The sequence below is a fragment of the Pinus tabuliformis genome, chromosome 2_1, assembly GCF_031772625.1.
Source record: "Pinus tabuliformis cultivar Carrire ecotype Pingquan chromosome 2_1, CPIR1, whole genome shotgun sequence".
NCBI lineage: Eukaryota > Viridiplantae > Streptophyta > Pinopsida > Pinales > Pinaceae > Pinus > Pinus tabuliformis.
Genome location: NC_142299.1, coordinates 649,665,145 through 649,809,323, shown reverse-complemented (window position 1 = coordinate 649,809,323; position 144,179 = coordinate 649,665,145).

The window sequence follows — 144,179 nt, the reverse complement described above, 5'->3', positions numbered from 1 at the left end:
GGAAGGAAAGAAAGTACATTATGCTAAGTTGTCTTATGCTTTTCAATTTTTTCTTGGATATCTACAACGTTTCAGGTAGGAAAGTACATTCTGTTAATGAAAATTTGTCTTGATAGAAAGGCCCAATTTCAAAGTCTAATGCTTTCAAAAAACATTGTATAACTGTAATGTTTCTAAAAGGAAAGCATATTTTTTCAATTTAAGTATCATGATCCCATATTCCAACTTATTTTTCAGTAACCCATTAGACTTTGTAGCTTTGAATAAATCCATGTCTTTGGAAAAGATCCTCTTCCAAATTAGAATGCAGTTTCCTTTTGGCAATAACCACATACAATGTCTTGATTTTGTTACTGAGAAAATAGAGGTTGTGAAAGAAGCTTGTGCCATACAAGGACTTGATTCATTGATTATGTATCAATTATGGCTCTTGATGTAACAATGTCTTGATTTTGTTTCTTGAAAATAGGGTTACGCTTTACTATTTCACAGAATTTCTTACAATCTTTCTGTTAGCGCTTGAATTTGGCCTCAGGCTGAAAAAGGCAAAATCCAAGGCAACATCAAACCACTTAGCCTCGTAGCTAGCCCTACAGGGACAAGAGAGGGCTCTCCCCGGGTCTATCTCGGCAAAAGGTCTTCAAAGGGCTGAGATGACCAATAAAGAACACTGATTTTAGGCTAGTAAACTGATAGGGAAAGTTTGATTTTAAATTTTTAGGGTTTTGTTGGAAAGCTGAGCACGGCAATTTTGGGTGCGGGGATGAGACACAGTTTTTGCAGAGGTCTTTTTGGGGCAAGGTAGGAGATTGTCTTGATGCCTTTGAAATAAGTGAATGGATAGATATGACCGGTGAGGAGCTAAGGAGAGCAAGAAACCATCGAGAGTTCTCCTTAAACAGATGAAAACATAGATATTAAGCAAACTTAAAGGCAGAGCATAGAAACCATGAATTATGCCTTAACACTTCATTTACTTAATTTGCAGAAGAGAAGAGTGGGAAAATGATACACATAACAAACTTACAAGTACATGAGAGAAACACACCATCAACACAAATCACCACAGGAATCCCAAATAGTGCTGCAAAACCCTGGTCTTTCCTTTGCCAAAATTGCAGAGATACAAAGAGTAAAACAGTCTAAGCTTATCCCTCAAGAGTCCAACCATGAAAATGACTAAGAAAGTACATAATATAGGCAATCTAACACATTTCCTTGCCTCTAGGGGTCGATCTCATCATCCTCGGAGCTGTTTCAAACAATTCTCAACTGAGCACTACAATCTAGGCAATCAAAACAACTTGCCTCTATAAGCTAGGAAACCAATTCATTCATTAATTTTTTGCTATTTTATGAATGAATCTTCTAGAATAGGTAAAAAAGTGTCATGTCAACATAAAATTACATCAATTACATCAAGGAGGATGAAAAATCCCACCACAAATTCAAAACTGGTCAAATGCTGCGTTTTTCTGAGCTGAAAGTGAAAAATTGAGAAAATGTCTTGATGCGTAGCGCGCCATTTCTCAACGCGTAGTGCGCCTTTGAGCCCACTTTTGGGCACTTCTCGGCATCCAAATGAGGCACAAGTGGGCTTGTTGGAAAGCTATGGATGTCTAATCTCCAGCCCAAGTGGAATTTCTCAATTTGGTGGTCATTTGCCCCTCCAAACATGCAATCTCCCAAGACTGCTTCCTGTGTGTCCAAAAAGTGGCAGAAGGTCATTTTTTGCTTGTTTTTTGACCTTTTGGGGGCTCAAATCTCCATGAAATGTCTTGGCAGTGGCTGAGCAAGTGTAATTTGTCATGAAAAATCCAAAAATGCTGAGTTTTTGTGAAATGGACCTCCCCAACTTAAGGGTAGCGCGCAGCGCGCTACGCGTTGAGCCAAAACCCTGATGCGTAGCGCGCCTGAGCCCTACGCGTAGCGCGACTTTCAGATGCTTTTTGGAGGACTTCCCGGTGTCCAAATTGGGTGCAGGATAGCTCGTTGGAAAGGTATTTGAGTCTAACTTCCAAAACAACTGGAATTTTTCAATTTTGAGTTCATTTTACCTATTAAAAATCAAATCTCCCAAGACTGGTCAAAATGTGCCAAATGAGACTGCCTCAAGGCAGAGTGCTGTTGTAGTCAACTTTTGAATGCCTTCCTCAACTCCAAATTGAGCTCATGATAGCTCATTGCAAATCTCTTTGTGTCTAGTTATCATTTGACTCATCAAGAAAGTCATTTGTCCAACCAAGCTAGGAGAAAACTTGATTTTCCCAAGGTCACTTCAGAGGTGCATTCGATTCTCCTGAGGCAACGATATTTTTGACATTTATCTAAAACCATGACACCTGTGTAAAAAGTGAAGGAGGTTTTTCTTCTTTGGCATGTTTTAGACAAAAAAATCTCTCATTTTTCCAAAATTCATCTTTGATTGCTCTGAAACATCTTTTGAGTGAAACTTATCCCGATGTGTGAAACAAGGAATTTTGTGGAAATGAAGCGCAATGAAGGGGATGAGGGGCTTGTAAATTCTTAAGGAAATTTTTGGGAGTGGGGAGGGATGTTAGGAAGCAGGGGAAAGTGGAATCTCAAAAATCCAGTGAGGGGAAGGGGTCCAAAAGGGAAAAACACAGGTCCAACCTAGAAAATTGCCAAGTTGTAGCAAGAAACTAGGGTTTGTGCGAAAATGAGGAATTTTGGGGATCTCAGTGATGGGAAGCATTTGATAAGGTACTTTAAGGATAGGGGAAGGTGTATGAATATCAGGATACAAGTTTTGCCGATGATTTGACCGTCCAAGAGAAATTGCCTTCAAAACCCTAGGAGAGGGAAATGACCTTACCTAGGCGCAACTGAAGCATGAACAAGGTGTAAAATGACTCATTAGACACTAACATGATAATGACAACCCTATGAATGATGATAGACTCAGCTGAATAGTGACATATATTGGCATTTGGGCAATTTTAGAAGGAGAGAAAGCAAACCCTAGACCTAATGCCTAGTGACCAAATTTTGCTTGAAGACTCACTGAAATGACAAAATTTGACCTTGACACTTCAAAATCACTTTGTAAGAGCATATTTGATCACTAGAGGAAGGCTGGAAATACTGACACTAACATTGGCTCCAATGGGGATGGTAGCTCCTTGGGAGTGCCAAGAACAACAGATCTTTGGGAGAGCAGACCAGTGCTTTCATCCATTGGGCGATGGAGTCATTATTTCCACCTTTGACACAAAACTTTGACACATTTATTGAATGAAAACTTGACTGAAAACTGACTGAAACTTAACTGAAGCTTGACTCAAACCGACTCGATGGCAAACTGAAATAACTTGAAAAACTCACTCAACAAACCAAACACAAATGACTCATGACTGACTTAAAACAAGACTTTTCAAAGCTTTTTGAAGGGCAGCAGTCCATCAAGATTTGAAATCATGATGACAACCACCTGTGTTTCTTACAAGAAAATATACATCAAACTATATCAAAATGCCAATGCAACTAATCAAGCAGATGCCTTCTTGATTGATTCTCCTGATTAGATCTTCTAGTCAACAGTACAAACCTATCACTGGGCATCCAAAAACATAGTTGACCATGGCTGCAACAAAACACTGTAATAAACACTTTCACTACTGGCTGCAACAAACTTGCTAGAGGATCGTAAAAAACATGAAGATTTGCCATTGCCACCTCCTGCTGAAAGAACAAGGTGTCCTTTGTTTCAAATTCTGATCTGCCTTCATCATGTGCTTCAGTAAAAGTATGCTCATAGGCTTCAAAAAACTCTGCACAAATGGATGAGCAGATCTCTTCTTGGAAAAACATTTCAACACATGAAACATATGAAGAGGAATCTGAATGGAAATCCTGAATGTTTTGATCTTCTGTGGTGTGAATGTGCTGTAGGTCATTCTTAAATAAAAAACAATCTTCGAGATTATCAAACATGACAGCCTTATCATCTTTGTGAAAGAAAAAATTATCTTTTTGCTGGTCTACAAAACTGATTATAAGATAGTCATCTTTTTCAAAAGAGGAAGAAGTTTCTCCAACACTTTCCTGACTATGTGTGCACTGCAAATCTGCTGTAGCTTGGGCTGTAACAAGACCTCTCAAAAGTAGATCTATCTCATCTTCAGACAAAGGAGACAATGCTTTTTGTTTTCTTCTGCTTAAACAGTAATTATCTTCATATGACAGGGCATTCAAACTATCATTTATTACTGAATTATTGAAAGGAGATTTATCACTTACTTGCACAAAGATCTCATTCTGTTTTTTATGAACATTTGAATCCACAACTCTGTCTATGATCTCAACAGCAGAGCTCTCTTTGATGGGATTTAGCACAAGGTATTCTTGGTCATCATGATCCGAATGTTGATCTGAAATAGCTGACTTGACTGCATCACATTCTGAAATTGAATCTTGACTACCCTGCACGCTGTCTTCTTCTGTGGGCAGATCTGTAATAGAACCCTCTCTTTCATCATCTTCCACCATATGACCATCTTCAACCTGCTGATCTTGATTCTGCTGCAAAATGTCCTGATCATCTGGACAAGTATCCTCTAAGTTTTCTTTATGTTGCTGAAATGGATTCTCATACAGAGCCTCCATGATCTCATCATCCATAAAATTATCATCTTCATAATATTTCTCAAGGCTTTCAATAAAACTATAAGCATGCTTGCAACAGTCTTGAACTAAATTTAATGATGGATAAGAGTCCTTATATCGTTCAATGAACATAGCATGAAAATCCTTTAAACAGTAAATACAAGCAGGAGGCAAACTTTCATACCATGATTGGGCTTTACCTTCTAGAGTGGCCAAGAATATCTTCATCAAGCAATCTTCAGGAAAATCAACCTTCAACTTGCGAATATGCATGTGAAATCTAACCAGATGTAGAGCAGCGTCCTTCCTACCATCATCTTTAAATGTAGGCAAAGTCCTTGACCAATCTACCTTCGGAATTTTATTTGGAAAACCAGGGATGTGATCTCGGCTCATGGGAGCATATCTTCTTGCAACCCGATCCATTTTGAAAAGCTCAAAGCTTCTAATTTTCCTGCAGTGAAGTCACCATGAAGCATTGATCTCTGGAGTTTTCGGTGAAGGAGTTGCCAGTGAATGATTTCAGCCTTGTCAGTTTCTGATCGTTGTCCACCATCAACAATCAAATCTGAACTTGATACATGTACTGGGGTAATTAACAAGTTAGATGTCACGTTTACAAGCTAGACCGGAGATTGACTGAAGCAGCGTTTATCTACTTCCGCTAATGCAAAGCAAAAGCGTTTCGAAGGCTACCTGGCATAACTTCAGGCTCCGTCTGTAGCTTATAAAACAAATGACATCAACAAGCAAACCATTTGTTCTCCCCAGTATGGTCGCCAATATGTTAGCGCTTGAATTTGGCCTCAGGCTGAAAAAGGCAAAATCCAAGGCAACATCAAACCACTTAGCCTCGTAGCTAGCCCTACGGGGACAGGAGAGGGCTCTCTCCGGGTCTATCTCGGCAAAAGGTCTTCAAAGGGCTGAGATGACCAATAAAGAACACTGATTTTAGGCTAGTAAACTAATAGGGAAAGTTTGATTTTAAATTTTTAGGGTTTTGTTGGAAAGCTGAGCACGGCAATTTTGGGTGCGGGGATGAGACACAGTTTTTGCAGAGGTCTTTTTGGGGCAAGGTAGGAGATTGTCTTGATGCCTTTGAAATAAGTGAATGGATAGATATGACCGGTGAGGAGCTAAGGAGAGCAAGAAACCATCGAGAGTTCTCCTTAAACAGATGAAAACATAGATATTAAGCAAACTTAAAGGCAGAGCATAGAAACCATGAATTATGCCTTAACACTTCATTTACTTAATTTGCAGAAGAGAAGAGTGGGAAAATGATACACATAACAAACTTACAAGTACATGAGAGAAACACACCATCAACACAAATCACCACAGGAATCCCAAATAGTGCTGCAAAACCCTGGTCTTTCCTTTGCCAAAATTGCAGAGATACAAAGAGTAAAACAGTCTAAGCTTATCCCTCAAGAGTCCAACCATGAAAATGACTAAAAAAGTACTTAATATAGGCAAGCTAACACATTTCCTTGCCTCTAGGGGTCGAGCTCATCATGCTAGGAGCTGTTTCAACCAATTCTAAACTGAGCACTACAATCTAGGCAATCAAAACAACTTGCCTCTATAAGCTAGGAAACCAATTCATTCATTAATTTTTTGCTATTTTATGAATGAATCTTCTAGAATAGGTAAAAAAGTGTCATGTAAACATAAAATTACATCAAGGAGGATGAAAAATGACACCACAAAGTCAAAACTGGTCAAATGCTACGTTTTTCTGAGCTGAAAGTGAAAAATTGAGAAAATGTCCTAATGCGTAGCACGCCATTTCTCAACGCGTAGCGCGCCTTTGAGCCCACTTTTGGGGCACTTCCCAGCATCCAAATGAGGCACAAGTGGGCTTGTTGGAAAGGTATGGATGTCTAATCTCCAGCCCAAGTAGAATTTCTCAATTTGGTGGCCATTTTCCTGTCCAAACATGCAATCTCCCAAGACTGCTTCCTGTGTGTCCAAAAAGTGGCAGAAGGTCATTTTTTGCTTTTTTTTTACCTTTTGGGGGCTCAAATCTCCATGAAATGTCTTGGAAGTGGCTGAGAAAGTGTAATTTGTCATGAAAAATCCAAAAATGCTGAGTTTTTGTGAAATGGACCTCCCCAACTTAAGGGTAGCGCGCGGCGCGCTACGCGTTGAGCCAAAACCCTGATGCGTAGCGCGCCTGAGCCCTATGCATAGCGCGACTTTCAGATGCTTTTTGGAGGCCTTCTCGGTGTCGAAATTGGGCACAGGATAGCTATTTGGAAAGGTATTTGAGTCTACTTTCCAAAACAACTAGAATTTTTCAATTTGGAGTTCATTTTCCCTGTCAAAAATCAAATCTCCCAAGACTGGTCAAAATGTGCCAAATGAGGCTGCCTCAAGGCAGAGTGCTGTTGAAGTCAACTTTTGAATGCCTTCCTCAACTCTTAATTGAGCTCAGGATAGCTCATTGGAAATATCATTGTGTCTAGTTATCATTTTACTCATCAAGAAAGTCATTTGGCCAACCAAGCTAGAAGAAAACTTGATTTTCCCAAGGTCACTTCAGAGGTGCATTCGATTCTCCTGAGGCAACGATATTTTTGACATTTCTCTAAAACCATGACACCTGTGTAAAAGGTGAAGGTGGTTTTTCTTCTTTGGTAGGTTTTGGACAAAAACCTCTCTCAGTTTTCCAAAATTCATCTTTGATTGCTCTGAAACATCTTTTGAGTGAAACTTATCCCGATGTGTGAAACAAGGAATTTTGTGGAAATGAAGCGCAATGAAGGGGATGAGGGGCTTGTAAATTCTTAAGGAAATTTTTGGGAGTAGGGAGGGATGTTAGGAAGCAGGGGAAAGTGGAATCTCGGAAATCCAGTGAGGGGAAGGGGTCCAAAAGGATAAAACACAGGTCCAACCTAGAAAATTGCCAAGTTGTAGCAAGAAACTAGGGTTTGTGCGAAAATGAGGAATTTGGGGGATCTCAGTGATGGGAAGCATTTGATAAGGTACTTTAAGGATAGGGGAAGGTGTATGAACATCAGGATACAAGTTTTGCTGATGATTTGACCGTCCAAGAGAAATTGCCTTCAAAACCCTAGGAGAGGGAAATGACCTTACCTAGGCGCAATTGAAGCAAGAACAAGGTGTAAAATGACTCATTCGACACTGACATGATAATGACAACCCTATGAATGATGATAGACTCAGCTGAATAGTGACATAGATTGGCATTTTGGGCAATTTTAGAAGGAGTGAAAGCAAACCCTAGACCTAATGCCTAGTGACCAAATTTTGCTTGAAGACTCACTGAAATGACAAAATTTGACCTTGACACTTCAAAATCACTTTGTAAGAGCATATTTGATCACTAGAGGAAGGCTGGAAAGACTGACACTAACACTTTCCATAAGTATTGATTTGTAATCTCAGTCATTGAGGGATGACAGTAATGACAAAGGTAATATTCCATGGTTTGAAGTTACCCTCTTACTAAATATTTAAATATATCACCACAATTTAACTATTAGTTAAAGGAATTGTATTTGTTTTGTAAACAATTCATTGCTTGATTTATAGATTTTGATTTTTTCCCTTTTTAATTTTTTTCTCAGATTTGGTATGAGATATCTTCCAATATTTGGGTTCCCTAGTTTCCCCACCATAGCTATGAGGTTCAGATGCTATCATTAAATATTCTCAGAACGTTACAACTTTTCTAGTAAGTGTACTTTGAAACATTGTGGTTGCTTTTCCATGGTGTTAATGCAAATAAGCACTACAACTAGTGCCATTATTTAGATTAAGTGCCGAAATCTAGGTGGTCTTGTAATGATGGAGTGATTGTTTTCTAGCTACTAAGGCCATATGCATTTTTATCTCTTATGTTGTCCTGAGATATTCAAATTCAAAATAAGAATTGAGGTCTCTTTTCCACTGTAGATTGCAGTCAGTTTCTTGAGCATAATATATAGTAGATTATATTTTACTAATCAATTGTGGATGTGATCCCTCACAAGAAAGGAAATTCAAAATGACTTTGATTTCACATTGATTTGTCAAAACATCCACACAGGAAAGGAGATTCAAAGTGACACTGATTTCACACTGATTTGCCAAAATGGAGGCAAGAGAAAAGGAAACTTTGTATTCAACAATGCTCTTAATTTCATATGTACATGCACAGACATATTAGTAGAAAATATTGAAGGGTTGCCTAAGTAATATTTTCCATTCCACTACATTCTTTACAGCTTGTAAATAAATAACTCGGAACAATTCATTACACTACTTTTTATTCTTTATTAATCAGTGGTTAAGATTTTGATATTGAACTGGCTAAGATTTTTCTTCCTTTTGTGAAATTGTATGTTCTATAATGCTTCTTTTCCATTCGCTATGTATAGCATATAAAGTGTGTCTAATGGAGTAGGAAGATTGGAAAGTCTTGTGATCCTTGAACTATGTTACAAGGCAGAAACCCAATAGGGCAAGGTATGTGCATCCCCACAAAGGGGTCACAAATACCAAAGTTGGTATTGGTTAGTGCCTTGAGCTAGAAAATTTCCTTTACCCTTGTATTAATAGTGAATCCGGAGAGGATTCTAATATTATCTTTATAAGATTTATATTAGTTAAGATTGATGAATAAAATTCATGAGACATGAGCTAGGATGTCCTTGCAAGGTGGTTGTTCATTATTGGAAGCTATGATGGTCATTATGTCAGGCTAGGTGGTTGCACTCCCTTGATCGTGAGCATGATTCTGATCAAGATGGAAGACTTCATAGTCTGGATTGATTGTTTAGCAGTGATAATTAGTGGGCTCATTCACAAAAGCTTCTATTTCACTAATCCTTTTTATGGAGTTGTCAGATTCAATTTCCAAAGGTTTTAATTACACTATAGAGTTGAGTTCTAAGAGAGTTGTGATTCACAGTGTTAAGTATAGCAGCTATGACACTTGAATGAAGACAAGCATAGTAGATGTATCAGACTCTGTTATAAGCTTACCTACATATTATAAGGGACTTGGTTGGCTTTTTTATAATTTTATAAACAAGTTCCATTTCGTGGAAATGTGAAAAAAACAGTGATATTGCCACCATGTGGCTCTTGTCATATATGGTTTTATACTTTTTCAAAAAATTCTCTAAGAGTTCACAACGCTAAGATTCACTAGGACCTTACAAAGTTTTATTATTTAGTGAAAATCTCGCCAAGATCTTACAAGATTTTATAATTAAGTAAAATATTCCCCATGCGTGGTGAGAGATTCGCCAAAAAATTATATATACATATTATATTATTGATAAAATCGCCTTCTGGGGGCATATTTTTGGAGGATTTTGAAGGCCATTTCCTTCCTGATTCTCCCAGTGCACTCTACCTCAAGAAATGTCGCTCATAGCACATCCCTTTGAATTGCATGTCTTTATTTTTGCCATGAAGTTAGGTAGATTTCATCATCTCATATGTTGTCTTTTTCAGCTTTTAGATGGATCCATCATCCACACTGTATATCGGTCATGCCGATGATGTGAGTCGCTTCTCCCAGAACCTAGCCTCGGCAGCCTGGGATATTTTTACCCCCTTGCATACATCAGTCCTTTCAAACGGTGTGTGCATTAGATCTGCCACCAATAATCAGGCGAAATATGATGTAATGATAGGTTTGCTAGTTGATTCCCTTGCTCATCGCATCCTTCATCATCATGTGCATTTATATTCCTTGCTTCTTGTCATGCAATTGAATGTTGTGTATCACATGCAAAACCAAATCCTATTTAGAAAATACCTATGAGTTAAGTTGTTGGTACATGAATTTGAAACCATTACTTTCAGTCATGTTCCGACAGCCCAAAATAACTATGTAGATACAATTGCAAATAACATTTTAAATTGGCATTTATCACATGTATACCATAGAAGAAAAATGAGGACAATGACTCATAGTTTTCTAAGTTTTCAGATCTGAATATGGTGTACATGCATGTGATAAATGCCAATCTTGCAAATACAATCGGCATTTAACAATTTGTCCTCTTATGTTTCTTGATGGGTTCAGTTCTGTTGGAAATAATACTGAGAGGGGGGGGTGAATCAGTATTATCAAATAAATTATTTTTCATTTCACAATCAGATTTGCATACGCTACTTCAACTATGGGAAACTGCGTATCTACGCTACTGTGTCTAAAGGAACCAGCGTATATCAAAAAACTTAAGATTCATTAGATGTAAATCTTTAATCAATGCATCAAGACTTCATTAATCATAAGAACAGTAAACAGGAGCAATAAAACAGAACAGATAATCACACACATGGACACAAAGATATAAGGTGGAAACCCAATGTGGGAGAAAACCACCTGTTGCAATTCGTCTCTATTTTCTTTTAATTAGAAACTTCTTTTTACAATGATTCTATACTGGTGCAGTCTTATACCAGTACGCAGGCTGCTACCTACAGAAGGCTACAACCTTCTCTCATTCTCCAGCTTCCCCTGGAAGGGAGCTACAACCCCCTTAGCTTTTGTACTAGCTAAGGTACTAGTACGTAGGTGTTGACCTACAGAACGCTACAACCTTCTCTTTTCTTCCAGGGACCACGTTTCATAAATTTTCAGACTGGATCCATGAATAACATCAATCAAACATCAAGTATATATGCATCAACCAATCTCCTTTGCACGAAAAAAACTTAATCAAATAATCACTTCTCTGAATGTTGTACCCAGAAAACAGTAACAATAATCGACACCAATTCTAAACCCAAAACACTGCAGCAATAATCAGAAGTAGATAAAACATATTTCAAGAGACGTACGCTACTTCAATTTGTACAACCTGCGTGCATACGCTTCTGAATTAAGGCCAACCTACGTATACGCTGTTTTGAATTACAGAACCAGCGTGTATACGCGCCTTTGCTTCACTGAACCTGCGTACAAATCTATAAAAGATAATTCATTCTCTCAAATATTCAGACATCTCTTACACCCAGATTATCATATTTATAGATCAAGTCATGCGCCAAATATAACAGATCAAAATCACACAAATGATACTACTATTCAAGTCTTGAGTTTTGACCCATCAATAGAACTTATCCATCTTCTTGCGCTCAAGTTCCTCCTTGATTCAGATTCAACTATGCACCATAAACCAATCACCAGTATTTTAGATCTTGCTCTCCATAAGATATTCAAAATACTTGAGTCAATCCTTTGCCAAATGATCTCCTCCTTTTTATAGTTTTAGGCCTTACTCAAACCATGGTTCAAAACCATAGAGAACCAATACTAGGGACCCAATACATGGGTTCAATACTTTAGATGCAATACCAAGGTCCAAAACCATAGGTCCAAATACCATGGACCCAAAAAATAAGCTTCCCCACATGTACGCACTTTTTCATGTATGAAAGTGCATATATACGCATACGTGACTTTTTATCATCAATACTGCGTGTATACGCAGCCTGGTTTAAGAGGAACCTGCGTATATGTATTTTTCTTCCATTCTGAGAGCATGAACTGTGATCTACCATCTGAGTGAGTTGCCATCAAGGACAACACCTGTGCCATAGTGCAAAACCTGTGTCATAATGCCAACAATCTCCCCCTTTGGACTTGATGGAAACCAAATCATTCAAAGTCATTCTCCCCCTTTGACATCAAGGGCAAAGGGTTATGCTCCCCCTAAGTACATGCTAGAATCTCTGCTCTGTTGTACTGTCCATGCTCCCCCTGACTGTAGGCAAGGTCTACAAGAAGATGTTCTACAAGAAGACACATAACCTTATACATCATAAATGACCTTCCTACCACCAAAGACTCATACATACATCCATCTCCCAACCAAGTTGGGATTGACTTAGATGCACAGTAAATCTCTCCAGCCCCTCAAGAATTAGCATCATAACCTCCCATGCATCATCATCCTCGGCAACCATCGCCCCCTCAGGGTCAAGTGTTTGTGTAGCAGAGTGCGACCAATCCCAAAAATTCAAAGAAAAGGAATAAGGGGAAGGGTTAAAAGGATAACCGAGGTAATCAACGTAACCGACCTAGTGAACCCCAGGGGAACTAGCCTAACACCAACAACTAGCAATTGGGTAATTATTCCAAGTAGAACAAGGCTATTCGTACGAACAAGCCTTTTGCATGTTGTGGTGTACATGGCCATTTTGCACATGAGTGTCCTCTCTTACCCCAAATGCGCCAAATGTGGAAATCCCAAGCATCTTCTAGAGGTCAACAATCACCTCAGAAGTCTACGCCATCTTAACCGACGGTGCTTACAAATCCTTTCCCTCATCAAGGATTTGTTGTTGCTCAATCTTAGCCAGGTCAAGCAGCCCATCCACCCCAACCTTCTGGTCCTAGTGACTACCAGATCCTTATGATGAATTCTGATGAGGTTAACCCCTCCAATATCAACCTGCAAACTCGATCATGTCAATATGACAAGCCATCAACTTGGTATTCCACTGAGTACAAAACCAAAGCATCTATTGAGCCTCTTATGAAACAAAATGGTCTATTACAGATCCCTCAACCTAAAGTTGAGGTCATTCCTAAGATCCCTAAGGGATCATTACGTCTAATGCAGCTTCTAATCGAGCTACCCATACATACAGTGTAGTAGAAGACTTGGCACAATCGCCTTCCGCAATGTCGACCCTGGAAGTACTCCAAACATGCCCATATTAAAAGAAAGCCTACTAACTGCCTTGGGTGCAATAGATCCTTCTAACGATCATTTGATTGTCTTCCCTGTTGATACATCAGAACGTCCCCCATATCCTTCATCTGTTTCTTTCTAGATACCATTCGAGTTTGTAATGCCATCATCTCCCAATGCATTATTGACGAACGTGCATCCACCTGAGCTGTCCCCCTCCACCATCACGTTTCATGCTTGGGATGGACACTCCTCCTAGCCTCTTAGCATGTATCACAACTATCCAGTGACCCTTGCAGGCAAGACTTTCCATGTCGAAATTGAGGCTATTGATGCCTCTTTAGATTACAACATTCTCTTGGGCTGTAGTTACACATATGCCATGTCATTCGTCGCATCTGCAATTTTCCAAAAGATGTGCTTCCCCCATGAAGGTAAGATCGTTACCATCGATCAATTGACTTACTACAAGACGGAATCTGTGACCTCCCCAGAGTCCGTTATCTTGTCAGTGTTAGATAAGCAGTCTTAAACTCCTCTCGCTAGTGTCTCACCCAGATTCTATAAATATTCCTCATTGTTGGTTGTTTTCCCTGATCCTCCCCCTCTCATCTCAGAGCCTAACTCTATGAGTGTTTGCAAGTTACAAGTGTCATAGGCTGCTCTTAAGTAGTCTGGTACATCCGATCAATAGCCAGCTCCTTAGCAGCCTGTTGTTTCCATCCCAGCTGATCTCCCTAAATCCACCCCCTAGTACCTTCTCCGTTTGTGGGTGCCTCTCCTATGTTTCCACCAGGAACTCTTCCTCCAGGTCTCAACCATCCAAGAGCTATTATGTCAGGACATTACCCTGCAGGCCAGATACCTTTCTTATTCCCCCCTTCAAGAGTATCTTTTGTCAATGTCATGGCTTCATTGGTCCTTCCTAACATGACTTTGGGGATCCCAGTATGGTGCATCAATCCCCCTGCAATCATTCCGCCTGCCTAGCTAAGACCTTATCATGCTTTGACCCCAGTTCAACTGGTCCCTATAGCCCATGCCACTACTTTAGTTCCATCAAAACCTCAACAGGAACCCACTCTTGTTTCACAAGCATCCGGACATGGGGAAAAGCTAAAAGGAAAGAACCTAAGTACAAGGCTCCCTAATCTCCTCCAGCCCCAAAGGCCCCAAAGTCATCACTCCTTGTGCTTTGTGTAAAGTTGTTGGGCATGCAACTAATAATTGTCCTGATCTTCCTCATCTCAAACCTTTGGTTCATGAAATGTTCCCTGAGTCAAAGATCCCTTAAGTCCATGTTAACTTTCCGGGTCCAACTAAGAAACTCAAAACATTGTGCAAAAATCACACTTGCGCCCTGTGTGATCATCATGGTCACTATTCCCATTGTTGTCCTCATCTTGATGAATTTTGTGATTTCCTTAAAGCACTTTGCGGATACGAGGCCACTCATAGTGGAACACCTACTCCTCTACCTATGGATTTTGGTACCCCTAGTCAGCCAGAACAGGGGGACTCTAGTCCCACCATAGTGATCACTCCCCCTGATGTCGAGATGATGGACACCACAGGCCATATCCTTTACCTGTCATCATCCTTCAATTCCTCGTAGGCAAACCTTTCTAAGGTTTCTGCACGTGCTTCTATCGAACCTCTTTCGGCATAATCCCAGGTCTCGACATCTGTAGATCCTCCATCTACCATCTTTTTGTCTACCATTCAAGATGGTGTATGTGAACCTTATTTCTCAAGTTGATGCACCAAGTAACACCACCACATCATGTAGTCAGTCCTCCTCCCCTCTGCCAATCTCCCAATCTAATGAGGACATCATGGAAGCTATTTCTACCCCTGATTACCCTTACACTTAGGCAAGGGGGCATATTTTTGGAGGATTTTGAAGGCCATTTCCTTCCTGATTCTCCCAGTGCACTCTACCTCAAGAAATGTCTCTCATAGCACATCCCTTTGATTTGCATGTCTTTATTTCTGCCATGAAGTTAGGTAGATTTCATCATCTCATCTATTGTCTTTTTCACCTTTCAGATGGATCCATCATCCACATCGTATATCGGTCATGCCGATGATGTGAGTCACTTCTCCCGGAACCTAGCCTCGGCAGCCTGGGATTTTTACCCCCTTGCATACATCAGTCCTTTCAAACGGCATGTGCATTGGATCTGCCACCAATAATCAGGTGGAATATGATGCAGTGATAGGTTTGTCAATCGATTCCCTTGCTCATCGCATCCTTCATCATCATATGCATTTATATTCCTTGCTTCTTGTCGTGCAATTGAATGGTGTATATCACGTACAAAACCAAATCCTATTTAGAAAATACCTGTGAATTAAGTTGTTGGTACGTGAATTTGAAACCATTACTTTCAGACATGTTCCTAGAGCCCAAAATAACTATGTATATACCATTGCAAATAACATTTTAGATTGGCATTTATCACATGTATACCAAAGAAGAACAGTGAGGACAGTGACTCATAGTTTTCTAAGTTTTCAGATCCGACTATGGTATACATGCATGTGATAAATTCCAATCTTGAAAATACTATCGGCATTTAACAGTTTGTCCTCTTATGTTTCTTGATGGGTTCAGTTCTGTTGGAAATAATATTGAGAGGGGGAGGGGGTGAATCAGTATTATCAAATCAATTATTTTTCATTTCTAAATTAGATTTGTATGCACTACTTCAGCTATGGGAAACTGCGTATATACGCTACTTGTGTCTAAAGGAACCAGCATATATCAGAAAACTTAAGATTCATTAGACGTAGATCTTTAATCAGTGCATCAGGACTTCATTAATCATAAGAAGAGTAAGCAGGAGTAGTAAAACAGAACAAATCATCACACACATGGACACAAAGATATAAGGTGGAAACCCAATGTGGGAGAAAACCACTTGCTGCAATTCGTCTCTATCTTCTTTTAATTAGAAACTTCTTTTTACAATGATTCTGTACTGGTGCAGTCTTATACCAGTACGCAGGCTGCTACCTGCAGAAGGCTACAACCTTCTCTCATTCTCCAGCTTCTCTTGGAATGGAGCTATAACCCCCTTAGCTTTTGTACTAGCTGAGGTACTAGTACATAGGTGCTGACCTACAGAAGGCTACAACCTTCTCTTTTCTTCCAGGGACCACGTTTCATAAATTTTCAGACTGGATCCATGAATAACATCAATCAAACATCAAGTATATATGCATCAACCAATCTCCTTTGCACCAAACAAACTGAATCAAATAGTCACTTTTCTGAATGTTGTACCTAGAAAATAGTAACAGTAACCAGACACCAATTTTGAACCCAGAACACTGCAGCAATAATCAGAAGTAGCTAAAACATATTTCAAAAGACGTAAGCTACTTCAATTTGTAAAATCTGTATGCATACACTTCTGAATTAAGGCCAACCTATGTATACATTGTTTTGAATTACAGAACCAGTGTGTATAAGCGCCTTTGCTCTGTTGAACCTGCATATAGATCTATAAAAGATAATTCATTCTTTCAAATATTCAGACATCAGTTACACCCAGATTATCAGATTTATAGATCAAGTCATGCGCCAAATATAACAGATCAAATCACACAAAAGATACTACTATTCAAGTCTTGAGTTTTGACCCATCAATAGAACTTATCCATCTTCTTGCGCTCAAGTTCCTCCTTGATTCAGATTCAACTATGCACCATAAACCAATCACCAGTATTTCAGATCTTGCTCTTCATAATATATTCAAAATACTTGAGTCAATCCTTTGCCAAATGATCTCCTCCTTTTTATAGTCTTCGGCCTTACTCAAACCATGGTCCAAAACCATAGAAAACCAATACTAGGGACCCAATACCTGGGTTCAATACTTCAGACACAATACCAAGGTCCAGAACCATAGGTCCAACTACCATGGACCCAAAAAATAAGCTTTCCCACATGTACGCGTTTTTCCGTGCATGAAAGTGCGTGTATACGCATACGTGACTTTTGATCATCAATACCGCGTGTATACGCGGCCTGGTTTAAGAGGAACCTGCGTATATTTATTTTTCTTCCATTCTGAGAGCTTGAACTGTGATCTACCTTCTGAGTGAGTTGCCATGAAGGACAACACCTATGCCATAGTGCCAAACCTATGTCATAATGCCAAAAATCTCCCCCTTTGGACTTGATGGCAACCAAATCATTCAAAGTCATTCTCCCCCTTTGACATCAACTGAAAAGGGTTATGCTCCCCCTGAGTACATGCTGGAATCTTTGCTCTGCTGTACTATCCATGCTCCCACTGACTGTAGGCAAGGTATGTAAGAAGATGTTCTACAAGAAGATACATAACCTTATACATCATAAATGACCTTCCTACCACCAAAGACTCAGACATACATCCATCTCCCAACAAAGTGGGGATTGACTCATCTGCCCAACCAAATGGGGATACACCAAAAGTTTACACAAGATAAAACAAGAATGTTACATTATCCATCCCAGGCATAGTGGGGAAATCAAAGTAGGCCGTTACATGTCTTTGACAAAAAATAAAAAATACAAGACATAGAGGCAAAATATCTGCAACCGGATAGTTATCAACAACTATCATCAACAACATCTATCAATCATCATTCAGATCAGAAACCATGTTCTCCTTCTACACCTATTTCCCCTAAGACCAAAATATTGTGAACTTGAACCAAGATATTCTAGGATAATGCCAACAATGCATTATTAAAAGAATATGTATGCTCCCCCTGAACCTGTGCCAGATGTTCTCTGTCAAACCCATATCAGACTCCTTTCATCCTGAGCCTGGCCCACTGTTTGTCTTCAAACCAACATATACATGACTGTATCCACATAAACCGGCGTATGTACGCAGATTCTCCTCATTAAACTCACGTACAACCACTTTTCTCTGAAATAAACAAGTTTCAACAGTAGGATGATGCATCAACTACTCCCAGCTTCTGTTTGAGGTATTCAAATGTCTCCCTGGGTAGTGGTTTGGTGAGTATATCAGCAACCCATTCCTTGGAGGGAACATACTCCAATTTTACCTTTTGTTCAAGCAATTGTTCTCGGAGAAAATGATATTTGATAGGTATGTGCTTGGTCTTTGAATGCATGACTGGATTTTTTGAAATGCTGATTGCACTTGTATTATCACATAAAATAGAGATGGGTGGAGTACAAGTGATTTGAAAATCTTACAGAATTTGCATCATCCATAGGAGTTGTGTGCAACAAGATGCAGCAGCCACATATTCTGCTTCAGCTGTAGATAAAGCAATTGAACTTTGCTTCTTGTTGAACCAAGAGACTAATCTAGAACCCATAAAGAATGCACCACCACTAGTGCTTTTTCTATCATCCACGCTTCTTGCCCAATCTGCATCTATATATGCATGAAGTGTGAGATCTGTATCTCTAGGATAGCATAAGCCATAGTTTTGTGTCCCTTGAAGATATTTGAAAATTATTTTAACTGCCTAAAGGTGCGCTTCTTTCAGATTTGCCTGGAATCTTCCAACTATTCCCACTACATGCATGATGTCTGGTCGGGTACCTATCAGATAGAGCAGACTACCAATCATGGATCTATAGGTTGGTTGATGTATTGCTGCTGAATCATCATTGGTGTTGAGGTTGCATCCTGTTACCATAGGGGTACATACTGGCTTTGAATTTTCCATGCTATATTTCTTCAAGATCTCCTTGAGGTACTTGGTTTGTGACAAAAAGATAACGTCTTTATTTTGTTGGACTTGTAAACCAAGAAAATATGTCAGCTCACCAAGCAAGGACATTTCAAACTCTTTCTGCATCAGCAAAGAAAAAATTTGACTCATGGCTTCTTCATTGCTACCAAAGATGATATCATCAACATACACAACAAGTATTAGCAATTTATCATTATCAATTTTTACATATAGATTGCTATCTGTTGATCCTTTTGAAAAACCTTGTTGATGGAGGTATTTTTCCAGACGATAATACCAAGCCCTTGGAGCCTGTTTAAGACCATAGAGTGCCTTCTTAAGTCTGCATACAAGTTTTGGATCATTTCCAAGGATGAATCCATCTGGTTGCTCAATATACACTTCTTATTCCAAGTCTCCATTTAAAAAGGCAGACTTCACATCCATTTGAAAAACTTTGAACTTTTGAAAGCTAGAAAGAGCAAGGAACATTCTTATGGCTTCAAGTCTAGCAACCGGTGCAAAAGTTTCTTCAAAGTCTATACCTTTTTGTTGAGCATACCCTTTACAAACAAGTCTGGCCTTGTTTCTAATAACATCTCCATTTTCATTCAGCTTGTTTTTGAATATCCATTTTGTCCCTATGACATTCTTATTGTTTGGTCTAGGAACCAACTCCCAAGTGTTATTCTTTTCAATCTGCTCAAGTTCTTCATTCATGGCCTTGACCCAGCATTCAACTTTACATGCTTCTCTTACATTTTGTGGTTCAGTGGAGGAGATCAATGCTAGATAACTTGAAGCTTCTGAAATAGTTCTTCTTGTTTGTACACCCGCCTCTTTCTGCCCCAAAATTTGAGTTTCTGGATGATTCTTCTGAACATACCTAGATGGAGTCTTTTCTTCTATCCTTATATGTTCTTTTGGTGCCCCATGGGTTTCTTCTTCATCATAAGTTTGATTTGATGTTGAAGGATAGTCGTCATCATCTTCGAAATCTTCGGATTTTACTTGCCTAGGAATGTTTCCTTCTTCATCAACCACTACATCAATACTTTCAACAATTTTTCCAAGTCTCTTATTGTAACACTTGTATCCTTTGTTGTGGGGAGAATAACCAAGGAGAATGTCTTCATCTGCTCTAGGTTCAAACTTGCCAAGGTTTTCATCAGTCCTTTTGATGTAACATTTGCTTCCAAAAATCTTGAAGTATTTAATCGTGGGAGTCTTACCATACCAAAGTTCATGAGGAGTTTGAGTGTTGTTCACCTAGATGTTTGTCTTGTTGAGAATAGTAACCGCAGCAAATGTAGCTTCACCCCAGAAAGTTGCGGGAGTTCCAGACTCATCAAGCATAGCACGAGCCATTTGTTGAACTATTCTGTTCATCCTTTCCACTACTCCATTTTGCTGAGGAGTCCTTGCAGTAGAGAATTCCCTTCTTATTCCATGTTCTTCACAAAAATCGAAAAATTCATCCAAGGTAAATTCCCCTCCTCGATCAGACCTGAGGCATTTGATTCTGTGATCTAATTCGTTTTCAACCAAGGCTTTGAATGCTTTGAACTTTTCGAAAGCTTTGTCTTTATGCTTAAGCAGTCCTATCCAACACATCCTTGAAAAGTCGTCAATGAACAATATGAAGTATTCTTCTCCTCGAGGTGACCTCTTCCTAGTTAGACCACATACATCAGTATGGACCAGTTCAAGTGGCCTACTAGCTGATCCTTCCTTCTCAGGGAAATTAGTTCTAGTTTGCTTCCCAAACTGACATGATTTGCGTATTGTATTGTCTGGAATTCTGATGTTAGTGAGATCATGAACCGCCCAATATTTTCATTCTTTCCTTATCTGAGAGAAGCTTAGATGCCCCAATCTTCTGTGCCATAGCCAGTGTTCATCATTCTTGCTTAGATAGCATTGCTGTTGTTCTCCCTTGAGTATGTATAAATTATTTGGTGTTCTTATGCCTTTGATCACTGTATCTCATGTATCAAGCTCACGAACCATACATCCATTTGATCGAAATATTACCTCATTTCCTTGATCACACATTTGAATAACACTCAATAGATTATGCTTTAAGCCATCAACATACATAACATTTCTAGCTTTGACCTTTCTTTCAAAAGAATAGAACCTTTACCTTTTATGAATGCAGGGGTATCATTTCCAAATGAGACCTTTTTTTCCTTTTCTAAAGCACTATATGATTGAAGTTTTTCTTTATCACCTGTCATATGTTTCGAGCATCCATTGTCGATGTACCACTGATTTTCTTGCCCTTCCGCATATAAGGCTATACCACACCTTTCTGGTTGCGGTTCTTTTTCCTCCATGTTTTGGGACTCAATGAAGCTTGCTCCTTCTGAGTTGTTTGCCGAAACCTACTCCTGCATTCAGAATCTTCATGACCAAAGTTGTTACAAATAGAACATTCTATTTCATTTTCAAGAGCATAAAAGTTATTATAGGTTCTTTTCATGATTCCAGTCACACTCCTTTGATTTCGTGCTTCTCTGGTCATGATGGTCTTGTAGGAAACACATTGAGCTGCTTTATGTCCAAAGTTATGACAAGAGAAACATTGGCCATTGAAGAAATTCCTGCGATTATCAAACCTTCCGTCTAGGTGATTGTAATAGCCATTCGTTCTAGAGGAAAATTGAGAATGATTTACCTGCGGTTGGTTGTAGCTTCTGTTCATCCTTGAAGTAGATTGCCTTCGATTTACTTGGTGTTCTCTGTTCATTCTTGAAGTAAATTGTTCCTGATTTACCTGGTGATCTGCATTGTGCCTTTGCTGTCGATTGTCAACCTGTTCACTTCTCCTTGCTGCTTCAAGATAACTTTTGGAGGTAGTTGGCTTTTGTGCTTGAGATGCTTCTTCAGTATACCCAAGACCTATCTTGATTAGAGGAGAATGCTTCACTTTGATAATCTCATATAAAGTTTCAGATCCTTTAGCAAATCTAAGATTAAGAGCTTTTGTTTTCTCAATATCTTTTCTAAGTCCCACAATTTCACATTCTAACTTTTCATTGTGTTTATCCCTTTCAGCAAGTTGGAATGTCAGAGTATCTATAATCATATTCTTTTCTTCTAAACAAATTTTAAGTTTAGAGATTTCCTCATGAAGACCTTCTTCATCTATAGCATCTAAGAAATCATCATCTTCAAAAGCCATCAAAAGTCTATAATCATTACCTTGTTCATCTTCATCACTATTTGAAAATCCATCACTGTCTTCATATGTATAATACCTCTTCTTACTTACATTCTGTTTTCTATTCCATCTAACTTGTTCCTTACCTTTGTCAAGCTTATCTTTATGAGGACACTTGGTTACATAGTGACCGACTCTTCCACAAGAAAAGCATTTAAAAGGTAGCTTACCTCTGAATCTTCCAGAACCCCGTTGAAGGTTCTTGAAAAAGTTTGATTCTTCCTCTCCTTCTGACATATGTCCTGACTCATTGTATTCTCCTTTTCCTGAGGCTTTGAATGCAGATTCTCTCATGCCTGATGGTCCCCCTTTTCTCATTTCGAAAGTAGTTAGGATTCCATGCAGCTGTGACATGGTAATGCTTTGAAGATTCTACTTTTCTTCTATGGCCAAAACTTTTGATTCAAACTTAGAGGACAAAGATCTTAGAACTTTTTCAACCAAAGTAGCTTCTTTATTTATTCACTCAAGTTTTTCATACAATTAACAATCTCATCTATACGTAAGAAATAATTAGCCACACTTTCATCATTGTGCATTCTGAGATTTTCATATTGAATTCTGAGAGTTTGTAGTTTTGCACGTTTTACCTGATCATCTCCTTCATAGCTTAGAACAATCTTATCCCATATTTCTTTTGTGGTTTTGAGCTGCATAACCTTGACGAATTCTGATTGAGATAAACTCCCTAATAGAGTATTGACAGCCTTTGCATTTGTTTCATACTGCTTTTTACCATCCATATATGTAGGAGTTGTTGATGGAAATGTGTATCCTGTTTCCACGATATCCCAAACTTTTGTACCAAGAGATTGAAGATAGGCTGTGATTCTTACCTTCCAATAGACGAAGTTGCTTCCATCAAAGATTGGTGGCCTGATAGATGCCTCCTTTTCGTAGTTACTCATGATGATAAATCTTCCTTCAAGCAATCAAGCTTCTTTTGAAGGACCTGCTCTGATACCAATTGTTGGAAATAATACTGGGGGGGGGTTGTTATCAGGAAATCTAGTGTCTATTCAGAGCTGCTAGTCCCACTAAGACAGGTAGCTATCTTAGAAACAAACAAATTAAAGTCACTTGTTTTTCCTTTACAAGAGAGAGATGGGAAATAAGCAGAGAGTACCAACCTCAATCTTCCGCTTGGCTCCTTTCTTGTTTCCTTTCCCCTTTGACAGAATCTCACCACTGCTTCCTTACTTATACAGCTTCAAGGAGTACCTATAGATTCATAGCAGCATAATACCATCAAAGCATAGAGATCTTTCACTGTAAACAATATAGGATCAGATATATATTGACCATACAAATGCATATAACAAACATAATATTCAGAGATACACAAGAATATAGAGGAAAACTCAAATAGATTTATTAGTAAAAGTCATAGAAGAGAGGATTACAACCACTTGGTCTGACCCAGTGCCATCCTCCCAGCTTGAAATCCCTCTTCACCTCACACAAAGCAAGATCACCCAATAATGTCTTCAAAGAGAAACCAGCAGCACCTCTTTGCAAATTACCCAATTCCAACCTTTGGATCTCTTGGATGAGGGATCCATTTATAGATATTTGCAGGGGGGTGAGTCAGCTTCTGGGATTTTGATTAGTGTCATCTCTCTGATAGTTCTTAGTTCCACATGGAGATTTTAGATCTCTTACTCATCCCTGGGCGAACTCAGAGAGGCAAGTGTCAAATGAGTAGTTTCTAGAAGATTCTCTGGGTTTCCACCTAGCAAACTGCTTGTGCCATTTGTCTGCTCTTGCTCATCACACCCTATAGAAGGGCTTTCCAGTATGCATCGCACTTTTTTCATGTGGCAAGTGAGATGCATCGCACCTTTAGCACTAGGTAGTCTGTATGGTCCTGTTTTGACCAGTTCTGAGTAGCTTTTCACGAAAAACTTCTGGGAGATGATGTAATCAGCTGACCTTGCTCCTTTAGGGTATGAAACAACACTTTTATGGACTTAGAAGCCCTTGGTTTATGGACATTTCTGATTGGGGTTGCAGTGCCAAAATATGTCTGTAACAGTTGCCCCCTAAAGCATGAGGTCCTAAATGTTTTGATGTCGGGTGAAATACTTTATAATGAGGATCTGAGGCTTTTCGCACTGGAAGGTGACCTGTAATAAGATACAATACAATAAATTATCTTCATAATATTTTCATGATCTGGCTGAGGCGGGCATTCCCATGCTCAGCTTGATAAATTCATTTTCATGTACATAGGACAAACAACCGTCTGTGTGCAGACTGATGATTCTAGTAGAGCCATCATCCCTTAGTTTGGATGATTATCTGTGCAGCAATGATGTACATTTGATGTCTTTATTTCCCTGATTATATCATAGCCTGGATGGATGGAACTAGATTCGGGGTCTTCAAAACTTGTTCGATCTTTGCCCGAAAGTACAAGTCGATCCATGTGAAAAGATGTGCTGATGTCAAACATGGAAGGACATCGCCTGATTACCAGCCAATGATGTAAGCTGTTAACAGACGCGAGAGGAATCATCGATGATGATGATGACCCTCAATGTACTACAGTACAATTCACATGGTGTGAATACATGAGTTGATGTTGAACACCATGCAAAATCTTTTGGTCGAAGGCCATTAGTGTAAACCTGTCGCTGGAAGTGAAAAACTTGCCATTGAGGCATGCAAGCTTCAAAGTATTGGAAGGGTTGTCCCTAGGTCGGCTTCTTGGATAATGAGCTAAGGTCGACAAGAAGTGACCCATCGTAGGAGGGCATTAATGGATCCCTCATCTACGACATGGAACGGAGAAAATGATTTTGTAGAGGTGAAAACGATCTGACGATACAAGGTTCAGGATGGCGGTCATGAAAGAACGAAGCGTGAAGGTTTTGCAGTGGATGAGGCACAAGCTGGGTAGTTGAATTCTCTGAGCAACTTCTCTTGAACATATTGGCGACACTAAAATGGATTGGTAGCGTTAACCCCAAAGGTGGATGGTACGGTGGACCAATGATGATATGACCGGTGAATGGAATAACCCAACCCAACTCAATCATGGTGATGGAGTGAAATTGTCATGTTCAAGAGTGACCTGCTACCAATAAAGTTTCTTCAAGTTTTCTTCCCAATTTTCCCCAGTCATTTCTGACCAATACCTCTTTATTTTTGTCAAGCTTGAGGAGGATAACATATGCTTGTTCTATAATGTGCCCTTCGGGCAAACCCGTCGCTATGTTTTAACGAGCCCAGCAACAGTGAAACTCGTTCTTGTCTGAATGGACAAGTTTGTTGCTATTGTTTTAACGAGTTTAACGACAAGGATAACTCGGTCCTTTTCAATTTTAGAGAGTCTGAAAAGAGACAGAAAGAAGACTCCAACATTCCTTTTTCGTAACATAATCCCTTAAGTCCGAAAAAGTATAGAACAATGCGAAAGGGATGACTTTTTGATAGTTTTAACAAGCCGAACAAGACAAACGCTCGATATTTTTGTGTAATAATCCCTCAGGTCCAAAAAGGTTAAAATCTAGAGGAGGGATAGCACTTACAATCACTTTAACGAGCTGGAGAGGCCAATTGCTCGGTAATCTTTTCATATTTTACGAGTCAGATGAAAAGAGCTTAAAGGAGACTCATTTTTTGAGGAACGAGTGATGTTTTCAGATAGCATTTGGTTCCAGGTAAGGTTTGGAACTAATCACAGCAGTGTAAAAAGGGCTAATAGGATCACTCATCGTAGCTGTTCCTCAAAAGGGGTAAACAATCAAATGGAGGTGAATGATCAGCAACAACGGAGTGGAGGTGATGGTAAGAACACGACCAAGGCTCAAAAAGCTGATGATAATGCATTCATGATAGTTATTTACCAAAGGTGGGTTCATTTTTTAATGAGCTTAAACTCTGGTGGAAGATATGCTCATTGCTAGGTTTAATTTTTAACAAGCTTGAACTTTGCGTAAAACCGCTCGTGATAATGGTCATGATATTTGATTCACTGTTGACACTATGTTCTTTTGACGGTCATACTACCTTTTCAATTGCTCCATGAAACTGATTAGAAATGAGGACGTACACTTGAAAAATGAGTAAAAAAATCTAATACCCTACTTAAATTACATGAAAAGTAACTTAAAAATAGATTTTTACCCCTCATTTTACCATTTCATTCGGAGTTGTGACTGTTGGAGCCCTAGATGTGTTTTCCCTTTTGATTTTCACTAGCTGATTCTGGGAGATTATATGGATGATTTTTGGCATCATTCAGACCAGGTAGGAGCTAAACCTGAGCTCTTCAATTGCATCCTTTCCTTTTTGAATTCTGAGCATGTTTTCCTGCTTTTCTGGGCCCCTGGGGTTTGAACATTTCGTTTTGCCCCCATCGCACTTAGTGCATATCGAAAGTTGTGAAGCATCTTAAGCTATCCACTAGCTAGAATGTATGCATTGCACTGTGTACCTAGATAGGGTGCGATGGGCGCAAGGAGAAAAACATTTGCACTGATTTTTCATGGAAATTTTTCCTGTTTTTTGCCAAATCAAGACCCTGATTCTTCTCTTGTTTTTTTTTTAGAGATTCATCAGAGAAAAATGGTCATTACATGGTGTGAACACGAGCATGAAGAAGAGGACATGGTTTCCCTACATGATCCAGGTACGGTAGTTGCATTACTGAACTGTGGCTTGCTCAAGTTCTTCCGCATTTCTAGCATGAAGCAACAAATCAATTTGTTTCAATATTTCCTCGATGCATGGGATCCTACCAACCAAGTGTTCCAGATAAGAGGAAAATCCATCCCCATGACTGTTGAGGACATCTACTTTTTGACTGGTTTATCGAGGCGTGGTACCCCTCTCTCACTTGTAGGTTCTGCCCGTGGGGGTGAATCTGTGAGGGATTATATTCGCCGATACTGTAGGGAGGGATCTCAGCCGAGCAGGGATGGTAAGATCAACATCCGAGATGTCACCGACCAGCCTTTGAGGACTATTTTATTCCCCTTTGCTAGATTGGTTGGCAGCGTGGCCCTTCACTTAGCCAATAGGTCCTATATGCAGTATGTCTTGGAATGCCTCGAACCCAAGGTATTCAACTGGTGTGATGTAGTACTTCCAGTTATCAAAGAACAACTCACCAAGGTGAAAAACGGAAGATTCAAGAACTTTGGCTATGGTTCTATTCTGACTGCTTTCGCCTTGGAGAAGATCCCACTAATGCAACCACAGTACATTTCACTTGGCCTACCACCACCGGATGAGCCACGAATGCAGAGATGGATCGACCTTATGGCTAGGCATGTTGGTCAACCACATGTTTCATTCTCTGATGCCTTCTTTGAGTGGTCCAACTGTCAACAGATGGTTTATGCCGAGTATCCATATGTTGGGATGGATTTCTAGGGTGACCCGGATTTGGTGCTGCCGGCTGGCGAGCAGTGGGGTGTCATAGGTAAAAAATTCTGACCATATCTCTATTTATTGTTTTCATAATGTTCTTGTGATTTTTTAAATGTTTATCAAGACTAATCAAAACTCATGTGATTATGCAGGTATCGGGCCAGTGCGACCAGCAGCGTGTCTGTGAGGAGCAGCTACCGTTCCAGCAGGAGAGGCTTTAGGGAGAGCCATTCTTCGTGACCTGGATGTATCTGAGACCCTTGCAGTGTTGCAGGAGTAGATCAAGGGTCTCACCCTTGGTATTCCGGATGTGAGGACCGATGAGCTTCCTCTGAGATTACAACGCCATACCACTGGCGTGCCGAGCCGATGGACCAGGCTCTTACGCATGATTGCACAGGCGGTGACTAGTTATCACGAGCACCATTAGATTAGGGTGCCCCCTTGCATTTTTAGCTTTTGGGTCATGTGACCGATTTTGTCCTGGACACAGAACACTATGTACAAACTATAAATAGTTATATATATATATATATATATATATATATATATATATATATATATATATACATATATATATATACATATACATATATATACATATACATATATATACATATACATATATATACATATACATATATATATATACATATATATATATATATATACATATATATACATATCTATATCTATATATATATATATATATAGATATATATATATATATATATATATATATATATATATATATATATATATATATATATATATATATATATATATATAATAATTTGCTAATGAATCGGTTAATGTGTTTAAGTTTCTGGAAATATGCTGATATTGAATAGAATCGAACTGTCTTTCCAAAATCTTGACCCTTAGGAACATACGATAAATAGTTGGATTCCGAACGGAATAGATGCCTGTAAGTTGCAGAATGATGAGCTGTGCGTCTAGCCTGACGACAAGTCGGCGTATGCCATGTGCGATGGCATCAGAGAGGAGTTCTATTAATGCACTATATTTAGCAATGTTGTTCATCGATTGGCCAATACACACCCCCCTGAAACTCACTAACTCGCTACTTGGATCAAGCATGGCCCAAGCTGCAGTAGATAGGTTCTACGTACTACGACTCGCCCCGCCGGCATATCAAACAAATGATTCCAATGGGTTTGACATCTGCGACAAAATGCAAAAGTGGATTACCTAACCAAAACGATCACTCTTAACGAAAACAAAAATGTAACAAAAGAATATGATGAGGTTACCATGCTGAGTCAAGCATAGTAACGCTTAACGTACAACCCATTTCGGCATTGCGACAGTGGAATCCCATCATAATCTACTAGCTCATAGGCTCCTTTTGCCAATACATGCTTAACAATATAGGGACCCATCCATAAAGACTGGAACTTACCTGCTCCCAATTTGTCGGATTCCTGATCATAGAGAAAGGCCAGGTCACCTTCTGAGAAAACGCGGGGTTTGACATTCTTGTCAAATTGTGCTTTGAATCGTTTCTTATGTACTTCTTTAGCCAAGGCAGCGTCACGACGAGTTTCATCCAGTTGGATTAATTCTAAGAAACGAGCTTCTTCCTCTTAAGTTCCGGGGAGGAGGTCAACTGCGAGCTTGAGAGACGAAATCTCACACTGAACTAGTAAGATTGCTTCCAATCCATACACCAATTGAAAGGGTGTAAACCCGATCGCATTTCTCACCGATGTCCGGTATGCCCACAAGGCTGAGTACAGGATTAGGTGCCAACTCTGTTTATGGACTCCAATCATCCTTTGCAGCATGTGTTTCATGATGTTGTTGATCGCTTCAACTTGCCTGTTCGCTTGCAGATAATACGAAGTAGAGCTATCATGGGATAGTCCTAATTTGGCGGCCAATTCAACCATCATGTGATTGCGGAAATGTGATCCATGATCTGTGACTATAGCTTGTGGAACGCCGAACCTGGTGACTACATGATTGGAAAAGAAAAGAGTGGTCGTTTCGTCGTTGTCGTTTAATGTAGGCAGCGCCTCGGCCCATTTCGTAAAATAGTCAACTACGACTATGATATACCCATGCCCCCTAGCCGAGGTGGGGTTACATTGCTTGAAATCTATGCCCCATTTGGTGAATGGCCCAACAACAACTACTAGTTGTAGAGGTGCAGGTGGTATTCTGGTTTTTCGGTCGAAGATTTGACAAGCATGGCAACTTCTAACTGCAGTTATGCAATCTTTGAACATTGTTGGCCAGAAGTATCCTGCTCGTAAAATATTTTGTGTCGTAGCATAACCAGATTGGGGACCCCCACATGCACCTAAATGATAATCATTCAGGACTTTTTCAGCCTCCTCATGGGTGAGGCACCTTCACAGAACAGTATCGACACCGCGACGGTATAGTGTTTCAACGACAATCATGTAGTCTTTTGCTTGGTATCGAGTATGTCGCTGTTCTGAGCGAGAGGTATTAGACCTATATGTTTGGGTTTGGAGATAAATGATTATATCTCCATACCATGGATCGCTTGAAGATATCAAAAACAAAGATTCATCCATGATTGTTTCTTTGGATGTTGAATCGTTGGACGATGATGGGAAATCACATAGTAACTCTGCAAATACTAAAGCTTTCTTTGATTTTGATTTTACAAATTCCAAATCAAACTCTTGCAAAATTGCTATCAATTTTGAATATTTTCCCCCAAGCAACTGTCACGACAAGATGTAAGTCATGGGGTTGTAATCTGACAAAACGGTAGTTTTTCGAAAGATAACATGTTGTCGAAATCTTTGTATTGCTTGAACAGCTGCGAGAGCTAGCTTTTCAACATATGAGTATTTTCTTTCTGTATCATTTAAGTTTCGACTTAAATAATAAATAGGATGTTTGATTCCATTGTCTTCTTGAACTAAAACCATTGCGATGGTTGTATCTACTGCAGCCAGATACAGGTTAAAGTCTCTTTGATAATCAAGAGCATAAATTAATGATGCTTTTATTAGGGATTCCTTTAGAGCATCAAAGGAAGGTTGCGTGACCTGATCCCAGTTGAAGGGTACTTATTTTTTCAAGAGATGCGTATAACCTTTAGCAAGTTTGGCATAATTTGGAATGAACCTCATTAGAAAGTTTTCTTTCCCTTGGAGTTTCTAAATCTGAAGCAAATTTGAAGGTGGAGGCAAATCGATGATTGCCTGAACCTTGCACGGGTCGAGACGAATTCCATCCTCTGAAACTAAAAAGCCAAGTAAATGACCAGAACCGACGCAAAACACACACTTGTGCAGATTGAGTCTTATTTTGTAGTGTCGGCAACATAGAAATATTGCTCTCAAATGCTGTGGATGATCGGTCCGCTTTCGCGAGTGAGCTAGAAGATCGTTGAGATATGGTTGAACAATGTTCTTGATGTCATGGAAGGCATAATTCATTGCCCTCTGAAAAGTTGGCCCTGCGTTCTTTAAACCAAAATTTACCTTACAGTACGCGAATGTACCCCACAGACAGATAAATGCAGTCTTTGACTAGTCCTATGGGTGGATATTTATTTGATTATACCCAGAAAATCCATCCATAAACGAAAAGATTTCGCATCCGGTGCATTTATCAATTATCTGGTCGATGAAGGGTGTAGGGTAGTTGTCCTTTGGACAAGCTTGGTTTACATCCCTATAATCGACGCACACTCTAATTTTTCCTTGCTTTTTCATCACAGGAACAATGTTTGATACCCAATCAGTTAGCAAAACTGGGTAAATGAAACCAGCATGGAGAAGTTTTTCAACTTCTGCTTTAATGGCAACAGTTTTCTTTGGGTTCACCTACCGAAGTCGTTGTCTTACTAGTTTGACATCTGGATACATCTTAATTTCGTGTTCAACTGTGCTCAAGTCAATGCCTGGAATTTCTTCATATGACCATGCAAAGACATCTCTAAACTCACGAAAGAGAGCGTAATATATTTCCAGTTCTGAAGAAGAACAAGATTTGCCAACATGAATATTTTCTACAACATTTAGTTTTGTCGAGATATTTATGGCGATAGTTTCTTCAATATTCGACAGATTTCGCTCGGAATCCACCGTATTTACAGTATTTGATAGAAAATCAAAAACTGATGGTTGATTAAGGTCGTTGGAGTAATCTTCATTGTAATCTGGAAGATGGGAACGATGGTGGTAATTTTCCCATGATGCCCCATGTATGTTCATTGACTGAACAATTCCTTCGTCTATAGAATGGACATGCGACCAAGGATCTGAAGAGGTACCATACTCCTTAGACCTATCTACCCAAATGCTTGACAAGTGTTCATTAGGGTTTGCCTCCCATGCCGAGAACATTGATTGCTACAATATTTCTATTGGGCTTGGAGGCAACACCTAGTGACGATCCATGCTAATATCGTTTTCAGACATCTTCTGAATGGAAGATATCATATTGCAGGTTCCCACCGTTTCCACTTCTGCCATGTCGTTTGGAGGTGATAGGGCAAAAGTACCCATCAATGTAGGGTCTTTTAGTAGGCCTACTCCGATATTTTGAAGCGACTAAGAGCTTCTGTGGATCATTGGAATGCTTCCCGTAACTTGCGAACTATTCGGGAGGAATGTCTATTGATCGATGATTGTAATTCCCCCTTGGAAGGGAAATGCTATATTTCTGAAGTATGGCGACACAACGGCAGCCATAGCATAAATCCAGGGCCTTCCCAGTAGGATGTTGTAATCAAGGTTTCCATTAATAACTTCCACATCAATTTCTATTGTTTTACCCCCCAGTTCGACTCGCAAGTTACTTAAAATCCCATATGGAGTGTATGTTCATCCATCAAATACTTTTAACGTCGTCAACGATCGCGACAAGGGTGGTGAGCCTAAATTTTTCCAGCAACTCATCGACATAATACATGTAGATGTCCCCTCATCAATAATCGTTCGATGAACAGTTTTGTTGAGGGCTTTCACTTGAATGAGGAAAGCGAGCTGAGCTGGTAACTGCGGGTCATATCCTTTACGATTAAAGGCCACAAGATTGGAATCCACTGGGTCAATCCCACCTATTGTTGATAATAAAGCTTGCTTTTGGGAGGGGCAATTTTGCAGTACCTCAAGTGTCGACATAGCGGACGGCAATTGGGCTAGGTCCTCTACTATATTATAATTTTGTGTCACTCTGGCACGACGATTAAATGTTGATTTGTGTACTACTCCCTTTGGCGGCTTTATCGTTAGCTCAGGAATGATGGGTGGCACAACTTCAGTCGAAGTTGTTGTCGAACTACTAGGTTGATCAGTAGCCTTGTTGTTCGACAGCTGTGGATTCCCGTAATCTTTATTCCTTGTCGATATCAAAGCATCATTTTGTTGTTTTGAAATGGACAACATAAGGACTTGGGATGGGGAAGCATTGTCACTAGCAACCAGATTGGTTCCTGGGTTTCGAGACGGATCAGTCAATACTGCTGAGGTTTTTGAATTCTTAAAGAATTTCTTAACTTCAGCTTTATATGGACAATCTCTTGTCCAATGATCATCATCGCATATGAGGCATGGTTGAGTAGGTTTCTTTTGCCCAGAAGGGTTTGCAGAAGATTTTTCAGGAGACGAATCATCCTGTTTCTTCTTTTTGCTCTTCCCTTTCTTCTTGCCTCCTGGTTGCTTCAGTTCTTTGCCTTTGTTAGTTGACACAGCATTAACCTCCAAGGCTAGAATTTCTTCATTTGCATTTTGATTAGAAATCTTACAGGCTTTCTTAGATGTAGCCTTTGTCAATTCCGTGCTCGTCATACCTATCACACCATCATCGGCATGAGAGTCTTTGTTTGATTTAGGAGGAGGAGGAATAGAAAACTCTGGTCTAGGAGCATCGGGGATTTTGTCGTAGAGCGTTCCAGACTGAGTATAGATCAAGTCTAGATATTGTGCATGAGCAATAACCTGCTCTTCAGTGACAACCCCTCCCTTTTCCACATCTTCTGTAATAGAAGGTAACAATGACTTAATAAACCATTCAGCTAGCAGCTGATCAGGAACATATGTTTTCACCATTCTATGCCGACGTCGCCATTCATGAATATGATCGGATATGTGAGTGGCCAACGTTTGCTTGAAATTGGTAAGAAGCTCTGTTCGTGTTTCATACCTTATTGGTAATTGAAAATGGGTTAAAAAAGTTGTGGCAAGGGCGCTGAAGTTATCGAATGAAGCTCTAGGCAACTCAATATACCATTTTGCTACCAGACCAGTTAACGCTCACTGAAAAAGGCGAAAACGAATCGAATCATCATTGAGAGTGTTGGACGAACACCACAGATGAAAGGTCATCACATGATTCGACGGGTCTTCACCCGAATTTCCATTAAATTTAGGAATATCTGACGGAAGTTTATGGGGAATCGCCAGCCAGCAAGGGGCATAAGTGATTTGATCGTTCGTTAGCCGATTTATATCTGGTAACTCTAGAGTCACCACGAAGGGCAATTGTTGATTCAGTTTCGATAAAGCGTACCCAGTATAAGATGGGATTGCCTGAGCAGTGGGTCTTTGCATACCAGCATAACGCATTTTATGCCGATAACTTTGATAAAGTGGTTGGGCATAACCAATTTGAGACCATTGGTTATAACCGTTTTGGATATACAGCTACCCATTACCTGCAAAGCTTTGCTACTCAGGTCCTTGGTAAGCTTGTTGGAATTGTGGTTGTTAATATTACACCAGCCATGGTTGTGAAACCATTTTCTATTGCCCAATACTCGACATTTGACCAAGATGAGGGGTAATATTACCCGTTTGGGCCTGATTCGCTCCAGTTAAGGAGCCACTAACTGGCGATTGCGGTTTTGTCGCGGAGACAAGAGGCTTTTGTACAACGACCTGAGAAACTTGATGTTGGCATATAACAGGCAATGCTTGTACTTGCGACACCGTCACAATAGCTAGTGTAGTGGGGATGTTCAACACAGGGAGACTCGGTTACATTGAGTATACAACTCTTTGTTTTTGAGGCAGTATTGGCACCCAACCGCTGGATGTGATTCCAATTTGACCTGAATTCGATTGTGAACTCTCATATGGCGGCAATCCAGTGCTCAAGGGAATGATTGGCCTTTGGAGACTAGACTGCCCAAATTGATGTTGTGAAGGATCAATTTGTTGAGATTTAACATAAGAGATTCCAGATACTATTCCGGATGAACAAACGGGAACAGACCATACTATTTAAATAGTCCCTAGGTGGACTCCTTCTAGCGGTTGAGAGCTAGTTGGGACAGATGGTATACCAGCGAACATCGTTGAAGTGGTAGTAGGAGGTTCTGCTACTGCTGTATTGGAAGAGACAGTCCTAGATGTCGATGGTTGTCTAGAAATATCAATTCTATCCAAAAGACTTCCCAGCGCTTCTCCAGGAACTTGTGATGAAGGGGTATTAACTTCTGAAGTAGAAGGATATAGGTGGATCTCAGTCCTAAAATGCAATGGAGTACTGGATGGAAGATCCTCCGTAATCTCTTATATAGCAATCAATCCAGGAGGAAGAGGCAGACCGTCAGGTCCGTAAAATATTTCTGGCGCCGTAGAAGGTATAGATTCTGCAGTGACAGACGTTGGAGGGGTAACACCTTCTTAATAAACCCTGGATGGAACTGGTTCAGGGATAGAAGTGTTTACTGATACACTAGGATCAATTCTAATGTCCTCTTGTAACTGTAAAACTTCTTCTATAGAGGGAGGGATACCAGAAATGGTTGGAGTAACTAGAGTCTCAAAGGATGTTGAAACACAAGTTTCAAACAAACCAGGAGACTTTGACCTAGTTAAACAAGTTCGCTTGACCCGAAATGGTTTGGTTTTCGGAGTCAAAGATGGTTGACTCGTCAGTCTCCGCAAACGACGGGTTTTTGATTGACTTTCTTCCACGATTGCGAATTTATTTGAACAACTCAAAATAAGAGGGGAAAATGCTATTTCGTATTAAGTGAATTTTTTACGCTTTAACACAACTTGCTTTTTCAATTTTTAAGAGTCAAGAAAAAGCTAAAGATGACTCTAGTCACCTTCAATTTTTAATGAGCCTAAAGCGACAAGTGCTTAGATGGACCTTTTCCTTTAAGGAGTCTGAAAAGGAACGAAAGAGACTGCTCTAGAAATCTAGACAGAAGGATTACCAAACCAATTGCAAAACTACAGAATACTTTTTACGGTACGACAGGCAATCTTCCGAATGTTGTGTTCAATGCATTGCGATCGATAGGGCGGTAGACACAGCTTCCCAAGGATAAAGGATATAGCCTAATGTGGTCTCCCAATATATACCCGACGATATGTGGGAGCACAAGTCCATACTGGCACTGATCGTCTCAAAGAGGAGGAATCACCCAACCTACGATGAAAGCGACAGTTACTAGGCTTTACGATGCCGGAATACATCTCTAGCCTAGACTTCTAGATGTTGTGCGTTAGGTTCCAAAGCGTTTTTATGTTCATTAAATTTATTTTACAATTGATCTTTCTTAAGAAATTTTCTTTTCAGGTTCACCGTGTGATGTAGATATACAATTCTAAAATGAAATCTAAGATGATAAATAGTCATTTAATCTTCTTTTTGGAATGAAAATCCTAGCTACTAAGGAAAGAGAAATGAAATCCTTTCAACATAGAGCAGAGAGCACACACTAGATGCAATGTCTTAGATCAAAATCAATAAGCAGTCTAAATGCAAATGCACGTGCATGTATTTGTTTTCCGCTTTCTTAATGTGTGAATGACAAAAAGAATGCTAAATACAAATCTGAATTATTTCTTCTTTCAAAGAGATAGTACTAACGATTTTATTTTCAAAAAACAACAGGAAGGCAAGACAACACTTTGCGATTTTGAATTGAAAACTGCTTTCGACACTTGAAATACTACTAATTCAGATCAAATACAAGAGTAACAGTGTAATCGACTATCATAAAGAGAAGTATTCTTTTCCTTGACTGAAAACAACACTTGCGACACTTCCAAATCAAGAGACGGCAGTTCGATTAAGCTAATAGTTTGTAAAAGAGAACTGTAAATGGCGCACAATACATAAAAAACATTCACAATTCTTTGTACAATAGAGGTTGGATGATGCAAAGAAGGGGGTTTTAATAGTGGTCTACTAATCACAGACAGCAAAACTACTGAATTAAAATGAAAGCAGTGAAGAAAAAAGCAAAATTTGGAGGCAGATCTAGTCTTGTCTGATCATCGCACCTGCAACACAGGGAAACAGGGATGCATCCCACCTACTGCACACGGGAGGTGCAATGCATCCAGATTTCCTAAAGGAGAGGGTGCGATGGTCAAGGGACGAGACTTTAACTTGGTTTTTTATCACAGTTTGCAGTTTAATTCAGGGATTTAGGTCGAGCAAATGATAGTCAGTAACTACAAAGTATAGGGATGATCTAATGAGGTTAGTCAATCTACCTCTAGGGCATTGAGGATGTTTGCAAGTCAATTGTTTAGTTCATAAACAAACCTGGAGATTGACTGAAGCAGCGTTGATCTACTTTGCACTTGCATAGAAAATGTAGTTCGAAGGCTAGCTAGCTTGACTTTAGGCTCCATCTATGGTTTAGGAATCAAACAAATAGAGACAAGAAATCAAACTAATCATTCCCCGGTGGAGTCGCCATTTTGTTATCGGGAAATCTAGTGTCTATTCAGAGCTGCTAGTCCCACTAAGATGGGTAGCTATCTTAGAAACAAACAAATTAAAGTCACTTGTTTTTCCTTTACGAGAGAGAGATGGGAAAGAAGCAGAGAGTACCAACCTCAGTCTTCCGCTTGGCTCCTTGCTTGTTTCCTTTCCCCTTTGATAGAATCTCGCCACTGCTTCCTTACTTGTCCAACTTCAAGGACTACCTGTAGATTCACAGCAGCATAATACCATCAAAGCATAGAGATCTTTCACTATAAACAATATAGGATCATATATATATTGATCATATAAATGCATATAACAAACATAATATTCAGAGACACACAAGAATATGGAGGAAAACTCAAATAGCTTTATTAGTAAAAGTCATAGAAGATAGGATTATAACCACTTGGTCTAACCCAGCGCCATCCTCCCAACTTGAAAGCCCTCTTCACCTCACACAAAGCAAGATCACCCAACAATGTCCTCAAAGAGAAACCAGAAGCACCTCTTTGAAAATTACCCAATTCCAACCTTTGGATCTCTTGGATGACAGATCCATTTATAGATATTTGCAGGGGGGTGAGTCAGCTTCTGGGATTTTGATTAGTGTCATCTCTCTTATAGTTCTTAGTTCCACATGGACATTTTAGATCTCTTACTCATCGCTGGGCGAACTCAGAGAGGCAAGTGTCAAATGAGCAGTTTCTAGAAGCTTCTCTGGGTTTCCACCTAGAAAACTACTTGTGCCATTTGTCTTCTCTCGCTCATCGCACCCTATAGAAGGCCTTTCCAGTATGCATCACAATTTTTGCATGTGGCAGGTGAGATGCATCATACCTTTAGCACTGGGCAGTCTGTATGGTCCTGCTTTGATCGGTTTTGAGTAGCTTTTCATGGAAAACTTCTGGGGGATGATGTAATCAGCTGACCTTGCTCCTTTAGGGTATGAAACAACACTTTTAGGGACTTAGAAGCCCTTGGTTTATGCACATTTGTGATTGGGGTTGCAGTGCCCAAATATGTCTATAACAGGGGGTGAATCAGTATTATCAAATCAATTATTTTCATTTCACAATCAGATTTATATACGCTACTTCAACTATGGGAAACTGCCTATATACGCTACTGTGTCTAAAGGAACCAGCGTATATCAGAAAACTTAAGATTCATTAGATGTAGATCTTTAATCAATGCATCAGGACTTCATTAATCATAAGAACAATAAATAGGAGCAGTAAAATAGAACAGATCATCACACACATGGACACAAAGATATAAGGTGGAAACCCAATGTGGGAGAAAACCACCTACTACAATTCGTCTCTATCTTCTTTTAATTAGAAACTTCTTTTTACAATGATTTTGTACTGGTGCAGTATTATACCAGTACGCAGTCTGCTACCTGCAGAAGGCTACAACCTTCTCTCGTTCTCCAGCTTCTCCTGGAAGGGAGCTACAACCCCCTTAGCTTTTGTACTAGCTAAGGTACTAGTACGTAGGTGCTGACCTACAGAAGGCTACAACCTTCTCTTTTCTTCCAGGGACCACATTTCATAAATTTTCAGACTGGATCTATGAATAACATCAATCAAACATCAAGTATATCTGCATCAACCAATCTCCTTTGCACCAAAAAAACTGAATCAAATAGTCACTTCTCTGAATGCTGTACCCAAAAAACAGTAACAGTAACAAGACACCAATTCACAACCCACAACACTGTAGCAATAATAAGAAGTAGCTAAAACATATTTCAAGAGACGTACGCTACTTCAATTTGTACAACCTGTGTGCATATGCTTTTGACTTAAGGCCAACCTGCGTATACGTTGTTTTGAATTACAGAACCAGTGTGTATACGTGCCTTTACTTCGCTAAACCTATGTACAAATCTATAAAATATAATTCATTCATTAAAATATTCAAACATCAATTACACCCAGATTATCAGATTATAGATCAAGTCATGCGCCAAATATAATAGATCAAAATCACACAAAAGATACTACTATTCAAGTCTTGAGTTTTGACCCATCTTAGGTTCCTCCTTGATTCAGATTCAGCTATGCACCATAAACCAATCACCAGTATTTCAGATCTTGCTCTTTATAAGATATTCAAAATACTTGAGTCAATCCTTTGCCAAATGATCTCCTCCTTTTTATAGTCTTAGGTCTTATTCAAACCATGGTCCAAAACCTTAGAGAACCAATACTAGGGACCCAATACCTGGGTTCAATACTTCAGATGCAATACCAAGGTCCAAAACCATAGGTCCAAATACCATGGACCCAAAAAATAAGCTTTCCCACATGTACGCACTTTTCCGTGCATGAAAGTGCGTGTATACGCATACGCGACTTTTGATCATCAATATCGCATGTATACGTGGCCTAGTTTAAGAGGAACCTGCGTATATGTATTTTTCTTCCATTATGAGAGCTTGAACTGTGATCTGCCATTAAGGACAACACCTGTGCCATAGTGCCAAACCTGTGTCATAATGCCAACAGAAGAACAGTGAGGACAGTGACTCATAGTTTTCTAAGTTTTCAGATCCGACTATGGTATACATGCACGTGATAAATGCCAATCTTGCAAATACTGTCGGCATTTAACAATTTGTCCTCTTATGTTTCTTGATCGGTTCAGTTCCTACTGCTTGCAGTGTTCATAGCATGCACGTCTCCTTCAGATGATCCATTCAGTTTTATAGAGCTCTTCCCTATTCAGCAAGGCTTCTTGGTTGTTCTACCCTCCCTCCCACCCATTTTTTAAGGGAAGGGACATTATATCTCATGTACTCAGATGATATTTTATTCAATCATGGCTCATATTTTTTTCCAGGTGCATTATGCATATGGGACACATTCTATTATTTTATGGTTCGGTTATGCCAGCATGTCATATACCATTTAGCATGGGAGTTGCCTTTAGTGCGACTTTTTGGAAGTTTTTCTGGTGGGTTTTTTCGGTCTAATTTCCTTAAAATCCGGCAAGAAATTATTGAAATCACAAGTTTTATAGTAATCCATGCACAATCTAAGTGCCCTAGGGGTTTTTGAGGGTGGTGAATCCATATATACAGTTAAAAAACCAGTTAAAATTACACAAATAAGGATTTCACCTCAATTTTTCCCCTAGATTCTGGCACAGGAAAATCCAAAAATTTTCACTAAAGACAACTCCTTCAGCATGTACTGCATTTCTTAGATTTATGTTTTTGGGTGCACCATTATTTTGTACTAAGTTATCTCGACGGGTATGGGTATGCCTCCCCCGCCTCATTGAGGTTCGGTACCACAACATAAAAGGATACTCTCATTAGTCTCGACCCCTCTATCCCTATCCACTTTCACTTTAGCTTTATTGGTCTCTCTCTCTCTCTTTCCCCCTCTCTCTGACTCCCTTGTGTTGTCTAGTAATTGTGTCTTTACAACTTACTTCAGTCATATGTTTTGTTCCTAACACTTGTACATTGGGGGCAAGATGTTATCACCAAAAACTTGATCATCTAGCCTAATTTACTAGATGCATCAAAGTACACCATGTAAAGCCAATTTTACCATAGTAAAATTGCTTTCACTGTGAGAAATTACGTAATAAACCAACTTTGTTAAGTAATTTATAGTTAGACCCATGAAGAATAATTAAATAAATCACTATTCATTTGATTTTATTCTAGGAATAATTAATTAAACCATTGTTTAATTATTATTCTTGGTCATATTTGACCCAATCATGAAAAATAAGCAGATAAATCATTAATTATCTTATTTTTCTCTAAGAATAATTAATTAATCACTAATTAATTATTATTCTTTGTCAAATTTGACTAAATCCCTTAGGAATAATTAAATAAAGCCTTATTTATTTATTATTCCTTAACTAATTCCTTGAGATGATAAATAAATCATTTGTTTATTTATTATTTCTAAATAAAAGTTTAAATGCTTTTTCCCTCCTAACCAAATATAATAAAATATTACAAGTGGTTATTCCAAGAATGGGATTAATAATATTTTATTATTGCTCTTTATTTGAAGATAACTCAATATTTTGTTCTAAATAGAAGGGTTTTCAATCATTATTCACTTTTGATTATTTCCATTGTTGCACTCACTGTTGTAACTCTGATTATTTCATTGTCGCACACCATATTTTTGTTGGGTTTACACATTATAGAGGAGAGAGACTCTCCACAAGCTGAAGACATTTGAGGATAGCCAAGAACCCATCCCATAGAGGGGGACTGGTAATATTTATTTGTTCCCTTCACAGGTGTTATAATAAAAATATTCTTTGTATATCTTGTTTCCACTGGATGATTGTAGTTATTACTATTTGATTTTGTTGTTTAACTATGATTGTGGCATAGATCAGAATTTTGGCAAGTTTTGTTTAAATCAGTTGTTGCAAATCTACAATGTTTAACAACCATCTACGTTATTGAGATTGTTTGTCATCCACAATCTTAAGTGGGTTCTTTTTGTACATCATTAAGAAAAAAACACTACAAAATATATATATATGGGGCATATTTCACTTATTTTTCAAAAAAATTTGTTTAACTAAGTGATAATAAAAAGGGACTATGTTTAAGTAAAAATACATCCAACGATATATACATAAAATATAATAAATTAAATATATTAAGTTAACATAAATTAAATTAACTATATATATTATGCATTTCAACCTAAAACGTGTGCAAATTATTTGCATTTCAACCTTAAACTTCCAAAAGATATTGTAAGAGGTGACATATTTAAAAAATGACATGTGTCATAATCTTTATGCTCTTGCTTACATCATGCACAATTCTCAGACATATTGAACGAGGTTAAAGAGTGTATATATTTGATGTGTGGTAATTACATTTTAACATAGCTTGTGACAATTTTAGAATATGGCCACCAGTTAATCACTGTTTATCGATGCAGTAGGTGCAAGCTTCATAATTCTATCAAATTGTTAATTCAATGCATAAATAACAAACATTAATAATGATGTCTTATATATATATATATATATTTCCAAATAATGTTTGTCTTGATGCAAACACTATATCTCTTTCATTCTTATAACAAATGAAAACAACACCAACAACGCAAACATTAACAAGGGAGGTTGTGAAGCAACAAGTCAATGCTACTAAGTGAAGAGTAAGTGAAGAGTAATTAGTAATCAGTAATTGTTTATTATTTATTATATGTATACTTGTTTGCTTCTCAAAACATGTAACCAACTATGAAAGTGAAACACCTGATATGAAAGTGAGACAATTGCCATAGTAGCTAGAAAAAAAACTACTTGGAGAAACTATTCCTCACAGTCGTAATATCATAAAGATAGAAAAATAGATAAACATTAATTTTCCATATGGAATACATTAGTGAATGAACACATATTTGAACAAAAAATTTCACTACCATGAAAATCAAGTTTTGAAATTTTAATTAATTAAGTTTCATGAATTATGATAGGGTTGTATATATTATTGCAATTTCTAAAATATTTTAAAAGTAAAATTAAACATTGAAACAGGTTCTGGTGCACTCCAAGCACATCAATAGGCATGAGTGGAGCAAGGTTTCCCAAATCAATCAACAGGAATGAATCGAGCAAGGTTTCCCAAGTCGATCAACAGGCATGAATGGAATTGGAATTTTGGATACTCCTGAAACTTTTGTATCTTTAGATTATGTCATGATTTCATAGCAAGGATTTCCCAAGAAGAATATGTGGCCATTCAAGGCAATCTAGTAGTCATTCGCGTGTAGCAGAGGCATCAGGTGAGGGGATCGTGGTCGAGATTGAAAGCCAGAAGAAATGAATGTGATTTCTTGTCACCATCTTGCTAAGAATCTCTTTCAATTCGATAGCTAGGACCTAAAACTTCCCATATCAAAGGAATAAGCACCCATTTAAGCACAACTAGGACTAGATAGAGATAGAGATAGAGCTCAAACTCTCTAGTGTCTCATTGTTTTATTAGATAAGTTTTTAGTGACATGTGTTCAAAACCTTTGAAGACATGTTGTTGTGTTAAGGGAACCAATTTGTTGCACTGTAAATTACATTCTAATGAAAGGGGTCTTCTAGATAAGTGGGTTTCAAAGGAAACTAAAAGCATGAAAGCTGAATGGCTTTGTAATAGATCAAGGCTGATCTAAAATAACATTCCCTATGCCAATTACAATTCAACAAAAGATCTTTCGATGAATTAAATTCTTAACTTGCTTTCGTACTACTATACACTAAGATTGTGTTTGACTATAGCAAGGAAACCCAAAATTCCCTTGCTTCAAATGGATTGAATTCAATCTACATCAAGAAGGAAACACACAATTCCCCCGATTCAAATGGATTGAATTCAAACTATAGTAAGAGAATGGGAAGGAGATTGCAGAAGAAAAAAGGTAAAGAATCACATACATCAAGAGACACCATATTTACTAGGGAAAAAATGAATTAAAGAAAACCCCTGCAGGGAAATGGAATCGCTTGATTCATCTGAATCCTCGGATAGTTTTAATCGTAAGAATTGGTGGAAGATAGTTGAGTTGATTAGCCACTTATAATTTTTGAATCATGGATTCCTTTTGGATCCTCTTTTCCACCAATATTCACTTCGATATTTGCAGTTGAATGATTTTATGTTGCCTATCTCTCCTTCTTAAGGTGCGAGAGGTTTGATCTTGTTTTCTTTTGGTCAGACTATGCATATCTAATTTTTCAGAGGGAATCAAAGTACGTTATTTGGGTGCAAGTTTAGGAGGGTGTTGTACTTAACTAGACGTGACACTTTTATATTTTGCAATAAGGACTTGGGAAGTAGAGATGGTGAGATGCAGAAGGAGAGGACAACTGACCACGCTTTTTTAGATGTTGAAGGGAAGTTAATTCATTTTGTACAAAGATTATTTGGCTGGAAATAGCAAGAAAATGTTGGATGTGCCAAGGAGGAATGGTTTTAGCAGAGAGAGGCATATCAGAAAGATGCAGAAGAGGAGGACAACTGACCACGCTTTTGAAAATGTTGGATGGAAGTTAGCTCATTATGTACATATGTTATTTGGCTGGAAAATCAAGAAAATGTTGGGTGTGCCATTCAGAGTGAGTAAGTATCCATATGGTAGTCCCCCAGATTTAGGTTCTCTGAAACTTCTCCTTGCAAAGTCAAACAAATAAGATCCATCAATTCAAATAAACTCCTTTAGGATTGGGGTGGTGCTAACTAAAGTGCTATAAGCAATGACATATTAGAATAGACATTGTATAAGTTTTTTTTGACACTTCTCACTTTGTGGCCATTATCGATTATTTTTCAAAGGCTCTTAACTAGGTATATCATGGCCAACTCCCTCAACCAGTCACACTCTAATACCCAAGCTCTAACTGATGGCTTGCATTTAGTATTCCTGGGAAAGGTTTATGATGTCTAATGTAGATTGACTAAAGTTGTCTTCTTCACTCGTTCATCACATCATATACATATAAATTATTTTCACGAGAAATGAAGTTGTATTCACTAGCAAGCTATTATCTTCTTTCATTTCTTGATCCACAAAATCTCCCCTTTGCTTCAGTCGAAGTGTTTAAGCAGTATGAAACACATTTTCAATTCCTTGAAAAGATATCAACTAAATTAGTCAAACAAAAGATATATTATAAATTCTAACCATAAAGAGAAGAATGATTGAGCTAGTATCTTAAAACTTCACCAAACTTTAATTTTGAAGAAATACACTAGTAAATGAACCTTCTTTTTCAAGACCACCGAGTTTAACGAACTCTTCAAAGAGTATTATTTTTGTCTTTATACCTCGTAGCTATATAAAGATTCCTAGAACCACTAATATTTTCTTAGTCCATTTGAGGACCCATATACATAGATATATGGTCTTGAGTTTACTGTCATAGTTTTGGCCTTAGATTGTTTTCATTTGTTGTAATTGTTATATCAATAATAGGACAAATTTTTCACAAGTCTCTCTCTTTTTTTCTACTCTTACTAAAGAGGATAAAATGGATTATTACATAAATAATATAATACCTCCATCGCAATGGAGTGATGGGTTATAGGATGTTAGGCTTATGGGAGTGATGGGCTACTAGAGGCGCACAAACAAGGGGAAACATATATATACATTCAGGCTAGCAACTAAAGAGGGTTTACACCCCATGGGATGATTATTAGAAATTTTTTAAAGAAGGTCATATATTTTTTACCAAATTCTAGGGTTCCTTAGCTCAATATCCTTTTCGAATCTTTCTTGTCCCATTGGAGAGGATAGCAAAGGCATCATTTTCAAACATGGATCCTACGAAAATGTAGTTCCTACCTACATTGGATGTTATGATGATTATTACAGATGTTGATTCATCATTTAAGGGGCAGATGTAATAGGATGCAACAAACAGTGGCTAGATGAGCCATTACAAGTATTTGAAATAGGCCTTATTCATTCGTAGAGATAGTTTATGTATAGGAGTTAGCCTCCAGAGTTCCCCAAGGTCAAATATGCACCACCTCATAGCAACAAGTTGTCTGTTGTTGGATTTTTTCTTTCCTCTTCCTATCGGGCTGGCTTCATCATCACACCCTTAAGACTCTACTAACAAGCAACTGTAGATAGAAAGGTAGCCTTTATAATAGTCGGAGCCAACAACTGCCTATAATAACTACTAGCTAATACATAGCAGCCTATAAAGCCGATATAGAAAAAGACCTCTCTCTACCTCCACCTCTATGGATTCCTTAGTCTTAGCTTTTGCAAGTAGTGCTTTCTTTTCTATTTCCATTGAAATTCGATCAGCAGGTTCAACTACAATTGGATCTTATGCTCGAACTAAAATGGATTTTAGGTTATGCTAGAACTATGCAATTGGAACAAGCACATGCATATGCTAGAACTTTAGGCTTAGCAACTAAAGGAGAAATGAATGTTTAATGCTCACATATTTTCGGTTGTACACAAGTTCATGTATTTCCAAGCACTAGCTTCCTGGTGGTTGGCCCTCACGGTGATACCCTATGTTCTACTCCTGTCCAAGCTACCATACCCAAGTAATTTGGTTCTTCCAGCTTTGTCACGGTTGGTCCATTTCAAGTGTTGCGCTAGCCTAGTATAAGATTACAAGAAGGATCGTCTATTGTTCGTAATTGTGTTCTCCTATACCGTAATAGACCTAGTGGAGAAAGAGAAGTGAGTTGGAAGGCTTAGTGTATTTACGAGGTTATTGACTTTATAGATACATGTGTTCCTTGGTTGTTAACCAACTAACCTCCCATACAATTAGTTGCTTGCTTTCAAATTTCCTCTAGTTGGATATGATATTTTTTCATATCGTAAGGCCTGGTGATTCCCTACAAATAGGAACACCATCATTTGTTATTTGGATAGAGTAATCAATCTAGTCAGCTCCATCACTTATAGTAGCCTGATTGGAAATATTAGTACAACCTAGGTAATCACCACTAGCTATGTTGCAATAAATTATTAATGTTTTTCTTGGAACCACAGTTGAAGCACACTCACTATTACCAATCCAAGTACAGTGTTGTAGATTTTCAATATTTCCATTAGAAATTGTATCAAAGAAATAAAAACCACAGGTAAATAATGACTAACAAGAAAGCAGGATATGATGTGAATTGTGCACCTGCTTTAGCTGATGTACTAATATTGTTGTGAACATAGAAAGTTGTATTGCCATTAATCAACATAAATTTATTCAAAAAGTGATATACACTCGTTACCATAAAAAAATTATGGCCTCAAAAGACTTAACAAGAATTATAGATCTACATGGGTAAGTGATTATACAAGTTCGTACTAGTTAGGTAGCAAAAGAGATATACATATTGCCTCTGAGGCCATTATAGAGAAATCAGTTAAGATGCTATCAATCTCGAAATCCATCATAGATATTTCATCAAAGCAGTTTTTAAACATAATGAAGTAAAAAACAACATTGATCCACCTTATGGGCCCTTACATGAGGGCCATGTGCCTTACCTCCCTCTCTCCATTACATAGCATGCAAGCCCTAAAGCGGGCCACTTAACATTGCATCATGCTAACATCTGTATCACGATAACATATGTGACTCGGCTATGAACTAAGTAACAAACCTCCTAGCCATAGACTCCACGATGTGTCATGCATAACCTTGGGTCACCCCCGAGCTAAGATGGGGCCTCCATCAGGAAATGGGTTGATGCACCTTGAATTATGCCAAAAATGGATTACTCTAAAAAATGTGTTGCCTTTAAGCACAAAGCACATGCAGGGAAGGTATTTTTGTAGTCACCCTCTAGATAAAGGAAGCCAATTGAATTGAATAGAAGGGCGTAAAGATGATTTCACTAAGCAAGTTGGTCAAAATAAAGGTATGTGTATGTCTAAGACTCTTCAGCAAAAAGCTTCATGTAGTACTGGACTCATTCAACAAAAAAAGAAAGAGACCAAATAATTAAGTGAGTACTTGAATCTTCTCTTTGCCCAGTCTAGAAGCTTCCTTCGCATCCGCACCTAGAGCTAATATTTATACCGATTTATTTTGATATTTCCTTTTATGATGATGAGACTTTCATTGCCTTGGATGCCATTGCCTGGTAACAATCTCACTCGGACATTCATTGCTCGCAATCTCAGTCGACATACAGGTGGGCATATGGATGTGTTAGCCAACAAGAATATTGTGGGTGTGTGAATACTATCAAATGATATTAATGCATTGTTGTTGTTTAAGAGGAGAATTAGTGAGCCAAATGGTTTTTCGTACCAATTCCTTCGTAGACCGATAGACTGAGAAATTTGAATGTGATGGATCTCAACCAAAAGAAACCATTAGAGTTTTATCTTTTTGAAAATATCTTTTTGTCATCTCTACGTATGCACCTGCACATGAGAAGGGCTAGGAGGGTGGCCTTCCTAAACCTAGAGTGCTCTACAAATATGGGTGGGCATTGAGCAGATTGAACAAAATCTATTAAGTAGTGCAGGAAATCAGTCTTTTGCATGGAGACAATGGCCAAAGAATCAGCTGAATGGAGGAGATGTTATGGTGAAGGACCTTCCTCTGTAACCTGGTATATTCCTCTGACATAGTTGTGTATTCTTTTAGGTTTTGTATTGGGGTTTCATATCAGTAAAACCTCACCAGGTCAACTCTCTTTCTAACCCTTACCCTAGATTATGTTATCTCTTTGCTTCCAAGATCTAAATTTCTAGTCGTTCGCTTATAATGTAGGTTACTATGATTACAGGTAGTTACTCTGGCATCTTCAAGCCTCAGTTTCCAGTATTATGCTTTCTTCTATACAACTAGCAGCTAGATATAAGATGAACATGAAATATGCCTTTGGAAAGTATATGACAATTGTTACAGTGTATGGAACCTATTATATGTAGACTAAATTCATGGCAAGCATACAAGTGCAAACCAGGCCAGACACCCGAGCACCTATCCTAATCCGAGCAACTAGTTCCTGGATGAACTAATGCATTCAAGAATTTGGTTATGTCACATAGAATTTAATGTGTTGAACTAGTGCTAGCATTAGTTTAACACCTTCCAAAATGCAAAGGAAACAGATGATTACAATATATGGTTTAGCCTCAGAAAAGGCCAAATATGATGCAGGAGCATCCAGCTGAGTGTACCATGACCAGGTGTTTGGTCTTAGTTAAGGGGAACAGGTTCATTATCATTTGGTTCCATTTACTGGTCAACACAGCATTTAGAAACTTGTTTTTTTTTATTTAGTTATTAGTTAAGTTGTAATTAGGAATAGCACATTTAGATGAAGGTGGTTACAACCACACTGTTTGTTTTCTTTTATTTATTTTGCAGCTGTCTTTCATTTAGAAAAAAAAAAAACAAAAAAAACAAAAAGAAGATAATATATGTTCCACGGGACAAGAAAACCCGAAATAGTTATCGACCGTGTAACTGCAAATGTAACTGCGAACAGTTGGGAGAACTATCTCGAAAACAATACAAAAGCGAATGTAACACATTTTGAAAGGGTTCGATACCAGTATAGGAAAAGTAATACAGAAAAAGACATTTTTCAAAACCTGAACATTTGAATCCATCTGTCCGAGATTTGTTTTTTTCCTCTAATTATTGTCATCTTTAAGAAATAGACAAGCTATACATTTTGTTTTACCAGAAATCCTTCTAGACAAGCAGAGATGTGGTTTCAGAATTTGAATAACAAGCAATAGACATAATATTAACGAGAGGCCGAACAGGCAATTCCAACAACATCGTAAATTCTAGAAGCATGAGAGCAAGCAACAGCCACAACATCTAACTAAACAAATACAGTCACTGTAAAATGTATTCACGAGAAAGGTAATCCTGAGCCTTGAAATTTCTTTTCTTTCATCTTTATAGACAGCTTAACGTTAATGCTGGCATACAAAATATACAAATATAAAGTGCTCAAGACCCACAAATCATAAGGCCAAACGAACCCTCTTCCGGGAGAGAAATAGATAACGAGGGTTAGGGTTATAACCCTGAATAGTTACAGTGTCGTCGAAAAAAAAAACAAGATTATATACAATTGGGTCCGACGGCCATTTGACATCAACCAACAGATGGAACAACAAAGTCTCAGTTCCTAACCTAACGACTGACTACACCAGAGAAGGAACCGATGTGGGAAACCCTCAAACAAAAAGAATATAACAGGGAGTGACCCTACTGATTCGGTTTGGGAGGAAATCTGAGTAGCGGTCCAACCAAGAGCCATCACCATCCTGCACAAAGACAACAAAAGTTTATTAGCATTGGCATTCTAAAGATTAAGGAACTGAACGATGAACAGCGAGGAAGAAAAAAACACAAATAAATTTACCAAGAGATTAGACAGCGCTAGAAGAATAAACTCACATTTGGGTCACAGCCACATAAAGGAAGCCTGCTCACACGGAGCGACTAATGTTACTCTTTAAGAAAAGTTAAGGAAATCAATTGTAACAAGGAGAAACTTACCTTGCTAGAGCCGAACAATGCTAAGGAAAGGGTCCTTCGTGGCCACGGCCTGCGTTCACAACAAAATAACCAACAAGTTAAACAGAGAAATAGTCACATAGGCATCCAGAAAATACTACTAAAGAATCCCAGCAGAACGTGCTAAGGTAACGAAAGGAGAAACAATGACCACAAGAAGAGCATAAAACCACAGAGAAAACAGAGTAACCCTCTCATGAAATCGATGAAGCCAACGACATAGTAACTGAGCCAAACTAACCAGATAGCCGAAGAAGAAGACTGAGCAGAGTTATCCAACCATCCAACGAAGAAATCCATAGCCAAGTGTGGACAGAGTATCAAGTTCGAGCTCGTTACATTCACAAGAAAACCAACAGAAGGAGCTCTCACCATGAACCAAGAGAACTGAAAATGCAGGAGTGAATGAAGTGAGAGTTAGGGTTTAGCCCAAGAGTGGGAAGGAGAACCGAGACCAGGACAGTTTTCCTCTCACCTACTAGCGTACTAACAATTAATACAATCATCAATACAAACAAATATTTGCTCTAATCTTTTGATTACAGCTAATCATAGTTACTTTGATTCAATCGTTGCATTAATCATTGTTGTTAGCGTTAATCCTTAAGTTAAGGGTTGGTCCCATCATATTGTGGTTTCAGAGCCAGGTTTTGGAGTTTCCCTGAGAAATGGAAGTTGGAAGATGAGGTCGTGGAAGAGGTGCTCGGATAGTACTAGAGGAAGGATTGCGGGAGGAGATTAGGATCCTTACTGCCCGTTTGGAGGCGGTTGAAGCAGGAAGGAGAAGAGATCCGAAGGTAGGAGATGATAGCGAAGAAGAAGTTATAGTTGTGACAGATGGATCGGATGAGGAAGGACAGGAAATTAGATTGTTGATGTCAGTCCTATTGGCTAGCAACAAGCCTAAACTAGATATTCCAAATTACGATGGCAGCTTGTCCACAGAAGTTCTATTGGACTAGATTAGTGAATTGGATAAATATTTCGAATGTGAAGAGGTCAGCGAATACCAGAGAGTTAAGTTCACTACAACCAAGCTGAAAGGACACGCAACCTTGTGGTGGGATAGTGTCCGAGTGGAAAGAAGAAGGATGAATAAGTTGCCAATAAAGAAATGACCAAGAATGGTGGCCAAGATGAAAGGCAGATTTTTGCCCAAAGATTACCAAATTTCATAACATCGACAAGTGCAGGATCTGAAGAAAAAGGGGATGACAGTGAGAGAATATACTGAAGAATTCTACCGGGTAAATTTAAGCTCTGGTTACACAGAGGACACCCTGGAAAAAACAGTAATGTATGTAAATAGTCTGAGATTGGAAATATTAGATGAGATAAGCATTCTTTCCCCAAAAAATATAGAGGAAGCTTACCAGAGTGCCATGAAGGCAGAGGAGAATATCACCAAAAAAACAGAATGTTAGGAGAGGACGGGGAACTGGCAGAGGAAGAGGACAATCCTATCGCAGAGGACGAACTGCCAATAATAGTGAAGAGGGTAGCAATTCCAAGACTTCAGGGACGGCAAAAGAAGGAGACATCACTAGAGGTGGAAGGCCATATCAGAGAGGAAGAGGAAATGGTCGAGGCAGAGGCACTGCCTATCAGTGCTACAGGTGCCACAAGTGGGGGCACAAGTCTTTTGAGTGTCCTGAAGCAGAAAAAGCTAGTCGAAGAGGAGTGTATGTTGCACAGCCAAAGGAAGCAAAGGCACCACCCCAGGAAGTAGAAAATGTGCCGGAAATAGGGAAGCCTTAGTTCTAAATAAAGTGTTGTTGAAACCAACCAAGGAGACAACTGAACAAACTCAAAGGAAGACATTATTCTGCACAGTTTGTAAGTCGTACGAAAAATGTTGCAAGTTGATTATCGACAGTGGGAGCACGGATAATCTGGTTGCCATAGAGATGGTAGAGAAGTTGGGTTTGAAGTGGCGGAAGCACCCCACTCCCTACAAGGTATCGTGGTTGCAGAAAGGACATCATCTATTGGTTGACGAACAGTGTGAAGTTGAGTTCCATATTGGCAGGTATAAGGACAAGGTTGTTTGTGATATTATGCCAATAGATGTATGTCATATACTGCTAGGAAGGCCATGGCAGTATGACCGAAAGGTAGTGCATGATGGGAAGACAAACTGTTACAAGTTTGTCAAAGATGGCATCAAGCACACACTTGTGCCCATCAAGGAGAAAGAAATGGCAGGGATATTGTGAGAAGGGAAAAAATAGTACTGTTGCACACAGAAATGTTTGATTTACCTGTAGAAATTCAGAAAATGCTACAGGAATTTAGCGATATTGTAGTGGACGATTTACCAGATAAATTGCCTCCTAAGAGAAGTATCAGTCATCACATTGACTTTATACCTGGAGCAAGTCTACCGAACAAGGCAGCATACCAGATGAGCCCCAAAGATAATGAGGAAATAAGAAATCAGGTGCAGGAATTGCTGGGTAGAGGGCTGATAAGGGAGAGTTTAAGCCACTGCGCAGTTCTGACAGTTCTTGCTCCCAAGAAAGGAGGAGAATGGCGAATGTGGACAAATTCAAGGGCCATTAATAAGATTACCATTAGGTACAGATTTCCACTGCGATGGATGGATGATATGATAGACTGCCTGAGTGGGGTAGCATACTTCTCGAAGATTGATCTGAAGAGTGGTTATCATCAGATTCGAATCAGGGAAGGGGATGAGTGGAAGACAGCCTTCAAGACCAATGAAGGGTTGTATGAGTGGCTAGTAATGCCATTCGGATTAGGTAATGCCCCTAGTATCTTTATGTGACTGATGAGCAAAATGCTGAAAGAGTTCATTGGAAAGTTTGTGATAGTGTATCTTGATGATATATTAATTTTCAGCAAGGCTAAGGAGGAACACTTTCGACATGTTCGAAGTGTGATGGAGAAATTGCAACGGAATAAGCTGCTAATAAATCTTTAAAAATGTAATTTTCTTCAAAGAGAAATAGTTTATCTCGGTTTTGTGATTGCAGAGAACGAGTTGAAGATGGACCCAGAGAAGATTGTAGCAATCATTAACTGGCCATCCCCAAAAAGTTTGTTTGAGGTACATAGTTTTAATGGGTTGGCAAGTTTTTATCGCAAATTTATTAGGAATTTCAGTGAGATCTGTGCACCTATGCTGGATACTATAAAAAAGGCAAGTCAGCCTTTCCGTTGGACTGAGGAAATAGAGAAAAGCTTTCAGCTATTGGAAAAGAAGATTACAAAAAGACCAATCCTGAGATTGCTAGATTTTAACAAGCTTTTCCAGGTTCGCTGTGATGCCAGTGGTACAGCCGTTGGGGCCGTACTTAGCCAGGAAGACAAACCTGTTGTGTTTTTCAGTGAGAAGTTGAATGAGAGCAGGCAGAAGTATTCATCTTATGACAAAGACTTTTATGCTGTCGTCCAAGCACTGAAGCATTGGAGACACTATCTGCTAGGGAGTGAGTTTGTTTTATTTTTTGATAACTCTGCACTGCAATACATGATGCAACAACATAAGATGAATCGCAAGCATGCTAAGTCGGTCGAATATTTATAGAGTTTCACTTTTGTGTTGAAACACATTAGCAGGCAGGCCAACAAGGTGGCAGATGCGTTGAGCAGAAGGGCTTTGCTCTTGCAGGAGAGTATGATACAAGTACAAGGCTTTGAGCATTTGAAAGACTTGTATCAAACCGACGCAGATTTCAAAGAGGCTTATGAAGCCTATCAGAATCCTTTGCTAAGAAACAATAGTCCATGGTTGGACTATAATTTATAGGAGAAGCTATTGTTTAAAGGGGGACAATTATGCATTCCCGATTGTTCGATGAGAGAGAATATCATTCGAGAGAAGCATAGTGGAGGTCTAGGCCAGCATTTCGGCATAGACAAAACATTAGATCAACTCAGCCATTTTTATTATTGGCTAAGAATGTGAAGGGATGTGTAGAGATTTGTAACTAAATGTAAAGTGTGTCAATTGGCGAAAGGACACAGTCAGAATATAGGACTCTACACACCATTGCCTATTCTGGGTAGATCGTGGGACTCACTCAGTTTGGACTTTGTCTTGGGTCTACCAAGGATGCAAGGGGGTTATGATTCTGTGATGGTAGTAGTAGACCGGTTCTCAAAAATGGCACATTTCATCCCTTGTAAAAAACTAGCGATGCCACTCACGTAGCCCACTTATTTTTCACAGAGATCATCAGGCTACAGACCTGCCTAAGTCCATTATTTCCGACAGGGACGTGAAATTTACAGGGCACTTCTGGCACACCTTGTGGAAAAAGATGGACACACAATTAAGTTTCAGCTCTGCTTATCACCCGCAGACCGACAAGCAAACAGAAGTGGTAAACAGGAGCTTGGGGAACCTGCCACGGAGTTTGATCAGGGAAAATTTACGAATGTGGGATCGTGTACTTGCCTCGGTAGAGTTTGCTTACAATGACTCACCCAATCACAACACTGGGCACAGTCCTTTTCAGATCTTATATGGCATGCATCCTCACAGAGTGCATGAGTTACGAGATCTAGGACAGCAGGAAAGATGGAGTGCTAATGGGGAAGATTTTTCCAAAGCAATGAATGACCTACACGAGCAGGTAAAGATGAAGTTGCAGGATAGCAGTCAAAAATATAAGCAGCAGGTAGATTTGAAATGACGAGAGGTACAGTTTAATGTGGGGGATGAAGTCCTCGCACATTTGCGTAGAGAACGTTTTCCTAGGGGTGAATACAACAAATTGAAATATAAGAAGATTGGCCCTTGTAAAATTCTGTGTAAATTTTCAACAAATGCTTATGAATTACAACTACCTCCAGGGATAGGCATATCGCCCATCTTCAATGTGGCAGACTTGTTTCCATATACTGCTAGTCCTGAGGAAGACAGTACAGCACAGCCTACACGAGACACACAGGAAGGGAGTGAGACTTGGATGAGACAAATGCCTTCAGCCCAGCCCCTTGAGATCAAGAGGATCCTCAACACTTAGGTGGCTAGGCGAACTTGGCAGAAGGAATACCTATAGTATCTGGTCAAGTGGAAGAACCGTCCCATTAAGGACAGTTCATGGCTTGACGCCAGACAAATACAGTAAGCAAGGTATTCAGTCGAGGAGCTCATGGACCGAAGTCATGAATTTTTCTTACCCCGAGAGCCTGATGTAGGAGCATCCAACTGAGGGTACCATGACCAGATGTTTGATCTCAGTCAAGGAGAACAGGTTCATTATCATTTGGTTCCATTTACTGATCAACACAGTATTTAGAAACTTGTTTTTTTTATTTAGTTATTAGTTAAGTTGTAATTAGGAACAGCACAGTTAGATGAAGGTGGTTACAACCACACTATTTGTTTTCTTTTATTTATTTTATAGCTATCTTTCATTTAGAAAAAAAAAAAAAAAAAGATAATATATGTTCCATGGGACAAGAAAACCCGAAATAGTTATCAACCGTGTAACCACAGACGTAACTGCGAGCAGTTGGGAGAAATGTCTCGAAAACAATACAAAAGCGAATGTAACACATCTTGAAAGGGTTCGATACCAGCACAGGAAAAGTAATACAGAAAAAGACATTTTTCAAAACCTGAAAATTTGAATCCATCTATCCGCGATTTGTTCTTTTTCTCTAATTATTATCATCTATAACAAATAGACAAGCTATACATTTTGTTTTACTAGAAATCCTTCCAGACAAGCAGAGACGTGGTTTCAGAATTTGAATGACAAGCAAGAGACACAATATTAACGAGAGGCCGAGCAGGCAGTTCCAGCAACATCGTAAATTCTAGAAGCACGAGAATAAGCAACAGCCATAGCAGCTAACTAAACAAATACAGTCACTGTAAAATGTATTCACGAGAAAGGTAATCCTGAACCTTGAAATTTCTTTTCTTTCATCTTTATAGACAATTCAATGTTAGGACTAGCATACAAAATATACAAATACAAAGTGCTCAAGTCCCACAAATCGTAAGGCCGAACGAACCCTCTTCCAGGAGAGAAATCGATAACGAGGGTTAGGGTTATAACCCTGAATAGTTACAGTGCCGTCGAAAAAAAAACAAGATTATATACAACTGGGCCCGAAGGCCATTTGACATCAACCAACAGACAGAAACAACAAAGTCTCAGTTCCTAACCTAACGACCAACTACACCAAAGAAGGAACCGACATGGGAAACCCTCAAACAAAAAGACTGTAACAGGGAGCGACCCTATCGATTCCGTTTGGGAGGAAATCCGAGTAGCGGTCCAACCAAGAGCCATCCCCAACCTGCACAGAGACAACAGAAGTTTATTAGTGTTGGCATTCTAAAGATTAAGGAACCAAACGATGAACAGTGAGGAAGAAAAAAACACAAATGAACTTACCAAGAGATTAGACAGCACCGGATGAATGAACTTGCATTTGGGTCGCAGCCACAGAAAGGAAGCCTGCTCATGAGGAGCGACTATTGTTAGTCTTTAAGAAAAGTTGAGGAAATCAACTGTAACAGGGAAGGAGAAACTTACCTTGCCAGAGCCGAATGACACTGAGGAAAGGGTCCTTCGTGGCCATGACCTGCGTTCACAACAAATTACCGACAAGTTAAACAGAGAAATAGTCACACAGGCAGCCAGAAAATACCACTGAAGAATCCCAGCAGAACGAGCTAAGGTAACGGAAGGAGAAACAATGACCACAAGAAGAGCATAAAACCAAAGAGAAAACCACGTAACCCTCTCATGAAATCGATGAAGTCAACGACATAGTAACTGAGCCAAACTAATGAGATAGCCGAAGAAAAAGACTGAGCAGAGTTATCCAACCATCTAACAGAGAAATCCATAGCCAGGTGTGGACAGAGTATCAAATTCGAGCTCATTACAATCACAAGCAAACCGGAAGGAGCTCTCACCACGAACCAAGAGAAATGAAAATGCAGGAGTGAATGAAGTGAAGGTTAGGGTTTAGCCCAAAAGCGGGAAGGAGAACCAAGACCAAGACAGTTGTCCTCTCACCTACTAGCGTACTGACAATTAATACAATCATCAATACAAACAAATATCTAGGCTAACCTTTTCATTACTAGCTAATCATAGTTACTTTGATTCAACCATTGCATTAATCATTATTGTTAGGGTTAATCCTTAAGTAAAGGGCTGGGCATCAAAACAAGACGACAAAAATTATTGCATACACGACCAACTTAAAAAGTCGTTACAGTAAACAACTAAAAGTAATATCAACGAGGCCATTTCCATTACTTTAATCCCAACTGTGCGTGCAACACGGACTAATAATAAATAGCATAGATATATTTTAAAATCTTGTTTCTAATATTCTAGCATTAAAATGATAAAGTTTTTTAGTTTTAAATTAAAAAGTAAGACATCACTACTATTAATGTTCAGACCATTTAAGTAAGAAGTTCTTTGCTATGAACTTTCAGGCCAAAGATATATGATGTTTGCCATTATTATTATTATGAAGTTGTTTAAGTTGTTTAATGGTTAGGGATTTTTTTTTTTTTCAAAATTTGATAAAAAAATTCTAAAATTCCTTATTTATAAAAATTATTAGATCTATTTATATATTAAAAACATATTTAAAAAAAATCACTACCCTACCAAAATTATATAATAACATTAAAAAACTGACCAAAAAAACCTGTAGAATGCTACTTATGATTACTCTTTTAAATAAACAATTATTTAAATTGATTTAGAGCCGAGTCGCTCAAATGAATGCATTCTCGACTGAACTTGAGCTCTGTAGAGAATATTTTTGGTGGGTTTTTATTGGAAGTAGTAGGAATGCCTTAATTTTATTTATGATGATGGAAATGAATTCAATACCACCAAAAATTTCAAAGACATCTAAAATTTTGAAACAGCAATTATATTTCTAATTTAAAAAAAATTACCAAATTTTACTAAATCTAACCAAAAAAATTCATTTTCAAAACCAATTTACTTAATTTCTAGACTAGCTTTCTTTTTTTTAACTGAGTGAAACTTGTGTTATTAGTACATATCAACTGCATACAAAATCAATGAATTTGTACACAGAAACTGCTGCATGCAACTTGTGTTATTAGCACATACCAACTGCATACAAAATACTTGTGTTATTAGTACATACCAACTGCATACAAAATCAATGAATTTGTACACAAAAACTGTGGGAAGACCAGACAGCCGCAGGCTTTTTGCTTTCGGCATCTTGTCTCGTCTCAGCTCGCTTTTCAATAAAATTCCCAAAGTGAGAATTGTTATAAAATTCCAATATCAATCATCTGACTTCGCCCTTCGATAAAATTCCCAAGTGAGAATTGATATAAAGTTTCAATAACTGAGTATTCATGTAAAATTGAAGTCAAGGATCCGAGGAAGGGGGACCATAAATAGTGAAGTACGTCCGGTCGAGTAAAGGAGAGCAGGTTTGATTGAAGCTTTTTAAGGGGAGGCTCGCAGGGATTGCCCATGACAGGGCGATTTGTTTGTCAAATATATTTGAAATATTTAATTGTGAAGACTGGTGAAAAGCGTGAAAACCCTCAAATTTGATGGGCTGGGCTGGTCTCGTCTCGTCTCGTCTCGTCTGTTTTGAAATTCTAACCTAGAGTCTGGTTATGAGCAACAGAAACAAAATACATGTGTATGTAGTGTCACATCACGTCACGTCAAAACAGACCCATCACTTTACATCGACTCTGTCGCACTTTACAAGTACGGTCCGATAATAGATATACGAGTATGATTAGATGTTTTTTGGATTTGATTCCGTTGGAGAGCAGTCTGTGGTTGCAGGCTGCAGTGAAAGCAGAGGCATGCTAATAATGCAGGGAGACGAATCCCGATAACACAGATGGTTACTTTACCGTGACAGCTTCTTAAAAGGTGGCCACAGGTGCTGCCTCTGCCACGGTACTCTTTGTTGGTAGTACAGGAGAAACGTAGGCTTTTCAGGGGTGGAACCAACGCTATCCGAGTACTCGAAACTGAAGTGTTTTAGCTAACCATGACAAACGAGCGAGCTCGGAGCAAGTATGCCAGTTGGGCTTCTGATAAAAAATTAACTAACAATGAGTCATGAATCATGTCTGGTCTCTTCGTCAAGGATAGATACACCGCCTGGAATTACATAAAGTCGTTTGCATTTTTAAAGGTATTTGAGGGTGAAGGAAAATTCTGAAAAGTAAAAAGTGATGGGTAAAAAAATTAAAATTATAAATTTGATGTATAAGTGGTTTACCATAAATTCTAAGGAGTAGTCTAATGAGTCGTCTTGGAATTGCTGGCATAGCCAAAAGTGGTAGGAATTTGGAAAAAAAAAAATTCCAAAAAATTTTATAGAGGCCGTGTTTGAATCGTGTTTTGGATAGTGGAATTTCAGTAATGCAACTCCTCCGACTAGTTAGACTAGCACTAAATTCTAATGTGAATGGTTTAAACAAATTTCAAGTTAAACTATTTGTAACATTTATTTTGGTCATTATTCTTTATTTTATTGGTTTCAAATGAGATAGATATCATTGATATACATTTTATTAACTTTGGTGTTATAAAGTTACACTAATAAATTATTGTGTTTTTTTCCTCTAACTACCTTCAAACCTCACTACTAATTATTATAAAAAAAGGTATATAACAATATATATATATATATATATGTGGACTAATCTACATAATTAATTTAATTTAATGTGATATGAATAACTTTTTTTATTTAATTATTTAATATTATATATATATATAATGTGATATGCATAGCATTGATTATATATATAAGTATGTAAAATTTAGAAAATATATTATTTTAAATAATATATGTATATAAAAAGAAGTGATCAATCTCAATTTCAAACTCGAAATTATCTTTATGTTTTGACAGTATTAAAAAGAAAATGAACATGGTCAAGATTAAAACTAGTTCTCATGAGTTTAAGAGTGAAATTGAGCATTGGTCAATTCCCAAAGAGCTAAAAGAATTTGTCATATATGATATCTTAGGAAGATTAAAGATGAAAAATACTTTCTTATAATTTCGATTGCACATTAATCATCACAATTTTTATCAATTAAGTTTATTATTAAATTTTTTACATTTTTATATATTTATTAATGATATATTCTCAAATATTATGACTACAAATATGAATCATTAATATTTAAATTTATTTTAATGTTATATGCATATTATAAATATTTTTTTATTAATAAAAAAATTACAATATAATGAATTAAATTGAATTGATTTATTAATTTTATTCCTTTTTCTTTTCTTTTCTTTTTTACACTTATTTATACAATCAATGTAAGATGTTCCCCTCATATTGAGCCAAGATATAAATGTTTAAACTTATTTATGAATACTATAATATCTCCCTATATTGAAATTGAATTCTAAAGCACCTATAAAGATTAAATTAATAATAACATTGTATGATACTATACTATTTCAAATACAAACCCATTGCTATCATATTTTTTTAATATTTCTTACTATGTTATTTAATTTTAATATAATTATATATTAATTAATTTAAAATTTTAAATAATTGAATAATTATATATTATATTTAATTTAATATATTTATTTAGATATTGTATTTTTTTTTTGCCAATAATTAATAAATTGATTGAAGAGAAACATGAACTAAACCAAAATTATATTTGAAGTAAAAAAATGAAATATTATAATTTTTTTTAGCAATAATTAATATAGATTGATTGAAGAGAGAGATGAACTCCAAGAAATAATTAATGTGAGGTTTATAAATTAATTTATTTTTTACCTTTTTATAATTTTCTAGATTCTTGTTAATGCTTATTTATTTTTCTTTTAAATATATATTTAATAAATTACAAGATTGAAAATTATATTTCAATAACAATAAATCTGGTCATACATATATATATACATATATATAAATAATTTCTTGTTGCAAATTTTTTTTAAGCTATTTTTCAAAAACATTTACTTAACAAAAAATATTTTAAAATAAAAATAAATATAAATATATATATATATATATATATATATATATATATATATATTTTAAATTATAATTATAATTATAATTATCTATATATATATGATTTTATGCAATTCAAATTAAAACTTGTACAAATAATAGTTTGAACTTAAAACATCTAAAACAGATCTAAGATATGAAAGAATTAAAGATACCTACTAAAAGGAGTGACCCGATCCATAATGATATACCCCAAAATACAACATTTTTTCTACTTGACCAACCATCTAGAGAGGCAAGTGCAACAAGTACACCAATCACTAGTAAAAATGAAGTAGAAATTAATGCAAACACAGCCGATTGGAAAACAATAATCATGGTTGTGATTTTACAAGCTTCCAACACACACACACATAATTATAATTTTATACAATTCAAACTAAAACTTGTACAAATTATTTGCAATTCAACACCCCAAAATACAACATTTTTTCTACTTGACCAACCATCTAGAGAGGCAAGTGCAACAAGTACACCAATCACTAATAAAAATGAAGTAGAAATTAATGCAAACACAGCCGATTGGAAAACAATAATCATGATTGTGATTTTACAAGCTTCCAACACACACACATAATTATAATTTTATACAATTCAAACTAAAACTTGTACAAATTATTTGCAATTCAACCTTAAACTTTGAAAAGGGTCACACACAGAATTATAATTTTATACAATTGAAACTAAAACTTGTACAAATTATTTGCAATTCAACCTTAAACTTCGAAAAGGACACATATATATAATTATAATTTTATACAATTCAAACTAAAACTTGTACAAATTATTTGCAATTCAACCTTAAGCTTCGAAAACGGTCTCCTGTTACCTATAAAGTTACAAGTGTGGTATAAAGTTGACTAAAACATCTATACACTTGTGTAAAAAAAAATTCAAAAAATGTTGTTGAAACAGTATTTAAATCTTATTTTTGATGATGGAAATGGATTCAGCACCACTTCTAAGACACCCAAAATCTTGAAATTTTACAACTGTAACTTGGATTTACAAAAATCCTTACATGATTTTATCAAAATATAGACGAAATTTCAATAACTTTCCAGACAGACTATGACTATGTAATGCGTTTTATCCTAACTTGTAACTATTTTAAAACATATAAGCACTTCAAATTAATAAACATTAATAATAATCTCTTTTATATATATATATAAAATTATAATTATAATTATAATTAAGATAATGTAGATGCCAGTGTCTCTTTCATTTTTATAATGGATGAAAACTCTAACATTAATAATAGATTGCTGAACTTACATAGATTCCAGATTTTGATAATATTTTGAAATAGCATACATTTTCAAAAATCATATTTCAAATATTAAAATAATAAGATTTATGCTCAAAATAGTGTTAAAATGTAAAATATTATTTTAATATTTAGAATTTATGTTCAAAACATTAAATAAAGAAGTTCTTTGCTTTGAACTTTCACATATACCCGAAACATAGATTGCTGGATTTATGTAGATTCTAGATTTTGATAATATTGGGAAATAGCATACATTTTCAAAAATCAAATAGGATATATTTTCAAAAATCATATTTCAAATATTAAAATGATAAGATTTATGCTCAGAATAGTGTTAAAATGTCAAATATTATTTTAATATCTAGAATTTATGTTCAAAGCATTAAATAAAGAAATTCTTTGCTTTGAACTTTCACATGGACCCGAAACATTTTTAATATGTAGAAGTTATGTTCAAAGCATTAAATAAAGAAGTTCTTTGCTTTGAACTTTCACATAGACCCGAAACATTTGAGAGATGTATAATGTTTGATATTATGACTATTATTCAATAAAAAAGTCATGTTGTTGCATATATTTTTTTATATATTTTTTAAATTTTATCTAAATTTTAATAGAAATTTTTTAAAATCTTAGATTTTAATTGTTTAATTTAGAAAATTAAATAAACACCCAAAATACATTTTTTAAAATTCACGCTATGGCCAAAAATATATAACCACAACCTTTAAAAATAAACCAACAATCTTGCCTTTCAATAAAATTACCAAAGTGAGAATTGGTATAGAATTTCGATATCAATCCTCTGATTCTAGGTATTTCCCCTTTCGATAAAAATTCCCGTGTGAGAATTCATGTAAAATTGAAGTCAAGGCTCCGAGGAAGAGGGCTGTAAATAGTGAAATACGTCTGGTCGAGTAAAGGAGACCAGGTTTGCTGGAAGCCTTGGAGGGATGCTGAAAATAGGTAGTTAGCTAATTTTGTTAAAGGGTATTAAATGAGTAGAGTTGTATATATTTACTATTAGATTTTGGAAAGTAAAAAAACCTAATTTACTAATTTTGTTAATGATATTAAATAAGTAAAATTATATATATTTATCATTAAATTTTAGTAAATTAATAATCTAAGATAAATATATGGAGTAGGGTAAAAGTGCTCTGAATTATGGGAAAAAATTTTCAACAAATCTTGTAGATACAGTGTTTGAATCGTGTGTTTTCAATGGTGGAAATGGATTCAACACCATCAAAAACGTCTATAACACCTAAATTTTGAAGTTTAACAACTATAACTTAGATTTACAAAAATCCTTGCCGGATATTTTCTAAAAATGATAGACGGAAAGCTGGATTCTGGTTGCTGGCGGGGGTAACAAAACACAAGAAAACAAAATGAATGTGCATGCAGTGTCACGTCACGTCACGTCATGTCACGTCAAATCACACCGATCACCTTACATCTAATCTGTCTGTGGCACCTTACAAGTACGGTAACACATATATGAGTATGATTAGATGGTTTACTGTTTTGGTTTTGAATCCGTTGGAGAGCAGTCTGTGGGTGCAGGCTGCAGTGAAAGCAGAGGCATGCTTTTCATTAGTGGCTAATAATGCAGGGAGACGAATCCGGATAACATAGATGGCCGTCACCTTACCGTGACAGTGTCTTTAAGAGGTGGCCACAGGTGCTGCCTCTGCCACTGTACTTTTTGTAAGAAGTAAAGGAGAAATGTATGCTTTTCAGAGGTGGAAACAACGCGATCTAGTACTCAAAACTGACGGTTCTGTTAACCATGACAGAACCAAGCAACTATGTCCGCTGGCGTAGCCATAAAAATTTAATAACATTGAATAATGAACATGTTTGGTCTCTTCAGGGCAGATACAAGCAGGCATGGAACTTGGCGTTTTACGAAAAGTCTTTTGCATTTTAAAAGGTATTTGATGGTTAGCGAAAATTTTGAAATGACAGGTAAAAAGCTTAAATTTGGCTTCTAATTATTCCATCATACATTTTAATGAGTGCTTTAACTTTTAATTATTCCATCCTACATTTTAATAATTTCATCATACATTTTAATAAGTAGTTTAAAGGTTAAGTTAAACAATTTGATTAGTTGTAGCATTTTTTTCTTGTTATTGGTTGATTAGTTGGAAATGAGATTTTTATAAATACAAAAATGAGATTCTTATAAACACAAAAAATAATATAGAAAAAAATGGGAGTAGGGACATTCTCTAGCTAGAAATTTGGGGTTTTATTAAAAGTTTTTGCATTTTAAAAGGTATTTGATGGTTAACAAAATTTTGACATGACACTTAAAAATGTTAAATTTGGTTTCTAATTATTCTATCATACATTTTAATTAGCGATTTAACTTCTAATTATTCCATCATACATTTTAATGAGTGGTTTAAAGGTTAAGTTAAACAATTTGCTTAGTTGTAGTATCTTTTTCTTGCCATTGGTTGACTTGCTGGAAATGACATTTTTATAAACATAACAATGAGATTCTTATAAACACAAAAAGTAGCATAAAGAAATATTAGAGTAGGGACATTCTCTAGTTAGAAACAATTGGCATACATTTCATTATAAACAAAGTTTTGGTGTTATATAGCTAGTCTAATAAGCTATTGTGCTTTCTTCTTCTAGGTAACTACCTTCAACCTTAACTATTAATTGTTATAAAAAAAATGGTATATAACAAAGTAAGAGAAAAAATTAAGGTTCACTAATATACATAAAAGAAAACAAATAATCTTCATCAAAATTTCACTTGGAAAATGGTATCCAAACATAGCCAAAGGGAATCCCACCCAATTCCTTTCTTTTACTTTTTTACCTTGCTGCAATCAAGTCTTACTATGTCATATCACATCACCATGTTGTTAGTTATATAAACAATTCAACTATTATCTTGTCATGCTAATATCAAACATATTGCCCTGCAACTGTTCACACATGTTAGTCACATATTCCACAAATCAAGGCACCATGACATGAATTTGAAATCAGCCTTTACCAAGTCTAACGACCATGTCATACTCAACAATCAACTCATATTCATCAGTCATAATACATAACGATACAACTATCACCTACTTACACTCAAGTACATATCAATTGTCTCAACACATGTATTAGTACAACCATCTTAAAATAAGATCATTTATTCATGAAATCTTATAAACACATACTCATGTCATGCAATTAATCAAACATTCAAACAATAGATAACTGACATAATCAAATAGTCAAGCACCAAGTAGACTACATAAGCAAACTCATACCTTAATGTATCTCAGGGGAGGCTATCTTGTTTGCACAATCAATGTAAATTAGCATGATATAACATCATAACATATCAACTCAAACATAAATAAGGTCATGATGTCCATAATAGTAATTAGCTAACATGTTCACAACATAAACTCATAAACAATTATCATTCATGCATAATAATCGCATATCCACAGTCAATCTAAATTAGTACAACACCATATCACAAATATGTCACAGACTTGAATATCGTAACCATAACCATCTACATAGGCCAATCCAAATTAGCACAAAACATAATAACATCAAAAACTTAAAGAAATAACCATACAAATCAAGTTAACTAACATATAACAACAAGAAGTTAACATATAACATAATCATCAACAACATATAACCTAATCATCAAGCTAACTAACATATATAACATCAACAACAATGCATATAATAACAATTTACTATCCTACATGACTATCTAACGCACATGCATATGACCGCACTTAACTAACATCTACCATGTACATAACCACAAACAATAGAATGACAAGTATATAAGTAACCATAATTCTTATAACAACCATTAACCACATAGTTGCATGCCCAACATACAAATCTATATGACGATCTTCTCTTACCCAGAAGTCTAATGCTACAATATTTCCCTGGTGATCTACACCCCCTACTCTATCTCAACCAATACATCAACATCATAACATACCAACCACATCATGATGACCTAAAATTCCTACAATGACCCCACAATACATGTTTAACCTACTATACATGCATAACTATAGCCATGACACTGCATGCATAATAACATATAGACAATGACATGCATAACAAATGCATATACAACCGACATACATTCATGATGACCACATCCCAACAACAATGTCATCAACTCCTACATGACAACACAATTGTAACAATGACCACTATCATGCATAAATAACAAGCACATAGACCACAAGCATAAAGAACACATATGCAACTGACATTTATGCATGACAAACACACCGCACATCCAATCCAAGTGTTGAACCATGCTCTCATACCACTCTGTGGTATCATATATTACCCAAAGAGAATGAAAACCAAACACCACCAAAAAATAATGAAACTCGCTCTGATACCACTTTGTAATGCCCTCCTCCCACATCTACCCAAGTAATCGGCCAACCGAGGTAAACATGTGATGAAAGGCTACTATGATCTGATTCAACCTCCTAGGTCACCTTAAGAAAGTGGAACCGACAGAAGACAACCAAACTGACCATCTGCAAATCCTACAGAACCTCTAGGAGCTACCCCATCTTTCCAGGTGACCAACCCTTGAGAAAACTCAGCAGTTCAAGGACCTAGAGTCCCAGTCACTCCTTTTCCAAGCCCTCCAAGTGACTAAGGGTCCCAGTCGCTCCCATGAGACTACCTAAGTGCAACTATAGCGTTTTTTTGACAGTGTTGTGCTAGTGACTGCGAGATTTAAGGCTATATTTCAGGGCTAGGACCCAGTCGCTGCCCAGAACTTCATGGAATTCACAAAAGTGAAAAAACCATAGAGACAATGATGACAATGAAAATTCTTAAATAAGGAGTTGACTGGAACCCCAGTAACCATGACAAGAATTTCGTCAAACATATCACAATTATGCATTCTACATGTTTAAATAACAAATCTAATCAAAGGGGTCTAATATTTATCTGAGAATCACTAAGAAGCATTGGTGCCTTATCACATTAGCTACATTTTCATCTATTAGGTCATATATTCATTGCTCATTGATTCACAAATCAAAACATGATGACAAAGATACATTTTCATTGTCATAAAACATATTCATAACCAACATATTCACAATAGAATAATGAGGATACAACAACCATAAATGCCACATATAAACCAGTACATTTACACATGAAATACCAAGGAGAAGGAACTCTTATTAATGAATGAAAAAGGCCACCATGTATGGGACTACCATGTTCCACCCGACCATAGATTGGCTGAGACAAATCTCTCTTCAGCCAATCACCCACATGCCATATTCCAAGCATGAATGTGGGACTCAAACCAAAAGAACCAACCAGGGCTTCCCGAGGTTAAACCACCTCACCTCATTAATTGAATCAAGCTTTACCATAACCCTCACCGAATCACTAGGCCATAAACAAGCATGGATGTCACCATATTTCTCCACCTACACCATGAGGAATTTTCCTATCTCCTAGTCTCTTGGATTTATCACAATCCACATTCTCATCTAGGGATCACTAGGCCATAATAGAGACACCACCTTCTAGGATTTACCATATATCCTGCCATCCACCAGCAAGGATTCTTAGCCTTGATCAAGGGAAGCCACCTCTAGGCTTTACCATATATCTTGTCATTCACAAGTCGAGGATTCCTACACCCACCGATGCACACAATACCTGGCTTTATCGCAACCCACAGTCTGGTTCAGGGGTCACTAGGCAAGTGGCTTTACTGCAATCCACAATCTGGTTCATGGATCACTAGGCCATCTGTTCTTTCATTCAGAAATCCACCTCACTCAACTTTGAATCCATCCGGAAATCTAGCTCAACTGAAATATGATAACCCCATCACACCATGGCTATCCATAAATGGAAAGCCAAGTGTTATAGACATTTTTGGGCCCTACAACCCCAAGCATGAAATGTCCATAAACCAAGGGCTCCTAAGTCCCTAAAAGTGTTGTTCTAACCCCTAAAGGAACAAGGTCAACTGATTACAGCTTCTCCCAGAAGTTCTCCATGAAAAACTACTCGGAACTGGTCAAAAATGGATCATTGCACTTGCTCCATGGCCAGAGTGCGATGCATTGCACCTTGTACACACGGGAAGTGCGTTTCATTTTAAAAATCCCTTCTATGGGGTGCGATGGACGAGAAAAGACAAGTGGCAGAGACAGTTTGCGAGGTGGATGATCATGAAATCTTCCAGAAACTTCTCTTGGGACACTTGCCTCTCAGAATCGCCCAAGGATGAGTAAGAGATCAATGAGATCTCCAAGTGGCATCAAGAACTATCAGAGAGAAGACACTAATCAAAAACCCAGAGCTGAATCACACCTCTGCAAATATCTATATATATATCTCTCATCCCAGAGATCAGGAGGTTAGAGGCTGGAATTTTGCATATTGTAAGGAATTGCTGTTGGTTTCCTGAGACAAACATCAGATTATTGGGTGATCTAAGCTTTGTTTGAGGTGAAGAGGGGCTTCTTTGCTGGGAGGTTGATGCTGGGTCAGAACAACCGGTTGTAACTCCTCTTGGCTCTTTTCTTGTTTATCAATAAAAGCTATTTGAGTTTTCCTCCATGCTTTTGTGTCATTGATGCTTGTTACATTTGTATGGTCAATTTACATCTGACCCTAGATTGTTTATGATTATAGATCCATGTCTTTGTATAGTGCTATGCTTCTGTGATCTTACAGGTACTTTGTGAAGTTGGGCGTGCAAGGGAGCAGGTAGCTGAGGACTATCAAAGAAGAGAGGGATCAAATCAGGAGATTGGCGCAAGACAGAGGTTGGTCTTTCTGTTCCTCTCTATCTATAATTCATAAAGGAAAAACAAAAGTAGCTTTTCTCTGTTTGTTTCTAAGGCAGCTGTCACACCTTAGTGGGATAGAGCAGTTCTAAATAGACACTTTTCCCTGTAACAAAATGGCGACTCCACTAGGGAACTAATTAGTTTGTTTGTTTATCATTCTTTGTTGTTTGTTTCATAAACTTACAAGTAGCATTCGAACTGCATTTTCCATAACAAATACAAAGTAGATAACTGCTGCTTCAATCCATCCACTGGATCTGTTTATGATTTAAACAACTGATTCACAAACTATCTGATTGCCCTTGTGATAGCTCTTAGATCCTCCTTAGATCTACCCCTGATTGTTGCATTACTGATTGCTTTTTGCTCGGCCAAAACCCAAGAACTGAACTGCAAACTGTGACCTAGAACTCGAACAGAGTCTCGTTTCTGGCCCAACGCAGGTACTGTTCAGAGATTCTGAATTTCAGCACACTTCCCGAGTGGACAACCTGCGCTGCATTTCAGATTCTTTGTGTTACAGGTGCGCTGATCAGGCCAGCTCTGTGCAGTTGTGGCTTCTGTGGTTCATTCTTTCCAGTTCTATTCCTGAATTTTGTTGCCTGTGATTAGTATATGTCTGTTTGAAACCCCTTTTCCTTGTTGTTATTCCGCCTCCTTTGTACAAAAGAACTGTAGATGTTTTTGTGTGTTTGTTGAGTCATTTACAGTTCTCCTTTGCAAAAGTAGCGTAATCGTACTGTCATCCTTTGATTTGAATCTGTCGCAAGTGTCGATTTCAATCGTAGGAAAGAGTTTGATTGTTGTTGATGGTCGATTATCCTGTTACTATTGCTTTTGGTCTGAATTTGTAATTTTCTAGTGTCAAGAACGAGTATTCATTTCAAAATCGTAAAGTGTTGTGATCGTCTCCATTTTTTATTTCGAAAAGAAACTTGTTGATATTTGTCGCTTGAAAAGAGATTCAAATTTGTGCATCATCTTTCTTTTTAGCATTCATATACTAAGAAAGTCGAAAACAAATACATGCATGTGCATTTGCATATAGACAGTCTGATTGGCTTGATTTAGGAAAGTGCATTTAGAGTGTGCTCTTTGCTCTTTGTGAAAAGATTCTGTCTTTCTTTTCCCTAGTAGCTAGGATTTTCATTGCATAAAGGAGATAAAAAGTTTGTTTATCATCTTAGATTGCATTTTAGGAATTACATCTATATCTCGTCGTGAACCCGAAAGGCAAACTTCATAAACAAGATCAACTTAAAATGAATTCGATGAATCTAACAACGCTTTGGAACTTAACGCACAACATTTAGAAGTCTAGGCTAGAGACGCATTCCGGCGTCGTAAAGCCTGGTAACTATTGTTCTCACTGATGGTTGGGTGATTCCTCCACTTTGAGACGATAAGTGCCAGTACGGACTTGTGCTCCCACGTACCGTTGAGTATATTTTGGGAGACCCCAATAGGCTTAATCCTTTATCCATAGGAAGCCATGTCTGCCGCCCTATCGATCACAATGCACTGAACACAACATTCGGGAAGATTGACTGCCATACCGTAAAAAGTATTCTGCAGTTTTGCGATTGGTTTGGTAATCCCTCTACCTAGATTTCCAGAGCAGTCCCTTTCGTTCCTTTTTAGACTCCTTAACGAAAAAGGTCCATCTGAGCACTTGTCACTTTAGGCTCATTAAAAATCGAAGGAGACTAGAGTCATCTTTTGTTTTTTCTCGACTCTTAAAAATTGAAAAAACAAGTTGTGTCAAAGCGTCTAAAATTCATTTAATTCGGAAGCATACTTCCCCTTTATTTTAGTTGATCGAGTAATCTGCAATCGTGGAAGAAAGTCAATTGAAACCCCGTCGTTCGCGGAGGCTTACGAGTCAACCGTCTTTGTCTCCGGAATCGAAGCTAGTACGGACAAAGTGAACTCGTTTAACTGGTTCCAAATCTCCCTTTAAAGTTAGAACAAGTGTTCCAACGACATCAAAGACTCCGGTTACTCCAAAAAAATTTGGAATCCCTGCCTCTACAGAAGAAGTTCAGCAGCCACAGAAGGACAGTGATACTGATCCTAGTCTGAGAGTAAACACTTGCGTTACCGAACCAGTTCCATTTTCAACCGGTTCGGAGAGTCTTTCTCTTCAAACATCTGTCGCTGTCAATTCCATACCTTCTTCGGCACCAGAAATATTCTACGGACCTGACGGTCTTCCCCTTCCACCTGGTCTGATTGCCATAGAAGAGATTGTAGAAGATCCTCCAATGAGTACTCCATCGCAATTTGGAGTCGGGATCACTCTATATCCTTCTTCATAAGAAGTTAGTCTACCACCAGCTGAAGTTCCTGTAGAATCGCTAGGTAATCTTTTGGATAGACTACAAATGTCTGAACAATTGTCAACATCTAGGATTGTGTCGTCTAACACAGCGATGGCAGAACTTCCTGCTATCACTCCAACAATGTTCGCCGGTATACCATCTGTCCCGACTAGCTCTCAACTGCTAGAAGGAGCCCACTCAGGGGCCATTTCGACAATATGGTCTGTTCCTATTTGTTCATCCGGAATAATATCCGGAAACTCTTATGTTGAGTCTCAACAAATTGATCCATTTGGAGGTCAATTTGGGCAGTCCGTCCCCCAAGGGCAAACCATTCCCTTGAGTTCTGGATTACCACCGTATGGGGGGCAGTATACCCTTTCATTATCCCCTCCGGGAGGATATCCATATGGGAGTTCACAACAACATTCAGGTTATACTGGAATTACCTCAAGCGGTTGGGTACCTATACTACCTCAACAACCAAGAGTTGTATACTCGATGCAACAATGCTTACCTATGTCAAATATACCAACTACGCCAGCTATTGTGATGGTGTCGCAAGTTCAAGTGCTGCCTGTTGTATGCCAACCTCAGGTTTCTCAGGTTGTAATGCAACAGCCCCTTGACCCTACGACTCAACCACAATCGCCGACTGGTGGAATGACACAGGTTCAGACGGGTACAATTACCCCTCATCTTGGTCAAACTGTTAGTATCGGTCAACAGCACATGGCTTCACAACCATGGTTAGTACAATACCAACAACCGCAATTCCAACAAGTATACCAAGGTTCTGAGCAACAAATCTTTGCAAATAGTGGACAGCCGTATATTCAAAACGGTCAGAATCAACCATTTTACAATGGTCATGCCCACCAACCTTACCAAAGTTACCAGCATCAAATGCATTATGCCGGTATGCAAAGACCAACTGCTCAGGCAATCCCATCTTATCCTAGGTATGCTTCACCTAACTTGAATCAACAGTTACCCTTTGTGGCAACTTTAGAGTTACTTGATTTAAATCGGTTAACAAATGATCCAATCGCTTACGCCCCTTGGTGGCCAGCGATTCCGCATAAACTTCCATTAGATATTCCTAAATTTAATGGAAATCCGGGTGAAGATCCATCGAATCACGTGATGACCTTTCATCTATGGTGTTCATCAAACACCCTAAATGATGATTCGATAAGACTTCGCCTCTTTCAGAGGACGTTAACGGGTCCAGCGGCAAAATGGTACATCGAATTTCCTAGAGCTTCGTTCGACAACTTCAGTACCTTAGCCACAACCTTTTTAATCCATTTTCAGTTACCAATAAGGTATGAAACGGGAACAGAACTTCTTACCAACTTCAAACAGACAATGGCCACTCACATATCTGATCATATACATGAGTGGCGGCGTCGTCGTAGAATGGTAAAAATGTATGTCCCCGATCAGCTCCTAGTTGAATGGTTTATCAAGTCATTACTACCTTCCATCACGGAAGATGTGGCAAAGGGGGGAGTCATAACAGAAGAGCAAGTCATCGCTCGTGTGCAATATTTGGACTTGATTTACACTCAGTCCGGCACGCTCTACGATAAAATACCTGACGCCCCTAGACCGGAATTCTTAGTTCCTCCTCCTCCTAAATCAAACAATGACTCTCATTCCAGCGATGGCGTGATTGGCGCAATAGACACAAAATCGACAAAGGCTACATCTAAAAAGGCCTGTAAGATTTCTAGTCATAAAGCAAATGAGGAACTTCTTGCCTCGGAAGTAAATGTTGTTTCGGCCGACAAGGGCAAAAAACTGAAGCAACCAGGGGGCAAGAAGAAAAAGAAAGGGAGAAAAAAGAAGCAGGATGAGTCATCTCCTAAAAAATCTCCTGCAAACCCTTATGGGCAAAGGAAACCCCCTGCGGGGTGTCATATATGCGATGAGGATCATCGGACGAGAGATTGTCCACATAAAGTTGAAGTTAAGAAACTCTTTAAGAGTTCAAAAACCTCAGCAGTATTGACTGATCCGTTTCCAAACCCGGGAACCAAACTGGGTGCTAATCAAAATTCTTCCCGATCCCAAGTGCTTATGTTGTCTATCTCAAAGCAGCAAAATGATGCTTTGACAAGGAATAAAGATTACGGGAATCCACAACTGTCGAATAACAAGGCTAATGAACAACCTAGTAGTTCAACAACAACTTTGACCGAAGTTGTGCCACCCATCATTCCTAAACCAATGATAAAGTCGCCAAATGGACTTAGTACACGAATCGACATTTAATCCTCGAGCAAAAGTAGCATAGAATTATAATATAATAGAGGACCTAGCCCAATCGCCGTCCGCTATGTCAACACTTGAGGTACCTCAAAATCGCCCCTCCCAAAAGCAAGCTTTATTATCAGCAATAGGTGGGATTGACCCAATGGATTCCAATCTTGTAGGCTTTGATCATAAAGGATATGACCCTCAATTACCGGCTCAACTAGCTTTCCTTATTCAAGTGAAAGCCCTCAACAAAACTGTTCATCGAACAATTATTGATGAGGGGGAATCTACATGTATTATGTCGATGAGTTGCTGGAAAAATTTAGGCTCACCACCTTTGTCGAGATCGTCAACGACATTAAAAGCATTTGATGGACGATCATACACTCCATACGGGATTTTAAGTAACTTGCAAGTTGGACTGGGGGGCAAAACAATAGAAATTGATGTTGAGGTTATCCATCAAAACCTCGATTACAACATCCTACTGGGAAGGCCCTGGATATATGCCATGGCCGCAGTTGTGTCGACCTACTTCAGGAAGATTGCATTTCCCTTTCAAGGAAGAATTACAATCGTCGACCAACAAACATTTCTCCCCAACAGTTCACAAGTTACGGGAAGCATTCCAATGATCCATGGAAGTAATCATTTGCTTCAAAATATTGGAGTAGGCCTCCTAAAAGACCCTGCCTTAATGGGTACTTTTGCCCTACCGCCTTCGAGCAATTTGGCGGAAGTGGCCACAGTGGAAACCTGCAATATGAAATCTTCTATATCTAATAGATTCGGAAGATTCCTAAACATTTTGTCAGTATGGATCATCGCCATTTTAGAAATATTGTAGCAATCAATTTTCTTGGCTTGGGGGCCAAACCCAAATCAACACTCATCGAGAGTTTGGATAGATAGGTCTAAGGAATATGGCACCTCTTCAGATCCTTGGTTGCATGTACATTCTACAGATGAAGGAATCATTCAATCAATGATGATAGGAAAGGAACCAGGGGAAGATTACCACCATCGCTCCCATCTTCTGAATTACCACGAAGATTATTCCAGCAACCTTAATCATCCATCAGTTTTAGATTTTCTATCAAATACTGTAAATACGGTGGATTCCGAGGATGGTTCTTATCTCATGTCGACCTCATTAAAAAATGAAACAAGGGGTCATGAGGATAGTTCTTTTACTGTGTCAACCTCATTAAAAAATGAAACAAATCCCCTTTCCAAATCTCAAAGGTAAACCTTCATTCCAACCACCGAGTTGAATGCAATGAAGCTTGGGGGGCATGCACCTCGATTTGCGTTATTATGCTGGGGGCATGCAAACTTATCACAAGCAGTGTTACTGCAGGGTTCAAGCTCGTTAAAAAATAAACCCGCCATGAGCAGTGTTACTACTGGGTTCAAGCTTGTTAAAAAAATAAACCCGCATCGAGCAGTTTTAGCACATAGTTCAAGCTCATTGAAAAATAAACATAAGACATGAGCAAATGTTTCCCCCCACGTTTAAGCTCGTTAAAAAATGAACTATTCTCCGGTAAATAACCATTGTGAATGTAGTACTTCAGCCATTAAAGCCTTGGTCGTGTTTGCATCGTCACCTCCACCTTTTCATTGGCTGATCATTCACCTCCATTTGATTGTTTACCCATTTTGAGGAACAGCGGCGAAGAGTGATCTCACTAGCCATCCTTGTGACACTGCCGTGATTGGAAAATTCCAAACCTTACCTGGAATCAGCTACTACCCATTTTATCACTCGTTCCTCAAAAGACGAGTCTCCTTTAAGCTCTTTTCAATTGACTCGTAAAATATGAGAAGATTGCCGAGCCATTGGCCTCTCCAGCTCATTAAAGGGACAGGAAGTGCTATCCCTCCTCTAGATTTTAATCTTTTTGGACCTAAGGGATTATTACACAAAAGGATCGAGCGCTTGTTTTGTTCGGCTCGTTAAAACTATCGAAAATTCATCCCTTCTGTATTGTTTTATACTTTTTCGGACTTAAGGGATTAGATGACGAAAAAGGAATTTTGGAGTTACCTTTACGTTCCATTTCAGACTCTCTAAAATTGAAAAGGACCGAGTTATCTTTGTCGTTAAACTCGTTAAAAGTGTAATAGCGACAAACTTGTCTATAGACGAGAACGAGTTTCACTATCACTAGGCTCGTTAAAACATAGCGATGGGTTTGCCCAAAGGGAAAATTATAGAACAAGCATATGTTATCCTCCTCAAGCTTGATAAAAATAAAGAGGTACTGGTCAGCAATGACTGGGGAAAATTGGGAAGAAAACTTGAAGAAACTTTGTTGGTAGCAAGTTGCTCTTGAACATGACACTTCCACTCCGTGTCCGAGTCGGGTTGGGTTGTTTCATTCACCAGTCACATCACCATGGTCACATCATACCATCCACATTTGGGGTTAATACTACCAATCCATCACATCAGTGTCGCCGATATGTTCAAGAGAAGTCAGTCAGAGAATTCACCTGTGTCTCACCCACTACCATACATTTATGCTCCATTCTTTCATGACCGCCACCCTGAACCTTATATCACTAGATTGTTTTCACCTCCATTAAAATCATTTCCTCCGTTCCATGTCATTGATGTGGGATTCATTAAGGCCCTCCTGTGATGGATCACTTCTTGTCGACATCAACTCATTATCCAAGAAGTTGATCTAGGAACACCCCATTCAGTACTTTGAAGCTTACATGCCTCAATGGCAAGTTTCTCACTTCCGGCGATAGGTTTACATCAATGGCCTTCGACCGAAATATTTTGCGTGGTGTTCGCCGCCAAGTCCTTTATTCACACCACGTGAATTGTACTGCATTACCTTGAAGGTCATTATCATTATCAGTGATTCTTCTCGCGCTTGTTAACAGTTTACATCATTGGCTGGTAATCAAGCGATGTCTTTCCATGTTCCACTTCAGAGCATTTCTCACATGGATCAACTTGTACTCTGAGTGAAGATCGAACGAGACTGAAGACCCTGGATCTAGTTTCATCCATCCAGGCTGCGATATATATTTAGGGAAAATAAAGACATCAGATGTACATCATTGCTGCACAAATAATCATCCAATCAAAAGGATGATGGCTCTATCAAAATCATCAGTCTACACTCAGACGATTTTCTATCCTATGTACATGAAAATGAATTTATAAAGCTGAGCATGAGAATGCCCGCCTCAGCTAGATCATGAAAATATTATGAAGATAATGTATTGTATTGTATCTTATTACAGGTCTCCTCCCAGCATTGAAAGAACTTCGAATCCTCATAATAAAGCATTTCACCCGACATCAAAATATTAAGGACCTCATGCTTTAGGGGGCAACTGTTATAGACATTTTTGGGCCCTACAACCCCAAGCATGAAATGTCCATAAATCAAGGGCTCCTAAGTCCCTAAAAGTGTTGTTCTGACCCCTAAAGGAACAAGGTCAACTGATTACAGCTTCTCCCAGAAGTTCTCCATGAAAAACTACTCAGAACTGGTAAAAACTGGATCATTGTACTTGCTCCATGGCCAGAGTGCGATGCATTGCACCTTGTACACACGGGAAGTGCGTTGCATTTCAAAAATCCCTTCTATGGGGTGTGATGGATGAGAAAAGACAAGTGGCAGAGACAGTTTGCGAGGTGGATGATCATGGAATCTTCCAGAAACTTCTCCTGGGACACTTGCCTCTCAGAATCGCCCAAGGATGAGTAAGAGATCAATGAGATCTCCAAGTGGCATCAAGAACTATCAGAGAGAAGACACTAATAAAAAAACTAGAGCTGACTCACACCTCTGCAAATATCTATATATAGATCTCTCATCCCAGAGATCAGGAGGTTAGAGGCTAGAATTTTGCATATTGTAAGGAATTGTTGTTGGTTTCCTGAGACAAACATCAGATTGTTGGGTGATCTAAGCTTTGTTTGAGGTGAAGAGGGGCTTCTTTGCTGGGAGGTTGATGCTGGGTCAGAACAACCGGTTGTAACTCCTCTTGGCTCTTTTCTTGTTTATCAATAAAAGCTATTTGAGTTTTCCTCCATGCTTTTGTGTCATTGATGCTTGTTACATTTGTATGGTCAATTTACATCTGACCCTAGATTGTTTATGATTATAGATCCATGTCTTTGTATAGTGCTATGCTTCTGTGATCTTACAGGTACTTTATGAAGCTGGGCATGCAAGGGAGTAGGTAGCTGAGGACTATCAAAGAAGAGAGGGATCAAATCAGGAGATTGGCGCAAGACAGAGGTTGGTCTTTCTATTCCTCTCTCTCTATAATTCATAAAGGAAAAACAAAAGTAGCTTTTCTTTGTTTGTTTCTAAGGCAACTGTCACACCTTAGTGGGATAGAGCAGTTCTAAATAGACACTTTTCCCTGTAACACCAAGGCTGAAGAACATTGTCACATCTGTAAAAATACATGCCAATGACAATAAGAGAACCAAGAACACACATGCAAAACCATGCATGCCAAATCTAGCAAGGAAATCACACATGCAAATCGATACCTGCAAGTAAACTTGATGTAGTTGCTTTATCATGTTCTTCCTTGCTTGATCGTTGCTTCCTCTTTGCCTTTTTTGTCTTTCTTGATCTAAATTTGAAGTGCACCAATAAAACTCTAAGTGTCCAAGAGTGTGTGAGAAAGAGAATAGAGAGAGCTACAAAACTAAACTGACAGAAATCTAACTAAATTCTTGTCATCTCATCTTCAAAATCCTTTTTATTAATGAGGCCTCTATTTCCTTCATTTTCCATTATTTTCCTTCAATTTCCTCCTCACATTAAACATGTGACCTTTCACCTTCCTTTTCTCCTAATTTCCTTTATTTTCGTAAATAAAATGTCAATTAATGCCTCATGCCTTTCCAAAGACTTTGTCATTTTCCTTTAGCCATAATAACCGAAATAAACACCCACTAGGATGTTTTGCCCACCATTCAGCTTGGAATACGTTTCCCATGACCTTGGTCTTATTTTTATATTTACATGGATTGTTCGCCTGGGTTGTTACACTTGCACTGCCTCCAACAGTGAAAGTCCAAGATGTTTTTCATGTTTAATTACTTAAAAGATATGTAAAGGATATTGATCACATTATTGATTGGTCTGTATTGTAGGGGGTAAGAAAGAGAATTCCAGCTAGAACCTCAGTGCATATTGCAGCAAAAACATCTCATGCTCCGGAATAGAGAAATTGAGCAAGCTAAAGTGCAGTGGAAGCACCTTGGGCCCGATGAAGATATATGGGATATCGTTGATCAAATGCGAGCTATGTATCCTTCATTGTTTTTTAATGGAGGAAAATGAGTTTTTGATATTTTATATATTTATGTATGGTTGTTGTTGTAAATACTATCATGAGTTGTGTTGTAAAGCTCCAATAAGCGGTATGGTTGTCATGTTGTCATGTTTGTCATGATGGTTTTTCTTTGAGTAGGTTGTTACGATAAATATTGCAATGAGTTGGGTTATAAAGATCCATGGGCAGTATGTTTTTTTTAACAGTTTTTTTGGTTGTAAGTGTCATAGAACACCGAGGATGATGTTCCCCTAAGGAGGAGGGTTCTGTAACGAGTCTAGGTTAAAAGTTCATCTAATAAAAATTAATAAAGGCAGAATAAGACCACAGATAAACGACACTTATTCAAATCTAGATGTTGGGAAAAATATCCTAGTGGGCATCACTTGATGTGTTTGTGGCTAAAGGGAAATTGGAAAAGGAAATGGCTAAGGCTTTGAAAAGGCAAAAAGGTATTAATTGGCATTTATTTTATGAAAATGAAGGAAATTAGGAGAAAAGGGAGGTGAAAGCTCACAAGTTGCATGTGAGGAGGAAAATGAAGGAAAATAATGGAAAATTGAAGAAATTAGAGGCATCATTAATAAAAACACATCAGAGCATCAGTTGGTAGCTTTTTGTGAGTTCAATTTTGGAATTAGTCTCTGAGATGAGAAGAGCACCAAGAGGAGAAGGACAAGGAAGGAAAGGATCAAGCAAGGAAAAGTTGGATCAAGTAGCTTCAACAGGAATACTTGCAAGTAACAGGTTGCATATATGATTTTCTAGTTGGTTTTTACATGCATGGTATGTGCATGTTGGTATTTGGTTCTTTTGTTGTCATTGGGATGGACTTTCTGGGTTTCGACAGTGTATTTTAGCCTTGCCATTTCCAGATAGCCATTGTGTGAAGGGAATTTTCTCGGTTAGAGCTTTGGATTGTTGGAATATTTTGGATCTAGGTGAGGTGGTCTCAAGAAAATTACCAAAGGCCTAGGAATCCCTTGACCAGTAATGGAAAGATACATGATAATGCCTAAGGGTGGAGACAGTAAAATTCCTCAAGATATTGGAAAATAAATAATAACGCATCCAATCTCAAATTGGTTTTTTGATATCGGCACGAGTTAATATGAGGTCACAGTGTGGTGAGAATGGAGGTTCTTTAACCTCTGGATTCCCTTGGTTGTTTATGGATTGGCTTATCCCACGAGGTCCCACATTCATTATTGAACTATGGCACGGGGGTGATTGGATGAAAGAAATTTTTGGTTCAGTCAATCTATGGTCGGGTGGCATGTGGAAGTCCCGAATGTGGTTGGATTTTTCCTATGTTTAATAAGAGCTAAGTTTCTCTTTCTTTTGATGACTAAATGTACTTATTATTATGTGGATTTACTGGTTGTTCTATCATTATTATTTATATGGTTATATGTTGGTTATAAGAATGGTTATATGACAGTTCTTAGTCATGGCTCTTTTCATTTTTTTACTTGAAACAAATGAATAATGAATGCAAGACCTAATTGGTGTTATAACAGCTAATGTGAGAAGGTAATGACCCTTCTTGTTAAACCTCAGATAAGTTTTCAGTCCCTTTGTTCAGACTTCCATTCATGACCTGTAGGTTGTATATTTACTAAGTGTTTGACAGAATGTTAGTCATGATTGGACCAAAGTAGGTCAAGTATTTGATCAAGTTTTTTATAAAAGGCATTTTCTTCATATCTGTTATGAGTTCTGAAAGTTTCATATAGTTTTGGGCAGAGGTTAAGCCCCAGCCCTAGAAAATAGCCTTAAATCTTGCAGTTGTTAGCATAGCACTGGTAGAGAAAGGCTATAGTCGCACTCAAGAAGGCTCATGCGAGAAACTTGGGAATCTTAGTTGCTTGGAGAGCTTGGAAAGGGAGCAACTGGGGCTCTAGTTCAACAAAAAGGTGAGTTGTCTCAAGGGAAGAGGTCCAGGAAGAGTGGGTCAGCCCTTGGGGGCCTTGTTGTTATAGACATTTTTGTGCCCTACAACTCCAAGCATGAAATGTCCATACACCAAGGGCTCCTAAGTCCCTAAAAGTGTTGTTCTAACTCCTAAAGGAACAAGGTCAACAGATTACAGCTTCTCCCAGAAGTTCTCCACCAGAAACTGCTCAGAATTGGTCAAAATAGGATCATTGCAGCTGCTCCACTGGCTAGGTGCGTTGCATCTCACCCAAATGCACTGTGAGGGTGCGTTGCATTTCAAAACTCCCTTCTGTGGGGTGCGATGGGCGAGAAATGACAAATGGCAGTGTCATTCCGCGAGGTGGAGAGGCAATGGAAGCTTCCAGAATCTTCTCCTGTGACACTTGCCTCACTGAATTCGACCAAGGATGAGTAAGAGGCCCTCAATCTCCAAGTGGAAGCAAGAACTGACAGAGAGAAGACACTAATCAAATCACAAGCTGACTCATCCTCCTTACAGATATCTATATATGGATCCCTCATCCCAGAGATCCAGAGGCTGGAATTTTGCATATTGTAAGGAATTGTTGTTGGTTTCTAGAGACAAACATCAGATTGTTGGGTGATTTATGCTTTGTTTGAGGTGAAGAGGGGATTCTTTGCTGGGAGGTTGATGCTGGGTCGGAACCACTGGTTGTAACTCCTCCTGGATCTTTTCTTGTTCATCAATAAAAGTTATTTGAGTTCTCCTCCATCTTTTTGTATCATTGATGCTTGTTACATTTGTATGGTTAACTTAAATCTGATCCTAAGTTGTTTATGAATATAGATCCATGTCTTTGTATAGTGCTATGCTTCTGTGATCTTTCAGGTACTTTGTGAAGCTGGGCGTGTTAGTGAGCAAGTAGCTGGAGACTATCAAAGAAGAGAGGGATCGAATCAAAGGATTAGCGCAAGACACAGGTTGGTTCTTTCTATTCCTCTCTATCTATAATTCATAAAGGAGATACAAAAGTAGCTTTTCTCTGTTTGTTTCTAAGGTAGTTGTCACACCTTAGTGGGATAGAGTAGTTATGAATAGACACTTTTCCCTGTAACAAAATGGCGACTCCACTGGGGAATGTCTAATTAGTTTGTTTGTGTATCATTCTTTGTTGTTTGTTTCATAAACTTATAAGTAGCTTTCGAACTGCATTTGCCATAACAAATGCAAAGTAGATAACTACTGCTTCAATCCATTCACTGGATATGTTTATGATTTAAACAGTTGATTCACAAACTATCTGATTGCCCCTGTAACAAAATGGCGACTCCACTGGGGAGATGTCTAATTAGTTTGTTTGTGTATCATTCTTTGTTGTTTGTTTCATAAACTTATAAGTAGCTTTCGAACTGCATTTACCATAACAAATGCAAAGTAGATAACTGCTGCTTCAATCCATTCACTGGATCTGTTTATGATTTAAACAGCTGATTCACAAACTATCTGATTGCCCTTGTGATAGCTCTTAGATCCTCCTTAGATCTACCCCTGATTGTTGCATTACTGATTGCTTTTTACTCGGCCAAAAACCAAGGACTGAACTGCAAACTGTGACCCGGAACCCAGACAGAGTCTCATTTCTGGCCCAGCGCAGGTACTGTTCAAATATCTTGAATTTCAGTGCACTTCCCGAAGGGGCAACCTACGCTGCATTTCAGATTCTCTGTGTTACAGGTGTGCTGATCAGACTAGCTCTGTGCAGTTGTGGTTCCTGTGCTTCATCCTTTCCAGTTCTATCCCTAAATTTTGCTGCCTGTGATCAGTATATGTCTGTTTGAAACCTCTTTTCCTTGCTGTTATTCCGCCTCCTTTGTACAAAAGAACTGTAGATGTTTTTGTGTGTTTGTCGAGTTGTTTACAGTTTTCCTTTGCAAAAGTAGCATAGTCGTACTGTCGTCCTTTGATTTGAATCTGTCGCAAGTGTCGATTTCAATCATAGGAGAAAGTTTGATTACTGTTGATGGTCGATTATCCTGTTACTATTGCCTTTGGTCTGAATTTGTAATTTTCGAGTGTCAAGAACGAGTGTTCATTTCAAAATCGTAAGGTGTCGTAATCATCTCTGTTTTTGATTTCGAAAAGAGCTTGTTTATATTTGTCACTTGAAAAGAAATTCAGATTTGTGCATCAACTTTCTTTTTAGCATCAATACTAAGAAAGTCGAAAACAAATATATGCATGTGCATTTGCATATAGACAGTCTGTTTGGCTTGATTTAGGAAAGTGCATTTACAGTGTGCTCTTTGCTCTTTGTGAAAAGATTCTGTCTTTCTTTTCCCCTAGTAGCTAGGATTTTCATTGCACAAAAGAGATAAAAGTTTGTTTATCATCATTAGATTCATTTTAGGAATTACATCTACATCTCGTGGTGAACCCGAAAGGCAAACTTCATAAACAAGATCAACTTAAAATAAATTCAATGAATCTAACAATGCTTTGGAACTTAACACACAACATTTAGAGGTCTAGGCTAGAGACGTATTCTGGCGTCGTAAAGCCTGGTAACTGTTGTCCTCACTGATGGTTGGGTGATTCCTCCATTTTGAGATGATAAGTGCCAGTACGGACTTGTGCTCCCACGTACCATCGAGTATATTTTGGGAGACCCCTATAGGCTTAAATCCTTTATCTTTAGGAAGCCATGTCTGCCGCCCTATCGATCGCAATGCACTGAACACAGCATTTGAGAAGATTGACTGCCATACCGTAAAAAGTATTCTGCAGTTTTGCGATTGGTTTGGTACTCCCTCTACCTAGATCTCCAGAGCAATCCCTTTCGTTCCTTTTCAGACTCCTTAACAGAAAAGGTCCATCTGAGCACTTGTCACTTCAGGCTCATTAAAAATCGAAGGAGACTAGAGTCATCTTTTGTTTTTTCTCGACTCTTAAAAATTGAAAAAACAAGTTGTGTCGAAGCGTCTAAAATTCATTTAATTCGGAAACATACTTCCCCTTTATTTTAGTTGATCAAGTAATCCGCAATCGTGGAAGAAAGTCAATTGAAACCCCGTCGTTCGCGGAGGCTTACGAGTCAACCGTCTTTGTCTCCGAATCGAAGCTAGTACGGACAAAGTGAACTCGTTTAACTGGTTCCAAATCTCCCTTTAAAGTTAGAACAAGTGTTCCAACGACATAAAAGACTCCGGTTACTCCAAAAAATTTTGGAATCCCTGCCTCTACAGAAGAAGTTCAGCAGCCACAGAAGGACAGTGATACTGATCCTAGTCTGAGAGTAAACACTTGCGTTACCGAACCAGTTCCATTTTCAACCGGTTCGGAGAGTCTTTCTCTTCAAACATCTGTTGCTGTCAATTCCATACCTTCTTCGGCACCAGAAATATTCTACGGACCTGACGGTCTTCCCCTTCCACCTGGTCTGATTGCCATAGAAGAGATTGTAGAAGATCCTCCAATGAGTACTCCATCGCAATTTGGAGTCGGGATCACTCTATATCCTTCTTCATAAGAAGTTAGTCTACCACCAGCTGAAGTTCCTGTAGAATCGCTAGGTAATCTTTTGGATAGACTACAAATGTCTGAACAACTATCAACATCTAGGATTGTGTCGTCTAACACAGCGATGGCAGAACTTTCTGCTATCACTCCAACAATGTTCGTCGGTATACCATCTGTCCCGACTAGTTCTCAACTGCTAGAAGGAGCCCACTCAGGGGCCATTTCGACAATATGGTCTGTTCCTGTTTGTTCATCCGGAATAATATCCGGAAACTCTTATGTTGAGTCTCAACAAATTGATCCATTTGGAGGTCAATTTGGGCAGTCCGTCCCCCAAGGGCAAACCATTCCCTTGAGTTCTAGATTACCACCGTATGGGGGGCAGTATACCCTTTCATTATCCCCTCCGGGAGGATATCCATATGGGAGTTCACAACAACATTCAGGTTATACTGGAATTACCTCAAGCGGTTGGGTACCTATACTACCTCAACAACCAAGAGTTATATACTCGATGCAACAATGCTTACCTATGTCAAATATACCAACTACGCCAGCTATTGTGATGGTGTCGCAAGTTCAAGTGCTGCCTGTTGTATGCCAACCTCAGGTTTCTCAGGTTGTAACGCAACAGCCCCTTGACCCTACGACTCAACCACAATCGCCGACTGGTGGAATGACACAGGTTCAGACGGGTACAATTACCCCTCATCTTGGTCAAACTGTTAGTATCGGGCAACAACACGTGGCTTCACAACCATGGCTGGTGCAATACCAACAACCGCAATTCCAACAAGTATACCAAGGTTCTGAGCAACAAATCTTTGCTAACAGTGGACAGCGATACATTCAAAACGGTCAAAATCAACCATTTTACAATGGTCATGTCCACCAACCTTACCAAACATACCAGCATCAAATGCATTATGCTGGTATGCAAAGACCAACTGCTCAGGCAATCCCATCTTACCCTGGGTATGCTTCACCTAACTTGAATCAGCAGTTAGCATTTGTGGCAACTTTGGAGTTACCTGATTTAAACCGGTTAACCAACAATCCAATTGCTTACGCCCCTTGGTGGCCAGCGATTCCGCATAAACTTCCATCAGATATTCCTAAATTTAATGCAAATCTGGGTGAAGATCCATCGAATCACGTGATGACCTTTCATCTATGGTGTTCGTCAAACACCCTGAATGATGATTCGATAAGACTTTGCCTCTTTCAGAGGATGTTAACGGGTCTGGCGGCAAAATGGTACATCAAATTGCCTAGAGCTTCATTCGACAACTTCAGTACCTTAGCCACAACCTTTTTAACCCATTTTCAGTTACCAATAAGGTATGAAATGGGAACAGAACTTCTTACCAATTTCAAACAGACAACGACCACTCACATATCTGATCATATACATGAGTGGTGACGTCGTCATAGAATGGTAAAAACGTATGTCCCCGATCAGCTATTAGCTGAATGGTTTATCAAGTCATACTGCCTTCCATCACGGAAGATGTGGCAAAGGTGGGAGTCGTAACAGAAGAGCAAGTTATCGCTCGTGCGCAATATCTGGATTTGATTTACACTCAGTCCGGCACGCTCTACGATAAAATACCTGATGCCCCTAGACCGGAATTCTCAATTCCTCCTCCTCCTAAATTGAACAATGACTCTCATGCCGGCGATGGCGTGATTGGCACAACAGACACGAAATCAACAAAGGCTACATCCAAAAAGGCCCGTAAGATTTCAGGTCAAAATGCAAAAGACGAACTTCTTGCTTCGGAAGTAAATTCTGTATCGACAGATAAAGGCAAAGAAACCAAACAACCAAGGAGCAAGAAAAAAGGCAAAGGGAAGAAGAAGAAACCGGAGGAATCATCACCTGAAAAATCTTCTTTAAACCCTCCTGGAGATAGGAAACCAAAAAATCCATGCTTTATATGCAATGAGGATCATTGGACCGCGAATTGTCCACACAGGGCTGAGCTTAAGAAATTCTTCAAGAATTCGAAAACCTCCGCAGTGTTAACTGATCCGTTTCCAAATCCAGGAACAAATCTGGTTGAAAGTGGAAATGCTTCCCCATATCAAGTGTTAATGTTTTCGGTTTCAAAACATCAAAATGATGCTTTGATATCGACAAGGAACAAGGATTATGGGAATCCACAGCTGTCGAATAACAAGGATAAAGATCGACCAAGTAGTTCGACAACAACTTCGATAGAAGTTGTGCCACCTACCATTCCTGAATTGACGATAAAACCGCCAAAGGGAGTAGTACACAAGTCGACATTTAATCCCCGCGCTAGAGCGGCATAGCATTATAATATAGTGGAAGATTTGGCCCAATCGCCATCTGCTATGTCGGCTCTTGAAGTACTACATAATTGCCCATCCCAAAGGCAGCCTTTATTATCAGCCATTGGTGGGATAGACCCAAAGGATTCCAATCTAGTATCCTTCGACCATAAAGGATACGATCCTCAATTGCCAGCTCAACTAGCTTTCCTTGTTCAAGTGAAAGCCCTCAACAAAACTGTTCATCGCACGATTATTGATGAGGGGATATCTACATGTATTATGTCGATGAGTTGCTGGAAAATGCTTATGTTGTCTATCTTAAAGTAGCAAAATGTTGCTTTGACAAGGAATAAAGATTACGGGAATCCATAGCTGTCGAATAACAAGGTTAATGAACAACCTAGTAGTTTGACAACAACTTTTACCAAAGTTGTGCCACCCATCATTCCTGACCAATGATAAAGCCACCAAAGGGAGTAGTACACAAATCGACATTTAATCCTCATGCCAAAGTAGCACAGAATTATAATATAGTAGAGGACCTGGCCCAATCGTCGTCCGCTATGTCGACACTTGACGTACCGCAAAATTTCCCCTCCCAAGAGCAAGCTTTATTATCAGCAATAGGTGGGATTGACCCAATGGATTCCAATCTTGTGGCCTTTGATCATAAAGGATATGACCCTCAGGTACCAGCTCAACTAGCTTTCCTTATTGAAGTGAAAGCCCTCAACAAAACTGTTCATCGAACAATTATTGATGAGGGGGCATCTACATGTATTATGTCGATGAGTTGCAAGAAAAATTTAGGCTCACCACCCTTGTCGAGATCGTAAATGACATTAAAAGCATTTGATGGACAATCATACACTCCATACGGGATTTTAAGTAACTTACAAGTTGAATTGGGGGGCAAAACAGTAGAAATTGACGTTGAAGTAATCGACGGAAACCTCGATTACAACATCCTACTGGCAAGGCCCTGGATATATGCCATGGCCGCAGTTGTGTCGACCTACTTTAGGAAGATTGCATTTCACTTTCAAGGAGGAATTACAATCATCGACCAACAAACATTTCTCCCCAATAGTTCACAAGTTACGGGAAGCATTCCAATGATCCATGGAAGAAATCATTCGCTTCAAAATATTGGAGTAGGCCTCCTAAAAGACCCTGCCTTAATGGGTACTTTTGCCCTACCGCCTCCAAGTAATCTGGCGGAAGTGGCCACAGTGGAAACCTGCAATATGAAATCTTCTATATCTAATGGATTCAGAAGATTCCTAAACATTTTGTCAGCATGGATCATCGCCATTTTAGAAATATTGTAGCAATCAATTTTCTTGGCTTGGGGGGCAAACCCAAATCAACGCTCATCGAGTGTTTGGATAGATAGGTCTAAGGAATATGGCACCTCTTCAGATCCTTGGTCGCATGTACATTCTACAGACAAAGGGATCATAGGAGAGGCACCATGGGAAGATTACCACCGTTGCTCCCATCTTCCGATTTACCACGAAGATTATTCCAGCAACCTTAATCATCCATCAGTTTTTGATTTTCTATCAAATACTGTAAATATGGTGGATTTCGAGGATGGTTCTTATCTCGTGTCAACCTCGTTAAAAAATGAAACAAGGAGTCATGAGGATAGTTCTTTTACTGTGTCAACCTCATTAAAAAATGAAACAACTCCCCTATCCAAATCTCAAAGGTAAACCTTCATTCCAACCACCGAGTTGAATGCAATGAAGCTTGGGGGGCATGTACCTCGATTTGCGTTATTATGCTGGGGGCATGCAAACTTATCACGAGCAGTGTTACTGCAGGGTTCAAGCTCGTTAAAAAATAAACCCGCATCGAGCAGTTTTAGCACATAGTTCAAGCTCGTTAAAAAATAAACATAAGACATGAGCAAATGTTTCCCCCCGTGTTTAAGCTTGTTAAAAAATGAACTATTCCCCGGTAAATAACCATCGTGAATGTAGTACTTCAGCCGTTAAAGCCTTGGTCGTGTTTGCACCGTCACCTCCACTTTTTCATTGGCCGATCATTCACCTCCATTTGATTGTTTACCCATTTTGAGGAACAGCTACGAAGAGTGATTTCACTAGCCATCCTTGTGACACTACCGTGATTGGAAAATCCCAAACCTTACCTGGAATCAGCTGCTACCCGTTTTATCATTCGTTCCTCAAAAGACAAGTCTCCTTTAAGCTCTTTTCAACTAACTCGTAAAATATGAAAAGATTGCCGAGCCATTGGCCTTTCCAGCTCGTTAAAGGGACAGGAAGCGCTATCCCTCCTCTAGATTTTAATATTTTTGGACCTGGGGGATTATTACACAAAAAGATCGAGCGCTTGTTTTGTTTGGCTCGTTAAAAGTATTGAAAATTCATCCCTTCTGTATTGTTTTATACTTTTTCGGACTTAAGGGATTAGATGACGAAAAAGGAATTTTGGAGTTACCTTTACGTTCCTTTTCAGACTCTCTAAAATTGAAAAGGACCGAGTTATCTTTGTCGTTAAACTCGTTAAAAATATTAATAGCGACAAACTTGTCTATAGACGAGAACGAGTTTCACTATCGCTAGGCTCGTTAAATCATAGCGATGGGTTTGCCCGAAGGGAAAATTATAGAACAAGCATATGTTATCCTCCTCAAGCTTGAAAAAAATAAAGAGGTACTGGTCAGCAATGACTGGGGAAAAATTGGGAAGAAAACTCAAAGAAACTTTGTTGGTAGAAAGTCGCTCTTGAACATGACACTTCCGCTCCGTGTCCGAGTCGGGTTGGGTTGTTTCATTCACCAGTCACATCACCATGGTCATGCCATACCATCCACATTTGGGGTTAATGCTACCAATCCATCACATCAGTGTCGCCGATATGTTCAAGAGAAGTCATTCAGAGAATTCACTTGTGTCTCACCCACTACCATACATTATACTCCATTCTTTCATGACCGCCACCTTGAACCTTATATCACCAGATCGTTTTCACCTCCATTAAAATCATTTGTTCCATTCCGTGTCATTGATGTGGGATTCATTAAGGCCCTCCTGTGACAGATCACTTCTTGTCGACATCAGCTCATTATCCAAGAAGTTGATCTAGGAACACGCCATTCAGTACTTTGAAGCTTGCATGCCTCAATGGCAAGTTTCTCACTTCCGGCGACAAGTTTACATCAATGGCCTTCAACCGAAAGATTTTGCATGGTGTTCGATGCGAAGTCCTTTATTCACGCCACGTGAATTGTACTGCAGTACCTTGAGGGTCATTATCATTATCGGTGATTCCTCTCGCGCTTGTTAACAGTTTACATCATTGACTGGTAATCAAGCGATGTCTTTCCATGTTTGACTTCAGAACATTTCTCACATGGATCGACTTGTACTTCGAGTGAAGATCGGACGAGATTGAAGACCCCGGATCTAGTTTCATCCATCCGGGCTGCGATATATATTCAGGGAAATAAAGACATTAAATGTACATCATTGCAGCACAGATAATCATCCTATCAAAAGGATGATGGCTCTACCAGAATCATCAGTCTACACTCAGACGATTGTCTGTCCTATGTACATGAAAATGAATTTATAAAGTTGAGCATGGGAATGCCTGCCTCAGCTAGATCATGAAAATATTATGAAGATAATGTATTGTATTGTATCTTATTACAGGTCTCCTCCCAGCATTGAAAGAACTTCGGATCCTCATAATAAAGCATTTCACCCGACACCAAAAGGTTAATGGCCTCATACTTTAGGGGGAAACTGTTATAGACATTTTTGTGCCTTGCAACCCCAAGCATGAAATGTCCATAAACCAAGGGCTCCTAAGTCCCTAAAAGTGTTGTTCTAACCCCTAAAGGAACAAGGTCAACTGATTACAGCTTCTCCCAGAAGTTCTCCATGAAAAACTACTCAGAACTGGTCAAAATTGGGTCATTGCACTTGCTCCATGGCTAGAGTGCGATGCATTGCACCTTGTACACACGCGAAGTGCGTTGCATTTCAAAAATCCCTTCTATGGGGTGCGATGGACGAGAAAAGACAAGTGGCGGAGAAAGTTTGCGAGGTGGATGATCATGGAATCTTCCAGAAACTTCTCCTGGGACACTTGCCTCTCAGAATCGCCCAAGGATGAGTAAGAGATCAATGAGATCTCCAAGTGGCATCAAGAACTATCAGAGAGAAGACACTAATCAAAAACCTAGACTCACACGTCTACAAATATCTATATATAGATCTCTCATCCTAGAGATCCAGAGGTTGGAGGCTGGAATTTTGCATATTGTAAGGAATTGCTGTTGGTTTCTAGAGACAAACATCAGATTGTTGGGTGATCTAAGCTTTGTTTGAGGTGAAGAGGGGCTTCTTTGCTGGGAGATTGATGTTGGGTCGGAACCATTGGTTGTAACTCCTCCTAGATCTTTTCTTGTTTATCAATAAAAGCTATTTGAGTTTTCCTCCATGCTTTTGTATCATTGATGCTTGTTATATTTGCATGGTCAATTTAAATATGATCCTAAGTTGTTTATGAATATAGATCCATGTCTTTGTATAGTGCTATGCTTTTGTGATCTCACAAGTACTTTTTGAAGCTAGGCGTGCAAGGGAGGAGGTAGCTGGAGACTATCAAAGAAGAGAGGGATCGAATCAAAGGATTAGCGCAAGACAGAGGTTGGTTCTTTCTATTCCTCTCTATCTATAATTCATAAAGGAAATACAAAAGTAGCTTTTCTCTGTTTGTTTCTAAGGCAGCTGTCACACCTTAGTGGGATAGAGCAGTTCTATATAGAGAATATGGTACCCCTTCAGATCCTTGGTCGCGAGTGCATGTCACCGACGAAGGAATTGTCCAATCTATGGTAATTGAAGGGACACCATGGAATGATTCCCACCATTGTTCCCTTCTTCCGGATTCTGGAGAAGATAATCAAGATGACCTGTATCATCCTTCAGTTTTTGAATTCCTATCAAATACTATAAACATGGTGGATTCCGAGCGAAACTTATACAATATTGAAGAGACTATCGCCATAAATATCTCGACCAAAACAGATGTTGTAGAGAATATTTATGTCGGAAAATGTTGTTGTTGGGCCATTCGCCAAATGGGGCATCGATTTCATGACATGTAACCCCACCTCGACCGGGGGGCATGGGTATGGGTACATCATAGTCGCAGTTGACTATTTTACCAAATGGGCCGAGGCGATGCCTACATTAGATAATAATGGTGAAACAGCTGCCCTCTTCCTTTTCAATCATGTAGTCGCCAGATTCGGCGTGCCGCAAGCTATAGTCACAGATCATGGATCGCATTTTCGCAATCACATGATGGTCGAATTAGCTGCCAAACTAGGGTTGTCTCACGACAGCTCTACTCCATATTATCCGCAAGCCAACGGACAAGTTGAAGCAATCAACAAGGTCCTCAAATGCATGCTGCAAAGGATGATTGGAGTTCACAAAAGAAGATGGCACCTAATCATGTACTCAGCTTTGTGGGCTTACCGAACGTCGGTAAGGAATGCAACCGAGTTCACACCTTTCCAACTGGTATATGGCCTGGAAGCAGTCTTACCAATCCAGTGTGAAATCTCGTCTCTCAAACTCACAATTGATCTCCTCCCCGGAACTTCGGAAGAAGAAGCTCGTTTCTTGGAACTAATCCAATTGGATGAAACCCGTCGTGATGCCGCTTTGGCTAACGAAGCCCATAAGAAACGAGTCAAAGCGCAATTCGACAAAAATGTCAAACCCCATGTCTTCTCAGAAGGTGACTTAGCCTTGCTTTACGACCAGGAATCCGATAAATTGGGAGCAGGTAAATTTAAGTCTCTATGGATGGGCCCCTATATTGTTAAACGAGTGTTAGCAAAAGGAGCCTACGAGTTAATGGATTATGACGGAATTCCGTTGGCGCAACCTTGTAATGGGTTGTACCTCAAGCGTTACTATGCGTAATGGTAACCTGTGTGCTTTTGTTATATTTTTGTTTTCGCTAAAGTGTTTATTTTGGTCAAATAATCCACTTTTTACATTTGTTGCAGATGTCAAACCTATTGGAGTCATGTGTTGGATATGCCGACGGAGCAAGTCGTAGTTCGCGGAACCTATCCTCCGCAGCCTGGGCCATTTTTGATCCAAGCAGCGAGTTAGTAAGTTTCAGAGGTGTATGTATTGGTCGATCAACGAATAACATCGCTGAATATAGCGCATTGATAGAACTTCTCTCTGATGCCATCACACATGGTATACGCCGACTAATTGTCAGGCTAGACTCACAACTCGTAATACTACAACTCAATGGTATATATTCCGTCTGAAACCCAGCTATTTATCGCATGTTCCTGAGGGTTAAGATTTTGGAAAGACAATTTGATCTTATTCAATATCAACATATTTCCAGAAACTTAAACACATTAACTGACTCATTAGCAAACTATGTGTTAGATAGACATTTGCAACATTTGTAAAAAGAAACACACCATCAAAGTTTTGCATGTGGATCATGTAGCTCAACCAAAATAAAACTCCGAAAATCAAAAATATATATAACTGTTTATGGTTTACACATAATGTTCTGTAACCAAGAAAAAATCGGTCAAATGACCCAAAAACTCAAAATGCTAGGGGGAACCCTAGTCTAATGATGCTCGTGATAGCAAGTCATAGCCTATGCAATCATGCGTAAGAGATGAGTCCATCGTCTGGGCAGACCAGTAGTATGCCGCTGTAACCGCAAAGGTAGCTCGTCGGTCCTCACATCTGGAATACCGAGAGTGAGGCCCTCAACCTGCTCCTGTAATGCTGTGAGAGTCTCGGCCACATCGAGGTCATGAAGAATAGCCCTTCCGATGGCCTCTCCTGCTGGGACAGAAGCTGGTACTCTCAGGCGAACTACTGGATGAACGGGACCAACATCTGCATGTACACATGAGTTTGATTAAAGTCTTGATAGAATAAAGCACAAGGACATTATAAACAAAAAACGATAAACAGGAATATGGTCAAAGATTTTACCAATGGCGCCCCACTGCTCGCCATCCGGCAGTACTAAATCTGGATCACCCCGGAAGTCCATGCCAGTGTATGGATACTCAGAATAAACCATCTCCTGAAGATCAAAACACCCGAAGAAGGTATCAGAAAATGAAATCTGAGACTAGCCAGCATGCCTAGACATATGGTCAACCCATCTCTGCATACGTGGTTTAGTAGGAGAAGGTAAATCGAGTGCAATGTACTGCAGCTACATCAGTGGTATCTTCTCCAAGGCAAAGGCGGTCAAAATAGAACCGTACCCAAAGTTCTTCAACCTCCCGCTCTTTATCTTGGTCAACTGTTCTTTCATCACAAGAAGTACTGCGTCGCACCAGTTGAACACCTTCGATTGGAGGCATTCCAAGGCATGCTGCATGTAAGATCGGTTGGCTACATGAAGAGCCGCACCACCAGCCATCCTACCAAAAGTAAACAGAATAGTCCTCAAGGACCTGTCAGTGACATCACGGATGATGATCTTGCCGTCTTTACTCGGCTGAGATCCTTCTCTGCAGTACCAGTGGACATAATCTCTCACAGAATCACCTCCTCGAGCCGAACCTGACAAAGAGATGGGGGCACCCCGCCTCGACAAGCCAGTCAAGAAATAGATGTCTACTACAGTTAAGGGGATAGATTTTCCCCTGATCTGGAAAACCTGATTGGTAGGATCCCAAGCATCGAGCAAATACTACAGTAAGTTGATCTGCTGTCTCATGCTAGAAATGCAGAAGAACTTCAGCAAGCCACAGTTCCGCAGCGCGTTCACTGTAACTGGATCATGTAGGGCAAGCATGTCCTCTTCTTCATGCTCACGTTCTCGCCATGTAATGGTCATCTTACTCCAAAGATCTCTGAGAAACAAACAAGAGAGGAGTTAGGTCCTGATTTTGGTGAGAAACAGGAAAAAATTCCATCAAAAATTGTGCATCAAATTCCCTTTTTGCGCCCAATGCACCTACAGCAGTGTTCTAGGTGCATTGAATGTCAGATAGCCTTTAGACAGGCCAACATTCAATGTAGTTTTCGATACACTGAGGGTGCGCTGATGGAAGAACGAGTTCTTTAAACCCCAGGGACTCAGAAAAGCTAGGAATCAAGCTCAAAATGAAAAATGGAAACCATGAAATGAAAGAGCTCAGGTTTAGCTCCTACCTGGTCCAGACGGCGCCGAGAATCGTCAACAGAATCTCCTGAAATCATCTGATGAAAATCGAGGGGGAAAAGCACCTCCAAAGCTCCAACAAACCAAGTTCAAATGAAATGGTAAAATGAGAGGTAAAAACACTTTTCATTACTTTTACGTAGTTCAAAGTAAAATATTAGTGTTCTAACTCATTTTCAAGCATGTATTGTTCATTTCCGACTAGTTTGATGAAGCAGTTAAAAATACAGTACGATCTTTGAAAGGACAAAGCTATTTATGGTAAAATCAAAACAAGGCCATTTAATCGAGCAGTTTTAGCACATAGTTCAAGCTCATTAAAAAATAAACATAAGACATGAGCAAATGTTTCCACCCGTGTTTAAGCTCGTTAAAAAATGAACTATTCCCCGGTAAATAACCATCGTGAATGTAGTACTTCAGCCATTAAAGCCTTGGTCATGTTTGCACCGTCACCTCCACTTTTCATTGGCCAATCATTCACCTCCATTTGATTGTTTACCTATTTTGAGGAACAGCTGCGAAGAGTGATTTCACTAGCCATCCTTGTGACACTGCCATGATTGGAAAATTCCAAACCTTAACTGGAATCAGCTGCTACCCGTTTTATCACTCGTTCCTCAAAAGACGAGTCTCCTTTAAGCTCTTTTCAACTAACTCGTAAAATATGAAAAGATTGCCGAGCCATTGGCCTCTCTAGCTCGTTAAAGGGATAGGAAATGCTATCCCTCCTCTAGATTTTAATCTTTTTGGACCTGAGGGCTTATTGCACAAAAAGATCGAGCGCTTGTTTTGTTTGGCTCATTAAAACTATCGAAAATTCATCCCTTCTGTATCGTTTTATACTTTTTCGGACTTAAGGGATTAGATGACGAAAAAAGAATTTTGGAGTTACCTTTACGTTCCTTTTCAGACTCTCTAAAATTGAAAAGGACAGAGTTATCTTTGTCGTTAAACTCGTTAAAAATATTAATAGCGACAAACTTGTCTTCAGACGAGAACGAGTTTCACTATCGCTAGGCTCGTTAAAACATAGCGATGGGTTTGCCCGAAGGGAAAATTATAGAACAAGCATATGTTATCCTCCTCAAGCTTGACAAAAATAAAGAGGTACTGGTCAACAATGACTGGGGAAAAATTGGGAAGAAAACTCAAAGAAACTTTGTTGGTAGCAAGTCGCTCTTGAACATGACACTTCCACTCCATGTCCAAGTCGGGTTGGGTTGTTTCATTCACCGGTCACATCACCATGGTCACGCCATACCATCCACATTTGGGGTTAATGCTACCAATCCATCACATCAGTGTCGCCGACATGTTCAAGAGAAGTCATCCAGAGAAGTCACTTGTGTCTCACCCACTACCATACATTATACTCCATTCTTTCATGACCACCACCCTGAACCTTATATCACCAGATCATTTTCACCTCCATCAAAATCATTTGCTCCGTTCCGTGTCATTGATGTGGGATTCATTAAGGCCCTCCTGTGATGGATCACTTCTTGTCAACATCAGCTCATTATCCAAGAAGTTGATCCAGGAACACCCCATTCAGTACTTTGAAGCTTGCATGCCTCAATGGCAAGTTTCTCACTTCCGGCGACAGGTTTACATCAATGGCCTTCGACCGAAAGATTTTGCGTGGTTTTTGACGCCAAGTCCTTTATTCACACCACGTGAATTGTACTGCAGTACCTTGAGGATCATTATCATTATCGGTGATTCCTCTCGCGCTTGTTAACAGTTTACATCATTGACTGATAATCAAGCGATGTCTTTCCATGTTCGACTTCAAAACATTTCTCACATGGATCGACTTGTACTTTGAGTGAAGATCGGACGAGATTGAAGACCCCGGATCTAGTTTCATCCATCCGGGCTGCGATATATATTCAGGGAAATAAAGACATTAAATGTACAGCATTGCAGCACAGATAATCATCCTACCAAAAGGATGATGGCTCTATTAGAATCATCAGTCTACACTCAGACGATTGTCTGTCCTATGTACATGAAAATGAATTTATAAAGCTGAGCATGGGAATGCCCGCCTCAGCTAGATCATGAAAACTGTATGAAGATAATGTATTGTATTGTATCTTATTACAGGTCTCCTCCCAGCATTGAAAGAACTTCGGATCCTCATAATAAAGCATTTCACCCGACACCAAAAGGTTAACGGCCTCATACTTTAGGGGGCAACTGTTATAGACATTTTTGTGCCCTACAACTCCAAGCATGAAATGTCCATAAACCAAGGGATCCTAAGTCCCTAAAAGTGTTGTTCTAACTCCTAAAGGAACAAGGTCAACAGATTACAGCTTCTCCCAGAAGTTCTGCACCAGAAACTGCTCAAAATTGGTCAAAACAGGATCATTGCAGCTGCTCCACTGGCTAGGTGCGTTGCATCTCACCCAAATGCACTGTGAGGGTGCATTGCATTTCAAAACTCCCTTCTGTGGGGTACGATGGGCGAGAAATGACAAATGGCAGTGTCATTCCGCGAGGTGGAGAGGCAATGGAAGCTTCCAGAATCTTCTCCTGTGACACTTGCCTCACTGAGTTCGACCAAGGATGAGTAAGAGGCCCTCAGTCTCCAAGTGGAAGCAAGAACTGACAGAGAGAAGACACTAATCAAATCACAAGCTAACTCATCCTCCTTACAGATATCTATATATGGATCCCTCATCCCAGAGATCCAGAGGCTGGAATTTTGCATATTGTAAGGAATTGTTGTTGGTCTCTAGAGACAAACATCAGATTGTTGGGTGATTTATGCTTTGTTTGAGGTGAAGAGGGGCTTCTTTGCTGGGAGGTTGATGCTGGGTCGGAACCACTGGTTGTAACTCCTCCTGGATCTTTTCTTGTTCATCAATAAAAGCTATTTGAGTTCTCCTCCATCTTTTTGTATCATTGATGCTTGTTACATTTGTATGGTTAACTTAAATCTGATCCTAAGTTGTTTATGAATATAGATCCATGTCTTTGTATAGTGCTATGCTTCTATGATCTTTCAAGTACTTTGTGAAGCTGGGCGTGTTAGTGAGCAGGTAGCTGGAGACTATCAAAGAAGAGAGGGATCGAATCAAAGGATTAGCGCAAGACACAGGTTGGTTCTTTCTATTCCTCTCTATCTATAATTCATAAAGGAGATACAAAAGTAGCTTTTCTCTGTTTGTTTCTAAGGTAGCTGTCACACCTTAGTGGGATAGAGTAGTTCTGAATAGACACTTTTCCTTGTAACACTTGTGGCATCATGAAGAGATCAATAAGGTCTAGTTGTGTCGACTCCATTTCCTTAAGGTCATCTAGGAGGTTGAGTCTTATCATAGTAGAACCTCAACCCATGTTTACCCTGGAAATATGGTGAGCGTGGATAGATATGAGAGGTGGTGTGTTACAGATGATGTCAAAACGAAAAATATGACTCATTCTGAATGGAAATAGTTACCAGATCTAATATGCCCATATACACTTCAAGATCTTTGTTTCTTGAATCAGTGTTTATATTTATTGGTGCTCTAATGTGTCAACCCAATCGAGTAGAGAAGGTATAGGAGAAAACTTAAGAGAGAAAACCAACTTCAAAGGTATATATATAAGTCTTTGTAAAACGAGGAACAACCTCTCTTACCCATAAAATAATTAAGGATCCCTCTTCTTCCTTGGCGAAATAAACACCCATAAAATGTCAATGCGCTTAACATAATAAAAGAAATAAAGGATGAAAGAAGATAAAGGATTTTTATGTAGAAATGTGAAGCAAACAACTTCACCTAGGTACTAAATGGGCATGCTGGCAACGAAGCAATGCCTTTTATTCCTTGCAGTGACTTTGTCAATGCACTTAATAGGCTTGTTGGCAACAAAGAAACACCAAAGCATTAGAGAAATATTGAGGTCATAAATGGCCCTCAAAACAAAAATATTCAACCAAAATCAAATTTATAAGAACCAATAGGATTTAATATGATTATGTTAACCATGGGGGATGACTCACCATTTTTGGAGTAAAAGAGTAACAAGATGAAATAATAAAAAATTAAAAAACTACTTTTTCAACTTATCTCCCCACATTTTTACTCAAATTTTGAGTGGGAGCACTCATTGGATGAAAAATTTAATTCCTCATCCTAGGAGTGCCCATGTTGCATACTTTCGATGGACCATGTTACCCGAAAAATGAGAAATACATGGAAAAATGTGATCGCAATCACTTTTTTTCATGTATTCCTCATTTTTAATGTCACAAGGTCCATCGAAAGTATGTAACATGGGTACTCCTTGCATGAGGAATTAAAATACACATCTAACAAGTGCTCTCGCTCAAAATTTGAGTGAAACTATGGGAAAATATGTTGAAAATACAAGTTGAAAAGTAGTTTTTCTTTTTTCCCTCCAAAATTGGATGAGGTAATCCAATCTTATTTTATTATTTCCACTATTATTTTATAATATTCCTTAGGAGGCCCATTTTAGAGATCAAAATTTCTCTAATGGATGATACAAAAAATTTGAACATATTAAACTGGAAACTCATATGATCCTTCTCCCTAATCAAAATAATTGGAATTTAACTAATTTTTATGATGTGTGTTAAGCCAACAAGAGGAGAGACTAGATCTATAACCAGGATAAGTGGGGAAGCTAAGGTAATCTATAGGATGAATAAATACATCTTGAAGGCTAGACTTCATGCGTGAAGTTAGACCTAAATAGAGAAGTTGAGGTTCTTCCAATGAGTCACCAGGCATTGTAGTTGCTACAAAACCCTCATAAATGTTGACCTCATTTGAGTTTTGGAGCCCCACTAATGGTCATGTATTCCTTTTTCTTTTTAAGTCATCATTGTCATGTCACATTTGTTCAAGTTTCCTCCTAAAAACCCTAAGTGTCAATGCACTTTTCTTTCACAACCTAGCTCAACTTTCCTTCATGGCACACTTCTCATCCACAAGCCTATCACACTTTCAAAACGCAGGTATAGCTTACTTTATAAACACAGTCCAATGTGTTTTCTAGGACTAACTTCAATGCATTTTCAAACACTAGTCAATTCCCCTTACTCCTGGAACATGCGCTGGGCACACTTTCTTGATCTAGCTCTCGTCACTTTCTAGTGGTAGTCAACGCCCCCTTGTCATCAAATTCTGTGCTAGGTGCACTTTAAACCTCTTTCCTAGTCACACATGTGGATCATCCTATATAAATAGCTCATCCCAAGAGCTCATTACACATTCATTTCTCTCGTTGGAGCTTTGTGTACTTTTTGAGCACATGTCCAGACTCTCACTCTTGGTCGTGTGAGTGTTATCTCATGGGTAAGTCCTCCTTTGTTGCACTTGATATGTCGTTTCATTTCTATCTTTTTGGCTTTAACACCCTTCAGTATTCCAAGATTGTTCGTATTCATATCTTGAGTTTTATTGTGTGTGTGTGTGTGTGTGATCATGTTCAAGTCCCACTTTTTTACCCTCTTTCTCTCTCTCATTCAATTGATCCCACAATTAGCGAGTTTTGGTTATCCCTTGTTATCATACCTTGTGCCAACACTAAACACATGGACCCTCCAATTTAAGTGTTGGTGCATTGTTCTCTCTTATCCAGTGAACTCATCAAATCATTGTCTCCAATAGCTAGCACATAGCGCACTTCCAAATCCTAGTCCCAACCCCTTTTCTCCTTGTAGTTGTTCCATGAAACCAACCTAGCCTTGAGTGGTGCTATGCACACTTCAAGTGGGAAATCATGCCAACCCTTAGCCCTTGCAGATGCACCATGTGCCTAACCTATGAACCCTTTCTTAGTAGTGGTGCATTGTGCACCCTCATTGCTTAGGCCTCTAACCTTTTCCTCCAGACCTTGCACCCTATGCCAAGACTAGTATTTATCCCAACACTAGCGCACTTCACACATTTAGTGACCAATCTAAGTCACCTTGATTCTAGCTTGTGCTCTTGCGCCCAAAAGCACCACATTGTCCCCTCACAATTGATATTTTCCATAAGTGAACAAGGTAAAGTAGGTGTTTTCTAAGATCGAATCTGTGCTTTCCAATGAGTGAATTTTAGTTCCCAAGTACTATAGATTAGGATCCTATCAGTCTATCATCTTCTACTGATGTCATGCCTCAAGTTACACAAAAAGAACCAACAAGGGAGGCCACTAAACCAAGTATCAAAGGTGTTGTCGACAACACGAAAACCAAAGTACCAATCCTAGCAGACACAATATGTTTCATAGAAAATTCCACCACCTTGGCATGGTATATGATATTCAAGGATTTTTTCAAGGAGTTCCCATAATATCTAGAGGATAGGGTAGTGTATGTTAATGTTAAAAGGTCCAGATTCTACAAGACTACTAGCTAGTAAGAAGTTTTACCCTATGCAATGGTAATCGGGTGGATATTGCAACCTATTGATCCTAAGAGCATGATCCTCAAAAGTGTTCCTAGACAAGAGCTTGCCACATACCATCCCTATGGTTTGCATTCATAATATAAGCTTATAAAGCCAAAGGAATAACTAAATTTGAAATTCTATGCCACTTTCTCTCTTCAAAATTTCACAAAGGACATTCTCAAGACATGGTAGCAAGAGTCAAGCAAGTTCTACGAGAAGCATGTTATGCAACCAACTCACAAAATAGAAGAAAAGATAGATCAATGACTTCAAAATCAAACTCTTCAAGGGGGAAACCTCCTTTACATTATACAAATGAAAAATTATTGGATGATACAAATGACAAGACCTCCTTTCTATATATAGGAGTCTAAGGGGTCGCAATATAGTCAAAGTCAACATAACAATAATAATGTAAGGGCACAACAATAACAATAAGGGGACACAATGACAATAATAATAAGGGACTACACTAGTCTTATAGGGACCTAACATGCCCCTCTCCTTCAGAAAATTGTTGTCCTAAACGCTTGACTAGTTGTGGATGCTTATGGATAAAATTTGCATCCTCCCATGTGGAATCTTCAGCAGGTAAGTTCTTCCACTTGACGAGATACTCTGAAATTGATCGATTTCGTAGTTTTCGAGTTCCTGTTTATGTGACTACTTCAGGTTCCAATATGATTTTCCTTCCTCATCAAGTTCTGGCAATATTGTTTGAACTGGGAGCTTGTCACCTATAGCCTTCTTTAAGCATGAAACATGTAAACTAGGTGCACTCAGGAAGCTATGGGAAGCTCCAATTTGTATGTCATAGTACCAATCTTTCGTAACACCTTGTACGGACCATAATACTTTGGTGATAATTTATTATCCTTCCTAGCTTGCTTGAGGGGCATTTTCTTATATGGTTGTAGCCACAGAAATATGCAGTCACCTACATCAAAACTTCTTTCGCTGTGATGTTGATATGCCTGTTGTTTCATTCTATTCTGTGTCAAAGTGAGGTTATCCTTTAAGAGTTGGAGAACTTGTTGTTGATGCTTGATGTGATCTTCCATTGCTTGAACCTTATAATTTTGTATTAAATATGATGTGATGGACGGTGGATGATATCCATAATGTGCCAATAAATAGGGTCATTTTTGCTGCAGTATGGAAGGAATTGTTATACCACCATTCACCCAGATGCAACCATTTGACCCATTGTGTATGTTCATTAGATACAAAGATACGAAGAAATCCTTACAAACATTTGTTCACTATCTCATTTTTCCCATCAGATTGAGGATGATAAGATGAGCTATGAGCTAACTGAGTACCTAGACAAGAAAATAATTTTGTCAAAAAATTTCAACTGAAAATGGGATCTCTGTCACTTACAATAATATTTGGGTTTCCATGTAGCTTTTGAATTGTTTCCATGAATGCAGTAGAAACTGTACTCGATTTAAAGGGATGAGATATTGTACAAAATTGTGCATATTTGGTAAGTCTATCAACTACCACCATGATGACACTCTTTCCTTCTGGCTTGGGTAAACCTGTGATAAAATCCATTGAAACCTCCTCCCAACGCTGACCTGAAATGGATAAAGGTTGTAATAAACCTAGGGTCTTAATTGTTTCAACTTTATTTTGTTGGCAAACCAAACATTCTTCCACAAACTTTTGAATATCAGATTTAAGGCCATCCCAAAAAAAATCCTTCTTAACCCTGTGGTAAGTTTTTAAAAGTCCTAAGTGTGCTCCTAAGGGAGAGGTGTGAAATTCCATAAGAATATTTTGTTTGAGTTGGGAATTCTTACAGAGGTATAAGAGATCTTTGTACCATAACAAATCATTTTTCCAGCTAAATGTATCATATGTACTGGGGTATTTTTGTAACTTTTGAATGAGTGCCCACACTTCTTCATCATTCTTCCATTCATCTCTTGCTACGTTTATCCAATCTGGTTGGATAATAGAAATGGCACAAAGAAATTCTTCCACATCGTCATCATTTCTTGAGAGTGCATCTGCAACAACATTTTGCTTCCATTTTTTGTTGATGATTTCAAAGGCATAACCCAACATCTTTGTGACCCATTTTTGCTTCTCTTCTAAAGATAATATTTTTTCTAAAAAGTATTTAAGACTATCATGATCTATTTTTACCTTGAAGTGTCTTCCCATTGGGTAAGGTCACCATTTCTTCAGTGCATATAGTATTTCCAACATTTCCTTCTCATAAATAGTTTGTGTAAAAACTTTCCTTTGATTGGACGACTTTCTAAATAAATGGGTCTTTATTCTTGCATTAAAACAACACCAATTCCATTTCCTGAGGCATCACATTCCACAATAAAGGTTTTTGTGAAATCTGGTGTAGATAAGACCAGTGCTTGGCACATTGCCTCTTTAAGATGTTCAAAGGCTTTCATTGCTTCTAGAGTCGAAGAAAATTCATATTTCTTCAGTAATGTTGTTAGAGGTGCCCCTATTTTCCCATAATTCTTAACAAACTTGCAATAATACCCTGTCAACCCGAGAAATCCTTGCAGATGCTTTATGGATGTGGGGATTTTCCTTTCCTTAATGGCTTTAATTTTGCTAGGGTCTACCTTAACACCTTCATGAGATACAATATGACCCAAATATTCCACCTCTTGTACTCCAAAGAAACATTTGGATGTTTTTGCATATAATTGTTTCTCCTCCAATAGTTTGAGCACTCTATCAACATGTTGAACATGATCCTTCCAAGACTTGTTGTAGATTAGTATATCATCAAAAAATAATAACACAAATTTTCTAAGGAAGGGTTTGAAAATGGAATTCATCAAACCTTGAAATGTAGTAGCTGCATTGGTAAAGCCAAAAGGCATGACCAAAAATTCATAATGACCCTCATGAGTTCTAAATTTTATTTTCAAAATGTCTTTAGTATTCATTCTGATTTGATGATATCTTGAATGAAGGTCCAACTTGGTGAAGTAAATTGCTCCATGCAATTCATCCAATAATTCATCAATGACAAGAATGGGAAATTTATCTTTAATAGTGATCTTGTTGAGATCCCTATAATCTAGATTCATGCACCATGATCCATCCATCTTGTGCACCAATACTACTAGAGCAGAGAAATAAATTTGACTAGGTTGAATTATACCAGCCTCTAGAATTTCTGCAACCATACGTTCAATTTCACTCTTTTGGGCATAGGGATATATGTAAGGCCTGATGTTTAGAGAAACACTTTCTAGAATCAAATGAATAGCATGATCATGATCATGAATAGGTGGGAGTCCTTTGGGAGTCTCAAATACATTCGAATGATTGTCCAGGATTTTTTGGAGATTTGGATAATTAGATGATTTCAATGTGGGAACCTCTAGCAAACATAATTGCGCAATTACACCACGTTGTTCTTTCTTTAGAAGCTTTGTCATGCCATTAGAGCTAATTATCTATCTCGATTTCCCTGTGATACCCCTTAATTCAACTTCCTTTCCTTATGAAAAAAATTCAAGAAAAGTTCTTGAAAATTAAAAGCTATCGTACCTAAAGATTGTAGCCATTGGACTCCTAGTACAACATTAGCACCACCCATTGGAATGGAAAGCATTGGAATATTCAAAACATATTCTCCCATGGATAGATTTATATTATGAAACTTTCCAGAGAAATTTATGGTTCTTCCACTTGCAACCATAACTTGACACTTTGGTGCTGGATATAGGAAGAAATTCAATTCCTTCGCTATCTTACAATGAATAAAATTATGGGTACTACCTGAATCAATCAACACTATTACCTTTTTCTTCTTAATATGTCTTTCTATCTTGATAGTTTTAGGAGTGGTTATTCCGGCCAATGTATTACAAGATATGGTCGAATTCATTTATTCTTTCTCTAGGCTTTTTTCTTGGTGTGTATCCTCTTATTTTGATGTTTCTTATTCCTTTTCTTCTTCCTCTTCATAATCTATGTAAAATAATTTCTTCTCAGCACACTTATGACCTTTAGTGTATTTGCTATCACAACTGTAACAAAGCCCTTTTTCTCTTTTTTCTTCCAATTGTTGTGGTGACAACCTTGTAGTTTGTGGAAGGCTAGGAGCAACAGCACTTCCATCTTTATAGTTGTAATTGGTAGGCTTCCTTGCTGCCATAATTTTTCTTTCAATTTTTCTTGCCAACTTGAATGCCTTCTCCAATGAATTTGGTTCCCAAAGGGGAACCTCATGTTCGATGTTATCTTTTAATTCCCCTATGAACACATCTATCCTATGCTCCTTTAGAATATCGTTTACCCTTATATTCAATTTTTGGAAGTCCTCAATGTGCTCCACCATTGAACCTTTTTGTTTGAGATTTATCAATTGTCTAAAAAAGGTGTTGCTTTTTGTATCCTCATAAAGTGTTATCATTTCTTTCGTAAAAATTACCCAAGTGACAATTTGTTTCCTATAGAAAAGCCATCGATACCATACAAACTAATTGGGTTCCAAATATAAAGTCGCAATGTGTAACTTTTGTGTGTTTTGCACATTATGGAGATTGAAATATTGCTCCATCTGTAGTATCCACGTTACGGGATCCTTGCCATCAAAATTCCTCATATTGATATTTGTGACATGGTGGGTATTCAATACAACATTAGAGTCTATGAAATCATGACTAACATTTCTTTTATTCTCATCATGTGTTTCCTCTACTACCTTTTCGCCATTAGGAAGCATTTCTTGTAGCAACTTTTCCAAACTTCTTTTCAAACCTTCCATGTCTTTCTTCAAATATTCAATGTTTACTTCTAAACCATCCATCTTAGCTTCCATGCCATTCTTTAAACCATCCATATTAGCTTCCATTCCTTTCTTTAAACCATCGATCTTAGCTTCTGCTACTTTTTATGAGAGTGAAATTTGTTGTACTTGATCTTGTAATTTTGATATATCATGTTGCATTTCTTCCTCGTCTTCATGAGTCATGCTAGAGATTTTATGTTGCTTACTAGGTGTTTCAAATTTATTTCTTTGAGGCATCAATTTATGATAATTATGCTTCACTGTGTCCTTTGAATTCCTTCAAACTATTTTTTCAAACCAAACTTATGCAAAATTTTAAAAAGACTACACACCTTTTTTGGCATTGTAGGAGATCGATAATCTGTTGTATCTCTATAATTTCGGATCTCAAAGGTTTGAAATTTCGTTCTGTGGTAGCCCTCTAAGTCCTCATTCCAACCCCGCAAGCCTAATCAAGATTGGATTCTCCAATAAACATTTATTCCAAACCTCCCATGATGACCTGATTATAGACTATTCAGTAGAACGAAATTGTACGAAGTGCCACATGTCATTGTTTCGACCTTCAGACCTGAAACCAATACACATATAACTATAGTCCATCCTATGTTTGTAACTTCTTACGAAATTTCAATCTGATGTTCAGAGAGAAAGTTATGACGATTTTCCCCAGGTCACCTATTTGAGATATAATTTGGGAGCCTGCAAAACCCTAATTTCCATGGATCATATCTCTAAAAATATAGTGAGACAGGATCTTAAATTTGTATCCGAGGTTCATCAAGATTTTAGCTCAAATGGGATTTAATTTTAGGTTTAGAAACATCGTAGAGAAAAACATGATAGCGACAATGCCATGATGAACTATTTGAAACAACGAAACCCTAGAATCCAAAGCTTTGATACCAATTGTTATGCAACCAGCTCACAAAATAGAAGAAAATATAGATCAATGACTTCAAAATCAGCCTCTTCAAGGGGGAAAACTCCTTTACATTACACAAATGAACAATTCTTGTATGATACAAATGACAAGACCTCCTTTCTATATATAAGAGTCTAAGGGGTCACAATATAGTCAAAGCCGACATAACAATAATAATGTAAGGGCACAACAATAAAAATAGTGGGCTTATATGGGGCACAATAATAACAATATGGGGACAACATGGTCACAACAATAACAATAAGGGGATACAATGACAATAATAATAATGGAATACACTAGTATTGTAGGGACCTAACAAATCCTGAAAGGATTTACATAATAAAATCATTGAAGAAAGTATATAAATATATTATGACTATGTGTTGTAGGTTGTATGGGCATGAAAACACATAATTCTTTAAATAGATATGGGTCTATATGGTATACCCATATGTCATCGAAGGAGATATTTTCAATTGGTCTAACTTGATAGCCCAAAAAATGCAATAGAATGTTACAAAGGTAAAAAATATCTCGCAAGGTGAGCAACCCAAGTTTTACATGTCATACTACTTGCTAGATGGGAGTGCCAAGAATGAAGTCTTCGATTTAGGATGGAAGTGGACCAAAGAGAAACCTCTTGTCCATGTATATTTTAAGTTATTGTTAGATGTGTTGTAGCGGCAACAACCATCCTCCAAAATTTTGCCTTAGCTTCGTTTTGTAGCCTCCCTACCAACTATCCTTACAGCATGTCTTGCACTGACAAGTACTTATGCTTCAGTTGAGTTTTTGTGGCTTACCAGCTTGTGTTTGCTTACTTGTTTGTATTTCACCCACAAGATGACATCTTCTGACTTGGTCATCAAGTGGCTCTTGCGCTCACTTGAAGAATTGCGCAGAACTAGAGGGAAACCATCCTTGCTCTCCAGAATTGTACATAGCATCAAGGCAGCCTACTGCTCTCTAGAAATGCGCAAAGCAACCAGACTGCCTTCCCTTGGAAAATTGCGCAGAACCGCCCATCACTAGTTTTTCTCTCAAAATTTGCGCAGATTTCACTAATATCCTTGGCTTCAGTCCAGAAATTTTGCAGAGCCTGAGGGGCATCTAGAGCCACTTAGCCCAGATACTGCGTGGAAGTCATCTAGAGGCTTGTAGTCTGTTGCATGTGCTCCCAAGTTGAATTTTTCCCTCCAGGACTGAGCAATCTTGCTTCGCGTGCATGGGTTGCTTTCTCCCGAAAAAGAAAAAATAAAAAAAGCAAAAAGGAATCCCTAAATTTTAGGGATCTATTTTTAGAAGCTGGGAGTTACATGCAAAAGTTGTTTTAGAAACCTCCTACTGAGTGTCTCTTTTTCCTAGATTTGTGTCATACGCGTCATAAGCCTCGATCTTATTAGAACTATTTATTAAACACCTCAGAGCTCATTCTTCACTTCGATCTTGGAGCTCTAGCATTCCCCATTGCATCTAGGAGCATTTGGCACACTCAACTCAGCTTTTTCCCAGTAAGTATGCTTTTCATGTCTTTTGCTGCTTTTCTGTCACTTTTTGTATTTTGGTTTGTGTGAGTGTTGTTTTCTTGGTTTCATTAAATGCTTGTTGTCATTTTAATGCATGTTAGCTTGTAGAAGCATTGTTTCAGGTTTTCCATTGCATCTCCTTGTTTTCGCATGCATGACATTGTTTTTGCACTAATCGTTGTTGTTGTGGTGACCCACCTCACACACTTACTTGTTTTCCCCTTTACTGAATCCTACACTCACTGTTTGCATGAATTTTCATTCACTCATGTCTACACTCATATTCGCACATGTATTTAGTCTTTACTATTTTCAATCGCCCGTCGGCAGGTCTGGGTGGCCTTGGCCCGTACCTTGCCTTTCCCGGCTTGCACTGCGCATTTTGGGATGGAAGGCCATGCCTTTCTCCCAAGAATTGTGCAAAACTTCCCTCACACTGGCCTCCTAGGATTTCCCTGTGAAATTCTGAGAGGCAGTGCCCTGTTGGTCCCCAGAATTACACAATGCATTTTTACTGGGTTGCAGTCATGCTGGCTGAAACTATGCATTGTGCAATTTTAGTCCTTAGCAAGCCAAGCTGGACTATGCTTTGCACTGTTTCAACAGTCAATCAGCTCACTAACAGTTCTAGCAATCCATCTCCCAGTCTCCCATTGAAAATTGTGCAAATCTTCCAGTAAGTCACACGGGTGTGTTGCATGTCAATCCTCAAGCTGCTTTTGGTTTTCAAATGACAATTGGCTTGCCATGAGTGTTGCTCTGTCTCCAAGTATCACAGGTGTTTGTCAGTCTCCCAACAGTATAGGTACAATGGCTTCTAAGAGAGCAAGGTCAAAGGACACTGTTGAGAGTGCAACTGGAGATGTGGTCAAGAAAGTGTCTGTGAGATTGCCCATCTATGAAGACACTAAGTTGTTCATATACAAAGAAATCAAGATCAAATGGAAGGACATCAAAGATAACTTTTCAAGCACATTTGAGGAGAATCCAGAGGACCACAGAGTCTATGTCAACATACACAAGTCTGGCTTGTACCGGATTGCATGCAGGTATCACGCGTTTCCATGTGTAGACATGATCCTCTAGATTGTCTCGCATACTGATCCAGAGACAATGGTGTTGAGCATTGTCAGTGGAACAAAACTTGCTACCTTCAAGGCAAAGGAATTTCAAGAGATGTATCACTTGCCGCAACCGATATTCACAATGGATGCACCCTTCACCAGGCCCAACAACAATGCAAACTCAAGAGACATCTTGAAGAGCTGGGTGAGAGAGCCATCTAAGTTCAGGACAACACCAAACTAGGTTTACAAGACAAGGATACTGTGGAAGGCTTATCATCTCTTGGAAATCTTCACATGCCTCTTATACATCCAGGAGAGTACAGAAAACCTCCCGTAGAGTTCGGTGATTGTGTTGGATCAGTTGGAGAATGAAGGAAGATCTTTCAATTGGTCTGGCATGTTGGCTATCTAGCTGAAGGGACAAGTAACAGAATCCTAGCATCCGCCCAAGGGTCAGCGAGCAAATTTTTTCATGTCCTCTTACATACTTGCTGCAATCTATGCCCATCAACAATTCCCAAGCTTGCGTTGGGCATGGACGCCTTCAGAAACCTTTGTGCACACTTATTGCAGGTTGTTCTTTGAATGTAGCTTCTGTGGAGTTATTATACAACTATCAGACCACCTCGTCACTCTAGTGTACATGATGATCTTTGAGCAGGATCCGCCTTGCATGTCATAGACATTGATGGAGGCATTGACAGACATAGAAGATTGTTATGCCTCACCCCTTGGCACCTACATTTGGATGTACAATGCGGAGAAGGCTCCACATGTTTTGCCGAAGTTTTCCATGGATAAGATGGTCATGCAAGAAGTTGCATATCACATCTCTACAGCATTGTCAGTGAGACTGCACAGGAAGAAGAAGGCACCTTGGCCCCCTCTTCCTCTGTGGATCGGGTTGTATGAGATTCAGAATCTCAAGCATGTAGAGGCTAAAATGAAGGAATTCAAGAGATTCACCTTCAACACCAAAATTTTCAATCCATATGACCCACATTGCTTAGTTAAGGACCACCGTGCAAGAGTGTATCATCCTTGGATCCACGTGGCATGTCATTGGCTTGAGCAAGACCCATGGAGATATTGTTATAACTTCTCATGGCTTAATGAACCGGTCATAATGGTTGTAGAGTGGTTAGCAGTGTAGAAGGCATTAGTATCTCAAAGAGTAGCAACATCAATAGCTGCAGAGGACCGTAGACCTATGCTTAACAAAGGCAAGAAGAAGATTGTCGACAACGCAGAGGCAGAGCAAAGTTGTAAGTTCAAAGTAGATCCACTTGTGTTAAGAGCAGCTTTGGAGATTGAGGCAAAGAGGCAACAGCACAATAGAAGGATCGCACAAAGACAAAGGTAGAAGCAGAGGCTGGAAGAAGTAGAAAAGGAGTTGCAAGAGTTGAAGCAACAACTAAGGGAAGAACAATATCTGCGCAGAACAAAGAAGGAAGCATAGAAGGAACATGAACAATAGGAGGCACATCATGCACACATTGATGAAACCACGCCCATATAGGTTATTGATTCATTCGAGTAGCTCACACATAGCAGATAGGGTGAGTAGTCGTAGGAGAAGGACTTTGCTCAAGAGATTGAACAGATGTTGGAACAGATGGACATGGATGTTGTTCAGCCAGAGTTAGATCAGGACATTGACCTCATGCCTCAGAACCAAGAGGTCACTCCACCGGATACACCAGATTCGGTAGAAGAGAAAGTCCCAAGCGATCAACGAGACACTGAAATTCTTAAGGACAATCCGGAATAGGATGTGCACAACATATCTTTTGACGTGTCATAACATATAGTTATGCAATCATGCAGAGTTGCCACTCCGGATGTCCATGTATCTCCTACGTAGTTTGAAGAATGAGTGATTGTTTCCGATGTGCGCAAACATCCAGCTGCATTGGCCGATGCTACGAAGGCATATGCCAAAGCCACCGGCTCAAGTGTTAAATTCTTTATAGCTGAGAACAAGTGCATGGCTAAGAAGCTACAAGCAACCAAGTTGGGAGAAGAGAAAGTTGCAGCATATGCCAAAGAAGAGTTGAGGAAGCGATACTTGATGAAGTATCATCTCTCAAGACAGTCATGTGGAAGTTGTACTTCAGGTTTGTCACCATGCATAAGTTAGTTGTCCATCTTAATAGTTCATAGCAACGTTGTGCTTCAAAGCACGCATCTTGTCAGACATACACATTGTTTTCAATCACATGCAGATATGGAAAATGAGGTACAAAGGAGCCCCATTACACTTGCCAAAGATGATGAAGCCAAAGGCAATGGAGTTGAAGCCATGCATCCAGAGTTAGGTTTGGAACTATGAGGAACTCCCACAGCTCATCATCAGCTTATAGGCTTCACATGCATGAGTGTTCAGGAGCATGGATGTCATCGTGCGCACACACTCGATCCCATCCATTAGCACACTCATTGAGGTGAAGACAAAGAACCAAGTCCAACTGGAGTTGGACATGTACTTCGATAAGTTAACGCGCATAGCCACTAACGCAGACTTGCAGATGAGCACAGACACTATGCATCAGTATGTCGTTGGTTCAGTTGCACTCAAGACCATGATGTGCATGCTATCTAATGAGTTGGACAGAGGTTCCAAATTAGTGTACCCGGATGCAACGGAGGCAAGGGTTCACTTTTAGAAGGATGTCACCACAAAGTACGCAGACACCATAACAATCTACCAAGCTTGGCATCAGTTCGCCACTGTCAATCATCGAGATGATGTCAAAGAGTTAGTCTTCCCACAGCTATCTGAGTCTTAGTGATGTCTTGTATGGCTTACTCAAGCCCATTTTGTGTCACATGGGTACATATGCAGAATGTATTGTAAACATGTTGTAAAGTGAAGACCAAGTGTCAATAGTAGAATGTAACAGTCATGTGTAAGTTGAAGATTCATGAGGGTAGTTTAAGAGTCACAAAGGGGAATGTCAAGGGTCACCCCACCCTTTGTTATTTATAGAACCTCATAACTCATTATACAGGATTTTGGGAACCAAGATTCCTATAGGTATAACTTAGAGAAAGCTTGGAGTGTATTGTAACGAGCCTTGGCTTCTCCACAGTGCAGAGCTAGTACATCTCTTTAGAGGAGCAGGTGGCAGTGACTGTAATGTTCCGCTATCGGGGCTAGTGGTTTTCATGGCTGTATGTATGATTGGATCTTTCACTCTTTAATATAATAGAGCCAACATGTTTCATGCATATATTTTTATTTTAGTTCGGCTATCCTAGTTATTTTAATGATGTATGTAGTTGTAATTTACACATGTATGTATGGACTATTTTGTATGTGTTTGCATGAACCTTATCGAAGCGTGTTGTTGGTATAATCCATCACTTTGGATCATCAACTATCCTACTTTCCATATCGTGGTGTCTTTCTGCTCATGTGTTCCCTTTCAAGCTATGTGTTATCACAAGCTTCTAAGGTGCACACTCATTTGACTTTCCGTGTGTTAGAGCCTTTCATGCACCTTTCTTGACTTGCTGCAAGGTCACACCCTTGCATCTAACAAGGACATATTACTTACCTCTATGCGCAACCACAATCAAGTCGATACCGTACTACCCACTACTAGGAATCCTACTCCAAATGGTCTGAGGTCTAGTTGGGACTTCTTACCGAGGATATCCCCTAAAATGTTGGCAGGTCTAGCACCATCAACAAGATGTTAGCTAAATGGGGATGTATACGAAAATAAGTGAGCAGTTCATTACGATGTTATATCAAATGATATTTGGAGTTGAGGCACCTTACATGACTAATAAGTCTAGGGAATCCATAGTTAAAGATGCAAAATTGTTCACATCTTCTTAGGGTACATTCATCAAGGTGTTCATAGCTTATAAGAGTCCACATCTTATGTCAAAGTTTGTAACAGATAAAGTAGTCATGGAAGAGATTGGTTACCAACTCTGTACAGGATTGTATCAACAATTGCAGAGGTCGAAGAAGTCACCATGGCCTTATTTTCCTCTGCAAATAGGGTCACATGAACTGATTAATTTAAACATATCGGAGGCAAAAATTGAAGAACTGAACCGTCTCATATTTGGTGAAATGGATTTTCACCGATACGACCCTAGAAGTATATACAAGCAACTTTGTGAAAAGATGAGGTATACCTAGCCATATGCTTTTGTCTCTTGGGAGGATGAAGACGAGATAAAGAACCACTATAATTCTTCTAGATCAATTGGAACAGGTGAAGAAGCATGCCCTTCTCACATAGTGCATCTATCAAATACGCATCAAAAAGGGACCCAAAAAGGAATGGGCAGTCAGGATAATGTTGAGTTGAAGAGGAAGTAGGAACAAGATGATGAGGAGAAGAAGAGTAAAAAGTTCAAAATTGATCCAAACACTAAAGGGGAATTTGAGGCAGAAAGGAAAATAAAATAGCTTGTAGAGGCTAGAAAAAAAACAAGAAGAAGAGAGCAAGTAGAAAGAAGAGTAGAAAAATAAAAATAAGAAAGAGGATATGAATAAGAGGAAAGAAGAGCAGAAAAAAAATAAAGAGGAGGAAGCTCTAAAGAGACAACAAGATGAAGTTCTTAACAAGCATGGGGAAGAAGAAGAGCAGCGAAATTACAAGTCAAAGAAGAACATAACAAGAAATAGGAAGAGGAATTTGCAAACAAATTAGGGGAAGATTTGGAGGCCCAATGCATAAATGATGAACAAGACAAGGAGAACTTGGTAGTAGAGATTGCGTTGATTATAGCTCCTTTTATTATTCATCCTCCATCTCCTCTTACTGGTGGGCACCTTCCTTTCAGCAAGGTGGGGATTACACCTCCAAATAAAGATAGAAGTATGGGCATCTCTAATTTCACATTTTATGAGCTTAATATAAGATAATTCAAGAAATGAGGAAGTACTTCCCAAATGAACCAGATAGACTTGTTTCTATTCATATAGAAAGGGTCATTGTTTCAAACACTAAGACTAATCCATGAGCATTTGCTTCAATAAATGAAACATTTGAAGTAGCCATGAAAAACAACATTTATTTTCTGATACAAAATAATTAACAATTGGAAAAAGAATTGGCTAATGAAAAGAAGCAAATTGATCATCTCCTTGTCAAAAATCAAAGGCTTTCTTCCACAAGCTCTAGTAGAGAAGGATTACAGTCATCCATACTCGAATAACTCAAGCGATTAGAGAACACAATGAAGCAAGTTTATGTGGAGATGATCATCTTGCATAAGGAAATGGTGCCCCTATATGAAATCCAAAAGGGATCAATAGGAAACTTGAGGATCTTAAAGTTAACTCATACAACCGTAGACACGATCCATGAATGGGGCAAAAAGTACTTAATTCCACCATCATCATTGGCTAGGAAAGGAAGGATTGTAGCCGAAATGGATAGAGTGGAGATGGAAATGCATATGCATATTTATGATCAACTCAAAAGTCATATAGCCAACACTATGTCAGCTTGTATGTGATTGCACAACAAATTGGAATCTTTAGACGAATCCAAAAAATGCCTTCTATATGTGCACTTGGGGAGGTGAGACATAGAGACACTATTAGGCAGGAGCTAAAGGAATTTTTTTACCATATCATAAAGGTGACTACTTTGGATGATTTAGAGGTGACTAAATACATTGTTCTACAATATGTAACTAAGCCAATCAAATTACATATGAAGTTATTCATGTTGTGGAACAATGTACAAGCAGGCTCCAAAACCATATATCCAGATGCTTTGGACGGAAATATGAGATACAATCCAGACCTACCACAAAGATTCGAAGGCATAGAAATGGAGCATGGAACTTGGTATCAATACGTTACAATGGAGCTTCATGTCACAGTGATTGAATTACAATTTCCCTAAATATGAATACAAATATGTTTATTTTGTTTTTTGCATTTTTGCCACAATTTTGTAAAAAGTAACTTTTTAATTAAATAAATGAAAAACGTAAAAAATATCTAGAAGCTCAAAAGCCACATGTGGAATGTGAAAAGTCACAAGGAAGTCCAAAGGACATATGGAAGCTAAAGATTCATGAGGGAGCTCAAGAGTCACATGGAAGATGAAAGGTCACCTCATTTTTTATATAGAGACCCTCATGCCTAAATCAAAACGACTTTTAGTCTTGGCTTCTCTTGCTAGCACAGGAGAGAGAGATCATTCTTTTGAGAAGCAAGTTCTGGCTTCACGCTCCATTACTGGAGCAAGTGAGATGGCACTATAATTATGTATTTTGGCATTTCTACTCAATCATTTGAAGCTCTCTAGAGATGCATATCCTTTTCATACATGTATTGGAAGCATTGTAAGATTTTTCTTTTAATGGTTGCGGTATATGTTTGTGTTTACATGTATGAAGAAGAATGAACTACTTTGTTGTCTTTAGCACATATTCTTATTGAAATATCTTGTCCTATTTGATTTTCATGATCTTGGTTATTTGAAAACTAAGTTTGAAATGTATCAATGATTCTTTACATTTACGCGTGCCTTTATTAGATTAATGTTATCATTTTTCTTCTCAAGGCCCACTTTATTTACTATGTTCATGGAAGAACCTTATATTTATTACAATTGTTTGTCTAAAAAATATAACATTTCATGCTTGCCTTAAAAGTAATATGAATTCTCTCTTATGTTGTTATTCTTGACCAAGGCATATCTTAAAATTCATCATAATGGCATCCGAGCCGATTTCCCGGATGGGGCTCTTATCCCAAATGGTGTGAGATCTGATTGAGACCTCATATCGAGGAGACCCCCTCATGTTGTCATATTTCTAGCACCGTCAACATAAGGGCAAATCTATTCTCATCATTCTTAATGAGGAAGCTTCCAAGAAAATAGAGAAGAATTTGTATACTCAGTTGACATAAGAAATTTTGTCCCTGTCTAGATTACTATCTTCAGTTGATTACAATATAGGAAAATTACACATGGTTGTTTTAAACCCAAAGTTGACAAACCAATAGGTCAACTTGGAATAAAATATTATGAAATGGCCATGGTATTAGTGGATCTAGATAGTCTCTCTCAAAAGATAAGATTGTTTGACATAAAAAAGATGGAAAAGTGGAAAATGTATGGAAAATGAAAAGATGTCTGCATATAATGGCAAAGCATCTTAGCCCCGAGGGATAATACATTTGGTCGAATCCTCATCGTTAAAGCACCTTTTCTATTGAGAGGTCACAAGTTCAATTCTCTTGACGCTCTTGGGGCAAAGCCTGTGGTTGAGCTGGAAGGAAGTGATCCTTTCGAGTATATCTTCCTAGTACAAATATTGTGTGGATGTAGCAGCCACCGATCTACAGGGACCGTGAACGACACAGAAGAAAAATGGAAATGCATCTTTAAACTAAAAAAATAAAATAAGAGAGCTAAGTCTACTTCCATTAAATATTTGCAATAGAAATTTTAAAGCTAGAACTATAAACAAAAATAAAGAAAATGTGGCTTTGGCACTAAAAGAGAGACAATGGGATACAAAGACATTGATCAAAGTAAAAGTTTCCTATGACTTTACACAATCATAGCAAAGAATTGGTGGAGCTAGAAAAACAAAGGATGGATATGAAAAATCATATCAAATCTCTTAAAAAAATTAATAACAAAAATGAAAAGATTAATAATATTTTAGAAGAGTAAAGGATGACAACTTTAGCTAAAACATTAGAAAAAAAACAAAAAGTTTATCCTTGAGTGGAAACAATTTAAGTTGGATCTGAGCAAGAAAAAATTATTAAATTAAATAAATAATTAGCTTAGTTGCAAAAATATTGTTAAACAAAGGTCACATATATTGCAGATATGAAGTAATTATTGGAGAAAATATATGATATTATAAATCAAAATCATTCTAATATTGCTCAAAAAGGAACAAAAATAAATAAAGAAGCAGAAAAGGTGGTTTCATATGAATAGCTAAAGAAAAATGTTATCCAAATAGTAGACTCCAAGGAATATTTGTTTGGAACTAGACGTTGTATTTGGGATAGATTTTTAGCTAATGAGTATATTTTACAATCATTCAACATTTTGAACTTTACTAAAAAAATAGAAAGAAGTCTCATCTTGCATATTAAAAGAGCCTATGAACAATTGGGAAATAAAGTGAAGGTAGTTGATGAGGTAATCAAAGTTGTAAATAGCTAGAAAGGGGAGAATTTAAATCTCTAGGGACAACAAAAAGGACTTCACTTATCATGGAAGTTATCTCAATTATAGGAAAGTATATATTGATCTGTATTGCTTACTAAAAATGTAGAAGTATTAGGACTTTTTTTAGGATTTTAGAAGTATATTATCTAAGGGTTTGGAATATGATTTATTTATAACACGGGGATACAAAGGTTGGTTTTATGATGATGATATTTATTTAAGAATTTGGAAAAAATAAGAAATGATCAAGAACAATTCCAAGATGTTACTAGTCCCATTTGAGGACATTTGATTATGAGAAATTAATATTTGACTTATCAATTTTAGTGATGGTCTCAGAAACCCAAAGGTCCCTTCCAAGGATGACCTGTACTCTTTACATTAAGATGGATATTATTTTATGAAGAATGAATGTGTCTCTCATTCCAATGGAGGCAAAATGGTAGTGATTGCATAAATAAGACACTAAGATGTAACAAGTTAAGTAGAAAACAACTTATTATAATTGGATAAGTCTTTGGTGATGGAATTAATGAACCAAAAAGTTGCATCAGACTTACCATCTAGTTCAAATAAAAGTAATGACATATTTTCATGGAAAAATCACAAAAACATAAGAGTTTGAAAAAAAATGTTACAGATGAATAGTTTTGCCATGATTAAGACTCAATTTTGCATGTCCTTTTAATTGAAACCCGAGTCATGAGAATCGCACTCTCTAAATCTCAATGAGTGGAGTACATTGATGAAATAAAAATTGTTAGAATTCACCAAAAACCACCAAATTAATCAAGTCAAAATAGTTGGTGATAAAACAATAGCATCAACTAGATATGAATCATGAAGAATAGAGGAATCCAAAATCTTAATTTTATATCCCTTCAATGATATTCTCTCCTTCCGTTTGATATGAGGGAATATCAATGATGATAGTCAAGCTTCTTGTTTTGAAGTCATATCAATCAAAATTGAAACAAAATTTGGGAATAGCATACCAACTAGTCTTTCCAGCATGATATATACAATTCAATCAATCTCTTCAAATCAACAAATTTGGGAAGTTCTAGAATGGAATCTAGAATCACATCATTCATATTAAACTATTCATTGGGATGTTACTATACATCAAATTTTGTATAAATTTGAAGAGCACATCATTGATCTTATTTGTTCATTGATAGCAAAATGGTGATCATATTTATTCACAACTTAGTAGAAGATACCAGTTTCCTCCAACAAAATTAATTGGAAAATTACCAAAATGTGAGTAATCAAGGATGTTTGGGCATGAAATTCATTCACTTTCATAAATTCTACTATCTTTTAAACTTCAATTTAGATGAACAATTCAACATCCATATAGATGGTTTCTTATGCATATCTCCATCGAAGCTTAGTTAAGAATATTTAAATTGGAGATTGAAGATAATAATAGTTTATGCACTAGTTCATTACGAGTATAAAAATTAGAACTCGTGATTGAAGGGGGTATTAAATTGTGAGTCTCCAAACAATTACAATGTGTGAGGTTACCTTCTTATGAGTTTGTCATTCTTATTTACTTATGAAGCATTGTCATTATCCACTAATGAGTTGTTTGTAAAATCTAGATTTATAGGTGAACTATGTACTATAGGTATCATGAAATGAACATTGCGTTGAATATGGCTTAAAGAATTTTCTGTGAAATTATTGTCTTTTGTTGTGCTTTCTCTTTTTCTTAACATGTATCCCAAGAAAATATCATAGAGTTACCTTGCAAATTACATCTAGATCATGTATATGTGAATGAGAAAGCAGTAATAAGTATAGAACCAATCCTCTTGCAAATGATTAGATAGTATTGGAATTTCACAAAAGAGAATATTCCAAATTGCAGATCACCATTTTAAAAAGATTAATAAAATTGTAGTGCACCATTTCTATGGTATCTTTATAATACTACATTTAATTTATTATGATTTTAATTTATAATAAATTAAATAAATTAAGTTTATATATATATATATATATATATATATATATATATATATATATATATATAATATAAAATAAAATAAAATAAAATAAAAGTTAAAATATTTCATAACATATCAAAAATGAGATTAACAAACAAGAATTAATAGAGATTGATGGAAGAGAGACACAAAACTCTTCCTACATATTTCTTTAGCTATTTTCAGAAACATTTGTTTAACTAACTTATAAGATTAAAGACTATTTTCAAATAGAAAGATAGCTATTTCTAGTTAAGCTGTAAGATTGTAGACTATTTTCTAATAGAGAGAAATTTAATTATATTCAAAATTCAATATCTCTTATCTAATATCTCTGATTATCTATGAAATTCAGGTCAAATGTCCTTGGTTGTGACTCAGTAAACCCTTATTTGTAATTACTTATCAAGTGGGTTGCTGAATTCCTTATTCACTATGCTACCAAAATTATATATAGCAAAAAAAAAAAAATTAATAGAAAAACCTCTAGCATGCTCCCTATTGTTACTCCTTTAAATAAACAATTATTTAAATTGATTGACCGCAGTCGCTCAGATGAATGCATTATCGACAGAACTTGAGCTCCGCGGGAATCCGTTTCGTGGGTTTTCTTCTCTGAGAAACCGCATGCAAGTTGTGGTTATTGGTACTTACCAAACTGCATACAAAATTAATGAATGTGTACATACAAACTGTAGGAAGACCAGACAGCTGCAGGCTTTTTGCTATCGGCATCTTGTCTCGTCTCAGTCACCTCGCCTTTCAATAAAATTCCCCAAGTGAGAATTGGTATAAAATTTCAATATCAATCGTCTGATTCTAGGTACTTCGCCTTTCGATAAAATTCCCAACTGAGGATTGATGTAAAAATAGAAGTGAAGGCTCCGAGGAAGGTGGCCCGTAAATAGTGGAGTACGTCCGGTCCAGTAAAGGAGAGCAGGTTTTGCTTGAAGCCTGAAGCATGGTTGCTGGCAGCAGAAACAGAAGACAAGAAAACAAAATGCATGTGCATGCAGTATCACGTATTGTAACGTCACGTCAAATCACACTCGTCACTTTACATCTAATCTGTCGCATCTTACACTTACGGTACGGTAATAGATATATGAGTATGATTAGATGTTTTACTCTTTTTTGTTTGATCCCTTTGCAGAGCAGTCTGTGGGTGCAGGCTCCAGTGAAAGCAGAGGCATGCTTTTCATTAGTGACTAATAATGCAGGCAGACGAATCCCGAGAACATAGACGGTTACTTTACCTGACAGCGTCTTGAGAGGTGGCCACAGGGGCTGCTCTGTCACGGTACTCTTGGTGGGTAGTAAAGGAAAAATGTAGGCTTTTCAAGGGTGGAAGTTAAGTAAAATAATTTGTTTAGTTACAATATTTATTTATTTTACTAGCCTTAAATGAGTTGGATATAATTGAGATACGTTTTATAAATAAGTTTTTGGTCGGATATAATTGACCTACACTTTATAAACAAATTTTTGGTGTTATAGAGCTAGACTAATGAACTATTATGTTCTTTTTCTTTTCCTATTTTTAAAAGTAAAAATTAATTGTTAAAAATATATATATAAAATACAAAGAAAAAATTTGAAGTTCGTTAATTTACATAATTAAGTTTATATATATAATTTAAAAATATCATGGGAAAAAAAAGTTCGTTACCTATGCTATCTTAGAAGGATTGAAGATGAAAACCACTTTCTCTTATAGGTCACATTGCACATTAATCATCATGATCATCATCAATCAAATTCATTAATTAAATTTATTAAATTTTTATATATGTATTAATTAGATGTTCTCAAATATTATTTTTACGAACATGAATCATTATTATTTAAATTCATTTTAATGTTATATGCATATTATAATTTTTTGGGACAAAAATTGTTTGTAATTTTATTAATAAAAAAAATTACAACATAACAAATTGAATTGAATTGATTTATTAAATTTATTATTGTTTACATTTATTTTCTTATTTTCACTTTTTTACCTGAATAGACATTTTATTACTATTATCATTATTCTATTTAATGCTTCATTTTACCTACACTACAACATCTCTTCCATCCTGAGCCACTACAACAACCTTCTCATATTGAGACGACATTTAAATGTTTACATTCATTTACATAGTCACAACTACAACATCTCTCCTGCATATTGAGTCAAAATTTAAATGTTTAAACTCATTTATGGACACTACAATATCTCCCCATATTGGATTCTAAAGCACTCTAGGCACAATTACAAAATTCAAATTAATAATGTCATTGTAGAGTACCATATCATTTCAAATACAAATCCCATAGTTACACAGGTACCGCAAGGATTGGAGAGCACCTATCCACGCTCCCCCGCTCCTCCACTCCTAGAAGCTTGGGAGCTGGTAGGAAACGCTCCAAATATGTTGAGAGCTTCAAAGACTACTTTGGAGCTTTTCAGGAGCTTCACTAGAACAGATTTCACTTACTTATTTTGAGCATATTTTGATATTTCGGGTCTCGATTTTGAAAAGGGAAGGTACCATTTGTTTATTTTCTAAGTGATACATGTCATGTGAGGGTTGGACTGCATGAGCTCTATAAATCTAAAAAGAAGTGGAGATGTAGAAAAAGTTTTGGACTCCACGAGCTCTATAAATATAAAAGTAGGTGGAGATGTAGTAAAAGTTTCAACAAAATATGGACAATTGTGTTGCAAATCTTGAATTTCAACAATGGCAAATAAGTCTACTCTCTTGAAGCCTATTTTGAAGCTTTAATGATAAGATTCAAGGAATTAGAGAGTATCGTGTTAGTTAGTTTCATTTTATAAATTTCAAAACTTGAATTTCAAAGTTGAATATAATATAGCATTGCATGATATAGATTTCCAAACTTGAATTTCAAAGTTGAATATAATATAGCATTGCATGAAATCACATAATAATCGAGTAATAACAACATTTTTTCCCGTTTGGGAGTTCCATATGTTTCTTTGCTAGGAATTGATTGGCAAATTGTTTATGGATTAATATTTTGGTTTTTTTGGTAGTGTTTCAAAGTTTAATCTTTTACATATTTCTTTCAAAAATAGAATTTGATTGGCAAGTTTTGGATGAAAATAAATTAATTATTTTATTTTTATTTTTAATATATATTAAATTTTAATATATTATATTATTGTCACTCACAACTTAATGTTTCTTGTAAATTTGGGCAAAGCTTCTAGTCGTGCATAATACTTGTTCCCCTACCTTAAATATTTGCATACCTAAAACTCTTGTTCCCACTTGTTCCCCTACCTTAAATATTTGTGTACCTGAAACTCTTGTTCCCCTACCTTGCGTACTCGTGCAACACAAATCCATTGCTATCATATTTTTTTTAATATTTCTTACTATGATATTTGATATTAATATAATTGAATAATTTTGTATTAATTACTTTAGTACATTTAGTTCAATTTTATTTTAATTAATTAAATAATTATATATTATATTCAATTTAATATATTTATTGAGAAAAAAATTGATATATGTGTTTTTCTCCGTAAATATAATGGTATGTTATATTTTTTTTTGGGTATAAAAATTAAAATATTTAGCATATTACATGTCAAGACAACTTCATGATGAGATCAACCAACCAGAATTATATATAAAATAAAATGAAATAATTAATATAAATTGATTTAAGAGAGACATGAACTACATAAAATAATTAATGTGAAATTCATAAACTAATTTCATTTTTTACTCTTCTTTACAATTTTTAAGATTTTAGTTACATGCTTATTAAGCATTTGATATATTTAGTAATTTGAAAATTATCTCTAAATAAAAATAAATCTCAGCATGTATACATATATTTCTAGATTTTTATAGTATATTTCAATTATTTTTCAAAAACATTTGTTTAACTAAGTGATAGAAAAAAAGATTATTTTTAAATAAAAATAAATCCAACCATATATACATATAATATAAAAAAAGTTATATATATATTCAACCTATAACTATTACAAATTATTTGCAATTCAACCTTAAACTTACAAATTATTTGCAATTCAACCTTAAACTTCGAAAAGATCTGGTAAGGGGTAACATATTTAGAAAATGACACGTGTCATAATCTTCTGTTACATGTAAAGTTACAAGCTGTAGTATAACGCTGACTAAGCTCATCGATAAGCTCTTGCTTACATCATGCACAATTCTCTGACATATTGAAGGAGGTCAAAGAGTGTATAGATTTGATGTGTGGTGATTAATTTTAACATAGCTTGGAACGATTTTAGAATATGTGGCCACCGGTTAACCGATGCAGTAGGTGCAATCTTCAGAATTCAACCAGATTGTTAATTCGATGCATAAATAGCCCAACATTAATAATGATCTCTTATATATATATAACTCCAAATAATGCGTGTCACGTTGCAAACGCAGCATCTCCTACATCCTTATAACAGATGAAAACAGCTCCAACATTAATGACAGATAGCATACATATTTTTTTAAATCCCGTTTCTAATTTTCTGGCATTAAAATGATAAAGCTTTCTGTTTTTTTTTTTTTCAAAACAGTGTTAGAATGTAAGACATCACTTTACTATCTAGAATTAATGTTCAGAGCATTTCAGTAAGAAGTTCTTTGCTTTGAACTTTCACGTGGATTCGGAGATATATGATTATTATGAATTTGTTTAATTGATATATCATGTTTGCCATTATTATTAGGAAGTAGTTTAATTGTTAAATGTTGTTGTTTTTTTAATTATTTGGTTTTTTTTCCAAATTTTATTAGAAATTTGATAAAGATTTTTAAAATTCTAAATTTATTTATATATTAAAAATATATTTTAAAAAAATCATTAATTTCCTAAAATTTTATAATAATATATAAAAAAACTTAGTATAATGATATTAAAAAAAACTTATTAAAATTTGTTTTTTATTATTACTTTTTTAAATAAACAATCATTTAAATTGATTGAGAGTTCAATTGCTCAGATGAATGCATTCTGGACAAGACTTGAGCTTTGCAGGAATCTTTCCGTGGTTTTTTGTAACATACTCCACTGATCTCACATGAAAATGTAAGGAGTTAGAAAAATTGTACGTGAATTATCCACAGGTAATTATTCAAATCACTATTATAGATTCCTCATTAATTGGATGTTCATTAGTAAATAAACTTTAGTAGAGGAATAGTAAGTTGCATAACCATTAACAACCACTCTTGTAGTAAGAATGGCAAATAAGAAAAAATGAAGAAGAATTTCAGTCCTGGATTTCCAAGTAAACACTTCCTTCTCTCTTCTTTGATGGGGCAGCCAAGGGAAACCCAAGAATTGCTGGCGTAGGAGGGCTCATAATAAACTCAAAAGAAACTCCTACTCACAGATATGCTTGGGGATTGGGTCACTCCTCTAGCATGCAAGCTGAAGCGATGGCCCTTCTTCAAGGGATCAAACTACTCAAAGAGTTGGGGCACAAGGAAGAAAATGTCTTTGGTGATTTGCAGGTCATCATTAAAACAATGGTGACAAACTCTAACCCAACAGATCTGCGTCTTGCAAGGACGATTACAAGGATCAAAGACATGGCAAAGCCCTTGAATTTGAAATTCTTCCATGTACTGAGAGCAAACAACAAAGAGGCAAACAGTGAGGCAAACAAGGTAGCACAGTTATCTGCTAGGATTATTCCCAGAGATACAGAAACTTCATGGGAACCAATTCCTTAATCTTTCATGTTCTACTGCATTTTATTGAAGCAATTTGTATGCATCCATAAGCTCGGGAAAGCAATAGCGTGCACATTAATCATCATGATCATCATCAATTAAATTCATTAATTAAATTTATTAAGTTTTTATATTTTTATTAATTAGGTGTTCTCAAATATCATTTTTACGAACATGAATCATTATTATTTAAATTCATTTTAATGTTAGATACATATTATAATTTTTTGGGACAAAAATTGTTTGTAATTTTATTAATAAAAAAATTACAATATAACAAATTGAATTGAATTGATTTATTAAATTTATTATTGTTTACTTTTATTTTCTTATTTTCACTTTTTTACTTGAATAGACATTTTATTACTATTATCATTATTCTATTTAATCCTTCATTTTACCTACACTGCAACATCTCTTCCATCCTGAGCCACTACAACAACCCTCTCAGATTGAGAGGACATTTAAATGTCTACATTCATTTACACAGTCACAACTACAACATCTCTCCTGCATATTGAGCCAAAATTTAAATGTTTAAACTCATTTATGGACACTACAATATCTCCTCATATTGGATTCTAAAGCACTCTAGGCACAATTACAAAATTCAAATTAATAATGTCATTGTAGAGTACCATATCATTTCAAATACAAATCCCATAGTTACACAGGTACCGCAAGGATTGGAGAGCACCTATCCACGCTCCCCCGCTCCTCCACTCCTAGAAGCTTGTGAGCTGGTAGGAAACACTCCAAATATGTTGGGAGCTTCAACGACTACTTTGGAGCTTTTCAAGAGCTTCACTAGAACATATTTCACTTACTTATTTTTAGCATATTTTGATGTTTCGGGTGCTGATTTTGAAAAGAGAAGGTACCATTTGTTTATTTTCTAAGTGATACATGTCAGGTCAGGGGTTGGACTGCATGAGAGATGTAGAAAAAGTTTTGGACTGCATGAGCTCTATAAATCTAAAAAGAAGTGGAGTTGTAGCAAAAGTTTCAACAAAATATAGACAGTTGTGTTGCAAATCTTGAATTTCAACAATGGCAAATAAGTCTACTCTCTTGAAGCCTATTTTGAAGCTTTAATGATAATATTCAACGAATTAGAGAGTATCGTGTTAGTTAGTTTCATTTTATAAATTTCAAAGTTGAATATAATATAGCATTGCATGATATAGATTTCTAAATTTGAATTTCAAAGTTGAATATAGCATTGCATGAAATCACATAGTAATCGAGTAATAACAATTTTTTTTCCAGTTTGGGAGTTCCATATGTTTCTTTGCTAGGAATTAATTGGCAAATTGTTTATGGATTAATATTTTGATTTTTTTGGTAGTGTTTCAAAGTTTAATCTTTTACATATTTCTTTCAAAAATGGAATTTGATTGGCAAGTTTTGGATGAAAATAAATTAATTATTTTATTTTTATTTTTAATATATATTAAATTTTAATATATTATATTATTGCCACTCACAACTTAATGTTTCTTGTAAATTTGGGCAAAGCTTCTAGCCATGCATAATACTTGTTCCCCATTGCTATCATATTTTTTTAATATTTCTTACTATGATATTTAATATTAATATAATTGAATAATTTTGTATTAATTACTTTAGTACATTTAATTCAATTTTATTTTAATTTAATTAATTAAATAATTATATAGTATATTCAATTTCATATATTTATTGAGAAAAAAATTAATATATGTGTTTTTCTCCGTATCTAATATAATGGTATGTTATATTTTTTTTTTATTTAGCATATTACATGTCAAGACAACTTCATGATGAGATCAACCAACCATAATTATATATAATATAAGATGAAATAATTAATATAAATTGATTTAAGAGAGACATGAACTACATAAAATAATTAATGTGAAATTCATAAACTAATTTCATTTTTTTAGTTACATGCTTATTAAGCATTTGATATATTTAGTAATTTGAAAATTATCCCTAAATCTCAGCATGTATACATATATTTCAAAAACATTTGTTTAACTAACTGATAGAAAGAAAGATTATTTTTAAATAAAAATATATCCAACCATATACATATAATATAAAAAACGTATATATATATATATATATATATATTCAACCTATAACTTTTACGAACTATTTGCAATTCAACCTTTATATATATTCAACCTCTAACTTTTACAAATTATTTGCAATTCAACCTTAAACTTGGAAAAGATCTGGTAAGGGGTAACATATTTAGAAAATGACACGTGTCATAATCTTCTGTTACATGTAAAGTTACAAGCTGTAGTATAACGCTGACTAAGCTCATCGATACGCTCTTGCTTACATCCTGCACAATTCTCTGACATATTGAACGACGTCAAAGAGTGTATAGATTTGATGTGTGGTAATTACATTTTAACATTGCTTGGAACGATTTTAGAATATGTGGCCACCGGTTAATCAGTGTTTACTGATGCAGTAGGTGCAATCTTCAGAATTCAACCAGATTGTTAATTCGATGCCTAAATAGCCAACATTAATAATGATCTCTTATATTTATTTTTATTTTTTAAATGGGAGGGGTTAGTTCCTTTTAGAAGCATTATGTTTTTCTGTTTTTTTATATATATGAGTACAAATGTGCGTCAGAACCTGACAGCCGTCAACATCTAAACAACACTGGAATCGCCATGGAATTTTATTTTTTTAAATGGGAGGGGCTAGTTCCTTTTAGAAGCATTATGGACCCTCTGTTTTTTTTACATATATGATTACAAATGTGCGTCAGAACCTGACAACCTTCAACATCTAAACAACACTGGAATCGCCATGGAACAAATACGCTGCAGTATCTACAGTTCGGCAGGAATCGAAACGCAACCGGGGACGAGTAAACCAAACCGCCCAAGCATCACGTCATGCACTCGGGTATATATATATATATATAATGCATGTCTCGTTGCAAACGCAGCATCTCCTTCATCGAAACAGCTCCAACATTAATGATAGATAGCATACATATTTTTTAAATCCCGTTTCTAATTTTCTGGCATTAAAATGATAAAGCTTTCTGTTTTTTTTTTTCAAAACAGTGTTAAAATGTAAGACATCAAGAATTAATGTTCAGAGCATTTCAGTAAGAAGTTCTTGCTTTGAACTTTCACGTGGACTCGGAGATATATGATTATTATGAATTTGTTTAATTGATATATGATGTTTGCCATTATTATTAGGAAGTAGTTTAATTGTTAAATGTCGTTGTTTTTTTTATTATTTGGTATTTTTTGTTGTCTAAATTTTATTAGAAATTTGATAAAGATTTTTAAAATTCTTTATTTATAAAAAAATATTAAATTTATTTATATACTAAAAATATATTTTTTAAAAATCATTAATTTACTAAAATTTTATAATAATATATAAAAACTTAGTATAATGATATTAAAAAAAAACTTATTAAAAATTGTTTTTTATTATTACTTTTTTAAATAAATAATCATTTAAATTAATTGAGAGCTCAATTGCTCAGATGAATGCATTCTCGACAAGACTTGAGCTTTGCAGAATCTTTCCGTGGTTTTTTGTAACATACTCCAGTAATCTCACATGAAAATGTAAAGAGTTAGAAAATTTGTATGTGAATTATACACAGGTAATTATTCAAATCACTATTATAGATTCCTCATTAATTGGATGTTCATTAGTAAATAAAGTAACTTTAGTAGAGGAATAGTAAGTTGCATAACCATTAACAACCACTCTTGTAGTAAGAATGGCAAATCAGAAAAAATGAAGAAGAATTTCAGTCCTGGATTTCCAAGTAAACACTTCCTTCTCTCTTCTTTGATGGGGTAGCCAAGGGAAACCCAAGAATTGCTGGCGCAGGAGGGCTCATAATAAACTCAGAAGAAACTCCTACTCACAGATATGCTTGGGGATTGGGTCACTCCTCTAGCATGCAAGCTGAAGCGATGGCCCTTCTTCAAGGGATCAAACTACTCAAAGAGTTGGGGCACAAGGAAGAAAATGTCTTTGGTGATTCGCAGGTCATCATTAAAACAATGGTGACAAACTCTAACCCAACAGATCTACGTCTTGCAAGAACGATTACAAGGATCAAAGACATGGCAAAGCCCTTGAATTTGAAATTCTTCCATGTACTGAGAACAAACAACAAAGAGGCAAACAGTGAGGCAAACAAGGCAGCACAGTTATCTGCTAGGATTATTCCCAGAGATACAAAAACCTCATGGGAACCAATTCCTTAATCTTTCATGTTCTACTGCATTTTATTGAAGCAATTTGTATGCATCCATAAGCTCGGGAAAGCAATAGCAATAGATCCCAATGTAATATGTAAAAAGAGGCGATTCATAAGCATTTGTGCTTTGATCTTCTTATGGGAAAGGTGCTCAGAAATCAGTTCCATCACCTGTAATCTGAATTGTGGCTTTTTGCCAAAAATCTAATGAAATCCCATAACCGTTTCTGTAAAAAAAAACAACCACTCTTGTAGTATATTAAGATCCGTTAACAACCACTATTGTAGTATATTAACATAAATTGTATGTTGTAACCTTGCATCCATTTCATGATTCTTTTAACCACATTAATTAATCACATACTTAATATCATCAACATCACATTATGCAAGGAATCAACATCACCAAGCTGACATAATAAGTCATCACATCATTGAACACCGATATACCCTAGAAACCCGTAAGGTGAAAACTAGCAAATGTTTAATTTTATTATTAAAAGTTCGTTGTTCACTCGTTACTCAATGGCTTATAAGGAAGTTCATCCCTTATCCATTTTTATAAAATATTACAATGAAATATCATTAAAAAACAACATACCTAGCTAAAAGCTATTACAATCGTCATGAAACCATTTACCCACAAATCACCACTCTCTATATCCTTGTGGCATGATTGTTACATCAGTGGACCATCCTACAACTTGTACTCATCAACATGGACCATTAGTTCTTATCTGCCACAATGTTAAACATAATTTGTCTTTTACACAAACTACCATCATTTCCTGTCATTGTTGTCATCAACACACTTTGGTAACATGATTAGATAAAGTATTAATCAATCAATGATCAGTGTTTAAAAACGATCTTTTAACATCTATTCATATGCATACATGAGATGTAAATATGATATCACAACATGCTTCTTCACATGTTTCTTCTAACAACATTGTGCATGTATAAACAAATAATTATCAAGCATGTCAAAATAATTACCATGTTACTATGATCATTCTTTCATCAACACACGTTCATATCCAAAGAAAATCATTGTAACCATCCATTTCACTTAAAGGATACTAGTACTTTATCTTTGTTTTTCGTGCATGTAATTAGATAAAAACTTATTCAATGAGAGCTAACCACTTAGCTTCTTATTTGTGCATGTAACTAAGTAATCTTTCTAATACAAATAGATATTATTATAATACATAAAAATACATGTCCCCTTGTAAGGGAAAGCTAACATGATAGACATCATTATCGTGCATGCAAATGCAAATCTCTTTTCGAAAAGCATCTTTCCCAAGATAGAGCTATTTACAAAATCTATTGTATACACAAAGACACGTGTTTCTCTAAAACAAAACTAATGTGTTAGTGATTATTTCTTGCATGTGGATATATATATTTCACAAAGAAAAGCTAGTGCATTTATTGCAACTAATCATTTTTTTTCTTTCAAGAATCTAACATAACATATAATACTATACTTTTTCTACACACAAATCCATGTTTCTCTTTTAAAATATATAACACAATAGTTCTACAAATCCATGCATGTAGTCAACTATTGTTTTTCTCTATCTTTCTATGTACAAAGTTCTTATGCATTTGTTTCCAAGAAAGTATCATAACAAAGTTCTCATGCATTTGATTTCAAGAAAGTATCATCACAAAGTTCTCATACATTTGTTTTCAACAAAGTATTATAACATAAACATATTTTTTGCAAAGAAGATTCCTATGACTTATATTATCTTTGTGCATTTTATCTGTGCATAGGTTATTATATTTTCTCATGACTAAGTATTCTTTTTTTCACTTTTACCCATGAGAATCCATGGGAATCTTTTCCATGGATTTATTAAATGTCTACTATTTACCAACACCATGGAAATATTTGGACCATGACTAAGCACAAAACCATTGTTTTCTCTTCAATAAGGCCACAAGATTTATTTATTCTAACTAACCAAAAAGTCATAGTTACTTATATTTTCTTCAACAAAGACTTATGTCTTATAAACACATAAGGTAGTTATCAAAACTACACATTTAAAAAGAAAATCTCACTTTTCAAAAAAAATAGTCTAATTAACTTTTCTGTTTTAGTTTTCACCACCTACTCAAATATTTCACAAATTACCCTCTTTAATCTATATTCACTTCCAAGAAAATAACTTGGATTTGTTATCATTCACCAGTATGAAATCTCTTTTTAAGAAAAGAGCATGCATCCTAACTTTTCTTACATAAAATGCATATGCAATGTTATACAAAGACAAGCAAGGTTACTTATTTTTAATGCTTCAAATATATAACAACAATCTTTATCTACATGTAATGATATATCTTCTTTACTAAGAAAAATATATAATAACCATCAATCTCTATCTACATGTAGTAATATATATTAAATTACCCATATTGAGAGTATTCAAATAAAAACTCTCATCTTCTCCTGCACTCTACTCATCCATTAAAAGAGAAAATGAGAACTAGAAATTGGAAGGGTTAAGTTTGCAATAGTTTAAACCATTGAAAATTAAAAGCATAAAAACTTATCTCTGCATCATAAATTGTGGCACCTCCAATTACAAGGAACCATTGAATCCAAGGGTTTCGAGGAAAATCACCATTGTGAACCACCACAGCACATCATTGTTTTCTCTCTAGTTTTTGTTGTTAGTCCCACGCTTGGCGTTTGTTTTCAATCCCATGCAAACAGCAATGTGGTGTTTGTTGTGAGTGCCACGCCTGGCGTTTGTTTTCAGTCCCACACAAACAACAACAGGTGTTTTTCAGTCCCATGCCTGGTGTTTGTTTTCAGTCCTCCGCAAACCTCTTCTCTAATGATTCTCTAGTGAATCACTGTGATAAGGCTAATTCGCCCACGGTTTATTATCTTCCTTTTCTCACATAAGAGATTTAAGGTGAATAAAAAATATTAAGGGTGGTTATCAATAAATTAAATTTAGTTAAAATGGTTAAAGATAAATTTTATTAATAATATTCTATACATATTAAAATTGTAAATAAGAATATTTTATTTTATTTAAGTGTTTATATGAGTATTTACAATAAGGATATTATATATATATTTTTAAAGTGTTTGAATATGGTGGAAGTAGATTTAGCACCATCAAAAACCTAACACACCCAAAATTTTGAAACTTGACAACTATATTCAGAATTTACAAAATAAAATTGCCCAATTTTACACAAATCTTGATAGAAAAATCATTATTTTCAAAACAAATTTACTTAATTTTCAAATTAGGCCTATTTTTCTAAGAAGCCGCAGGCAACTTGTGATTATTAGTACATATCAAACTGCATACAAAATCAATGAATAACTTGTTTTATTAGTACATACCAAACTGCATACAAAATCAATGAATTTGTACACAGAAACTGTGGGAAGACCAAACAGCCCGAGGCTATTTGCTCTCAGCGTCTTGTCTTGATTTCCTAAGTGAGAATTAGTATAAAATTTCGCCATAGTCTAACTAGCTTATTTTTTGTTTTAAAAATTATGGACATTTTGATAAAATCTAATTAGGATTTTTGTAAATCCAAGTTACAGTTGTCAAATTTCAAGATTTTGGATGCCTATATATTTTTGATGGAGCTGAATCTAAAGTTATAGTTGTCAAATTTCAAGATTTTGGATGGCTATATATTTTTGATGGTGCTGAATCTATTTCCACCATAGAAACAAATTTCAAGATTTTGGACGCCTATATATTTTTTATGGCACTAAATCCATTTCCACTATAAAAACATGATTCAAACACTAATACTACAAAATTTCTTGAAATTTTTAACCAAATTCTAACTATTTTTTACTATCCTAACAATCAACACCTAAAATTTCAATATCAATTGTTTGATTCTAGCTATTTGCCCTTAGTGCGTCCCGTCGAGTAAAGGAGAGCAGGTTTGCTTGAGGCCTTGAAAGGAAGGCCTGCAGGGATTGCCCATGACAAGGTGATTTGCTCCTCAAATACCATTAAAATATTTAATTATGAAGATTAGTGAGAAGTGTGAAAAACCTCAAATTTAATTATGAAGATTAGTGAGAAGTGTGAAAAAACTCAAATTTAATAAACATATCTATTTTGAAATTCTAACTCTTTCGCACTTCTGTTTTGAAATTCTAACTCTAAAGTCCGGTGACTAGCGACAAAAAGACAAAATACATGTGCACGTAGTGTTACGTCACGTCACTGTCAAATCAAACCCATCACTTTACATCTACTCTGTCGCACCTTACCAGTACTCTGTCGCACCTTACTGTTTTGGATTTGATTCCGTTGGAGAGCGGTCTGTGGGTGCAGGCCCCAGTGAAAGCAGAGGCATGCTAATAATGCAGGGAGACGAATCCCGATAATAAAGACGGTTACTTTAACGTGACAGCATCTTAAGAGGTGGCCACAGGTGCTGCTTCTGCCACGGTACTCGGGTACTCTTTGTTGGTAGTAAAGGAGAAATGTAGGTTTTTCAGGGGTGGAACCAACGGCAATTCCTATTTCTTACCCTATAGGAATTTTAATGCGGCCTGACATGGGGCCGGTATAAGGCGATACAACACGCCACTATTTTTATTTTCTCTCTCATCACCTAGCGGCGTGTTGTATCGCCTTATACCGGCCACATGTCAGGCCGCATTAAAATTCCTATAGGGTAAGAAATAGGAATTGCCGGAACCAACGATCCTAGTACTCAAAACTGAAGGTTTTCTGTTAACCAGGACAGAAACAATCTCGGAGCAATCATGCCAGTTGGGCTACTGATAAAAATTAACAACACTGAGTAATGAATCATGTCTGGTCTCTTCGTCAAGGATAGATGCACTGCCTGGAATTACATAGAGTTCTTTGCATTTTTAAAGGTATTTGATGGTGAAGGAATAGTTAAAAGTGATAGTTAAAAAAAATTAAAATTATAAATTTGATGCATAAGTGGTTTATTATAAATTTTAACGAGGGTTTTAAACAAAGGTTAAGTTAAATAATTTGTTTAATTGTTATTATTTTTTTTATTGATTATAAATGAGTTAAACATTATTGAAATACATTTTATTAACAAATTTTTGGTATTATAAAACTAGACTAATAAGTTATTGTACTTTCTTTCTCTAACTACTTTCAAACTTAACTATCAATTATTAAAAAAAAAATTGTATATAACAACACAAATATATATATGATTTGACTAATCTACCTAATTAATTTAATGTGATAGGAATAACTCTTTTTTATTTAATTAATAAAATTGTTGAATCTCACATGTATAATTTTAATTTCGATATATATATAATTTAAAATATATATATATATACTTTTCATATAACTACTCATGGTTATAAAAAGGAATTATATAACATTACAACTATATATATATATAAACTAATCTATCTAATTAATTTAATGCAATATAGATAGTATTTTTTTATTTAATTACAACTCTACATATATGAACTAATCTATCTAATTAATTTAATCTAATTATATAAATAGTTTTTTTAATTTAATTGTTTAATATGATAGGCATAATTTTGATTATATATATCTATATATATATATATATATAAAATAATGTGATATGTATCTAAAATTTAGAAAATATATTATTTTAAATAATGAATTTTTATATGTTTATAAATTTATATATATATAAAAGTGATCACTCTAATTTTAAAAATCAAAATTATTTTTATACTTTGATAGTGTTAAGAAGAAAATGAACATGGTTAAGATTAAAATTAATTCTCATGAGTTTAAGAGTGAAATTGAATATTGGTCAATTCCCAAAATACCATGGAATGAAAGAGTTTGTCACCTATGCTATCTTGAGGATTGAAAATGAAAATCACTTTCTCTTATAAGTATAAGTACACATTAATCATCATGATCATTATCAATTAAGTTCATTAATTAAATTCATTAAATTTTTATATATTTATTAATTATATGTTCTCAAATATTAATTAAATTTATTACATTTTTATATATTTATTAATTATATGTTCTCAAATATTATGGTTACACTCATTTACACAATGACTATAACATATCTCCTTTATATTGAGCCAAAATTTAAATGTTAAACTCATTTATAAATACAACAATATATCCTATATTAAATTCTAGAAAAATTACAAAATTTAAATTAATATAAAATTGTAAGTACTATATCATTTCAAATACAAACCCATTGTTGTCATTATTTTAGTATTTCTTAATATGTTATTTAATATTAATATAATTAAATAATATTTTATTACTTAAGATCTTAATTAATTGAATAATTATATATTTAATTTAATTTAATATATTTATTTAGAGGGAAATTGGTATATGTACTTTTTCCGGGTATAATAAATAATGGTATGTTATATTTTTAGTATGAAAATTTAAATATTTCAAAACTTGTCGAGACAATTTTATAATGAGATCAATAAACCAAAATTATATATGAAATAAAAAATGAAATATTGTATCTTATTTTTTTTTAAGCAATAATTAATAGAATGATTGAAGAGAGATATGAACTAAATAAGAATTATATATTTAAAAAATGAAATATTGTAAGTTATTATTATTATTTATTTATTTTTAGCAAACACTTGATATAGATTTATTGGACTAATTGATTAACGAGAGACATAAATCGTATAAAGTAATTAATGTAAAGTTAATAAACTAACTTCACTTGTTACAATTTTTTTTAAATATATAGTTACAAGATTGAAAATTATGAAAACAATTTTGTTATATGTGTGTGGGGGTACATGGGAACTTTTTTGGAGAGGTGGGAAATTTGTTTGAACGGTTTTCTTACTTTGGAAATGTATGGAAACGTTCCCATTTCAGGGGGAGCTGCAATGGGAGCTCAAAAATCATTCTCTTTTCAGGGCTACAATGGGAGCTCGGAAATCCATTCCAATGGTTCCCGCTCCCGGGAGCTTTGGAACTATATGGGAATGTTCCCTTTTCAACGGGAGCTACAATGGGAGCTCAAGAAAGTTCAGGGGAGCTTTAAAAACTATTTTTTTTGGAGTTCCAACATTCCCTGGGGTTGGGGAATACAAAGCTTGTAGAGAAATATGTTGAACTACCTAGAAAACATGAGCCTGGGTTGGGGAATACAAAGCTTGTAGAGAAATATGTTGAACTTCCCACAAAACATGACTCTATGTTGAAACCTTTGCATAAAGAAAGACCAAAGACATCCTTAACACTGATATCCTTAATTGAGAAACTAGAGCAATATCTTGATCAGTTAAAGAAGCGTGTGGCACCTCGATGTAAGGGTGATATCTGGGATGTCATGCTGATGAGTATTTCCTTTTGTTTATGTATATATATGACAGAAGATTGTGTGTGCATATTGTATGTGGAAATCAATGCTTAAACATTAGAGTTGGTTTACTCTTTTCGTTTGTGTATATATATGGCAGAAGATTGTTTGTGCATATTGCATGTGGAAATCAATGCTTAAACATTAGAGTTGGTTTACTTTTTCTCTTAATAATAACTAGAGAAACATATGTAAAATTGTTCCTTTGTATGAAGCAAGATAATGGTCATGTGTCAAGAACTGATAATGAACTTGACATTTTAATATTTTATATATATATAAGGGAGAGACTCAAGGAGAGAAACAGCCAGCGAATATATTTATATATAAAAGAGATTATATATTTAAATTGATTTTAATATTTGAATATTTTGATTCAATATTAATTTTAATTAGTATATAAATTATATAATTAAAATATATATATATATATATATATATATATATATATATAGATATATATATATATATATATATATATATATATATTAAATTTTTTATTATATAATATTACCGCTCCTGATTAGCCATTTTTTGTAAATTTTGGAGAAATCTCTAGCAGTTCCCGACACCCGTTTGGAGAAACCTCTAGCAATCTCTAGCTGACTCCCGTACCCAAGTTCCCAACATTCCCACGTTCCAAAAACTCATGCAACATATATATATATATATATATATATATATATATATTACGTATATTTTTAAAATTATTTTTCAAAAACACTTATTTAACTAAATATTATTTTTAAATAAAATAAATCTAACCACATATAAATATAATATAAAAAATTAAATATATTAAATTAACATAAATTAAATTTATATATATATAAAACTTGAATTATATATATCTATATATATATATAATTCAACCTAAAACTTGTATAAACTAAATTAATTCAAAAATATATATATAAAAATTTTACAAATTAAATTAATTCAAAATATATATATAATATATATATATATATAAAATTCAACTGAACAAATTATTTGCAATTCAACCTTAAACTTCGAAAAGGATCTTAACTAGTACTAACTAACACAGTGACACAAGACTCGTTATTTTAGAAAATGCAAATTAAAAGGTGTCATATTTAAGTTGCCCAAAATTTATATGTAAGGGGTGACATATTTAGAAAATGCCACGTGTCATAATCTCCTGTTACACGTAAAGTTACAAGCTGTGGTATAACGCTGACTAAAACATCGATACGCTCTTGCTTAGATCATGCACAATTCTCTGACATAACGATGTGAAAGAGTGTACATATTGATGCGTTTTATCATAGCCTGGAACGAGTTTAGAACATGTGGTCACTGGTCAAATCAGTGATTACCAATGCAGTAGGTACAAGTTTAAGAAGTTTACCGGATTGTTAATGAGCATTAATAATGATCTCTCTTATGGTTATATATATAACTCCAAATAATTGGGATAATGTAGGTCTCAATGTAAACCCAGTATCTCCATCTTTATAACTGATGAAAATAACTCTAACATTGATAATAGATGGCTGAATTTATGTAGATTTTAGAGTTAGAGAATATTTGGAAATTTAAGAAGGTTAAGCAATTGAGTTTTATTGTTAGATTCTACTATGGACATAAAAATGCTCAATATAGCATACATTTTCAAAAATCATATTTCAAACATTAAAATGATAAAATCTCTGCTCAAAGCGCAGTGTTAAAATGTAAAACAATCATTTTAATATCGAGAATTTAGGTTCAAAACGTTAAATAAAAAAGTTATTTGTTGTGATGATGTTTGCTATTAGTATTATTCAATAATCTAATTATTAAATGTTATTACAGTTTTTTGGTATCATTTTCTTTAAATTTTATCCAAATTTAAAAAAAAAAATCAAGATTTACCCAAAAACACATTTTGAAAACATCACAATCTAAACAATATATATAAGGAAACCTGGAATCTTGTGGCTGGCAGACTTAACAAAACAAAATGCATGTGCATGCAGTGTCACGTCACGTCACGTCAAATCACACCGATCACCTTACATCTAATTTGTCTGTGGCACCTTACAAGTATGGTAACACATATATGAGCATGATTAGATGGTTTACTGTTTTGGATTTGAATCCGTTGGAGAGCAGTCTGTGGTTGCAGGCTGCAGTGAAAGCAGAGGCATGTTGTTCATTAGTGGCTAATAATGCAGGGAGACGAATCGGGATAACATAGATGGCCGTCACCTTACCGTGACAGCGTCTTAAGAGGAATCCACAGGTGCTGCCTCTGCCACTGTACTTTTTGTAGGTAGTAAAGGAGAAATGTATGCTTTTCACGGGTGGAACCAACGCGATCCTAGTACTAAAAACTGAAGGTTCTGTTAACCATGACAGAAACGAGCAACTATGCCAGTTGGCCTACCCATCAAAAATTAGTAACAATGAATAATGAACATGTCTGGTCTCTTCAGGATAGAGATACAAGCAGCCCTGGAATTTGGCGTTTTACGAAAAGTCATTTGCATTTTAAAAGGTATTTGATGGCTAAGGAAAATTTTGAAATGATAGGTAAGAGAAATTGGAACTTTAAATTTCACTTCTAATTATTCCATCCTATATCCTACACTGAATGAGTGGTTTGACTGTTAACTATTCTAATCTACATCTACATTTTAATGAGTGATTTAAAAGTTGAGCTAGATAATTTTTTTTGTTATTATTTGTTGATTTATTGATTGGAAACGGTATTTTTATAAATATAAAAATGAGATTCTTATAAACACAAAAAGGGATTTAGAAAAAGTTTGGAGTCCGGACATTCTCTAGTTAGATACCATTAACATACATTTCATTATAAACAAGTATTTTTTCTTCTAGTTAACTATTTTTAACTCTAACTATTAATTGTTATAAAAAAATTGTGTATAAAAAAGTAAAATAAAAAATTGTGGTTCATTAATACAGATACAAAAACAAATGATCTTCATCAAATTTCCACTTGACAAATCACATGAATTTGAAATTTAATTACAAAGAACCTTCTAATTCAATATTACAAAGAACCTTCCATAAATTATTATTTTTTTAAACCACATTTTTGTATAGAGATGGTGTTAAGTCTGTATACTACTAGTGTAATCCCTTATTGTTATTAGTACAACCCCCTTATTATATTTGTGTGCCCATGTAGCCCCCATATTGTTATTATTGTGCTCCATAGAAACCCACTATTGTTATTATTGTGTCCTTACATTATTATTGTTATGTCGTCTCTGATTATATTATGACCCCTTAGACTCCTATATATAGAAATGAGGTCTTGTCATTTGTATCATACAATAATTGTTCATTTGTGTAATGTAAAAGAGGTTGCCCCCTCGAAGAGGCTGATTTCTAAGGTGTTGATCTATCGTTTCTATCTTTTTGTGAGTTGGTTTCATTACATTTGGTCTCAGAGCTTTGGATTTTAAGGTTTCGCTGCTCCAAATAGGTCATTGTGGAATTTTCACTATAACTTTTTTTTCGCGACATTTCAGAAGCTAAACAAAACACCCATTTGAGCTGAAATCGTTCTAAGCTTTGGGTCCATATTTCAGAGCTTGTCTCGCTATATTTTCGGAGATATGATCTGAGAAAGTTTGGGTTTTTGTAAACTTCCAAATTATATTCCAAACAAGTGACCTAGGGAAAATCATCATAACTTTTGTTTTGAGCATCAGATTGAAATTTTGTAAGAAGTTTCAGAAAGAGGACGGCCTGTAGTTTTTTGTATATCAGTTTCAGGTACTAAGGTTGAAACAGTGACACGTGGCACTTCGTACAAGTTTGCTTTACTGAACTAGTCTATAATCAGATCACTGTGGGAGATTTGGCATAATTGTTCCCTGGAAAATCCAATCTTGATCAGACTTGCGGGGTTAGAAAGAGGACTCAAAGAGCTACTGCAGGACGTGATTTCAGATATTCGAGATCCACAATTACAGAGATAAAACAGATTCAATATCAAGCTCTTACAAAGTAAAAAAAAGGTGTGGTTTTTTTAAAATTTTGCATAAGATTGGTTTGAAAAATTAGTTTGAAGGAATTCAAAGGGAATAGTGAAGAATTATTAGCATTAATTGATGCCTCGAAGAAAAAAAATGAAAACACCTAGTAAGAAACCTGAAAGCTCTAGCATGACTCGTGAAGAAGAGAAAGAAATGCAACATGATATATCAAAATTACAAGACCAAGTACAACAAATTTCACTCTCACAAAAGGTAACTGAAGCCAAGATGAATAGCATGGAAGCTAATATGAATGGCGTGCAAGTTAAGATGGATGGCATGGAAGCTAAGATGGATGGCATGGAAACTAAGATGAATGGCATGAACGCTAAGATAGAAGAATTGAAGATAATTTTGAATAAGTTGCTACAAAAAATGGTTACTAATGGTGAAAGGGTAGTAAAGGAAACTCATGATGAGAACAAAAGAAATGTTAATCATGATTTCATAGACTCTAATGCTGGATTGAAGACCCACCATGTTCCAAAAATCGATATGAGGAACTTTGATAGCAAGGATCCCGGAACATGGATACTACAGATGGAGCAACTTTTCGATCTCCATAATGTGAAAAACACATAAAAGCTACGTATTGCAACTTTATATTTGGAACCAAATCAATTTGTATGGTATCGATGGCTTTGCTCTCGTAAACAAATTGTCACTTGGGCAATTTTTACGGAAGAAATGATAGCACATTATGAGGATACAAAAAGCAACACCTTTTTTTAGCCAATTGATAAATCTCAAACAAAAGGGTTCAATGATGGAGCACATTGAAGACTTCCAAAAATTGAACATTAGAGTAAAAGATATTCTAGAGGAGCATAGGATTGATTTGTTCATAGGGACTTTAAAGGATAATATCCAACATGAGGTTCGCCTTTGGGAACTTGATTCATTGGAGAAGGCATTCAGGTTAGCAAGAAAAATGGAAAGAAAAATTGTTAGGGTCCAACTCTAACCCCCTTATTTATGTAATAGGGTCTAGTCATTGTTATAGTTAGTTAAAGAGTCAATAAAGCCGATATTAATAACTATAAGTGGTTAACCCACATTTAACGAAGGGACCACAGTTAGTTGCAAATAGACCATGGTATTAGATAGATGGTATTAATAAGAACCATGGTATTGACCCATGGTATTGCATGTATGAATCCTATATAAAGGATAGAGACTCCCCTTGAGGAGCGTCGTGTCTTATTTTGTAATTGAGCCCAGCTCTATTGGGGGTTTCCCCCTCGAAGAGGCAAGTGAACATTGCTTTCCTTTCTGATTAATAAAATACATGCTGTTATTCCTTATTATTCTATGTTCTAGGTATATTTCTTCGCATATTTGGTATTCTGGTATCTTCTCACAGGTCAAGAGCATAACAAGTGGTATCAGAGAACTTTCCAGGGCCAATGGGATCTCCATTTTTAGGAGATTTTTTTTTTTTGGCTGGAGACATGTTCCGGCATCTTTAAACCACGGGATCTGTCGTTGAGCGAATAAACCTGCGGATTTGGGGAGGCATGCACGCAGGAAATACAAGAGGTGGTCACGCTTGTTGGACTCCCTTGTCACCCCTGTGGGTACCTCTTCAAGTAGTAGCGCATTAGACATAATCGCGCACGAACTATATTCCAAGTACCCTCTGAGTGTATCGAAAGCTCCCTAGGCTCTCTTGAAACCTCGCCATAGATAAATCGTCGGTTGTCTTGCTACTATAGTACACCGAGAACAGCACTCGGGGAGATTAATCGCGCGTACGATAGGGTAGTCGGGTTGTACGGCTAAGGGTACAATTGATCCTCCTTGGTTAATGCCCTAAAATATTGGGCCAAGTACTACTGTCGGACCCTTATGTATATTGCAATCTGTAGCACCTGACACTCCATGAGACCATAGTTCCATTGTCTCTCTCTCGATCACACATCATCTTTGCCAGATCAGATCTAGCAGGTTGGGTTCTGTCGCAGCCGCAACAATCAGTTCCACCATTCAGATCTATCAGATCCACCATTCAGATCTATCAGATCCACCATTCAGATCTATCAGATCCACCAATCAAATCTATCAAATCCGCCATTCAGACCCAGCAGTTTGGGTTTCGTAGCAGTCAAAACAATCAGATCCGCCATTCAGATCTAGCAGTAGGGGTTCGATCACTGCCACATTCCTACTCATACTTTGCAGTTGAGGGTTTCGCCGATAGATCTGACTATTTGTGTGGCTCCTATACCTGGGTGTGATTCTCGCAGGACATTGGGCAGAATTAACTTTTCTGGGAATCGGTTACTGCAGTATTCCTAAGCGAGGACTAAAACTCCTTTCAGAGTAACCAAAAAAAAAACTGAGGCCCTCCCGAGATGCTTATAGGAGACTTAGCCCATAAGAATCAGGTCGACAGGCTGAGCAAGGTGGTACCATTCACTTGTCAGCGTCAAAATTTCGGGTGGTCCCAAAAAAAAAATTCACAGTAACGACAAGTGCACCAGATCTATGCATGGTACAAACTAGAGCTCAAGCTATGGCCAATGAGAAGATAGACACCCTTG